Genomic DNA, 142,650 nt, shown 5'->3' with positions numbered 1-142,650 from the left:
TGTATATCCACCTTTCGCAGCATTGCAGGCTGCTATTCTCCCATGGAAACGATCGTAGAGATGCTGGATGTAGTCCTGTGGAACGGCTTGCCATGCCATTTCCACCTGGCGCCTCAGTTGGACCAGCGTTCGTGCTGGACGTGCAGACCGCGTGAGACGACGCTTCATCCAGTCCCAAACATGCTCAATGGGGGACAGATTCGGAGATCTTGCTGGCCAGGGTAGTTGACTTACACCTTCTAGAGCACGTTGGGTGGCACGGGATACATGCGGACGTGCATTGTCCTGTTGGAACAGCAAGTTCCCTTGCCGGTCTAGGAATGGTAGAACGATGGGTTCGATGACGGTTTGGATGTACCGTGCACTATTCAGTGTCCCCTCGACGATCACCAGTGGTGTACGGCCAGTGTAGGAGATCGCTCCCCACACCATGATGCCGGGTGTTGGCCCTGTGTGCCTCGGTCGTATGCAGTCCTGATTGTGGCGCTCACCTGCACGGCGCCAAACACGCATACGACCATCATTGGAACCAAGGCAGAAGCGACTCTCATCGCTGAAGACGACACGTCTCCATTCGTCCCTCCATTCACGCCTGTCGCGACACCACTGGACGCGGGCTGCACGATGTTGGGGCGTGAGCGGAAGACGGCCTAACGGTGTGCGGGACCGTAGCCCAGCTTCATGGAGGCAGTTGCGAATGGTCCTCGCCGATACCCCAGGGGCAACAGTGTCCCTAATTTGCTGGGAAGTGGCGGTGCGGTCCCCTACGGCACTGCGTAGGATCCTACGGTCTTGGCGTGCATCCGTGCGTCGCCGCGGTCCGGTCCCAGGTCGACGGGCACGTGCACCTTCCGCCGACCACTGGCGACAACATCGATGTACTGTGGAGACCTCACGCCCCACGTGTTGAGCAATTCGGCGGTGCGTCCACCCGGCCTCCCGCATGCCCACTATACGCCCTCGCTCAAAGTCCGTCAACTGCACATACGTTTCACGTCCACGCTGTCGCGGCATGCTACCAGTGTTAAAGACTGCAATGGAGCTCCGTATGCCACGGCAAACTGGCTGACACTGACGGCGGCGGTGCACAAATGCTGCGCAGCTAGTGCCATTCGACGGCCAGCACCGCGGTTCCTGGTGTGTCCGCTGTGCCGTGCGTGTGATCATTGCTTGTACAGCCCTCTCGCAGTGTCCGGAGCAAGTATGGTGGGTCTGACACACCGGTGTCAATGTGTTCTTTTTTCCATTTCCAGGAGTGTAGTTCAGGAGATGTGACGTCAAATGTTGAGACACGTGAAAAACTGTCCGATCATGCATGACTTTTTGATTTACTACTTCTTTACTTTTAACTTTGCTCACAACACATTTCGTCAACAGTATCCACATATACCACTATAAGTACCTACAAATTTATATAACTGAAAAGCACCTATTCCAGCAGATAAGACTTCATTGCCTTTGAGCTACGTGAAAAGGAAACAACTGGGCGAAATTCGCGAGAGATATGAATGAAATAGGTGTACAAATAAGCGTGAAATATGGTAACACATGTGAAATATATTTCACCAGTGTGCACGTGGGCAAATCGACGGGTAAGAGGCTCATCCTAAACCTCTGGAACGATTTCAATCAAAGTTGGTACACATGCTAGTTACGACCTGGAAAGATATACGGCGGGGGTAAGAACCGTCATCATCCCATTGTGGTGAGCTTGGTAACGTGGAGAGGGAAAGGGGGAGGAAGATACGCACAGAGGGTGAGGGATGAGAAGGAGATGGACAAAGAAAGGAGAGAGGAGGGGATGGACAGAGACAGGGGGAGGAACAGATGAGCAGAGAGAGTCGAGGAGGAGATGGATAGAAAGAGGGAGTGGAGAGAATCGACAGAGAAAGGGAAGAGGAAATTGGAAATTTGTGGTATGTTCCTGTGGGATCAAACTGCTGAAGTCATCAGTCCCTAGGCTTACGCACTACTTAATATAACTTAAACTAACTTACGCTAAGGACAACACACACACCCAACACCGAGGGAGGAATCGAACCTCCGACGGGAGGAGCCGAGCGAATCGTGGCAAGGCCCTTCAGATCGCGCGGTTACTCCGTCCTGTTAAGGAAAGAAGAGGAGTTGGACAGAGAGAGGGGAGAGAACGCCATATACAGAGAAAGGAGACAGGAAGAGATGGATAAAGAGAGGTAGAAGAGGAGATCGACAGAGAGAGGGGGAGGAGAAGATTGGAGTAAATAGTTACCTACGCAACGCCGGGCACTCAGCTAGAAGTAAGTGTAATCTCTGGCACTCCGACACTTTTCGTTGTCAATGTGACAGTGTTTTCATTGAGCACAGTAACCAAATTCAATCATCGTTGTCTTATTATTCAGCAAATGTAACGAGCATTGCACACGCTCAATGTGTCTGATTATCAGCAAGTCTATTGACGGTAGAGAGTTCTATATATTTCCCCTAAGATTATAAGTTTTCTGTACGTTCTTTCGCGACTGTTTGGCTGACGAAATTGCAGTATTCAGACATAATCAACAACGTTATACAAGTTGATTTTCTCCACCGCATACAAACTCTACGTGCTGATCGAGGAGAGGATACGGAACAAGGAAGGTCTAATGAAATTATGTGCGGAAATGGAAGGTTTCCATGCTAGAGACCATTCATTCAATGATACAGAGGCTGCGGCCTAATACGTGCTGTATGGTTTCCTCCTAGAGGGCGGTACTGTTCCTCATGCGTTATGTCCTAGCGCCCTCTCCTGCCATAGTAATTGGTAATGTTGTGTCCCATTCACTTCTCTTGCTGACTCATCTTGTAGTGGATGTGATACGGCGTTAAACACAATGGTTCCGTACTCGAATCGAGAGCTTGTCGACATGATGTTTACCTACGGGGAAGCAAATGGCAACAGGCGGCGGGCAGCAAGATTGTATCGGGATACCCATATCCGCCGACAACAACTACAGCAGTCAATGTTTGCAACAGTGTTTCGCCGTTTGTCTGAGACAGGGTCGTTTCGGGAAGCTGGAAGTAATGAATCGGAAGCCAGACTTGCAGGAAAATGTGATTAACAGTGTGGAAGGAGACAGCCGTGTCAGTACCAGGCATTTGGCCCTCCAGTACAGGGTAAGCCAGACGACAGTGTGGTACACTCTCCATGACAATTGTTACTACCTTTACCACTTACAGCGTGTGCAGGGCTTACTAGCGACAGACCTTCCACACTTGGAACAGTTTTGTCATTGATTTCATCACCAGGCAACCACAATTCTGGGTTCTGTGTCATCCATCCGATTCACAGATGAGGCCATCTTTACGTCTCCAACTTTCATAACAGTCACTTGTGGGATAGTATGCAGAACCCGCACGGTATGGTGACATCGAAACATCGGCATCGGTGCAGCCGGAATGTGTGGGCCGGGATAATAGGCGACCGTATTTTGTGACCAGTCTTCCTCCCACGTCGCCTAACAGGCCGGAACTATCGGCGTTTCTTGTGGCTGACTTTGCCTCCCCTTCTGGAAGAAGTGTCATTGATGATCGGAAGGCCTCTGTAGGTGGTACATGACGTTGCTCCAGCCCACTTCGCCGTTAACGTCCAGACGCATCTCAGTCGTGTCTTCCCTGGTCTATGGATCGGACTATGCCGTCCAGTTGGATTGCCTGCTCGTTCTCCGGATTTGAACCAGAGACATTTCTTTTTATGGCGCCATCTCAAAAGTATCGTGTAGAGCTCATTCCAGATGCGGAGACACTGGAGCAGCGTATTCATGCTGCCATTAACACTGTTCGGGTGCAGCCTGGCCCATGTGAACGTGTGAGACAGAAATGCTGCGGCGCCTACACCCACACGCTGAGGTACATGGAAACCATTTTCAACACACGCTGCGACTGTGGCTGTACGGTACAGCGCATATTAGTTCCTGCAATGTATGTCTGAATAAACGGTCTCTAGCATGGAAATCTTGCATTTCCGGACATAAGTTCATTAGACCTTCTTTGTTCCGTGTCCTCTCATCGATCAATCGCTAAAGACTGTACAAGGTGGAAAAAAATCAACCTGTGTGCAAACGTAATAGCGTAACGCAGATGTCGACTTAACTGCAAAGAAAAACACGCGCCACAAAAAGCCCTCTATATTGCTCATGAAAACCACACACTGTATGTTGTACCACCATACAGCGAGACTTTCAGAGGTGGTGGTCCAGATTGCTCTACACAGCGGTACCTCTAATACCCAGTACCACGTCCTCTGGCATCGATGCATGCCTATATTCGTCAAAATTGTCCAACTCCTCAATGTCGATTTGGCGTAGATCCCTCAGAGTGTTTGGTGGGTCATGTCGTCCATAAACAGCCCTTTTCAATCTACCCCAGGCTTGTTCGATAGGGTTCATGTCTGGAGAACATGCTGGCCACTCTAGTCGAGCGACGTCGTTATCCTGAAGGAAGTCATTCACAACAAGTGCACGACGGGGCCGCGAATTGTCGTCCATGAAGACGAATGCCTCGCCAATATGCTGTCGATATTGTTGCACTGTCGGTCCGAGAATGGCATTCACGTATCGTACAGCCGTTACGGCACCTTCCATGACCACCAGCTGCTACGTCGGCCTCACGTAATGCCATCCCAAAACGGCAGGGAACCTCCACCTTGCTGCACTTGCTGGATAGGGTGTCTAAGGCGTTCAGCCTGAATGGGTTGCCTTCAAACACGTCTGCGACGATTCTCTGGTTGAAGGCATATGCGACAGTCATCGGTGAAGAGAACGTGATGCCAATCCTGAGCGGTCCATTCGGTATGTTGTTGGGCCCATCTGTACCGCGCTGCATGGTGTCGTGGTTGCAAAGATGGACTTCGCCATGGACGTCAGGAGTGACGTTGCGCATCATGCAGCCTATTGTGCATAGTTTGAGTCGTAACACGACGTCCTGTGGCTGCAAGAGAAGCATTATTCAACATGGTGGTGTTGCTGTCAGGGTTCCTCCGAGCCATAATCCGTAGGTACCCGTCATCCACTGCAGTAGTAGCCCTTGGGCGGCCTGAGCGAGGCATTTCATCGATAGTTCCTGTCTCTCTGTATATCCCCATGTCCGAACAACATCGCTTTGGTTCACTCCGAGACGTCTGGATACTGCCCTTGTTGAGAGGGAAGACATCACGAGGCGTGTACCTCTTTCTTGGCGGAATAACTGGAACTGATCGGCTGTCGGACCCCCTCCGTCCAACAGGCGCTGCTCATGCTTGGTTGTTTACATCTTTGGGCGGTTGTGCTTTCCCGGCGCTGCATCTGCTTGATAGGTTCCCGGGAATTACGCCGGATAATACTGTAAAAACGGCACAATATTTCAGCGAGACAACTGCCCGCTAGCTTCAGGTGCTACTGTCACGACGCTGAGAAGCTCGCCAATTTATATTTATATATTTTTATTCAAAGACCAGTATTTTGAGCAGACTGACGGTGTTGCTATGGGTAGCCCTCTGTCTCCCATAGTAGCTAATCTTTTTATGGAAGATTTCGAGGACAAAGCACTTCAGACGGCGGTTTTGAAACCCAAATGTTTTTGGAGATATGTAGATGATACGTTTGTGGTATGGCCGTACGGGACAGCAACGCTTCCTTCTTTTTTGGAACATCTGAACTTCCTCCATCCAAGCATCTGTTTCCCATGGAGGTAGACAAGGATGGTGAGCTCCCGTTTCTGGATGTTTTGGTTCGTAGAAAAGGAGACGTCTCCTTGGGTCACAGTGTGTTCCGGAAGCCTACGCACACAGACTTGTATTTACAAGCTACGAGCTGTCATCATCCCTCACAGCGCAGCGGTGTATTACGGACACTAGTGCATAGGGCTAGAGCCATCTCAAATCAGGACATCTTATCGGCAGAGCTTAGCCATCTCCACTCTGTGTTTGCCCAGAACGGGTACTTCACGAAGCAGATCCGGAATGCATTTCGGCCAGAAATCTCCAAACTTCAAGAACAGCCTGAAGAAGCAGAAAACACCACAGGGTTGGTTTTTCTACCGTATGTCGGTGGCGTGTCTTTTAAGATGGGCAGAATTTTCAAGAAATACAGGATCAAATGTGTTTTCCAGCCTCCATCACGAGTGCAATCAATGCTGGGCTCTGTTAAAGACAACCTCGGCCTGAGGAGGCTAGGAATATATAAAATGCCGTGCCACTGTGGGAAGTCTTATATTGGCCAGACGTGTCGTACGGTTAAAGACAGATGCGACGAACATAAACGTCACACGAGGTTGGGTCAGCCAGAGAAATCTGCGGTTGCTGAACACTGCCTTGACACGGGACACGGCATGAACTATGAAGAAACCAAGATCCTCTCGTATGCTTCAACATACTGGGACTCCATCATCAAAGAGGCCTGGCCTGGGAGGCAGCCTTGGCGGCACTAAGGAATCGTCAGCCGCAGATTAGCAACTGCACCGAGTCATCGCAGATGGGAAACTTTAGCGCAGATGCTTAAATCGCGCGCCAACACTTCGCGCGCGAAGCGGGTCTGTCGCTCCCGGCCGCATTTTCCCGCGCCGCGGCGCGCTTCCGCAGACCGCGACCCGTTTCTCCAGCAGAGAGCTCTGGTATTCGTCGCCGTCTACGATTGGTCTTCGATGACGTTATGCCCCCGCAGGCGCCTGCTCTGTTCTTGAAAGCCAACATATAAATTGGCGAGCTTCTCAGCGACGCGACAGTAGCTCCTGAAGATAGCGGGCAGTTGTCTCGCTGAAATATTGTGCTGTTTTTACAATATTATCCGGCGTAATTCCCGGGAACTTGTCAAGCATGTTTCGGCGGGTTTAGTGACAACTCTGAACAGTCAAAGGGACCGTGTCTGTGATACAATGTCCACAGTCAACGTCTATCTCAGGAGTTCTGGGAACCGGGTTGATGCAAAACTTTTTCTGATGTTTGTAGTTAAGCTTTCGATGCCTCAAGATGTGTGAGTGACACGACTGGGCCGTGTTGTGTGGTTGCGCAGCTCCGCCTCGGGTGGTGGTGCCCCTGTCGCTGGTGACGGCGGCGCCCGGAGAGACGGCGGCGCTGCGCGCGGAGCTGTGCGGCCCGGCGGCCGAGGCGGCGGCAGACAGGGTGCTGTGGGCGGCGGGGCGGCGACTGCTCAGACCCGGCGACGTCGAGGGCCGCATCGCCGCGCTGCCGCTGCTCGTGAGTCGCGCAGCCTGCCGGGTCACTTCAGCGCATATCTTTGACCGATCCGACCCGCCCAACTCACTAGAGTACCACGTGAAATTCCCCTCACCGATCTGATTCGTACTGACGGAGTGCGTAGGGCACGACTAGGATTTCAAAATATGTAAACTGCGAGACACAGCTCTAGACTGTTTTCGAGAAAATATAATCTGAAAATTTTAGTAGTCAAGCAATCCGAAGCCGAGTGAGTAAGAGCGATGCCTCTGGATTGAATCTCGCTGGTGATTGTTTTTTTCATTCCCACATAATTTTAACAGCAGTCATACGCAGTAACCAAGAAATTCTGAGATGACCAACAACTGTTTATGAATGTAAATCATGTTTGTTTTGCAATACCAAACAAGACCCCGGGCGTAGACACGATCTATTAGAACTACTGATAGCCTTGGAAGAGCCAGCCCTGACAAAGCTCTACCATCTGATGAACAAGATGTATAAGACAGGCGAAATACCCTCAGACTTCAAGAAGAATATAATAATTTCAATCCCAAAGAAAGCAGCTGTTGACAGGTGTGAAAATTACCGAACTATCAGTATAATAAGTCACGACTGCAAAATACTGACACATATCCTTTACAGACGAATGGAAAACTCGTAGAAGCTGATCTCGGGGAAGATCAGTTTGGATTCCGTAGAAATGTTGGAACACGTGAGGCAATACTGGCCCTACGACTTATCTTAGAAGAAAGATTAAGGAAAGGCAAACCTACGTTTCTAGCGCTTGTACACTTAGAGAAAGCTTAAGACTGGAATACTCTCTTTCAAATTCTGATGGTAGCAGGGTGGAATACAGGGAGCGAAAGGCTATTTACAATTTGTACAGAAACCAGGTGGCAGTTATAAGAGTCGAGGGGCATGAAAGGGAAACAACGATTGAGAGGGGGGTGAAACAAGGTTGTAGCCTATCCCCGACGTTATTCAATCTGTATATTGAGCAAGCAATGAAGAAAAACAAAGAAAAATATGGAATAGAAATTAAAACTTTGAGGTTTGTCGATCACACTGTAATTCCATAGAGATAGCAGACATGGAAGAACAGTTGAACGGAATAGACCGTGTCTTGAAAAGAGGATATAAGATAAACTTTAACAAAAGCAAATCGAGGATAATGGAATGTAGTCGAATTAATTCAGGTGATGCTGAGGGTATTAAGTTAGTCAATGAGACACTTACAGTAGTAGATGAGTTTCGCTATTTGGCAGGCAAAATAACTGATGATGGTCGAAGTAGAGAGGATATAAAGTGTAGACTGGCAATGGTAAGGAAAGCGTTTCTGAAGAAGGGAAATCTGTTAAGATCGAGTATAGATTTAAGTGTCAGGAAGCCTTTTCTCAAAGTATTTGTATGGAGTGTAGCCATGTATGGGCCAACGGCCTTGCCACATTGGTAACACAGGTTTCCGTCAGATCACCGAAGTTAAACGCTGTCGGGCTGGGGTAGCACTTGGATGGGTGACCATCCGGTCTTCCGAGCGCTGTTGGTAAGCGGGGTGCACTCAGCCCTTGTGAGGCAAACTGAGGAGCTACTTGATTGAGAAGTAGCGCCTCCGGTCTCGGAAACTGACCTATGGCCGGGAGAGCGGTGTGCTGACCACATGCCCCTCCATATCCGCATCCAGTGACGCCTGTGGCGGATGACACGGCGGCCAGTCGGTACCTTTGGGCCTTCATGGCCTGTGCGGAAGGAGTTTAGTTTTTTAGTTTAGTAGCAATGTATGGAAGTGAAACATGAACGATAAATAGTTCAGACAAGAAGAGAATAGAGGCTTTCGAAATGAGGTGCTGCAGAAGAATGCTGAAGATTAAATGGGTGGGTCACGTAGCCAACGAGGAGGTACTGAACAGAGTTGGGGAGAAGAGGAATTTGTTGCATAACTTGACTAGAAGTAGGTATCGGTCGGTAGGACACGTTCTGAGGCATCAAGGGATCACCGATTTAGTATTGGAGGGCAGTGTGGAGGGTAAAAATTGTAGGGGGAGACCAAAAGATGAATACAATAAGCAGATTCAGAAGGATGTAGGTTGCAGCAGGTACTTCTAGATGAAGAAACGACACACATTGAAAATCGCATACAAGAAAAAATGGGACGAACATTACATGTGCCGTGTTTTGCAGTAATTACTGGACTGTCTTGAAAGGAGGATACAAGGAGAACATCAATAAAAGCAAAACGAGGATAATGGAAAGTAATCGAATTTCATCAGGTGATGCTGAGGTAATTAGCTTAGGAAATGAGACACTTAAAGTAATGCATGAGTTTTGCTATTTGGGAGGCAAAATAACTGATGATGCTCGAAGTAGGGAGGATACTGAATGTAGAATGGCAATGGCAAGAAAATATTGTCTGAAGAAGAGAAATTAGTTAAGATCGAGTATAGATTCAAGTGTTAGGGAGCACTTCCTGGAAGTGTTTGTATGTAGTGTAGCCATATATGGAAGTGAAATATGGGCGACGAAAAGTTTAGACAAGAAGAGAAGCTTTTTAAATGTGGTGCTACAGAAATATGCTGAAGATTAGCTGGGTAGATCACTTAACTGATGAGGAGGTACTGAACATAATTGGGGAGAACCTGACTAGAAGAAGGGATCGGTTGGGAGGACAATCAAGGGATCACCAATCTAGTATCGGAGGGAAGGGTGGAGGGTAAAAATCGTAGACGAAGACCAAGAGATTGTAACCTCCCCACAGATTAAAATATTTATAATTATACGTATAACATTCACATTTAGTGTAACCTCCCAACAGTTTATTATTTCATAATCTCGCAATAATAACGTGACTAACCTCCTAATAAAAATGTGATTCATATATATCCTTTTAATAATTAACTGACTGTGACTCTAAACTGGTAAATTTGGACTTCAGCAGTGCTGCGTCATGGCTCTGAAAGATCATTCTGAATAAATTGAAAATTCTTACCTCAATGAAGTCGCCGGATAATGCGTATACATCTGCTCCTATAACATTCGAATCGTGCATTACTCCACAGATTACATAATATACGAGTCCAAAATGTAGGTATAGTAGTACAAATAAAACGACTACACTGACTTGATTGAAAGTTCTAGTGTATCCGTTTTTATTTCCAAACTCATGAAGAAAACTTTTACCTCTATTTTCAGGATAAAGATTAGAAAAATAACACGTGAATCGTTAAATACTGATACCCTTCACAGTCGTAATAAATCTGTTTAGCAACAAGATTCAATCCAGAGACATGAAACTATGAGCTCATTCGCTCGGCTGCGGACTACTTCAACATTAACGGCCCTACAAACTACATAAGCACCCCTACAATTTTCAAATTCTATTTTTTCAAAACCGCTTGACCTTTCGTCTTGTTAACATGTGTTCAAGTCCTAATTGAGTCACACACACGCTGTCAATGTGAACCAAATCGGCGAGGGAAGGTTTCAGGCCAGCCGTTCCCTACTGATGCCCAGGCGATGCCCTTCGGATGCAGTCGCTCAGATCTGCCCTGAGGCCTAGAGCCTTGATGTCTGGCGTAAAAAGGCGTCTTATCCTGATTTAGCCGCTGACACACGGCTGTGGTGCATGCTCCACACACCAGAGTCCACGGGCCGTGGGTTTCAGGAATTACGACTCTGTCTCACTGACCGCATCTTGTACGGAACGGCGGTTTTTAAGGCACTGTTTGATTGCAGTACATTTTCGGATTTTGAAATTCGTTTGTGTTATAGAGAGTAAGATATTACAGGTGACAGTAGGAAGAAAACTGGGACAGTCGCCAACACTTTGTACGACATGTCACGATATATTTATCGACAGAACAAAAATCACTCAAAATGGGTAAAAAATGTATTCCAGAAGACAATATTTCAGAATATAGTCTCAGTCAAAATCATGGGCATTCCTCTGAGAATCGTGATGGTCCAGTATGATAGGAAGAGGGCAGGCATTCTTGATCCTCTACAAACCACAGTTATTTTGTAATACCTTTAAAATAATGGACACAACGCAGTTATGAGTTGTAAGGACATTACAGTTCCAGTAATCCAAAACGCCGCTATATTCAGAAACCTTTATTTACGATATTATGTTTCGGTCCTAAAAGTTCATTTCGGTTCGGTGTCCATTCTCAAGCTACAAGCAATGGGATTTTTAGTGTATGTATTTACAGCCGATAACAATTTTATATATAAGTCGTGGCACTTATCAAAACTCCACAAATCCCAATATGCCCACTGGTTAGCTTTATAGATAGCCCAATCTGCATTACTAGTAGAAAGCTGAACGTCCTACTGACAAAATACAGTACATATCGAAGACGATTCCCAATCAAAATCTCAGGAACATTAGGAGACAGTATAAAAGATATAATAATTCCAGAGATTGGAAAATTCGTGTCTTTTGACATCACCAATGTCTACCCCAAGATTCCTGTATAAGAAGCAATTAATACCATAGAAAACATCTTACAACACTGTAGAAAATTACCCGTTTCAGGAACGCACGAGTTCACTGAAGTGATAAAACTACTACTAAACTAGAATTACTTTGAATTCAGTTATGCATTCTACACACAAAAGCATGGTGTAGCCATCGGATGTAGTATATCATACCTGATATATTTTTAAACGTATTAGTACAAAAAAATTTTAGCCCCACACACACACTTGCACAGAAAACGGAATATTACTACTGTTATGTAGATGACATCTTGCTACTAATAGGTAGATCGGACACAGACATCCAGCACATGCACAGGACATTAAATGAACTTCATGATAACAGGAAATTCACAATGGAACGCGAAAATAATAAAATGATCAACCTCCTGGGCCTAAAAATAAAAACCATTCACAGCACATCTCACTTCGAAACCTACAGAAAAGACATATCAGATAACATCGTTAACGCAAATTCCTATCATCCTAAAACTCACTAACATTCATACTTTTATACTATGATAAACAGGCTGATGAATCTACCATTACAACAATCCATAGTGCAGAAGCAAATGGTGATCCTCAGGTACACAGCACAATAAACCAACATCAATCCCAACATAATCAACAAAATCTGTGATTAATACAGCAAATCAAAATATCTTACAGCGACCTAAAATTAACAAGAGAGATACCAACAAAACAGAAAATAACATGCTGAGTACCACAAACATATATATGAAATATATCAAATAAACTTAACACGTTACTAAAGAAAACCACAGCAAGATTTGCTTACCGCATTCCATACACCCTAAGAACTAAAATCCGGAAAAATGAAACTACCAGCGCACACATACCCAGGCGCATATAAAATTAATTGTAATAATTGCTAATAATTTTATATAGGCTAAACAGGCAGACATTTAAAAATTAGATACCAAGAACATAGCAGAGACAGTGACACGAACCCACCCAATGTCTTCACCAAGTGCAAAAGGAAAGCCGCCGTGTAAACCAGATCAAAAATGCGATGCAAGATCTGCACTAACACCAAAGGGTCTAATAATGAACTTCTTAGAAGACATAGACATCTACATACACACTCACATACATACAACGAACAAAGCGACTTAAAACATAAACTTATATTCACAAGTGTATTAAAATCGTAGAACACGAGACCGAATAATACTATGTGAAAGGCAAAGACAACACTATCGAACATCTGCAAAGTATTGACTACTTCCACACACAACCCCAGAGACGAATAAGCCGATTTTGCAACCAAATAACATCGTTGACTTAGCTGTCAATTGAAGCTGTCAAACGTACGAAAAATATGAAGTAGATCTTATAGAATAATATTGCTAAGCAATAAATTCCACTGCTGAGACATAACATACAATTTCATCTGCGCTACACCTACGAAACGCAACAGTAAGAGGCGTTAGACAGTGACAGCGTTAACAACGTGTTATGGAAGTGAGTACCATTACAGATATATGCAAATATTTTTAAATACAAATACAGACAGATATAGGCACTAACAACTTCGTATGTTTGCAGATAGCTTGATAATGACCATGCAGCCGAAATAAGCTTGTAGCACCAAAACATAATATAATAATAAAAAAACTTGGAATATAGCTGCGTGTTGGCTTACTAGACGTAAAATGTCCATACGAGACATATGTAACGCTGCAGGGCCGGGCCGGCTGATGTGGCCGAGCGGTTCTAGGCGCTTCAGGCTTCAGTCCGGAACCGCGCGACCGCTATGGTCGCAGGGGCGAATCCTGCCTTTGGCATGGATGTGTGTGATGTCCTTAGGTTAGTTAGGTTTAAGTAGTTCTATGTTCTAGGGGACTGACGACCTCAGATGTTAAGTCCCACAGTGCTCAGAGCCATTTGAACCACTTTTTTTTTTTTTTTTTGCAGGGGCGGAAGAACTCAAAAAAGTTATGAATCATACAATAATGATTATAGCACAAGCAATTTTTATTGGCGCTCGCCATAAGTATTGGTTTATGTAGTTCATTTCCTCTTTTTCCGTTCTTTCAAGAGGCTTACATCTTTCTACCTCTTTCCTGAAATTATTATCCGTCTTCGCAGCGACAAGAAAAAGCGTATGTCTGTCACAAAAAGCATTTTGTTTTAAAGAAACAAAACATAATCAGTGGTCTGTAATGAAACATGTCTACAATTTGCTTTGCTTTCTAGACCTAAAAACAGTTCATTACAGAAGATGTTTACTTTTTTTAGATATTCCCCCTCTGACCCTGTTGTTTCTTGTACCGTAGTTTCAAAGACTAATTTAAAATACTCCCAATAATTACTAAGCAATTACGGACTATGAAGCCACACAAATGATGAATTTCATTTCTGAAACTGTATTTAAAATTTTGTATCTAATATTTCATAGCATTTTGGACCACAGCTGGAATTACCTTTAAAAATGTTTCAGCCATCTCTCTATACGCCCTATTTTTTACATTCTTGTTCGTCTATTCTTCATGTGTCAACTACGAAGAACAAGATATTCCATAGCACAAATGTATAAGTTTATCGATGTGGTCATTGGTCCACCCCTTCATTATACTGCCATCTAAAAAGAGAGAGAACTTATAGAGTTCCTGAAAAAGGACCGTCGCAGAAATCCTCACCTGTTTTCGCAGCTAATGAGGCTGGATCGCCGCTTCCGACAACTGCGATCAACAGTCTGAAGGTACAGCCTCAGCTAACGCACAGGCGGTGACTGCACCTGTTCCAGAAGCTGTCGGAAATATCCGTGGGCCACCACTAGAATCCGCTAGCGTGTGGCCGAGTGTGCAGGGTGTCCGGCGGCGATCCACAGCACAGTCCACTCGTTAGTCACGTAGTTTTTCTGTCAATGAAGTGTTGTGTTGGCCCACGGCTGACTTCTTTCAAGATTTGTTCTTGCTGTGTCCCAGGTTTGAGGATAAAATTTTAGCACTCCTTACTATCAAGACTTCACAGGGCTCTTGGGCTCACTACTCGGTCCTTGGAGCCTATATCAGGTGAAACATTTCCATCCAGTTTTTTTACTGACTTCCCGTGTTCTGTCTTTCTCGTGGTGTTACTTTCAGGGTAGAGCGTCCATTTAAATTTGGTTTGTCATTCCAAATGTTGTGATCACTCGCGATCAATTCTTGATATGTTTCTCGTAGTAAATGCAGCACACCAGTAAGAATTCCGAGGTGTCTCAACGTTGGGCGTAGCGATTCTGATCTTCAGCGCAGAGGATTCAATAGAGGGGGTGAAACATGGGTAAGATGTGTTGTGACAACGTTTTCATAGTGTTGTCCTCAGGTTAGTTAGGTTTAAGTAGTTCTACGGTCTAGGGTACTGATGACCTGAGAAGTTAAGTCCCATAGTGCTCAGAGCCATTTGAACCATTTTTGAACTTCTGAGCTCTGGCCTTTTTTTTTCGCATGTTTGAAGCGTCTCCGGGCCAGATCGTGATGTCGCAGTGCCTCACGCTTTCGCACCGTTACAGGCAACTTTGAGCCATATTTTAAACTTGTGTGTCGCAATGAGAGACAAACACGTAATTTCGAAAACGGAACTACTTAACTGCGCTGTGCAGTTTAAATGGTTCAAATGGCTCTAAGCACTGTGGGAATTAACGACTGAGGTCATCAGTCCCCTAGACTTAGAACTACTTAAACCTAACTAACCTAAGACATCACACGCATCCATGCCCGAGGCAGGATTCGAACCTGCGACCGTAGCAGCAGCGCGGTTCCGGACTGAAGCGCCTAGAACCGCTCGGCCACAGCGGCCGGCTGTGCAGTTTATTTACCAAAGTATTTTTAAATGAAATGGTCGATACGCGACGTTATTATAAATCCCTTTATATGCGTTAGACTTGATTACTTCACAGAGTTACACTTTCTCGACATGTTGAGACTCCAGGTGTAACACACGAGGACTTTCGGAAGTATAACGTCGATTGTTCTGCGATTCCTCGTCCATTGATAAATTCAACGACGCCTCAGCAGACATTAAGAACGTTTCATTGTACAAAACCAGCAATAACTGCTTGTACTAGCTGAAATGTGGTTTCGCACGACAGAGCGGATCAGGTTGTGGAAAGGGGCCCAGGTCAATTAGTGTTAGTTGCACAAGAACACAGACAACGTTATTCCTTAAACCAATGCACAGTTTTCTCTTTAAAACAACAAAGATCAGTTCACGGCTGAGGGCCCAAGTAACTTCTCCAGAATAAGTTTAAATGATTTGCTTTTAAAACATCAGGATTTAGAGTAACGACTGAAGGCCTTACTTAAGTAAAATTACAATATCATCTCGGCTAAAGGCCGAAATAATATTTCAGATCAGCTAAGGAAATTCTTTAAAAGCCAAGCATTTACAAATTCCGGCTAAAGGTCATATTAAGGGAAATTCAAGTTAATTCTTCGGCTGAAAGTCCAATTAAAAAAAATTATTTACATAATAAAAGAGAGACCTTAAGGATAAGCCTTTACACAGTACAACAGAAAAACATCTTAAGAAAACTTGAAGTATCTTGTTGGCTGAAGGCCCAAGCAATTACTCAAGAATAATCAAAGACAACCTTAAGATAAACATTTACAGAACACGGCAGAAGGCTGATTCAAGAATTCAGAATAATTAAAGAGAATCCTTTGTAGACAAGGATTTACATATTAAAACCACAGATTCTGAAACAAACGCGGCTGAAGGCCTAAATACAGAGCAACAAGAATTGTAAATGAAACACGGCTGAAGGCCTAATCTTAAACTTGTTATGAAGTTCGACTGGAGCCCATATACTAAAGATAAAACAGACAATATTAATACACGGCTGAAGGCCTGGCACAGTACTTGTGACCAAATAAAATGACAATCACAAACAACAAACAGTGGTGCTCAGAAGTGTTGCAAGGGTCAGCCTGGGAAGGAAACACTAACCACAGTTTAGGTGAGACAGACAGCCAAGCGCAACACTAAACAGTCGGGTTGCAGCGCGACCTACGGATGGCTGCGAACCAACCAACTACCAAATCAATTCCGTTCCACCCGACCAACAGCATGACAACCAAAAGTACCAGCGCAGACGAGGATCGCAGCAGCAGGATTATGTCTTAATAACTGGCATATAAACACAGTCGAGGCACTATAAGCACTCAGAGAGAAAAGGAGAACAACACCAGGCTGTCGAACTACACGCCGTGCCAGACAGCATCAACACGGCGAGGAAAACACACTGCCACAAAAATAGTTCAAATGGCTCTGAGCACTATGGGACTTAACATCTATGGTCATCAGTCCCCTAGAACTCAGAACTACTTAAACCTAACTAACCTGAGGACAGCACACAACACCCAGCCATCACGAGGCAGAGAAAATCGCTTACCCCGCCGGGAATCGAACCCGGGAACCCGGGCGTAGGAAGCGAGAACGCTACCGCACGACCACGAGATGCGGGCCACACTGCCACAAAACTATGCTTACGACCAGGGCAGCCGGCCGGGGTGGCCGAGCGGTTCTAGGCGCTTCAGTCTGGAACCGCGCGACCGCTACGGTCGCAGGTTCGAATCCTGCCTCGGGCATGGATGTGTGTGATGTCCTTAGGTTAGTTAGGTTTAAGTAGTTGTAAGTTCTAGGGGACTCAGACTCATTTGAACCATTTGAACGACCAGGGCAGGTAACCGGAATGTTAACGGCCACAAGGCAGAAGACACCGCTGGTGCACTTCACTAACAAATTATAATCATTTCAAATGTTAAACACCATACAGGGAGACGGCTGCAAAATTTTGCCAACTCAAACACACCATCATGTCGCTTCTTGCGGGGACAACCCAGGATGCAACCAACGAAGAGATATCACAACGGTCGAGCTTTCATGACAGGTTCACTGATTACTCAAACTCCAGTGCAGGTGCGGAGGGCGACGAACTTAGCAGTTCGCGCAGCTAGTGCCACACAACTCCGACCGCGCGTACACGCCGCCAGCGGCCCTGGCCTGATGACACGCCGCAGAGGCATCCTCGCTGCTCTGCCGCAACCGACCAACCCCCACACCCGGAAACGGTCAAAAGATCAAATACACGTCGGCCGATGAGACGACCGACCGAACGACCAACCAACGGTCTTTCCCACTCCAGTCTTGGCTCTGAGCACTATGGGACTCAACATCTTAGGTCATAAGTCCCCTAGAACTTAGAACTACTTAAACCTAACTAACCTAAGGACATCACACACACCCATACCCGAGGCAGGATTCGAACCTGCGACCGTAGCAGTCCCGCAGTTCCGGACTGCAGCGCCAGAACCGCACGGCCACCGCGGCCGGCCACTCCAGTCTTCTTCCGTCAGACAGTTCATGTGTGTCACCAGCAGTCGGCGAGCACTGGCTGTCCACACGTCAGTGGCGCTCCATCCCGACTCTCCTTCGTCCCCGACCGCTCCTCCGTGCCCGACTGCTGCTCCATGCCTGACTAACTGCCACACACACCACGACACGGAAATATAGCTGCCACACCAAAGCAGTTACAGCAGTACCAGTATCGATAAACGCTGCTGCTGCCGCTGACGAAGGCAAGTGAGCAACTCGTTCAGATAGTAACTCAGGGAGGAATAAGACGCCACTCGATGGTGACAAAATGACCAAAAGGAAAAACGGCAATAACGCGAGCCGACCACGTCTCACTACCGTCGTCGAGAAATAGCACGTGGACTGTTTCACCCTCTCTGATTTAATTACATTGTGTGAGAAAAAAGTGAAGCACCGAGAAAGGATGCCGGAATCAGAATCAGACTTCACACGATGAGAATGTATGTGATGCTATTTCACTGATTACAAAATAAAGTCAGATTTAGAAATGAGTCCACTTATTAGTACGACGTTGAACCCCATGTCACTTGAATGTCTGCACTGTTCCAATTGGGAATGATGTCATAGATCAGCCGTATCCTCTCCTGATGCAAGTTGGCCGGCGACTATTACAAGCGATTGTTAACATCCTTGATTCCGATCTGCTCCCACACAGATTCTATCGGGAACAGATCTGGGGATCTTCTTGTCCACGATAGTACCTCAGAATCACGCAGAAAGTTAGTAAGGACACGTGCGATGTGTGGACTACCATCGTGCTGTTGGAAAATGGCGCCACGGTACTGTCGCATGTAGACGCAGGATGTCCGTGACGTATCTTTGTGCCGTCAGAGTTCCTTCAACCAGCACCAGCCGCGGCCTGAAGTCACACCCGATGGCTCCCTACGCCTTGAGGCCAGGAGAAACAACGCTGGGCCTCCCTAATATGTTGGATGAACGGGACTTCTCCCCAGGTCGCCGCCATACTCACCGACGATGGCCATCTGGGAAATTGCAAAACTGCAACTCATCGCTGAACACAATCCAGTGCCATTCATCAGCCATCCGTGCATTCCGTGCATGGCACCACTCTAAACACAGCCTTTCGTTTTGTGGTTTTAACGGCACGGTATGCAAATACGCTGGTGTGGCTGGCGTTAGTCTTTGACCTGTGGTGGGGGATGACACAGAATGTTGCATGTTTTCGGCTGACAGGCGCAGATGTCACGGACTTGCGATGTGCTTGGAGCGCAATGCGGCAATCCCTCCTTGAGATATACCGAGCGAGGTAGCGCAGTGGTTAGACACTGGACTCGCATTCGGGAGGACGACCGTTCAATCCCGCGTCCGACCATCCTGATTTAGGTTTTCCGTGATTTCCCTAAATCGCTCCAGGCAAATGCCGGGATGGTTCCTTTCAAAGGGCACGGCCGACTTCCTTCTCCGTCCTTCCCTAATCCGATGAGACCGATGACCTCGCTGTCTGGTCTCCTTCCCCAAACCAACCACCCAACCATCTAGCTCAGACTACTATTCCGCTTTCAAAGTCTGTTAATTCCTGTTGTGCAACCATAACCACATCAGACATGTTTTCGTATGAATCCCGTGAGTACAAACGACAGCTCCACCAATGCTTACACTATACCACCGTCATCTGTGTATGTACATATCACTGTCCCATGACTTTTGTCACCTCAGTGTATGTGAGCATTACACTGTGGTTAGGTTTTGTTCCAGATGTGAAAGACTTCCTCAGACAATATAAAATGCTGTTACAAACTTTTCGAATTCAAACTCAGGAAGCCAAACTGTTTATACCTGACAACACAACATTCGTGCTGTGACATCATCCGGCCCCTGTCAAAGTTCACAGAGGGGCACTGATGCATATTATGAAGCTCATACTGCATAAGGCTTGGTCTGTTTGCTTTATTTAACCCGTAATTGTACGAGATAGTCGTTCCTCTTGTCTGTCGAAGACCTAGAGTGTGAGAGAATCTAATCTGGTGATTCTCTGGTCCCAGTGCATCATTGGCTGCTGCCAAATTATTCGGTTGCCTGGACGCCAACTGCTCTTGAGTTCTTTAAGCCAGGTGTTGACGCTTCATTTAATAGTACCTATATACACTTGACCCCATTAGGCACAGAAATCTGCATTGGACCACACCTTAATGTCTACACAACAAAAATGACAAGGATAAAAAAATCCCAGTTGTGACACCTTACTTTGTATGATGTGTACCTGAATCGGTTCTTTTGTATACTGTGTTTTTTTGCAAGGTTTCAGTATACAGTTTTACACACCTCTGTGAGCGTGCAACTCGTCACTCAGAAGTACTAAATGTTGTAACTATTTTCTTGAACGTAAATAAGAGGCCACTCCTAACTCATCTAGCTAATACTCAGGTAAATGCGAATTGCCTCCTGCCAAAGACCCCGAAATGGGCCAGTGCATATATTGCTATCAAAGCCGCCCTCTCCTGTCCCCCTCCCACGCCATTATCAGTTCACAAGCAACGTTCGAAAAACTGCTTATGTCGTGATGTGACATCGAAATTTTCGTCGCAGCATCCTAGTGTAAAATCTTCTTGTTGTACAGACTGCATCGAATCTGAGTTAAAACTCGAGCTTTCGAAGATAATCACCATCTTCTTCATCAAGAGATCTCCCGACGAAGAACATCGTGACCGTCTTCGGAAGCTCGAGTTTTAATTCGGATTTGACGTGGTCTGTATGCAGCATTTGCGTCGTATTTGGAAGCCCAGTGTATGATGTCATCGACCGGTGACAGTGTGGGGACTGTGGTGAAGCAGCAGACACATTTGTGTGTGTGTGTGTGTGTGTGTGGCAGGAGGGCAGCTCGGAGGGCTGCCGGCGGGCGGCGCTGGAAGTGCGCGGCGTGCGGCCGCCGGACGCGGGGGAGTACTGGCTGCTGGTGCGTTCGCCGCGCGGCCTCGCCGACGCCACGCTGCGGCTCGCAGTCAGCGCCAGCGGCGCGACGACCGCGGCCGCCACCACGGCGCTGGCGGCGCTGCAGCTCGTACACAGGTATGGTAGATGCCCTCCAAGATGTCACACCCAACGGTCGCTCCCCATGCTCCCTTCTACTCTAGAGCTACTGACACTATATGATCAAACTATCCGGACACCTCCAAAAACATACGTTCCTCATAAAGCGTGCATTGTGCTGCACCTACTGCCAGATACTCCATATCAACGACCTCGGTAGCCATTAGATATCGTGAGAGAGCAGAATGGGGCACTCTGCGGAACTCACGGACTTCGAATGCGGTCAGGTGATTGGGTGTCAATTCTGTCATACGGCTGTACGCGAGATTTCAGCACTCCTAAGCATCCCTTGGTTCACTGTTTCCGATGTGACAATGAGGTGGAAACGTGAAGGGACACGTACAGCACAAAAGCGTGCAGGCCGACCTCGTCTGTTGACTGACAGAGGCCGTCGACAGTTGAAGAGAGTCGTAATGTGTAATAGGCAGACATCTATCGAGACCATCACACAGGAATTCCAAACTGCATCTAGATCCACTGCAAGTACTATGATAGTTAGGCGACAGGTGAGAAAACTTGGAGTTCGTGGTCGAGCAGCTGCTCATAAGCCACATATCACGCCAGTAAATGTCAAACGACGCCTTACTTGGTGCAAGGAGTGTAAACACTGGACGACTGGGCAGTGGAAAAACGTTGTGTGGAGCGACGAATCACGGTACACAACGTGGCGATCCGATGGCAGGGTGTGGGTATGGCGAATGCCCAGTGAACGTCATCTGCCAGCGTGTGTAGTGCCAACAGTATAATTCGGAGGCAGTAATGGTGTGGTCGCTTTTTTCATGCAGGGGGCTTGCACCCTTTGTGACACTATCACATCACAGACCTACATTTTAAATCCTTCTTGGTTCCCACTGTTGAAAAGCAATTCGTGGATGGTGATCGCATCTTTCAACATGATCGACCTCCTGTTCATAATGCACGTCCTGTGGCGGAGTGGGTACACTACGATAACATCCCTGTAAGGGACTGGCCTGCACAGAGTCCTGACCTCAATCCTATAGAACACCTTTGGGATGTTTTGCAACGCCGACTTCGTGCCAGGCCTCACCGACCGACATCGATACCTCTCCTCAGTTCAGCGTTCCGTGAATAATGGGCTGCCATTCCCCAAGAAATCTTCCATCAGGTAATTGAACGTATGTCTGCGAGAGTAGAAGCTGCCATCAAGGCTAAGGGTGGGCCAACACCGTATTGAATTCCAGCATTACCGATGGAGGACGCCACGTACTTGCAAGTCATTTTCAGCCAGGTGTCCGGATACTTTTGACCACATAGTCTAGTTGCCATCCAAAAAGTTTTATTTTACTAATGGGCTTCATTCTCAACTTGATGTGTCGTCTTTCGTTGTTCGCATTCCACCTGTATACACTGTACACACTGAAGAGCCTAAAATATTAGTACACCTGCCCAATATCGTGTAGGCCCCCGTCAGCACGCAGAAGTGCCGCAACACGAAGTCAGGAGTAGTGCTAGAGGGAACTGACATCAGAAATCTTGCAGGAGTGTCTATAAATCCGTAAGAGTGCCAGGAGGTGGAGATCTCTCCTGAACAACTCGTTTCAATGCATCCCAGATATGCTCAATGATGTTCGTGTCTGGGGAGCCGAAGTGTTAAACTCAGAACAGTGTTCCTGAAACCACTCTGTAGCAATTCTGGACGTGTGGGGTGTCGCATTGTCCTGCTGGAATTGTCCAAGTCTGTCGAAATGCACAATGGACATGAATGGAGGCAGGTGCTGAACAGGATGCTTACATGCGTGTCACCTGTCAGAGTCGTATCTACATGTGTCAGGAGTCCCATATCACTCCAACTGCACGCTCCCCACACCATTACAGAGCCTCCACCAGCTTGAAGAGTCCCCAGCCGACATGCAGCGTCCATGGATTCATGAGGTTGTCTCCATACCCGTACACGTCCAACTGCTTGATACAATTTGAAATGTGACTCGTCCGAGCAAGCAACATGTTTCCAGTCATCAGCAGTCCAATGTCGGTGCTGATGGGCGGCAGCGAGGATTAAAGCTTTGTGTCGTGCAGGCAGTTATCAAGAGTACACGTGTGGGCCTCTGGCTTCGAAAGCCCATATCGACGATGTTTCGTTGAATGGTTCGCACGCTGACACCTGCTGATGGTTGAACTCTGAAATTTTCAGCAATTTGCGGAAGGGTTGCTCTTCTGTCACGTTGAACGTTTCTCTTCAGTCGACGTTGGTACCGTTCTTGCAGAACCTTTTTCCGGCCGCAGCAATTTCGGAGATTCGATATTTTACCGGATACCTGATTTTCACGGTACACTTGTCAATGGTCGTACGGAAAAATCCCCACTTCATCGCTACCTCGGAAATGCTATGTTCGGTCGCACGTGCGCCGACTAGAACACCACGTTCAGACTCACCTTAATTTTGATAACCTGCCATTGTAACAGCAGCAACCGATCTAACAACTGCACCACACACTTTTGTCATATAGGCGTTGCCGACCGCAGCGCCTTATTCTGCCTGTTTACATATCTCTGTATTTGAATACACATGCCTATACCAGTTTCTTTGGCTCTTCAGTGTAAATGGTGGCATCCCGCACAGGAAGCAGCTATACCACGGGCAAAACCTGGGTGGGGACAGAAACAACTGTGGTCGACAGAACTGGCAAGACAAAGGAAGTATTCACGGGACAAAATAAAGCACTACCAACAAGCAAAGACAGCTCCTGAAAGACAGGTAAGACTTGATCTGTATCGTGACGCTAAACAGAATTACCAAAAACAACTGAAGACAACAAGCCAAGACTACTGGACCAATTTTGTAAAAACCCAGCTACGGAATGACATCTGGGGACAACCATTCAAGATAGAAACAGAACGAATTAAGACACCGACAGTTCTAACAACACTAAAACAAGCTTATGGCACAATGATGAGAGGATGGAGAAGCACAGCAGGATATCTTCTAAACAGGCTCCTCCCAGATGACGACCCCACACAAGACGAGCGACACCACGCTGACCTAAGAGAGAGCATCAGGCAACCATACATCAGTGACAGTGTGACCATGCCATTCGCGCAAGAAGAAGGCGCGACGGCAATCAGCAGGCATAAAAACCGAGAAGCACCAGGCCCAGACAAATTACTTTCAGAAACATTAAAACAAACAGTAACACAAATCACACCTTATCTTAGTAACATGTTCAACGAGGCATACTAACAGGTAGAATTCCAAACCTCTGGAAAACTGCTCATGTAGTACTAATCAGGAAATCGCAAGACAAAGAGCCAGTTGACCCCAAAATGTACTGACCGATCTGTCTCTTAAACACGACAAGGTAGAGGAAATGCTCCTGTGTGTCCCTTTACAATCGCACAACCGTCTCCTCGGCCTAACGCCCCTTCAGAGAAGGTAGATCAATAGAAGACGCCGTCAACCAAGCACTGACAGTTACAAATAGCATCAGCGACAAATACGCGGCCGCCATTCTAATCGACATAAGGAGCTTTTGACAACTTGTCGTGGCCGTCACTCTTCGCCACGTTAAGCGAAATGAGGCTATCAGATTCTCTCTACAGTACCTTCCTCGACAACTGCAGAGGGAAAGGAATAACAAAGGGATGTCCACAGGGATCGATCTGCGTACCAATATTCTGGGATATCGCAATGGAGTCCTTTCTGGACACCCTGGACAGTGACGACAGGGTAAGAGGTGTGGTGGCTTACCCAGATGACCTGCTCGTAGTGGTGTCATCTGACTCGAGAGCAGCGTTAGAGACAAAAGGCATTCAACTGCTTCTGAAAATTAACAGTTGGTGTAAAGAAAATAAATTAAAAATAGCTCCCATCAAAACTGTATATTTACTGCTCAGATGGACACTACAGAGGAATCCAATTCTAAAATTAGACAGTAAAGGATAAAGGGGAAGCAAACCACACCTTATCTCGGACTGCATCAAGACGAAAAACAGACTTTCAACAATCATACAAAATTGACAATTGACAAAAGCTCCAAAATTATGCACAAACTAGCAAGGCCAAACACACCTCAGTACAAATCACCTATTAAGACGATAAGGACCTACCACACTGCGATATTTGAATCCATCGCATGCTTCGCCGCCAGTGCTTGCGTTCACAGACTGAACTTACAGACTAACAAGACAATTGCAAGACGAGGTCAACGTAGTTAATTCCTGAGAATGAGCGGAGCGTTCAACACTATGTCACTAGAGACACTTTGCGTTGTGATGGGGACCTTCCCTATAGACATAACAATACGTTATAGAGCTGCACTTAACTCGCTTAAGAGGGACAGGCTCGATTAAATCACCGAAATTACGTGAACCAACATTATGAATAAAACACAAATGAAACAATGCCGGATTCAAACATGGCAGAGAGAGTGGGACGCATCCGACAAGGGTCGACTAGTACACTCATTCTTTCCGGGCGTACGCGAAAGATTGCGACTGAAACATGTCGACTCAAGCCGGGGGGTGGTCCATTTCCTGACAGGCCACGGGCCGTATCCGGTACACTTAAACCGCGTGGGACTAACTAACGATGAAGTCTGCGTTTGAGGAGAAACTGACACACCAGAACATGTCACACAGCTATGCAGCACGCTAGCACAAGTGAGACCTATACAGAACGACAGCGACAAGCGCCAACCCATATCGAAGGAGGCGTAGACAAGCACAAACAACACAACAAACCACTTGGGAGGACACAAGCACGACCACAGATTCCGAAACCGAGGAAGGAACACTAAGTGAACATGATTAGGAAGGGATCTAAACGTAAGGGACTCAAAGCAACAACGCGTGACACTGCATGCCACAACACAGTCACAAACAACACAACAGACAGTAGCAATCATAAAACAAAACCGACACCAGATACTAAGACTGTAGTAATAAGGTAATGTTGCTTGGGAGGAGAAGGCTCGAAGAACTTTTATTCCGAGGCTCCTCCTCCCCAACGACATACTGCATACAAGCAGTAATGTTTTATTGTGTGTAGATAGAAGTATATTCTCTTCTCTTTTCAAAGCTACAGTCACTGAATTTTATATATCAAATGTATTTCTGTATAAAGTATGTATATAACTCAAAATGTAATGTATTAAGTTATTTAAGGAATAACGCATTCATTGTATTCCATGTACGAAATGCTCAATCAGTATTTAATCAGTATAATACCGGGTGTATGTATCTAAGGTATCACATAGAATATGCCACAACTACCAACAATGGGGCAAACAAACAGGTGCTGAATATCATGTAGTGCCCTTGCTTGCAACACTCCCTTTTGTATACCAATACACACAAACACAGTAAACATACATAAGCACAAACCATTTCAGATGGGAATAGCTCGAGCTTCTACCCAGACCTTCTCATCTGAATTAGGTAGAAATAGGCCATTAATGGTACTTAGACTATATTACACATTCATATACAGTGTAGCACTTCCCTCTACATACTGCAAATTATTTTCACCACACTCATTGTGTTACATTTTCTTTTTTTTCGTTTTTTCTTTTTCGTTGACATTTTCATTATATAAATTATATTCTCATCAACTAGGCAGAAACAAATTATATGTAACCATTTAACAATTGTTAAGCATTCATTTCACTGTAACCTTAGAGAAATCGTTATATATTATGTTACTTATATTATTTTTTTTAAAAAAAAGCATTAACAAATGTATACCAATAAGATTGAAACAATGAGAAGTATTTATTGTTAGATTTAGATGCGTCCGACCCACCTTACATTTCAAGGTGGTGAGTTACTCTGTACTGTTAATGAAATAAAAAAATAAATGTGCTACAGGCTGCTCTATGACTGTGCGGGCACTATTATGCTGTAGAAGATATTGATCCCGACCTCCATGGGATGTCTGGTCCTTATCGAGGACGTCGTGACAGCTACAGACTATCTGAATATTGCTGGGAGCCACTGCTTTGTTTCATGCTTGATGTGGCCAGGAATACCTATTTCTATGTCCTTCATACGAGAGTCCATGCCTTGTTGCTTTGAGTCCCCTACGTTTTGATCCCTTCCTAATCATGTTCACTTAGTGTTCCTTCCTCGGTTTCGGAATCTGTGGTCGTGCTTGTGTCCTCCCAAGTGGTTTGTTGTGTTGTTTGTGCTTGTCTACGCCTCCTTCGATATGGGTTGGCGCTTGTCGCTGTCGTTCTGTATAGGTCTCACTTGTGCTAGCGTGCGCACGAGATCGTCTCGCGGCGCGTACAGCAACTTTCAGCGACATGCGTTAGGGAAAGATCTTGCCGAGAACCCGAGAAAATCCCAGTCCTGCTTGAGATCACTTGGCGGGTCGAAGACTTCTTCTGTCCAGTCGCTCGTCGAAGAGTCTCGTGTGGCATACAACACAACAAAGCGATAGATGAAGTCTTAAATGTCGCGTTTCAAAAAACAGTCACACCTGATAATCGTACAGACATACCACCGTTTGACTATAGCACGGACTCTCGTATGGAGGACAAAGAAATAGGCACTTCTGGCTTTGTGAAACAACTGAAACAGTTGAAAACAAATAAGTGACCATGTCCTGATGGACAGCTAATGTTACAGACAGCACTCTCCGGCACTAGCCCCTTTCTTAGCCTCCATTTATCGCGTATCTCTCACCGTGCGCGAAGTCCCAAACGACTGGAAAAAAAGCGAAGTTCACACCAGCATACATGAAGAGTAAAAGAACGCACTCGTAACATTACAGACGGATATTCTTAAAGTCGGTTTTCTGAGCATATTCTGAGTTTGAATAAAATAAATTTCCTTGAGACAGAAATCTTCTGTCCACAAATCAATATGGACTTAGAAATCATCGCTCGTGCAAAACTCAGCTTGCCTTCTTCCCTTGCCATATTCTGCGATCCATGTAGGAAGGGCAGCACGCAGATTCCTTATGCCCAGATTCTTGGAAAACGTTGGCCCCTTTGCAGAAAGTCCGGGCATACGGAATAGATTTTCTGATATGTTAGTGCCTTTCTATGTACTGGAACGCAGTACGTTGTCCGGGACGGTGAGTATTCTCCACAGACAAGGCCATTGTCAGGAACGCCCCAGGGAATCGTGACAGGACCGCTCTGGTTCTCCGTACACACAAACGATCTGATGGGTGAGCAACAACCTGCAGCTGTTTGCTGATGACACTGTAGCACGCGGATAAGTGTCATCGTTGACTGACTCTACGGTACCACTGGGATAGAATTTATATTTCGTTTCATGAATGACCAGTTGCTTTAAGTGTACAAAAATGTAAGGTAACGTGGATGAGAAGGAAAAACAATTTTGTGACGTTCCAATACAATATTAGTGGTGTGCTGCTTGACACAGTCACTACGATTAAGTACATCAAAAAAAGTTTTGTTTCACCCCGGCTCCCAGAACTACTGAAGACAGACGTCGACTGTGGATATTGTACCAGAGAGACAGTCTCTTTGACTGTTCAGAGATGTCACTAAACCCACCCAAAGATATAAACAACCGTGCATGAGCAGCGCCTATTAGATGGAGGGGCTCGAGCAGCCGATCAGTTCCAGTCATTCCAGTAGGAAGGAGGTACACGGCTCGTGTTGTGTGTATTTCAACCATGCCTAGAAGCTCAATATCGCCGTTGGATCGCGTAACCATTGTTACTTTGTGCTAGAAAGGGCTCTTAACAAGAGAAGTGTCCACGTATCTGGGAGTGAACCAAAGCTATGTTGCTCGACATGGAGGAGATACAGAGAGACAGGAACTGACGATGACATGCCTCGCTCAGGCCACCCAAGGGTTACTGTTGCAGTGGATGACCGCTACCTACGGATTACGGCTAGGAGGAACCCCGACAGCAACGCCACCATGTTGAATAATGCTTTTCGTGCAGGCACATGACGTCGTGTTACGAGTCAAACTGTGCGCAATAGGCTGCGTGATGCGCAACTTCACTCCCGACGTCCATGACGAGGTCCATCTTTGCAACCACGACACCATGCAACGCGGTACAGATGGGCCCAACAACATGCCGAATGGACCGCTCAGGATTACCATCACGTTCTCTTTACCAATGGGTGACACATATGCCTTCAACCAGGGAATCGTCGGAGACATAAATGGTTCAAATGGCTCTGAGCACTATGGGACTTAGCTTCTAAGGTCATCAGTCCCCTAGAACTTAGAACTACTTAAACCTAACTAACCTAAGGACATCACACACATCCATGCCAGAGGCAGGATTCGAACCTGCAACCGTAGCGGCCGCGCGGTTCCAGACTGTAGCGCCTTTAACCGCTTGGCCACCACGGCCGGCTCGGAGACATATTTGGAGGCAACACGGTCAGGCTGAACGCCTTAGACACACTGTCCAGCGAGTGCAGCAAGGTGGAGGTTCCCTGCTGTTTTAGGTTGGAATTATGTGGGGCCGATGTACGCGGCTGGTGGTCATGGAAGGCGCCGTAACGACGCCAATGCCATCCTCCGACCGATAGTGCAACCATATGGGCAGCATATTGGCGAGGCATTCGTATTCATGGACGCAAATTCGTGCCCCCATCGTGCGCATCTTGTGAATGACTTCTTTCAGGATAACGGCATCGCTCGACTTGTGAGTCCAGCATGTTCTCCAGACATGAACCCTATCGAACACGCCTGGAAAGGGCTGTTTATGGACGATGTAACCCACCAACCACTCTGAGAGATCTACGCTGAATCGCTGTTGAGGAGTGGGACAATCTGGACCAATAGTGCCTTGATACACTTGCGGGTAGTATGCCACGACGAATACAGTCACGCATCAATGCAAGAGGACGTACTACTGGGTGTTAGAGGTACCGGTGTGTACAGAAATCTGGACCACTACCTCTGAAAGTCTCGTTGTTTGGTGGTACAAAACGAAATGTGTGGTTTTCATGGGCAATAAAAAGGGCGAATATGACTTTTATGTTGATCTCTATTCCAATTTTCTTTACTGGTTCTGGAACACTCGGAACCGAGGTGATGCAAAACTTTTTTGATGTGTGTGTGTGTAGCTGTAACGTTGCAAAGCGGTAGAGAATGCAACGAGTACATAAGCTCGGTTGTAGGCAAGTCCAGCAGTCTCCTTACGTTTGTTAGCAAAGTTCTAAGAAGTTATAGATGATCCATAAACGAGACCGGACACAGACCACGTGGGTGACACATTCTTGAGTACTGTTAGAGTGTTTGGGATCCCCACCAGGTCAGATTGAAGGAAGACTTCGAAGCATTTCACAGGCGAGCTGCTAGATTTGTTACCGGTAGTTTCGATCAACAGGCAAGGGGTACGAAAATGCTCCTTGAACTCAAATGGGAATCCCTGGAGTGGAGACGACATTCTTTTCGTGAAACAGTATTGAGAAAGTTTGATGGGTCGCTGTTTGCAGTGCGATTCAACTTCCACCAAAATACATCTCAGATAACCACCGTCAAGACAAGATAATGGAAAATGTGGCTCGTCGAAGGCTTTTAAACAGTAGTTCTTCCCTCACTACATCTGCGAGTGAAACGAGGAAGGGAATGATTAGCAGTAGTCTGTAGTACCATCTGCCATGCGCGGTATCGTGGCTTGTGGAGAACGTATGGAGATGTAGATGTAGATCTTCTGGCAGAAGGTGGGACGTCCAACACCTTGTAGCCTGCCCGAGGTATGTCGGCCCTTCAGCCACTTCTTCCCACAGCTCCGACCGGCTCCGTCGTTTCCGAGATGCCCGTTCCCAGGCGCCGAGCCATTGCTGTCTGCCCTTTGTCAAATTCGCCTGTCTCAGTGGATTTCCGCATTTATGGCCAGTATCGTTGCTATAATGTTTTTCCGATTCGTCTCAGTTCCACTAACATACTTTCCTTACCGGGTCACGTGTTCTCAACACCCCCAGGTGGCGTTATAGCCAGCGGAGGGTATATTCATAAAGGTATGGTTAATCACTACATACGTTACTCTCAATGGAACTTTACATTAAATAACGGCCTGCACTAAGAACACACCTACGTACAACCTATACGTAGCAGCAGGCCACTCTACGGAGCGAGGTGGCGCAGTGGTTAGCATACTGGACTCGTAGTCGGGAGGACGACGGTTCAAACCCGCGTCCGGCCATTCAGATTTAGGTTTCCCGTGACTTTCCTACATCACTCCAGGCTAATTCCGGGGCGATTCCTTTGGAAGGGCACGGCCGATTTGCTTCCCAACTCTTGACACAATCAGAGATTGTGCTCCGTCTCTAATGATCTCGATTTCAACGACGCTTTAAAACCAACCTTCCTTCTTTTTCCTCCAAGGGCCTTCTGATCCAACAATGTGGCGAGAATATCGTGAGTAAAAGCTGCCCCATGACGAACGACATGTCAGGTACGAAGCAGGGGACACATTCAGTGAACCACAACGATTAAAATTAAGGAGGACTCTTATGTCATAGCATAGATTGGAACTGACAGCTTCAAGAAAGTCAGCCTACAGTCTTTAAAGTTCGACATGACACTGGTAGTCGATTGAGCTTACTCCAGGTGGCCAGTCGTGGTGCAGATGAAGATCAACCGAGCAAGATATGGCCCGAAGGATGAAGACTGCATCTCTTATGATTGCTGCCAGATGCGAGACACCTGCTTCTCCGCTACAGAGACTTATAGGGATGGATCGGATTTTAATAAATGTGCCACTGACGTAGCTCAGTACTGGGCCGAAAAGCTATAAAAGTTGAGAAGTTGGTGAATTATGGGCACAAGAAAGAGTGAGCACAAATTAATTTCGGTATGCAGATCTTTACATAAGACGGTTAGTTTCAGTATCGGTGAAGAGAATGATTCGCAGCATTCTTCATTCAGTTAAGAAGCATAATTGAAACATACCTCTGGCGTCCACAGTGCCATGAATATATAAAATTCACTCGCAAGTGTAACAAGATTTAACACGGTCCTAGATGATGGTGGTGATGATGATGATGATGATTGGATTGTGGGGCTCTCAGCTGCGCAGTCATCAGCGCCCGTGCAAATTCCCAACCTTTGCTCAGTCAAATGTCTCCACTTGCATGAACGATGGTGAAATGATGAGGACAACACAAACCCCCAGTCATCCCTGACCCCGCCGGGAATCGAACCCGGGAACTCGGGAAGCGAGGACGCAACCGTGAGATCACGAGCTGTGGACTCACGGTCCTAGATGGCCCAACGAAATAATATAACCGGAGTTCCTTCCTAACACCTTACAAGACTTTCGTATGAAATGGATGGACAAAAGATTGATAAAGGAGCTGCAAAAAGACAAGAAGAGATGGTAAGGACTGGCGATCGAGGAACAAATGAGTCGTTAGACAAGGAAGTTCTTTTCATCCAACCCTTTTCAACATTTGCACTAAAAATGTAAATAAAGCGTTAGAAGAAGTAAAGCGTTCTAACAGCAGCAGCTGAAAGGATAAAGACAAATATTACAGTGGTGAAGAAGTATTGACTACAATTTATAAAGGAAAACGTCAAAGACGTAGGAAAAGCATGAACTGAAGGTACACGAAATATTAATTATACTCAAAAATAAGGACGTATTAGTGAGTAGCAGGAGAGGGCAAGTTGCATCCCCCCTCCCCCCGTCTCATCATAGAAACTTCCTCTGTAGACCGAACTCGCCTCCTGCCCTGCCAAACGGACGGTCTATCGGCGAATAGCCGGCCAGAGTGGCCGAGCGGTTATAGGCTCTACAGTCTGGAACCGCGCGACCGCTACGGTCGCAGGTTCGAATCCTGCCTCGGGCATGGATGTGTGTGATGTCCTTAGGTTAGTTAGGTTTAAGTAGTTCTACGTTCTAGGGGACTAATGACTTAAGTCCCATAGTGCTCAGAGCCATTTGAACCATTTGAACCATCGGCGAGTAGAATTGGGAAGAAGAGGAATTTGTGGCACAACTTGACTAGAAGATGGGATCCGTTGGTAGGACACGTTCTGAGTCATCAAAGTATCACCAATTTAGTACTGGAGGGAGGCGTGGAGAGTAAAAATCGCCACGCGGGGTAGCCGCGCGGTCTTGGGGCCTTGTCACGGTTCGTGCGGCTCCCCCGTCGGAGGTTCGAGTCCTCCCTCAGGCAGGGGTATGTGTTTGTCCATAGTGTAAGTTAGTTTAAGTTAGATTATGTAGTGTATAGGCTTAGGGACCGATGACCTCAGCAGTTTGGTCCCATAACAACTTACCACAACTTTCCAACTTTCCAGAGTAAAAATCGTAGAGGAAGGTCAAGAAATGAATACACTAAGCAAATTCCGAAAGATGCAAGTTGCAGTAGTTACTCGGACATGAAGAGGCTTGCACAGGACAAAGTAGCACAGAGAGCTGCATCAAACCAGTCTTTGGACTGAAGAACACAACAACAATAACTGGACGCAAGCTACAAAATATAGTGCCATGCCTATAAATGCTAGTCGCTATTTCGTGTGGTGCATCAAGCAATGGGGAACTGCTTTAGGGCAACAGAGTTTCGTTCAGCTTTATGACCAATCTCTAGAGCAATATAGTTTCTAAAGGAAGTACTGGGTTTCCTACCAGCCTTTGTGAAATGTACATTATAAATTCCACGTGTCTTAGTGAAATGTTAGGCCTTTTACTGCAGAAAAATCTGTTGTTCTGCGTAGCATTTTTGGGGCACAGGGTTAACATGAAGCGTCGACCATGCACACGCCATCGGCCATCAAAGGGAATGTCCAAAACGAGCATCGAAATGAATAGTGTGATATTGCTGACAATCTGATACAGTGACCTTTACAGCTGCTCTAGTACACTATTCTTTTACTTAAACTGTCTACTGCCAAATGGTTCAAATGGCTCTGAGCACAATGGGACTTAACTTCTGAGGTCATCAGTCCCCTAGAACTTAGAACTACTTAAACCTAACTAACCTAAGGATATCACACACATCCATGCCCGAAACAGGATTCGAACCTGCGACCGTAGCGGTCGCGCGGTTCCAGACTGTAGCGCCTAGAACCGCTCGGCCGCTACCCTTGGTCGACTAAGTGCAGTGGGGCAGTCTCTGGGTCTTGTCATGGACGCCACATGCTCACTCGCCACTTGTTTTTGTACTCGTGCAGGCTGCTGAAGTTAGGCCAGTGGTCACTGCCTCGCCATCGCCGACCCCTTTACCACACGCTGACGGCACTCCCGCATTGCAGGGCAGCGGTCGCTGGGTCCTGCCACGGTCGCCATCCGCTGACTCGCTGCTTGTGTTTGTGTTTGCGCAGGCTGCTGTCGTGAGGCCTGCAGGCACCACCCTGCCGCCTCAGCCACTGCCGCCTCAGTCGGCCTCTACAGTCTCCGCTGGTCCGGCCACCTGCTGCCAGTCGCCAGCTGCCTGGGCGCCGTGCAACCTGGGAGTTACACTTACCGGTACGTCTGCAGCTCTACACGACCGAAAACTTGTTCTAATACAGAACGCACCACATTATACCACATGGAGAGGCAACCACGGACGTGGAAGTAATTTCTAGGGTGCTCCATCAGTGTGAAATAGGGGCCATTACTCACTGCTCACATCATAAATTAAGCTATTGTTTATTCTCCTCGGATGCCTTTAGACCCCAGAACCGGTTGTTTTCCTACTCTTACTGGGATGTATCGAAAGTTTCCAGGATATCACTAGAGACATGTCACACATTCTCTACTCATAACACTTGTAGTAGTAATGGTAATAGTAGTAGTAACAGCAGCAGCAGTTGTTTTATTTATCTATAGATCACTTTTACAAGGATCATGGGCATATCTTGGTATTACCGTTTAACATAACATAATTTATAAGTACAGTTATTTACGTATTTATAGGTCTAGTTTGACAGGAATGGGACAGGCAGTTGGCCATGGCCTTATAATAGGAACCATCACAGCATTTTTCTGAAGTAATTAGGGAAACCACAGAAAACCCGCATCAGCATCGCCTGATGAAGCCTAGAGCCTCCTGAACACAAGGCCAGGCTGCTTAACCCTGCTGTTATCTTTGACCCTAAAAAAGGAATTTGTTCTTATAATTTTTTAATATTTAGATGGTATTGCTCCAAACTTGATGGATTTGTTTTTATAAACATTGTAAATACTTTTAAGCTCAAATTAAAAAAAAATATATTACTTTTCTCCCCCTTGTTACAACTTAATTTGTTACACTTGTGTTCCTTGGGTCAGTATGATCCGGGGCGCTTAAAAACTTACATAATGAGTAAATATCGTAGTCAAGTTTTATTTGTACATTCCTGAGATGTACAGTATATGCATAACGGTTTTTTATGACAAAGCAAATATCTCTTTCCTTAATGTTGAAATGTGCGAAGATTTCGCAACAAAGCAGACGCTGATTACGTTCAAATTATTACACCACATTATAGCTAACAGTTACATTTTATCAACCGTTGTGTGCAGACGCAGTTCATGTCCCTATCGTAGGAATTTTTGTGTGGCTATCACGAAAAATCGAATTCCTTCCGATAGCGGTTGGAAACTTTAGTAAATGCATCTGACAGCAAGGAGAATATTTCTGAAGAAGAAAGTCACATTAGTGATGACAACATTCATACCTCGTCTGGTTCAGAAGATAGTTCAGATATTGATACCTCAAATAACAATGTGCAAGTTGTTCAACCGATTCAGTCTAAAGACAAAAACGTTAAGTGGAGCTCAGAACCTCTTCCGCAAACTGGAAGAGCATCTAGTGAAAACATTATAAAACTGACCCCTGGTCCGACAAGATACGCTATCACCAGAGTAAGTGATATAACATCATATTTTCAAGTTACAGTGAAGGATAATATTGACATTATTGTGGTGTTAATGAGTAGCATTGAGAATCGACGAGTTTATGGGGATAGCTGGGAGTCATTCGATGAATTTGCACTTGAAGCCTATATTGGCCTGTCATTACTGACTGGTATGTATAAATCATATGATGAATCAACAAAGAGTCTGTGGAATTGCGAAGCGGGTAGAGACATCTTCTCTGTCGTAATGCCGCTGAAACGCCTCTGTTGCATCTCACGATGACAAATCTGATCGAAGAGCACGAAGAGTAAATGACAAGTTGGCACCTGTAAGTGTTCTGTGAGATATGTGGGTGAAAAAAATTTTTAAAACTATTTAATATTAGCACTAATGTGACCGTGAATGAACAACTGGTGGCTTTCCAAGGACGTAATTCAAAAAATATATACAGAGAAAACCCTCAAAATATGAGGTAAAAATGTGGACCTTGTGTGATAGAGCTACTTCCGATGTTTTGAAGACATATCTATACAGGAAAATTACCTGGACAAGCACTTGAGAAAAACCAAGGTATAAGGTCGTCATGGATCTGCCACATGAGCTAAAGAACAGAATGTCACATGTGTCAATTTCGTCACATACCCATTAGGCCAGGGACTTCTCAAAAGACATTATAATATACTAGGGCAGAGAGAAAAATAAGTCTGAACTCAATAATAATAAAGCAAGCGAAACAGATGTTGACACTTCATAGCTCTTTTTTACTAAGGATACCGAGGTAGTATCGAACGTTCCAAGGAAGAACAAACAGGTTGTCCTGATGAGCACAGTGCACAACAATGAGGAAATAAGCAACAGAGAAGACAAGATACCTAAAACGATATTGGACTACGACGCAAACAAGGGAGCAGTTGACATGTTGGATCAGCTTCTTGGCATCCACACATGGCAACAGGAAAACCAACCGCTGGCCAATGGTAACCTTCTACAGTATTAGGGATACTTCTGCCAACAATATTTTTGTGCTGTGGAGAGGAATAAATCCAGGGCAGAAAAAATATTCTCTACAAAGGAAGAATATTTCTCGATGAATTGGGAAGACTCCTAGTCACTTCTTACATTGAAGCTCGAAAATTGCTGCCACGACATGAACACTCAGCGGCAATTGTTAGAAGAACACAAAGAGGGAATCCATCAACACCAACCTCCAGTGTTGGCATACAAAAATTCAAACGTGCCACATGCAAATTTTGTCCATACAGTTATGATAACGAGACATCAATGAAGATTCAAATTGTAATAAACGTGTTTGTAAAGCTCACGTTAGATACCACTGCGCAAATTGTGGAAATCTAAATAATACTCTATTCTAATTTTTCCCGTGACTGATAGATTATACTTTAAGTAAAACTCTATTGCGCAATAGCTCATTGAGGTCTGGAGTTACATCACTGTGGAGATTGTTCGCATGTAATACTGTAAAACTGGGTTGTATTGTAACAAGTAAACTTACATTTAAAATTATAATAATTTTTAACAATTTGTAATCATTATGACACGAAAGGCACATGTGTGTAGCTTTTCTAAGGGAGGTAGCAGGGTCAAAGCAGTGCTACTCATTCACTTTACCCCATGGCAAAATACTGTTTTACAAAGAAGTTACTGTATTTAATAATGGAAAGGCTAGTTCTACACTGTATCAGCTGATACGAGGAGCACAATGCCCATGCCTCTTATCCATGTTGCGTACCGCGGCTTGCCATTTACTATCCAGTAATAGTGAACGTCCTTCTATAACAGGTGAGACATTAAACTCAGAAAGATGACAGGCTGCTGCTATTTTACTCTGTATTAGCAACTATATGCCTTGAAGCCAATTTTGATTTTTAGTCAGGAAACATTTTACCAGTGCATTACGTTCTTAGGTTCTGTAGCGTATTTCAGTGAAAATGTAGATTATTCTAAAATCCAGCAAAAAAATTGTGGCATTATAACCAGCACCGAGAAAAAAATAATTTATCCCAGATCAAGGTATTTTTGTTTAGTACAGCAGAATCATATAACTAATGAGGAGGTATTGAATAGGATTGGGGAGAAGAGAAGTTTGTGGCACAACTTAACTAGAAGAGGGGATAGGTTGGTAGGACATGTTCTGAGGCACCAAGGGATCACCAATTTAGTATTGGAGGGCAGCGTGGAGGGTAAAAATCGTACAGGGAGACCAAGAGATGAATACGCTAAACAGATTCAGAAGGATGTAGGTTGCAGTAGGTACTGGGAGATGAAGAAGCTTGCACAGGATAGAGTAGCATGGAAAGCTGCATCAAACCAGTCTCAGGACTGAAGACCACAACAACAACAACAAAAGAATATAAAGCAAGTTTATAGAACAGTTCTTTACACGCATTTTCTACGAAGTATTGAGTAGAATAAGGTTCTTATCATGCATTGCCTATCAGTTCACATCATTTTATTGTTACAGGTAATCCAAGGAGGAGACTTGACGAATGCTTCATAAACCAACAGAATCGACGTGATATCCGGAATTACAGAATAAGAAACCACTCGAGAAGTTGAACGATGCATGTGACAATATTAATTTTACGTGGTGTGCTTGTATCTTATTTGAGAGATTAGGTAAAACGCCGCAATAAGCTCAATGTGTCGCTTCCTGCATGTTGTACAACGCAGAGCATTATTTGTGTGTGCTACTGTCAATAAAGTCCGTCTTTTGTCTTTTTGAACACGTGTTTTATTTAAGATTTTCCATCGTTCCATATGTGAAATGGCGACCTCTATCCTAGCAATATTCGGGCAGCATGTTCTACGCTGTTTACCAAAGGATATGGCAATTGTCCAAACTGACAGGTGACATGAAGGCAACTGCCACTCTCAAAAGGCGTAAATTACTTTGCGACTACACAGTGTCACGGAATGCCGGCCGGAGTGGGCGAGCGGTACTAGGCGCTACAGTCTGGAACCGCGCGACCACTACGGTCGCAAGTTCGAATCCTGCCTCGGGCATGGATGTGTGTCATGTCTTTACGTTAGTTAGGTTTAATTAGTTCTAAGTTCTAGGTGACTGATGACCTCAAATGTTAACTCCCATAGTGCTCAGAGCCATTTGAACCATTTTTTGTCACGGAGTGTGCACACAGCACTGTCTTCCTCATTCAAGCACTCTTCTGGAGTTCCCGATCATCATCACTTCGATTCCAGTAGGCTCACCTGCAATTAGGTACTAAATTTCTCTTCTCCTACACAAGCACATTCGTCGTTGTTTTTAAAGTGGATAGGGAGTAATATGGTACCCTCCAATGAGAAGTTAGTGATTTTATGTGTGAGGTCAGACCGAACAGCAGATTCAAAAGAACATTGGCCGCAATTTCGGAAATGTCCTGTGCATAGAAAACACGGAGGAGACTCGCCAAAACGATCATATAAATTTCTGGTTTTACAATGTTTGTGCATTTTACCAGCATTGTGTCTATAATACTTTTTCTCCGCTCTTCTCTTTGTCTCTGTGGTGTCACCGCCAGACACCACACTTGCTAGGTGGTAGCCTTTAAATCGGCCGCGGTCCGTTAGTATACGTCGGACCTGCGTGTCGCCACTGTCAGTGATTGCAGACCGAGCGCCGCCACACGGCAGGTCTAGAGAGACTTCCTAGCACTCGCCCCATTTGTACAGCCGACTTTGCTAGAGATGGTTCACTGCCAAATTACGCTCTCATTAGCCGAGACGATAGTTAGCATAGCCTTCAGCTACGTCATTTGCTACGACCTAGCAAGGCGCCATTATCATTTGCTATTTATCTTGTGATGCATGTACCGTCAGACAGATGTTCACCAATTATGGATTAAAGTTAAGTATTCAAGAAGCTACGTACTTTACTTGCTAGTCTCAATTACTTTACCTGTTCCAGACCTCACGCCAGCCTGCGTGAGCTTAAACGCGTGCCTTTCGGCTTCACCTCCTAGTGGCTTGGCTGTCTTGCCAAGTCACAACAGTCTCCATAGCTCTTTAGGAACATTCTTCACCCTTACGACCAACTAGACGCCACGATTTCATAAATTTCGTGATCGCTCCTTTTTTTCTTCTTACATTTGGAAGCCTGTCTTCTTGGATACGTTATTTCTATAGAAAAAATCAATGTCTTAAGTTTGAGCAATAATTACGTCTCTTCTACGGTTGTTCTTTTTCTGTTCGGTTTCATTCCCAAAAGTCTGTAGAAATCCACCTCCGTAGCTAGTAATTTTCAATTTATTCCCAGTTCATTGTGCAAGCTTCTGAACCACATGAAATAACGCCACTGTTCTAAATATTCTTGCTTTAGTCACCATTATTACGCACTTACCCGTGAAATTCGATTGAGTAAAGAAATTGTCAACTTTCTGTAATTTATTCCTGAAAAAATCAAGATAATTAGATCTGAACCACATCAGATGTTCGGGTGATGAATAAGCACTCAAGCTTTACTGAACACAGACGCAGAAAAGATTGCACCGACATGTACTTTGCAAAGAAACGAGGAAGATAAATCGTTGTCCATTAGAATGTTGCAGTGAAAGTAAAAAAAGGGGCTTGCAGTGCTTTCAGTTATTACGAGTCTCACTTGTTACGAGTGTCACTCTTTGAGACAAGAGTGGCAAAAGATGTTTCAAAACGAGATATAGACTGGTTTTAAGTTTGAGGAACATTGCAGTCACTAGAGTGACTAAGGCTGCAGGGCGCAGCTAGTCTTTAGGTACCATCGTTGATTAGTGGAGCGCAGTAATTGCGTGGAAATGTAGGTACCACGTGGTACTTGACAACAAAACTATCAATTAAACTAAACGTGTAAATGAGAGCTCTGTGATAAAAGATAGGAATGGTGTAGCGAACGCAATCATTAAAACAAACTGTGATCCTGGAAAGTAAGTAGCAATCTCCAAACAAGCCTAGTCTGTAAGACATATTGGAGATCAGGGCAAGTGGCCCACACGTGCAGGATGGTCTACTGGTGACATGTCATTAAGCTGCCGTTAGAGAACACCCCCGACCATGGAGGCTGGTGGCAAGAAAACCGTCTTCTTTCCACAAATGCGTCAGTGCAGTTAGATTGTCGAGTGAGGAAGAGCAAGCATTTTGTCTTGTCAGTGAAAATAAAATTTGCTTGCCAAGGATGTGTTGTTGTGTACTACAAGATAAAGCATTTTCCAAATAAGTAAGTACAACGACTAAAGCCCATATATTACAGTTTAATTTGACATTGCATACGGGAGTAAAAGCTTAAAACGTTTGCGTAAACGAACTAAAATAATTCCACTATGGCGACAGATCACAATGGCACACTTACATGACCAACGTGCCCCGCCGGCCGTCGTGCCCGAGCGGTTCTAGGCGCTACAGTCTGGAACCGCGCGACCGCTACGGTCGCAGGTTCGAATCCTGCCTCGGGCATGGGTGTGTGTGATGTCCTTAGGTTCGTTAGGTCTAAGTAGTTCTAAGTTCTAGGGGACTGATGACCTCAGAAGTTAAGTCCCATAGTGCTCAGAACCATTTCAACTCTCAGCACCTCAGGCTTGAAATTTCTGTCCCAGTGCCAAAACGCACCGAATATCTCTCCACTGACTAGCTGCATAAAAAAGTAGCCAGTCAGCTTAAATCTACCTGGTACCCTCTGTCGTTTGGCCAACTTCGTTCCTAAATAAATGTGGATAAAGTTATAGGATGACACATTATCAAAATGCAAATAAAAAGAAATTAATCCTACTTTTAATCATCTGAAGGACTGAAGTAAGCTTTACACTTCTGCAACTTAGTAAACTGGCTGTTTTAATACTAGCGTTTTTGCCCTACGTTTGTGACTCATGTTAAATAACTGGACAAGAAAATCCAACACTCAGTTATCGACAATTTTAATACACATACATTCGTTCCGCCAGTCTCTTAAACGCCGTAGCAGACCAAAACAGTAATATCAAAAACACTGATAAAATTTAATTATCTTTTGTAAGCTGAGAACATTACGCAATTTACAATGTCAAACAAAATTTTGTTTAATTAACTATGTAGGAGATCAAGTACTGAGTTAAAATAAATATCGTATATATTTAAAAAGTATATTAAACTGTGTGAATGTTGAATGTTAAAACAAGTTCTAATTTCAGTATTGTAGCTCATTTTAAACATTTCTGAAATTACTTTAAGCATGACACTGAGGTTCGTAAAACAGTTAACCATTATTATCTGGAAAGACTCTGTAAAGTTTCATATCGATCGTTGGATGGCAAATGTCTTTACTAATTGCGGGGTTGGCTTATAGACGGTATGTATAGCGCTCACACGAGACTACCTCGGCCTGCAACAATTGGCGCGCACAGAACGGCAGGTGGGACGCTGCACAGCGTGGGAACGCGGTCGGCAGCCCTTCAAACTGGCTGAAGTGATTCTTACTCCTCCCTAATTCGCACGTGCGATTCTTGCAACGGAATTCGAGATGGAAAAAAAATATTGCAGAAATTTCAGCAAATGTGCCGGCCACACAGAGCAGGGTTAACTGCCGGGCACTGGCAGCGAGATGGACAGATAGACGCTCCAGAGAAGTGACTTCTCGAGAACGCCAGTGGACAGTATTTCACACGACAGCAATTTACTTTTCGCACGATGCTCGTTACTTACTCGCCGTAGTCGAAATCAAAGACAGCTGAGGGAAAGCAAAATCCACCAAAGGGGAAGTTCTTTCCCCAATACTAGGAACTGAAGGAATATCCGAATATCTTTTTGAAATATTTTCAAATTTCAGTTAATTCCCTCGAAAACCTGTTATCTACATTGAGAATTACATTTCTAAAATAAATATAGCTATTAGGGAGCGTTCTTTTCAATTATTTCATTTACTCTGGCCGATAGTAATTACTCTTTCAGATACATCAATATGGGCGGCTATGACCATGAAGGAGGTTCAAAGTTGTTCAAAACAACTGACCTATATAAAAAAATTATTCACCAACATTAAATTTGTCCCAGTCGAAACCTCTTGCAAACTGTTCTGCCTGTAGCCCTCTTCCATTTGTATTTGTTGATCATGACCTTTTCCAGGAAAAAAAGCACTTGACGATCCCCCCCCCCTCCAAAAAAAATTTTCGACGACAGTTGTCAAGAACAAGGGTGTCCAATCCGCGGGCAGCAGCTACCCTAACAAGTAATAATGCGGAGAGAGCGTCTATCACAAATTGTGGCTCTGGTAACTAAAACGTTGATGCGTTTTGTTGATGCATTTGACATTTTGGGGAATTTTTCACTGGCTACTCGATGCGAGTGTTGAATTTGTTGTCTTTTCACTATTTTTTTTTCGTCACACTTGAGACTGGTTTGATGCTGCCCGCCAAGAGTTACTCTCCTGCACCAACTTCCTAGTCTCTTTGTTGCGCCTGCAAACTAGGCAGTCTTGCAAAGCGGCGCGGCCCATGAGCTGACACCGCACTGCTCCCTCCCCCCCCCCCTCCCACTAGGCAATAGACAGCGGATGAAGCGAGGCCGTGACGTCATTGCGCAGGTCGGGCTGCTCCGCACAGTATTTTGCATTTTATTCTCACATCTGGGAAACACATACTTTATTTTATCGATAATTCACGTAATTCTATCTCACAAATGAAATTTTACTCTGGCAATTTAATCAAAACTACATGTCGTGGTCGCCGCTTCATGTAGTATAATTAGAGCAATGCTGGGAACTGGAATTCCCGCTCTTATTTTTGCACAAGCTTCTACTGCATCATTTACGATTTCACAAATCATGGGAACATTCTCACTTTTATTAAATATATAACATTCTGGCAACCTATACGAATTTAACATGAAAGTAAATTTTGAAAAACGAAATTCCAATAAAATAAATTCCCGTATAGTTTGTGCTAACTCCAATTGATAAACATCCAAGGCATTTTGGAGTCTTCCACAAACAGCAATTCGTGCAAGTTTGTACAAAGTTTCCATTGTAATAGAAGTGTACTTACTATTTCTGCCAGCTCGTTAGCGACAATAGAAGTTCTCGGAGTCGATTCAGAGGACATGATGTGCTGTGCTCCAAATCATCCTCGTTATATACTAAAATTCGGCTACAGCCGGTTAAAACAAATCCTGTTATCAACACGTGTCGGGCAACCTTTTGCTGGCGTGGGTGCTTGCTCAGACAATTGTCCTAAAAGGACAAATTATCTCGGCGGGACAGTGACGCCGCCATCGCGACCTTGGGACCCCGGGGGCCCCTTTTTTTTTTTTATCAGTTGCTGACCCTCATGAATCGAAACATGACTGCGTCGCGTCGTTTCATGATTTGAGGGTCAGCAACTGCAACCAATGGCAGGATAATAATTATGTACAAAATAAAAAATTAAACCCTCTTTGTATTATTGACCCACCAAACTCTTGAAAAAATTGTGTTTTTTGATTGTTTCATTTCACTTGGACTTAATGTAGGCCACATTGGCCGATGCAATAATAAGAGAATCAATTTGCTCTTCAAGACGCCGTTAATAGGCGTATAATCATTGGAAATCAAATTTCCTTAGAAGAAGGTGCTATAGAAGATTTCAAAAAAGTTTGTGAACGAATTGCATGCAACATTCATGTAAAATATAAAGGAGAGGCTATTTTAAGACGTACTCCATTACTGTTAGTTTCTAATTCTCAGCCAATTGTATGTAGTCATCCAGATTTCAACAATGTCCGTGTGAGAACTATTAGGTGGAAAAAGTTTGATGAATTGAAAAATGCAATAAAAAAGCCTTATCCTTTAGCTTTCTTTTCATTGTTGCAAATATATAATATTCCTTATTAAATAAAAGACAAGAATTTGTACAATGTATAATTTTTATTGTCAATTATTACAACAAATAAAAATAAATTACAATTGTTACATTTCAATTACAATTGTTTAATTTCATATTGCCCCTTATAAACAGGTGATTCTTCATTCCTTTTTACATTAGACATGTAAATCATATCTGATACTTGAACATTTGATACAGTTGCTCTAGGGTAATGTGTCTCTAAACCATCTGCATACACTGAACATTCTGCAATAACTTCAAACAACATTTGAGTATCAGTATATTTTGTAACATCACTATTTAAACTTCTTGTACTTAAAGCATATGTAGGATTAATGCCTACATGAAGGCTCGGTTGAACATTTGTATCATGAAGTCTAATATTATACCCGGCAGAAGCAGTATCAGCTTTTTCTATTAAATTATTATACCCAGATGCTTCTGCATTTGTGACTGGAGTAACAGCTCCTACTAACGTTACAGTCAGCGCAGGCAACTCGGTGTCGTAACTGCAACATCTACACGCCGCTGCTACGTCCTAAGCCTCAGTCTCATTTCTATTATACTCACCCACTAAACATTTTATTACTTTTAGCGTACCACAGTTGCTAAAACTTTGTGTAGTTTCTGTAGCGTCTGAAGCTGGAATATGACGAAGTCGATTGTAAGAAATCCTTATGTGGCGTTACGTGTATATGGATTGAAAAATGAGAAGAATAGTAGTCTGTTTTCCCGTTCGTCGTTGTGTAATTTCAGATGTTTGCTTCTGTTCGCGAAAGTTGTAGGTTTGGCCCCGTTTGTACATAGAACTATAAATAACGACCATTTTTCCAATGCTTATGATTCATTGTAAAAGAAAAATTGATACAGTTCACTACATAAGTAGTGTTAATTCGTAATCAAATATGTAGCATAGGAAATGTCGCAAGGAATTTGAAACAAATATAATTTGCTCAAAATTTGATAGTGAAGGTCGCCCATGGTTATTGTTAAAGGAAGTCCAATCGAAATATGTTGAAAATCTCTTGTTTATAAAATAGAGGCAAAACTTTCTGTCAAAAAAGAACACTGAGGAATTCGCTATGGGACACAAAGATATCATTTTGGCTTTATTTGTGAATTGAGGGTGCTTGCATGAGATCTTTGTCGGTGTTTTTTATGTCGTCGTTGCCATTGCATAGTCTTGTACCAGGAGAAGCAAGGGAGAGGATGTTGTTTGGTGGCCAGTATCCTCTTTCAACACATGTATTAACAGGGTTCTTTATTCATAAGAACAAGGAGCTACTTATCTTCAAGCAAGTTGTTGTCGTACAAGATCTTCTGTAACAGTCCGCATTAGCTGGTGAAGTACAAGTCCTGCTGTAAACATTACATTCTCGTAGCCATTGACGTGAACTGACAGATGCCAATTAGAATAGTGACTGAGTTAGTAACTGAGCTGACTGCGACTGCGACTGACTCTATCTATGACTGCCTGTGTGACTGACTGGGCCCTCCGGTCCGCTGCAGCGATCTAAATACTGGCAGTCGAGAGGGCGTTGGCGGCACGTAGCTTGCGAGTCTGTCTTTGGCCTCTCTCCTCAGAGGAGCGCTTGATTCAGTGCCTATTATCGATCTTCTTGCAAACTCTTTGCCGACCACTGTGCTGGCGACAGCTTTATCAAAGGAAATTATTTTTGCTAACAACTCTGCATCAAAACATCGACAAACATGTCCAGATTTATGTTTGCTTATCTTCCTACTATAGTGCAGATCTTTTATTAATTTCATTAGATGCATCTACAGTCATCATTCAAATATAAATCAACTGCTTTTATCACTTCAATGTATACAGTCATTCTTAAGGCGCTCAGTCCGGAACCGCGCGACTGGTACGGTCGCAGGTTCGAATCCTGCCTCGGGCATGGATGTGTGTGATGTCCTTAGGTTAGTTAGGTTTAAGTAGTTCTAAGTTCTAGGGGACTGATGACCACAGAAGTTAAGTCCCATAGTGCTCAGAGCCATTTGAACCATTTTATACAGTCATTCAATAATAGGTTCTCCGCCTTTTCTCGATTTTTGTTATCTTTACCTAAGGCTGTTTTCCTTCCACATATAGGCCTATTGATATTATTTCACACGCAGTTTAGATCGTTGTCAGACACAGACTGTCTGTCTTTCTCAACGTATTGGGATTTTTGTGTTCTTATCCACAAACATCCGTATTATGTCTGAAATATTTGAGTCTCTCTTTAGAGTTTAATCCAATAGTGTGTACAATTTTGCAGAAAAACTGGCATTCTGTATTTTGCAACATGTTGCTTCTTTGTTTGTTGCCGATTTTCCTCACATTGTCCACTTTATTGCCTTACCTAATTACAGTAATTGCCTTGGGTATTTTCATGCACATGATTTAATCTGTTTAAATCTTTATAAGCAAGATGGCGGCATTGGTACGACATTATGACGTCTTCGTGTTGTTGAAATAGATACTTTATAACACAGCTGCTCAAACACAATTAGTAGCAATCGTATCGTAATGGACACAGATAAATGAGGTGAGAACCGTTAACAAATTCTAGAAAATCGTTAACAAAAGCCAATAGTTAATCTTCTGCTAAGATGCTTTCTCTTATTATGTGTCAAACAGTTGTGATGGTATACGAGACTTTCACGTTTTTCTTACTGTATAGAAGATGAGTGCAGAAACTACAAGTGCTTCGAAAAAAAAGGAAAGTATGTCAAGAAAACGGAAATAGAACAAGAACTAATGGCTGGTGAGCACAGAACCCTGATCCAAATCTCAGAAGATCAATTTGGTGAGTGTTTAAGCCTGTAGCAGATGGTGATGGCAACGGTGTTAACTTGTAGTGCGGAGTGCAACGAACTTAACTTGCATGCTTGTGGGTCGTCTGGCCCATCGCACATTTCACGCTATTCGTGTGTACCTAACAAACAAGTGGCATGTGTTGACCAAAAGCGCCTTCCCTGCATCTCTTCAGGGCAAGATTACTGACAAATGCATTGCTATGTGTGCACGAGATTTGAGATCTTATGACGCTATTGGAAATGAAGGAGTTTTGGATCTGGCTCAGAGATTAGTCGACACTGCAGTGACTTGCGGAACTGTATCTGTAAAACATATGATACCTCAGTCCACAACTGTCTCACGACACATCACATAAAAAGTGAAAAACTTAAGAAAGGAAATTATTACGTGAACGGAGACGAATGCTCGGCGATACAGATATGTGGATATGTAGCGCCAAGAGCTGACACGAACAGTTCATTTTTTTTGGTTGAGACCTGATATCATGCTTCTTGTTTACGACCCAGTTTCTAGATGAGAGTGAAACAGAAGAAAATATTATAAAGGAATTTTTGAGACGATTTGTCTGTACCTTTTACGGCTGGCCAAACTTCCAACACTATCGCTGCTCTTCGTGGACGTTCTAGACTGAATTGTTCCTATCACATGCCGAACCCAGTGCTAAGAAAAGCGTTTAATGTGCGGTATATGTCACCCAATTTCTCGCAACTTTATTTTCTTCTGGCAGCAGTGAAGGAACTTGTGACATCTGCAAAGCAAAGTGGCCTTGTTCATAGTCTAGATACAACACTTAGTAGTTGAACGATACTCGCTGGAACGCCGGAACACATGACTGACAATGCTTTAATTGGTCGAAATACAGTATTCGGTATTGTGTAAAAAGCTCTCTGAGAAATGAGAAACAGAGAGAATAGAAGGATTGACATCACGTTGATGCATGAACTGATTTCTCTTCTAAAGGTACGTATGATATTATGTTTTTACATTAAACTGGTATTCATTAGCACGCAAATTATTCGAGGAAAATTAAAGCAGGGATTTTTCATACATTCCTTAAAGGAGACCTTAAAGAACTGACAAAGGAAAAATCACGTACAGTGCACCTGCTGTTGCCATGGAAGATAACGCTCCTGAAACACTTAAGTAAAGAACCCCAGGACGGAGAAGTCTCTGAAATAAATATTGAGATCAAAAATGGTTCAAATGGCTCTGAGCACTATGGGACTCAACATCTTAGGTCATAAGTTCCCTAGACCTTAGAACTACTTAAACCTAACTAACCTAAGAACATCACACGCACCCATACCCGAGGCAGGATTCGAACCTGCGACCGTAGCAGTCCCGCGGTTCCTGACTGCAGCGCCAGAACCGCACGGCCACCGCGGCCGGCAAATATTGAGAGTCCACCGGAAAAATAATGTAGAGAAAAAGGCACCTCGAACTAGCTGCTTTCCTGTGAGCATCATTTCGCCATCTTAAAACGATGTCTGAATCTCGGGGGAGTGCAGTTATATCAATAATTTCGAGTGACCATTCACAACAGGACCCGCTCTCGTGAAGCACCGTCTACCAAATAAACTTAAATTCGGCCTCAGAAAAGCACATCATCTCAGGTATATTCTTACCTAAATAATAACCAAATATACGTGAATTGTTTGTCAGACTGTCCAGGTAGAACATGAGAGCAACTTTGACGAAGTCCTCAAATGCTGGAATATAAATCAAATACTTTTAAGAACAGAACATCTGTGTTTGTTTTTCCAGTAGTACTTTTGAGTTCTGATGATTAGTCGAACGGAATATTAAAAGCCTTTGTTTTATTACCATGAACAAAAGTACAGATGTACTCGAAAATGTAGCTGATGATTGGAATGAAAAAGAAATTTTAGATGTGACTCTTCAATCTTTCCCGGTGGTTCAACCTGAACCGTTCTGAATATGTCGGACAGCTGCTCCGAGGAAATGTTGTGGAATTAGAACAACGTGATCCGGCGGCAAACCCGTGAAGACTATTTACAAGAAATTTTAGCTCTGCAAGTTTCATTCTAAGTGCCCGACAGTAACTTCTGGACACGTACAACGTTGATGCTCTTCTCTTTCCTCGTAACAATCCCAGTATCACAGAAAATGAATGAAGAAGTATGTTGTAAATGGTTTTCGTCCCACGTTTTGTTCTCTCTGCATCGAGTGTGATTATTGTTGTGGCTGTACCTTCTTGTAGTATTGTGTGGCCCCTGACTGGATGAGGAGTGGGTGGTATGATAGATAGGTGGCCGGTTTCCTCTCACTACAACTCAAAGGCACACGTCGTTAAAATACGCCTTATCACAGGACCCAATTCAGTAGTTAACTTTAGTGATGTCCAGACTGAAGTTACAGGGTGTTTCAAAAATGACCGGTATATTTGAAACGGCAATAAAAACTAAACGAGCAGCGATAGAAATACACCGTTTGTTGCAATATGCTTGGGACAACAGTACATTTTCAGGCGGACAAACTTTCGAAATTACAGTAGTTACAATTTTCAACAACAGATGGCGCTGCAAGTGATGTGAAAGATATAGAAGACAACGCAGTCTGTGGGTGCGCCATTCTGTACGTCGTCTTTCTGCTGTAAGCGTGTGCTGTTCACAACGTGCAAGTGTGCTGTGGACAACATGGTTTATTCCTTAGAACAGAGGATTTTTCTGGTGTTGGAATTCCACCGTCTAGAACACAGTGTTGTTGCAACAAGACGATGTTTTCAACGGAGGTTTAATGAAACCAAAGGACCGAAAAGCGATACAATAAAGGATCTGTTTGAAAAATTTCAACGGACTAGGAATGTGACGGATGAACGTGCTGGAAAGGTAGGGCGACCGCGTACGGCAACCACAGAGGGCAACGCGCAGCTAGTGCAGCAGGTGATCCAACAGCGGCCTCGGGTTTCCGTTCGCCGTGTTGCAACTGCGGTCCAAATGACGCCAAAGTCCACGTATCGTCTCATGCGCCAGAGTTTACACCTCTATCCATACAAAATTCAAACGCGGCAACCCCTCAGCGCCGCTACCATTGCTGCACGAGAGACATTCGCTAGCGATATAGTGCACAGGATTGATGATGGCGATATGCATGTGGGCAGCATTTGGTTTACTGACGAAGCTTATTTTTACCTGGACGGCTTCGTCAATAAACAGAACTGGCGAATATGGGGAACCGAAAAGCCCCATGTTGCAGTCCCGTCGTCCCTGCATCCTCAAAAAGTACTGGTCTGGGCCGCCATTTCTTACAAAGGAATCATTGGCCCATTTTTCAGATCCGAAACGATTACTGCATCTCGCTATCTGGACATTCTTCGTGAATTTGTGGCGGTACAAACTGCCTTAGACGACACTGCAAACACCTCGTGGTTTATGCAAGATGGTGCCCGGCCACATCGCACGGCCGACGTCTTTAATTTCCTGAATTAATATTTCGATGATCGTGTGATTGCTTTGGGCTATCCGAAACATACAGGAGGCGGCGTGGATTGGCCTCCCTATTCGCCAGACATGAACCCCTGTGACTTCTTTCTGTGGGGACACGTGAAAGACCAGGTGTACCGCCAGAATCCAGAAACAATTGAACAGCTGAAGCAGTACATCTCATCTGCATGTGAAGCCATTCCGCCAGACACGTTGTCAAAGGTTTCGGGTAATTTCATTCAGAGACTACGCCATATTATTGCTATGGTGGATATGTGGAAAATATCGTACTATAGAGTTTCCCAGACCGCAGCGCCATCTGTTGTTGACAATTGTAACTACTGTAATTTCGAAAGTTTGTCTGCCTGAAAATGTACTGTTGTCCCAAGCATATTGCAACAAACGGTGTATTTCTATCGCTGCTCGTTTAGTTTTTATTGCCGTTTCAAATATACCGGTCATTTTTGAAACACCATGTATGTTGTTAACAGCAGTCAATAACGTTCTCTCACAGCTAGCAAAGGTGCGAGGTGACGACTGTCACTATGGAAGACCACAACACAATGCGACGTATTGAGGTTCGACGCGACATACTGAAGTACTGAGAGATTGAGCCAGCTCGGGCGGTGGTGGCGGCCTATGTGCACGCCGACCAGGGGGCATTATCGGCGCGTAGCCTGGGGGCGTGTCTTGGTCTTCTCTTGTCATAGACGCGGCTGGTTCAGCGCCTGCTATACAATGTTTCCTAGTGCCGACCAGTGCACTGGCGAAGACTTACGCAAGCACATCCCTTCCCCCAGTCCCTCCCCTCTCGAAACGCCGCACCGTTGTCGTGTACTGTAGATGCGAACTGTGGTTAGCGTCGAACTATAAACTAAAACTGAATAAGCTTCAAAAAGATTTAAGGACATGGGATCTGGATAAACTGAAAGAAACAGAGGTTGTAGAGAGTTTCAGAGAGAGCATTAGAGAACTATTGACAAGAACAGTGGAAAGAAAAACAGTAAAAGAAGAATGGGCAGCTTTGAGAGTGAAGACAGCAGAGGGTCAAGTAGGTAAAAAGATGAGGGCTAGTAGAAATCCTTGGGTAACAGAAGAGATATTAAATTTAATTGATGAGAGGAGAAAATACAAAAATGCAATATATGAAGGAGACAGAAAGGGATACAAACGTCTCAAAAATGAGATCGACAGGAAGTGCAAAATGGATAAGCAGAGATGGCTAGAGGGCAAATGTAAGGATGTAGATTCATATATAACTAGGGGTGAGATAGATACTGCCTACAGGAAAATTAAAGAGACCTTTTGAGAAGAAAGAAATACTTGTATGAATATCAAGAGCTCAGATAGAAAACCAGTCCTAAGCACACAAGGGTAAGCAGAAAGATGGAAGGAGTATATAGAGGGTCTGTACGTGGGCGATGTACTCAAGGTCAATATTATGGAAATGGAAGAGGAGGTGGGTGAAGATGAAATGTGATATATGATACTGCGTGAAGAATTTGACAGAGCACTGAAAGACCTAAGTCGAAACAAGGCCCTGGGAGCAGACAACATTCCATTAGAACTACTGATAGCCTTAGGAGAGCCAACCATGAAAAAACTCTACAATCTGGTGAGCAAGATGTATGAGACTGGCAAAATATCATCAGACTTCAAGAAGAATGTAATAATTCCAATCCCAAAGAAAACAGGCGTTGACAGATGTGAAAATCGCCGAACTATCCGTTTAATGAGTCACGACTGCAAGATATTGACACAAATTCTTTATAGATGAATGGAAACACTGGTAGAAATCGGCCTTGTGGAAGATCAGTTTGGATTCCGTAGAAATGTTGAAACATGTGAGGCAATACTGACCCTATGACTTATCTTAGAAGATAGAGGAAAGGCAAACCTATGTTTCTAGTATTTCTAGATTTAGAGAAAGCTTTTGACAATGTTGACTGGAATACTCTCTTTCAAATTCTGAAGGTGTCAAGGTCAAATACAGGGAGCGAAATGCTACTTACAATTTGTACAGAACCCAGATGGCAGTTATAAGAATCAAGGGGCATGAAAGGGAAAGAGTGCTTGTGAAAGGAGTGAGACAGGGTTGTAGCCTGTGCCCAATGTTATTCAATCTGTATATTGAGCAAGCATTAAAGGAAACAAAAGAAAAATTTGGAGCAGGAATTGAAAGCCCTGGTGAAGAAATAAAAACTTTAATGTTTCCAGATGACATTGTAATTCTGTCAGAGACAGCAAAGGACCTGGAAGAGCAGGTGAACGGAATGGACAGTGTCTTCAAAGGAGGATATAAGATGAACGTAAACAAAATTAAAAAGAGGATAATGGAATGTAGTCTAATTAAATCAGGTGATGCTGAGGTAATTAGATTAGAAAATCAGACACTTAAAGTTGTAGATGAGTTTTGGTATTTAAAACTAAACTCTGCCCGAACAGGCCTTGGAATGCCCAATGGTACCGACTGGCTGCCGCATCACCCTCAGCCCAGAGCCGTCACTGGATGCGGATATGGAGGGGCATGTGGTCAGCACACCACTCTACTGGCCATATGTCAGTTTACAAGACCAGTTTTGCGATTTAAGGAGCAAAATAACTGATGGTGGTCAAAGTAGAGAGGATATAAAACGTAGATTGGCAATGGCAAGGAAAGCGTTTCTGAAGAAGAGAAATTTGTTAACATCAAACATAGATTTAAGTGTCAGGAAGTCATTTCTGAAAGTATTTGTATGGAGTGTAGCCATGTATTGAAGTGAAACATGGACGATAAATAGTTAAGACAAGAAGAGAATAGAAGCTTTCGAAATGTGGTGTTACAGAAGAATGCTGAAGACTAGATGGGTAGATCACATAACTAATAAGAAGGTACTGAATAGAATTGGGAGAAGAGGAATTTGTGGCACAACTTGACTTGAAGAAGGGTTCGGTTGGTACGACGTGTATTGCAGCAACAAGGGATCACCAAGTTAGTTTTGGATGGCAACATGCAGGGTAAAAATCGTAGAAGGAGACCAAGAGATGAGTACACTAAGCAGTTTCAGAAGGCTGTAAGGTGCGATAGTTAATTGGAGATGAAGAAGCTTGCACAGGATAGAGTAGCATGGAGACCTGCATCAAAACAGTCTCCAGGCTGAATACCACAACAACAACAACAACATTATTATTATTGTTATTTCTCTTACTCGTCCCTGCACTGGCATCCAGGTGCGCTCAATGTTCCCATTACCACTAATATATAAAAATTATAAAATAAAAATAGAAAATTATATATACATATTAATTAAAACTGGTAATCTCCCTACTTGTCTACTTTTTTATTATTCTTAGACTGATATGAATGCGTTGAAAGAAGTAAAGATTGGGGTGAAAGAGTTGAAAGAAAAGTAGGATGTTAGGATATTTTTGTAGGTTCTGGATTTCTTGTTCTACGAAAAAATGACATAAATCACGAAATTGTGAAGGGATTTTGTGATTTATGTCATTTTTTTCTCAGAATAAGATGAGCTAGAACCTACAAAAAACCTCACTTCTAAGTGTTGTTCAACTATTCCTTGTTGATTTTATTGCACTAAATAAAGCCTGTAGCATTTTAATTTTTATCGCACAAAATCACGTACTTTTGTGGCCTTCTTTCAAAAGTACACATAAACGAACAGTTGGAGAACTGAATTTTACATTCAGAACAATTATCTGTAAAACTGACTTTCATTGCTGGCATCTTTATTTCTCTTTACCACGACTCTTTCTACATATTTTATGACCTTTATTGCGCCCTCTTTACCTCTTTACTGTTGTGCTGCTTAATATTATTCCTCATTTTATTTTTACTTTTTATAACCTCCTTCTCCATCATTTGTGGTTTCTTTGGCGAATTTTCAACACTAAGAGAATTTATTAAATAATGTTTCCTTTTCAATGCTAGTTTATTTCACCATCTCTGGACCATAGATGTGGTTATCCCTAATTTGCTGAGCTCGTATTCTGGTATTGCAATTCTCTCAAATCTTCATTCTTGATTTTGATTTTCGTTATGAATATTCCTGTTCCCATTTCTTCTGTAAAAATTATTATTACAGTGATAACTACTTTGGTGATTATTAGAATTCCCACTCTGTTATCCATTTTCCTATCTTCTGTTCGAATTTTATGGCTTGAATTTCAACACCTGTTCAAGCTTCTCAATAAATTTGTCAGATTATGGACAAGATCCCCTTGTAAAAATCCCAGTAGTCATCTTTTGAGCGTCTTTTTGTGAGTTTAATTTTTGACTCTTCCAACATTCCTCACACAAAACCATGTCTACAGGCAGGAAGAAAATCAACTGGGTGGTATTTCCCATCATTTGCAAAACATTTTGTTGTACCAGTGTTAACCCATGGAACTCCTATCACAAAAGGAACCTCATTCGCTGCTAAAGAATTTAATTCTTCCTGTATGTCTTTCATCTGCTGTTCATGCTGCACATCTTCTTTGATTAATAAAGCTTCAAAATGTTCTGTGTTCTTAAGCTCGTCTTCATCACATTCTACTACTCTACTGAAAAATTGTTAACCGACTCAGTGGTCACTTCCTCAAGCGCATTTTGCCTCGGCATACAATTCTTAACGCTGCTACCCAGCTAGTCCCATATATTTTCCTACCTTTCCCCAAAATCTTTCTCTAATCTGTCGACTCTAGAGTTAACTTGACCAACATCCTCAGAAATTCTGCCTACATCTCTTCTTATAACTTACAACTTTTATCAATATCGCCTTCTATATCTTTAATTTTTTCCACTTCAGATTTTACACTTTCGATATGTGAATTGAGACCGGAATTTCCTTGTTCCGTTTTTATAGTCAGTTCCCCTATACTAGATTCCATTTCTTGCAAAATTTACATTAACTCTGATGATGTACTGTCTTGAAGCTAACTTCCCCCTCATTTTGGACTATTTGTAAACTAATGTCATCTCTATCAACACTGTTACATTCAGATTTTGGACTAAGTGGCCTGCTCACATTATCTGAACCACAGAAACTAGGTGATTATTTATCATTGGAATCTTCATCACTTATGACATATATTAACACTATTGGTGCAAGTATTTAACTTATTGGTCATGCTGGCTTCTTCTGATGCACTGCTGCTGTCTGAAGTGTTGATGCTGCTGAACTCAAAGTCGACTTTGGTGGCCCACATTGCCATGGCTGCCACTGCCCACTGTTGCTTTACCATCGCCGAGTTCTCTGCTGCTGCTGGCCACTGCAGACTCGAACTCAGCACGCCTCTGCGCAGCCTTCTTCTTTTTTGAAGTTCTGTTGTGAACTTCCCCACACCTACCTTTTGCTACCAATTCTCACTCAAGCAACAGCTGCAAAATCTTGTGCTCGCAGGCCCCCACGCAAACTGCCTTATGCAGTAGATCACAGAATATTGTTAAGTGTTAGGATTACAGTTGTAATTCTAAAGGGATTAAATTCATATACCAGATGAGCCCCCAATGACGACAGTACTTAGCGGTCTGCTAGGGTATTTGCTCTTCCAAACAGCTTCCCTTACAAGTGAACCAGTGGCATCTTTACCTGTGCTTACTTGTACTTTAGGTACTGGGCTACACACAGAGCTAATTAAAATGAATGGCTCAGTGTAGTCATATGGTCGAGCCACGTAATCTGCTTTCATTCCCTGCAGCTAACTCTCTGAACATAATAATCTCTACCTGTGATCCTGCAGTCAAATAGTCTATGCATTGCTTAGGATTGCGAGTTAATAAAATACAAAGAACTATGAAATAAAAGTTAGGTGAATAATTCAATGTCAATGGTTCTATTCTAATCTCCATAATTGCTGTAGATGACAAAGAATTATGTTGAATAATGTTTATTTAAGAAAGGACATCTCAGATAAATGTGAATTGTTCCTACGATATTCAGTCAAATGACAGACAAAACTTATCATTATCAAATGCAGTAAAGTTACAGTGAGAACGTTATGATAGCATAATCCCCAAACTAAACTGTAATCAAAGATATGCGAAAATAAGTCCACTTCGTAGCTACTATAGATAAAATATTCATTTCCTCAAAACAGTTCAGAGTTTAACATGATGATTCACAAACTGCAACATGTGATGCAAAGAATGGAAACTCATACCCCCCCCCCCCCCCCATCCTCACTTCTGTAGTACAAGCAGGTAAAGTTAGAGTCCTACTCTGGAGCATATTCAGACATATCGAAATATAAAGACCCTTTGAAGTTAAAGTATCATAGCGGCCATTCACCACCCAGAATCAGTCACCTAGACAACGGAATTGCGCATATTACTCTAGACACGTCTGTCTTACAGAAGTTGTGTAAAAGTGTCCAGAATCACTACCTTGAGCTCTTTGCTCGAAAAGTTACAGTCTCCACTTGATTCCCATAGCGTTCTGCTACTGTCTGCTTTTCCATTGGCTGAAGGCTGCCCCACTAGAAATCTGTCATTATTAAGCTCTACAGACATGAATTGACTCTGCTTCACCACTTTCCTGCGCTAAACTCACATATACTGCAAAAATTTTTAAATAAGAGAAATGTTATTAGCATTCGGACACTCTCAGACCATGTACAACAAATATAAGTAATAGTTGGTTCAAAAATCAATAAGCCAGCATTCTCATGCAAGGGTGCTCATGGTAAACTACAAGAGATTATCAGTAAACATTTTTTAAAGAATTATGTGTGCCTCCTGTACAGTAGCATCATTCGCTTCTCTTTTATGTTGTGGTGTCTGCTAACACATACGACTGACCACTTTTAAATTAGCGCAGTTTTCGATAGTGCTTGCAATCAGTATTTAAATAATGTTACTGGCAAAGTAGTAAACTGTAAATAACTACACAAATGTGACAAGATATTAGGTACTGATGTTGTGTAAATGTGAAGAATACGATGTCCTAACAAACATTTGGATCATGAAAAGGTATAAAAACATAAGTCAAGAAATAAAATAAATGCAGATACGTAGGTTTCAGTGGACACAGCTATAGTGCAACGCTATCATCTGAGATATGAAGTTGCTTAAAGCATTTAAAAATGTTAATTCAGAGGTTCACTGTGAAAATATTTAGTCACTGTAGATTATTAACTATTGTAATATTAAAGATATTGAAATATTGTTGTGTCACTGGGTGCGCCTCTTCTATTTGAGAGCATTGAGGTATTCAGATCTGCTTTATTACTTGAATTATTACAGACTCTCAAACAGCTCTAAGAAGCTATCTTTCAGTTTGTCTGGCACGCCGCCATATCTTGGAGCATTTTGTCCTGCACAAATGCCTTATGAGCGACAGCCATCAAAATTCCCCATACTGGGATTTATCCCTATTTCCGGTGATGCTGCTAGCCTTTGTGCCTGGACTCATAATTGTCACCTGGTCGAAAGTGTCCTGAGACCTAGGCCTCCTAGAGTTCAGTCATATCACAAATTCATCTTGCCTTTAACAATTCTAGGCAGCCACTTAGCTCGCTTACCTACTCCTAATGTTACACAGTCTCCAAATGTTGCTCCTAGACTGGATACTTTCCCTGCCATAACACACCTCATGGCTTTAGCTACCTGAAGAAAAATACTTGAATTATAGCGAAGCCTATATGTGCAAAGGGCAGCTATTTCATTTTTTTCACACTCGCTTTCATAAGTTGGATAAACATTGTCCGAAGTGCGTTGTTTTTTTCTTTCTCGTGAATTTGCACAAACGACAAAAAAAATTGGAAACATGCAGCTTTGAATCTTCACCTTCAGGTTACCATTCCACTTTTCTATGCTTTATGCCACAAGGAACAGATGTGAGACCACTCTCTCTGAACACAAGATTTTATTTGCTCATAGAATGTAATTTTGTAGCTTCAATCTTCTTTCCAGAACATACGAAGCTACAATTTCAAGACGAATATCAACGGCTTTAGAAAATAAAAAGCTTGTTAGTAATATCGGTCTTTCATTCTTAGTTAGCTTGAATTCTAGATAGTGAGCCCTTATAACAACATTCTTAGACGTTTTATAGCCAATGTGCTGCATATTTATCTGCAAACCAGGTGTTATCGCTGCGATTCAAACATTCAGTCTGAGACATAATCTGTATCATAAAGTAAGCACTCCTTAGCACATGGAGCATAGCTGAATTGAGAGTAAGGGTCAGATATCTCGCATTTACTGAATAGATGACCCACTTCATCTCTCTGACAGCATGCCCTGGCCTGGTTTTTATGCTGCTACTCCCAAATGCCATCTTGTCTACAATGGCTCTCTTTTTTTCCTGTTGAATGTACAGATGATAAAGAAAATGAAAACAATTCTATTGTTTTCATGCATTGCATCTGTCATTTACTATAGTTCACACTTTTTCAAATTACAGAGGAAACTGTGCAGAAATAGTGCATTTCTTATTTGTGAAACCTGTACATGGTTTTCGTGTTCTTCTCGGTGCCACTTAGAATATGAATGCATATACAACAATTAATTGTGAAGAATGTCAATGTGGTCTAGGGAACATTCCAGAAAATTGCAGTAATCGCTGGATTTCCATTAAACCTGCTGTTAGCAGAATTTTAAAACAGTGTGCAGAACTAACATTACATTTTGAAATAGTCTGCCACAAGGCACATTGCTTTACTGCAGAAATTTTGTGCAATATATACAAGGCTCTGGCCAATAAGATGTATGTACACAAATATTCAGAATATTCTTACAAAAATTAAAAAAAAATTTTTTTTGAACTGACTCTACAGATCTCACCAGGGTGTTAGAAAATTTAATGTGGTCTCTAAGCTGCATAAGAATAAATTGCAGTGCTAAAATTGATGAGGTGACATTCAGAGATATATAGGCCCAGTAAACACAGTTTTTCACAATTGACATAACACTTATTTCAGGAATACATGTGAATGAAAATAACATATTGCAATGCCAATACCTTTACTTTTGTGCCAGAAGGCAGTTCATACCTGTAACTCAAGTCTACAATGAGAATATTCCTTTAAAAAGTACATTTAAATATGGAGACATTTTCATTTGCATGAACCATTTGGACTTGTTCAGCTTTGAATGATGTTCAAAAGCAAATGCCTTGTTTTTTGCAAAATAACTTACTTCTTACTGTATAATGCGTACTACACTCTTACATACTCGTACTCATTCGTACTCATACATCTGTAACAATTTAGTATGTGATGTCATTGAAAAAGTTATAAATGGCAACTGTAACTTTGTCATTCAGTGTGTTACCAAAAGTTCTAATTTCATTGTTATTTCACAATTATTTGAAATATTTCATGTCACCGTAACAGTATACAATGGTGTAACAATGGAATGAGCTATTATTAGAATGGTTCTTTGCAGTAACTGATAGACTTAAACATATAAGCCAGAAACAAACAACTTTCTGGAGAGGGCAAACACAGCTGAGAGACACTGTGGATAACAAAAACAACACTCTATACCCAAAACCATTCAAATTATCATAAAAATTATAATAAAAACTCAAGAATGAGGAGGTGTTTCCAAAAACTACATAACTGTATGAACATGCTTCATCTGTAACTACCAGTTACAAATCAGTATAGGCACATCTTCAGATTTATGGATAACTACCCAAAAGATTATGGTTAAGAAAAGAGTATCATAATGATCCATCATAGTTTCACAAGAGACTTGCACTTTTTATATCTTGCTGGGACTTGTACAATGCAGTTGCCTCCATATCAGTGTAAGTGTTCTCCCAAAGCTTCATCCTTGCACATGAAAATTCGTTTCATTTCCCTTACATGATCTAAATTTTGTAAGCCTTTTCTGTAATTGTAGATTTGGAAATATAGCCATTATAAACCTCAAGATGTGTCTATACTAAATTGAAACCAATAGTCGAGAATAAAGCACATTCATACATCTGTGCAGCTTTTGGAAACACCTCATCATTCTTGACTTTTTAATTGTTATAGTTTTTATGATGATTTGAATGGTTATTGAGCGCTATTGTTATTCACAAATCAGAAACATTTTCTAAATATTCACAACTTGTTCCTCCACCACTGTGTGGGACAACATGGGTATGTTGTCAATGATGAATGTCTACCAGCTTAAGTCTTCTCTGAAAATAGATCACAGTAAACTGTTAACATCTTTCTTCTGGTCATCTGACATTGGATGGCTAAGAAGTACTTTAGCTTGTGGTTAAGAAAAGAGTTTCGTAATGGTCCATTATCGTTTCACAAGAGACTTGCACTCTTGCATATCTTGCTAGGACTTGTATAATGCAGTTGCCTCCATATCAGTGTAAGTGTTCCTCCAAAACTTCATACTTGCACATTAAAATTCGTTTCATTTCACTTCTGTGATCTAAATTTCGTAAGCCTTTTCATATCTATCACTCTCAAATCTTCACCAGGTTTCTTCCTCCACCCAGTGACTGGTAGATCTCATTATATTCCTCTTTTGTTACAATTGTTTGCCTTTGCATGTCACATCCTCAACTGAGTCCCGCAAGAGCAACATTGATAATTGTATTGATCCATCCCCATATCTCGGCTAGATACTCAGAACTGAACTAAACCTCTTCAATGTGTACCACAGTGCAAAGAAAACTTGACGGGACATATGTGTGAATATCACAGAAAAGCTGATCTGGGAGCTTCAAAATAGGATTCCAGACAATTTTGAAGTACTTTATCAAATATAATTGCTAATTATCAAATAAAGATCGGAAATAGTGATCCTACCTGTCACTGGTTTGGTGTAGCTATATTTGAGTAAAATGCAGACAAAGTGACGAAACATTAGTTACGTAAAATGAATTACTCAAACATCCACTTCTGGATTCTATCAAGAAGTTAGTCAATACAGTGACTCCTGAGACAAAAATCCTTCTATGGAGGTAAGTCTCATTCGCACTTTCAGTATTAACTCTTCCACACTCTGATGTCGAAGTTGACAGAATCTTTAGTCAGGTATACTGAGTGAAAAATAAACTCAGAATCAGACTTAAAACGAATACACTTTCCACTATTCTAAATGTAAAGCACGAGTTGAGATGCCATTGTAAGTGCTATTTTTCATACAGAGTCCCACAATAAATATTGAAGATTATCGGTACAAATGCCACATACGTTATGGAGACCAGGGAAATCTGCAGCACCAGTAAAGGAAATTAGGCAGAGGAGGATGATATTTATTTTTGCCAGGAGACTGCTTTTTGGTAAAATTTTACTTAAGGTAGCGGTGGTGTAGTTTGCTGATGTTGGCAATGATCGGCCATGAAGTGAATAATTAATGCTGTTCTTGCTCTCTGATTGACAGGTTCTTGTGTGTACTATTGTACGCTCAGTAAATTAATTACCTCCGTAAAGCGAACTTTTCGTAACGAAACACTTGCGTTAAGCAGGATTCACACATGCAACTAATGTGATGCCACAGCTTGTGGCTTTCTGAAGTGAAATCGACGGGCTACCTTTCACAGAATGCCACAAATTCACACACTGAAATCGAATGGAGTACAGCAGCAATTACTCCACGATAACTGCAACAGAATGCTCGTGTTTCGAAATACTGCCACCAAAGAGCAGTGATACAAGGGAAGTGGCGCAACAGAGTACAGTCAAGTTGAACCGTATTTGGCATTACAAAAGTTCCTTCTCGTAAGTTGCGCCACTAAAAACTGAGAGTTCACACATGCAACTACGTTGTAATTGTAGTGTGGCACTAGCTGTGACGACTCCTTTTTTGTGTGTTTGAACCCAGTTTTAATATGAGTGACACATAATTCCCAGCATTCAACTATTGTTGCCAACGTCGGTGGACAAAGATATAAATTATAATTTAGCCATTTTTGGCTCTTTTGCGATAGTGTTTTGTTATTTTCATTGAATGATAGTTGGCAATCCTGGTTGGTTGGCAACAGTCAGCGTTGCCAACCATACGATAAATTATCGCGATATACGATAATTACAACGTGAACTCGATATATGATAGTACATTGCTGATAATTGTGGAATCTACGATAATTTTTGTGCAGATTTAAAATGAAAATAAATTGATACTTCTAGTAGTTTCATACGTTAATAATCTGTTTTCATATATTTAAGTCCATACTCCATTCAATATAAGCAATTTCCTCTTTTTCTCTCGTCCACTCCCCGCAACAGTCCAACGACTCTTAACACTGTATATTCGCTTCCGGGGAATACCTGCCTAACAAATATTGTTTCACAACAATATGGGCTATTAGGGCTAGGCCATCGTCATCAGTTACTGGTGAAATTGGGACTTAAATGCACGGGTAGTTGTCTTTGTGCTCTTAAAATAATATTAATTTTTTGTTCTTAAGGGAAATTAAAGTATGGTATTCTTTAAATAAATACTGTAGTAGTGTATTCAAATATAAATAATGGAAAGTGACAACAGTGATGTAGATTCTCTGCGGACCCCACAGAAGAAATTGAGGCTGCCTGGTGAGTTGAAATTAAAACGTTCGAAACAAAAGTTCAGAAAGGAATGGTTGACTGATTTATCTTTCAAGTATTGGCGACAACCTGTTAGTGATGATGCATATAAAGCTCGGTGTAAAGTTTGTAGATGTGAATTCAGTGCTGAGTTGACTGTAGTGAAAAATCACGCTAAAGGGAAAAAACACTTAAGTGCCGTAAAATGTGTCGGGCCTCTACAAAAGAAACTTGACTTTTCATCATAATCAAAATCGTCTGATACATTTGCCAAGCAGGGCAAGAGGACTGAAATTTTGCTATGTGGATTTTTGGCAGAACATGACATCCCTATTAATACAGTCAATCACTTAACAGACGTAATTAAAAGTTCCTTTCCCGATTCTAAAACAGTTGAGAACTTGCAGTTGGGTAGAACAAAAGAAAAAGAGGTGATAAAGAATGTCATAGGTAAATGTCATTTGGATGAACTGAATGAAGTTTTATGGAGAGAAAAGTTCAGTTTCATAATTGACGAATCTACCGACATTTCAAATGGCTCTGAGCACTATGGGACTCAACTGCTGAGGTCATTAGTCCCCTAGAACTTAGAACTAGTTAAACCTAACTAACCTAAGGACATCACAAACATCCACGCCCGAGGCAGGATTCGAACCTGCGACCGTAGCGGTCTTTCGGTTCCAGACTGCAGCGCCTTTAACCGCACGGCCACTTCGGCCGGCTAACCGACATTTCCGCTACGAAAAATTTGTGTATTTGTGTGCGGTATTTTGATGAAGATAGCTCCAAAATACATAACAAATTTTGGCAGTTGTTACAGCTGTTTGAAGAGAAAAATGCAGAGGCCGCTCATGAAGGTGCCACTGTTAATCGTTTGTACGATCTCGTACGTAAAACCTTGTCAGTACATAATATTCCTCCTGAACATTTAGTAGGATTTGCTTCGGATGGGTGCAACACAATGATGGGGAAAGATAATTCTGTTGCTAGTCGAATAATTAGAGATTTTCCTGGTATTTTTATACAGAAATGTATATGTCATTCATTGCACCTATGCGCAAGTGAGGCTTGCAAACAATTACCAAGACTATGTGAAGACACAGCAAGGGATACATATTCATTCTTTAAGCATAGTTCAGAAAGAATAGCCCAGTTTCTGGAATTCCAACAGTTTTGTAATGTCGAACCTCACAAGATACTGCATCCATCTCAAACAAGATGGTTATCTTTGTTAACTGTTGTTTCGCGTATTCTAGAACAATGGAATGCATTGCAATTGTTTTTCACTTGCAAGTGGGAAGAAGAAAGATTGTGTATGCAGCTGAACAATTAGCAAAGGCGTTCAGGGACAACTTTGTACGTGTATTTTTTATATTTCTCGAGTGGATTCTACCGAAATTTTTGTCTCTGAATCAATATATTCAAAGCGAGAAATTAGTAATTTGCTCTTTGCATGAGAGAATGTGCAAAACGTACAAAGAAATCCTTCTCTGCTATATGTCTCCTGATTATATCAATAAAACTGATTTGACAGACATAGATCCAGCAAACCCAGCCCAACTTGTGCCGTATACGCAAATGTATTTAGGTGTAGGTGTGATGGATTTCATGAGCCAATCTGAAAACATCTCACAAAAATCTAAAGTGACTGATTTCCACTACAGAGTGCAACAGTTTCTTATAGTATCTTGTTGTGAGATAAAAAAGCGGTATGATTTCAACAATTCTGTTCTAAAAATGTTGAGTTGGTTAACACCAGAAATAGCATTGTCAAAAAGTGCTGCAAGGTCGTCAACGCTTGTTCCACTTATAAAGTCGGTTCAGAGGATTTCTCCAAAAGACAAAAGGCTTATGCAAATGATTGATGATCAGTGGAGAGTATTGCCACATGCAGAATTTCCCGAAAATCTACGGTCTAAAGAGGTGGACGAATTTTGGGTGTTCATAAAGAACGCTAGGGACCTTCATGATAACCAAGAGTTCCTCCAAATAGGAATCTTTGTGCTAGATATATTAGTTTTACCACATTCTAGTGCTGATTGTGAGCGGGTCTTTTCAAAAATGAATCTAGTGAAGACACCATTGAGAAATAAGTTACATTCGGATACAGTCAGCGCATTAATGCTCACTTCCCAGCGTGTGAAGAATTGTGTACAGTTCGAACCAACCAGTGCAATGTTTGCATCAATGAACACGTCGAACATTTATGCTAAGAAGAAGGAATCTCGTCGGGATAGTGACGCCGATTTCGACGATGTGGAGTTCGACAACGATGCTTATTAGGGTGAGTTTAATTATATTATTATTTTTAATTATATTACGTACACAGTGCTACTTCTCGATCGGGGTTAGCGAATTTTCCTTGCATAAAATCTGTGATGCTTTGGACACATCCGAGTTTATCTGGTTCTGAAAGTATTTTTAGTACTTAGCATCGCGATTAGAGACGTTTTGGTTCGTAATTAGGAGGTTTTATGGATAAAAATTTTAAAAGATGAGAAGACTTCGCCATTCGCGATTGAATACAAATATTGTGTACGTCATATTATCAGCATTATTGTTTTTGTTTTTTTTTAAGATTATCAATATACGATAATTTTAGATAAAAAACGATAATTTTAAATACAAAATGCCATAATTTTATGTTCTGGGGTTGGCAACGCTGGCGCCAGTTGACACAATACTGTGACAGCTTTTGTTGTGGTTAACACTGACGGTTACTTGTTGTTTTTGAATTCAGTCTTAAGTCTTTGGCTGGCGAAGTAACTATTGGAATAGTGACGTTGTATTTACATGTGATTGTGTATAATATTTTCGAATTTTAGCACATGCATTGCTTCTAATGACTTTAGCCTGGAGCACAAAAAGCGTGAGTGACATTGTTTCTTAGATGGAAGATAATCCTTGTACGTCAATTTTATGTTAATAACTTCGCAGTAGGGAATCCATACGCCTTTTTATGTCGGTGCAGTCGTATAATCTAAAGATATTGAAGATACCATACGAATTTTTCCAACTATAGGAAATAAGTTTTTTTATTAAGGTGCCAGGTTCACTAATGCGACTGTTACTCGTTGTTCACATGCACTTATTTGTGTGTTTGGTTGCGTCTTTTGGGGAAGTGGAAAGTAAGCAGAAGTGATCAAGTAGTAGAGTACCTTGTTCTCCTTATTTTCGTTAATATTTGTCAAAGGATGGAAAGAATCTTTTTCGATGGAACCCTTTTTGTGTGGTGTAAAGACTTTGAACATCGTTTTTTCACAATTTTCTCTGATTTCAGAAGAAATATGTTACGATTAAGTTTTGTCGTGATTACAGGTGTGGCACACACACACACACACTTGTATTCTTAGACCTAATCTTCCAACTTCCATAACTTCAGCTGTCCAAATCCTCAGTACTGTGACTTCTGCTCAATTGCGGCAGATGTGATGTTACTGTTTACTTATGCTTGACTGTTTGGACAAAAAATTTTAGTGTGTGCTTCCAACTTTTTATTCTTGAAGGAGATGTAAATTTTGATTGCATTTCAGGAGACTGAAAATCTACTAATGGAACTGGAGAAGAACACAAACAGAAAGAGGTAGGTTGACAGTTATCCTGAAGTGTCAGTTGCCATGGTAAGGCATTTTTTTCTCAGTTTCTGGCTGGCTAATAGCGGAAGTGGAATTCTTAGTACATCTGCAGCTGTATATCCTGCAAACCCCTGTGAAGTGCGTGGCCTACAGTACTTAGCATCAGCTGTGCAATGGAATGATTATGGAAATTTGTGCCGGACCGGGACTCAAACTCAGATTTTCCACTTATTGTGAGTGGTCATGCTATGTAAGCACAACTTGTGGCCAGACACAAACCTCCATATATGTGTGTCTACAACCTGAACTTGCTCATCCATTATGCATATTCTTGTACAGGGGAGACAATTTACTTGAAAGTCGTTTGCTTAGTGTTGGCAGATAAATATGATATTGCCATGAGTCTTGCTCGGATAGCCTAAAGGTAAAGCAACCACTCGCAATAAGTGGGAAATCCAGATTCGAACCCTAATCTGGCACAGATTTTTACTTTCATCATTCCATTATACAGCTGAAGGTAGTCCATATTCACAACTGCAAATATATTTCATGTATTTCACAATGGCTGTAGTAGTTGCAGTGCCTGTTCTTTGGACATGCATGTATTTCCGAAGGGGCTTTGCGTAGTAATTTACAATAACACAGACACTGCACCATTATATTTGTTGTGTCCTGCCCACTCGTCTAATATAGGGTGCCTAGGAAACCTGCTTTCTCGGATCACTAGACGACAATTCAAGCAAATTATATTAATAAATTTTTATCACAGTAAGATAAATGACAGTACTTAACTTTGAGAAATTTACAGTGGGGCCTCGGAAGCAAAGGGTGACATGAAACATAAGCAATCTCTTCAGTATATACAATTCATAATACAAGCAAAACAGTATAGTTCCTAAGTCACGGCTGTAGCATTCGTAAAATGGCTCGTCTTCAACTGGGCCGTAGCCAGGCAGCACGGCACTCACGTCCTCTTCGTGTAGATGGTGCTACCGTCCCGTTTTCGTCCTAGAGAGGGTTTGGTCTGCGTACTTTTGGCTGACATCTTCCCACAGCCCTCTCTACTTTAATGTTCCTTGCCGACGTGCTGGCGCTTGATGTTACACCAGAATAATATTTATCCGCCGACACCGGGCAAATGACATTTCAAGTAAAATGTCTCCCCTGTACAGGAATATACACAATGGATGTATGAGTACAGGTTGTAGAAACATGGTTGATAACATATGGAAGTTTGGGTGTTGCCATGAGTCATGCTCAGATAGCCTAATGGTGTGCTGACCACTCGTGATAAGTTGGAAATCTGGGTTCAAGTCTCATCCAGCACAAATTTTCATTGTAATCATTCTCTTATACAGCTGATGGTAGATAAGATTTGCAACAGTGAATGCATTTCATGGATTCCAATTTTGGCTTGTGGTACAGCCAACGGGTAAGTATAAAAATACAAAAAGCTGTCCCAGCATTCAAATCTATGAGTTTCTTCATCGGGGAGGGGAAGGTTGAAAAGGAAGAACAGGTCACTTGGATCTCTGGATGATAGAGACCAACCTTTAGGGACAAAAGCAGCTCCATACTCCTTCATATATAACTCTGTGGAAACAATGAGTAGTAGTAGTAGTGGTAGTAGAGGCCTAAAATGAGGTCATATTTCACTGATTTCCTTTCTCCGTGGCTGCCAAATCATATGAGATTACTAGATCGTTACCCTACCTCTTGGATTTCTACCCTTGTAATTTTTTCCCATTGTAAAACTGGTCCTGCGCATCTGCCTACTATCACATACTCCAGCCCCACCACTGGCAATTCATACAGTATCAAACACAGAGCAGCTTGTGAAATTATGCATGTTGTTTTCCAACTAGAGTGTGTTCACTGGATGGTATTTTACGAAGGAATGACAACAAAAAAATTGGTCTAGTTCATGAATAGATGCAGAAGAACTGTCTACCTTAGGGCACCCAGTACTCACATTGCCTGTTGGCTTTTGTCTCACGACCTTCAGCTGGCCTCCAGCAATGGAGGGTGAATCTGTGACTCTTGCTAGCAAAACATCAGAAGAAAGTTTAAATGAACACTGGGTAATGATACCAAGAGGAAAGCCAATAGACAATACATCAATATGTCCCAAAGAAAGCATCACTTTAGTACCAAGTTGCTGAACGATCTCAACTGCATGACTCGAGGGACCTGTATTCCTTTTGCAGCTGCTATGCTACACAGGCTACCTTGATACTCCCACCCAATACTACTTGTAGCTTCTCTGAATTCCTGAACTGGGAACTTGCTCTCCAACAAATCCTTACACACTGCACCTTCTTGGAATTAATCCATAGTAGCATAAATCCCACTCTCTTTTAATTGTTATTGTATTTATAACATTATTCATTCATTTACTGAATTATTTTCTTTATTGCCAATACCTTTCTCTCTTCGTTTTTCTCCATCCCTCTAATTTCCATCATTGATCTTTTATTGCACTACTCACTTTTCGCTAATACAGAGAAGAGTAGAGGGATGGAAATCTCAGAGGGATAGGCTTTCAGGAGGTGCTGCTGTGCTATGCTGGAGGAATTAGTACAAATGCAATGAGAGTAATATATTTTAATGATTAAGATTTTCCAAGTAACTGTGGTACTCGTGTGATAGGATATCTCCTTCCTTCCAAAGCCATTTTCAGCCTGTCTTGGTTGTCGCTGCCAGTAGTTCATGAGGTTCTGTGCTTTACTTGTAGTATACTCCATTCTCTCAAATCTTGTTAAGCCCCTGTTAGATTTTTTGTGGGTCACTTTGGAAAGCAGTATTTTCATTTGTGCATTCTTGAGAGAGAGAGAGAGAGAGAGAGAGAGAGAGAGAGAGAGAGAGAGTGTTGTGTGTATGGGGGGGGGGGGGGGAGTTACATATACTGTTCCACTTAATTGAGGGATACTCATTTCCCACAGCTGAGTGCTAAATTTAAAGTTTACTGTTGTGGTAGCTCACATTTCACTCTGCTTTTTCTGTGTCAATAAATGCCTCATTCTTCTTGTAAATATAACATTTTTGGTGTCAATGGTGGAAAGAAGGAGCTACTGTATCACTTGTGTGTCACACTCAGTAGGAAAGCCATCGTCAAAAATACGGGACACAAACTTCTCCTTTGAGTATACAAAGAAGTCTAGATTGTTCATGCGAGGTACAAACTACATTTATTGATGTTGCGTATGGGTTAATTTCATCGGTGCACCACCATCTGCAGGAAGCGTGTTCTTCAACCAGCTTCTTCCACCCTTCTCCCTTGTCACCCCAACTTCATTTCACTGCATCTGAATCCATCTTTACATCATGTCTGTGCTGAAGCAGGCAAAGGCCCACAGCGCATACCAGTATACTATACTATACTATACTATACTATACTATACTATACTATACTATCTTATACTATATCTGACCTCCTCTGACACCCGCTCTCCCCTTTTGTCTTTGTCCGGCAACAAGTGGGTTCCCCTCACCCTTAGTTCTGAGTGGCTCATCTTTCATTTTTAAGATTCCCAAACCTATCCCTTTTTCCTTCCTGGAGAAAGAACTAACAGTTCTGAAAACTAGACTAGTCTCTTATGTGCCTTATTGGCAGTACCAAGAATTTCGTCTCCTACTGAAGTTAATTGCCCAGCAACTTTTCTGTCTCCTTGTAATTTAAAACTATTTGGCAGTGCTGCTTTTTGTCACAAATCTGGTTTTGTTCACATTATCGTGATGTTTATCAGATTCATGGGTAATAATTGCATTTACTGGAAGCTTCTGTGAAACAGTATTAACAGAATGCCAACAAAGCTACTCTTTTCATAGCTAAATAACTTCTAGTTCAATGTAAATATGTGTAAATAAGAATTGGATGTCCTCCCTGCAATGGAGTGTGCACTGACATGAAACTTATTGACTGATTACAACAGTGTGCCAGACCAAGACTTGAATTCAGGACATTCATCTTGCATGAGCAGTTGCTCTACCACATGAGCTACCTAAGTATGACTCGTAATTCATACTCACAGCTTTACTTGCAACTTTACCTCAACTCCTACCTCCCACATCTGATAGGAACTCTCCTGCGAAACTTGCAAGACTAGCACTCCTGGAAAAAAAGGGATCATAGCCCAGACTGTGGCTAAGCCATGTCTCCGCAGTATTCGTTCTTCTAGGTGTGCTAGTCATGCAAGTTTTGTAGGAGAACTTCTGTGAACTTTGCAAAGCATGATATGAGAAATGGGTGGAGGTAAGGTTGCGAGGACTGGTCGTGACTCACACTTGGGTAGCTCGGCTGATAAAGCACTTGCCCATGAAAGGCAAAGGTACTGAGTTCGAGTCTGTCTGGCAAACAATTTTAATCTACCAGGAAATTCGTGTGAAATTAATGTGGCACAATGGCTGGTGTCCGAAGGCATTTAGTTGAGTATTTATTACTGCATTCGTTGTGACTCGCTGATCATTCAAAGTGCCACCGCGCAATTACACATGTCCTCTACATGCGGCGCTGTCTGCCAGCTGCGCAGCAGCTGCGCCACCTAAGCGTCCAGCCAGCCAGCGGCCGCTAGACTTGGACTCAGTGCTCATTCGAATGTGACCGTGTTCACATGTCTTGCTTTGTCAACTTGCTCAGTGACTTATATGTGTTGTGTTGTTTTGAAATATATGTGTTCAACTTGCCGTTATAACAGCATTTTCATTGTTAATGATTTTCTCATAAACCTTTTATTCCATAATTTGCAGTTGCTAACAGAAATAAGTAGTTTGGTTTCCCAGAACCAGCAGCGATATTGTAGAATTCGACTAACACTTTTGACAGCATTAGTGTAACTTTATCAATGTATAATCCTTTTATTTAACGCTTTGTGTTCCGACCCCGGAGTCGGGTCCCATGTGAAACACTGTAGCATATATGTGGATCCTCAACAGAATCACAGTTCTTGACAAACCATTCCATATGTGAATGACACCAAAACTCTTGTTTCGATTCTGTTTTGCTGTAAAAGAGAGTGATTCAGTGGGTGGGGTAAAACTTTTTTTTATATAGTCCTATGAGTGCTGCTTCATTTTCAAACCAACATGTTGCCAACTGTATTTCGCTCTCCAAGCAATCTCCCTTGCAATTTTATTAAAATGGGTAGTTATCATGTGAAGAGCACTACGCCTGCATTTGTGTTATCTTCATGCTGTCTTCTTATGAATACAAGGTCTGTTCAAAAAATTCTGGAACATTCACGATTTCACACCAGTGGTGTGTTGGAGCGAAATGTGGTTGGTATCCCTGCACATGCCTGTGTTTAATGTGTAACTGCCAGAAGTTTCATTTGCGTATGTCTGTTACCTATTGTTCTGTGCTGTATTGAGTAGAACATGTCATACAGTTTGTGAATTTCAAAATGGCAGAGTTAGAAGAGCAACACATCTGCAATAAATAAAGAGAGAATGGTTGACATAGGCCTAGTTTAAAAATGGCCAGATGGAAGTTAAACGTGACTCTCGTTCAGGATGCCCTCCAACATCTACTGACGATGCTCGTGTCGGAAACATCAATGAAACTGTGCATGTCAATTATAGATTTGCTGTCCGAGAGATTGCAGAAGAATGTAACATTTCAGTTGGATCGTGTCATAATATCCTGACACAGCATCTTGGAATTCATCATGTTGCCGCCAAGTTCGGCCCCCGGCTCATGAGTGAAGATGAGAAACACCTTCGTGTCACAATCTATGAAGAACTTTTGGATCGCACAAATGAGAATGAGGTGTTTTTTAAGAGAATTATAACTGCTGATAAGATGTGGGTCTATGTTTATAATATTGAGAGCAAGGTAGAGTCTTCACAGTTCATCAGGAAGAGTTCTCAAAGACCAAAAGAAGCTCATCAGCCAGGTCAGGTAAAATTTTACAGCCATGCTGAAAGTTTTCTTTGACTTTGAAGGATTAGTTCATCGTGAATTCAAGCCACAGGGACAAGCTGTTAATTGATGGTACTATCAGGACGTGTTGCGACACCTGTGAGAAACAGCCTGGAATTTGGCAAGACAATTCGTGGCTCTTGCTTCAGGATAATGCACCTGCACATCCATCCCTGTTGGTGTGTGATTGTTGCACAAAAAACAGAATCACTGTGCTACCTCATCCTCCATATTCTCCAGAGTTGGTCCTGCAGACTTTTTTATTTCCAAAGTTGAAAACCACATTGAAAAGATGAAGATTTGCAATGACAGATGAGATAAAAGAGAATTTGCAGATGGCGCTTTGCTCAATCCAGCAATAGGCATATCAGGACTGCTTCTGGAAGTGGAAACAGCATTGGGAGTGGTGCATCAATTGTGGAGGAGAGTTTTTTTTGAAAGGGCCATGCGCAATAAGTAAAAGGTACTTGTACTAAAAAATTGTGATTACTATTCCAGAATATTTGAACAGACCTCATATTTTAGTTTTGGATAAAATGTCTGCGTTTAGTAATTGTTACAACAGATGATGTGTGTTTGAAAAGTTTCATGAATGGTTTCAGAAAATAAAAGTATGGAGTCCCCCATGTGGCTACCTCTGTCACAACCAAGCGTACAGGCATGGACTACAGGTTGCTGCAGCTACAATCTGCAGGCAACACTGCCATGGGACGTTATATGCAAACAGCACAACAATAATGTAAATAGCCCAGGTTGTTTATGACCAACCTTTTCACTACCATCCCGACATCGAGCATCGAGTAGCACCAGCCTCACTGCTAACAGTACACTTGTCCCAGTATCCAGCATTGTGACCGCGACCACCTTTTCCATTCTACGTGATATGCTGTGTGCACATATGTACTTCAGCCAAGTGGGTATCACCATCGGCTCCCCCCCCCCCCCCCCCATCCCCACCCCCCTCAGGTCAGTGTGCTCAGCATGCACTCACCATGAACATCTGTGAGCTGGCCAAGGTTATCAGGCTATCATTGAGTGCCTCCTTCTTGCCAGGTTATGCCTCCAGTGTATCCTCCAGCTCGCCACTAACTGTCCAGGGGTCTCACCTCCCTGCACTCCACCACAAACCATCCAGGGTTCTCACCTCAGTGGATGCCCTCCCTGGCTGTCCAGGACTGCCTCCTTGCTGAACACCACCTCAAAGAGCACTGATGACATTGTCATTTTGCACCATAAACAACTAATCATCATCTCCAACTTCTGGGGCTACAACTGCAAGTGCTGCTTGCCCTCAAGTAGCTCTTGGCTGACCAAAGCATCACCGACATCACTAGTGTATTGTACTTCATTTCATTAGTGTGAATAAAGTGCAGTTGTTCTCTCCTAACTGTGCAGCTCATCTGCAGTGCATCACTCCTTCCGTTCACTAACACAAAATTGATGACACACGACATTCTTTCATATGTGACTTCTCTTTGTTTCCATAGTGTTCCATTGTAACTGCCGTGGCCTTGCATTTTTGCAATGCGGAAAGGAACAGCTGTGCTTCCAGCTGCAGCACAATAAGCTGAAGTAGAAGCAGATGTTAGTGCTGCTCCAACAGAGGGCGGAATTCATTCATTTTCTTGTTATGCTGTTGTTCAGTCGAGCATCTGCAGAAACTCTCTCTCATGCTCTACCGCAAACAGTCTCTCTCTCTCTCTCTCTCTCTCTCTCTCTCTCTCTATGTGTTCTGCTTCTGTAGGAGGAATTGTTTGTCCAAAAGCTAAAAGTTTAGCACCTGTTTCTTTGTGTGTGTCGGCAACTCAGAGCCACTTCTATGTAGTGAGAAACAATCTAACCTATTCATATTGTTCTTAAATGTATGGTTAATAATGATGGTTGTATGAGCAAACATTGGTCATCATCCTGACAATAATCCAGTGTCTCAACTTGACCCTACCATTGTAGCGGTCGTCCACACTACCCTCTACATGGCTAAAGATGTAGTGGAATGCAGATTTTCTGTAGAAATGCGCTTCTGCAATTCTAAATGTTACTGACTCAGAATATTATTATTTTAAGGTGTCCTCCATTCTACTTGCTGTGTACAATCCCATTCATCATCCGCAATTTGGACTCCAAGAAGTTAATAATTTTTATTGTCTTTCTACATCATTAAGATTTTATATTCAGAACCCAGTCATCCCAGCCTATATGTGCTCCTATATGCATGATGAGTAAATGCACCAGTAACTGAGGGCAGAGCAGAACCCATACTAGGACGCAGCCTAGCCAAGTGTCCTTTGAACAACCAATCAGGAGGTGTGGGGGAGAGGCCATGTGACTGCCTCCTGCAAATGCCTGCAGAAACAGGCCTCTTCTGAATTGCACTCTCACGTGTGTTTGTCGTGTTCCCAGGCAAGCAGCTTTAAGCCATCTGTCTGTGTGTCTCTTGTGTTTTAGCTCTCCTCCTACAGGGTGATTGGCTTAGGCCATCTATTGCTGCTCTCTTTTATTTTGTCCCTGCTTGTATTGTAATTTGCATCTGCCCTTGTGTCAACTATTCAGCTTCTGTCCTTGTAACATCACTGTTTCTTTGCAATATCTTTTAAGTTTCAGCTACCCACTCTAGTTGCATATATGACTGGCATATGGAATAACTGTCTCCATTGTGGAGCATCCCATTATTTGCCCCTGGCAAGCACATCTTGCCCATTCTGCTCACATCTAGTGCCAGCTGTGTGCAAACTGCTGATCAGAAGCAGGACATCGAGATCCTATTTTCATTTTCTTCAGTCTCAGAGGTGGCTGTTAAGCATACTTCTGTGCACAAGTGTACTGAAGTTGGGCTCTATGCATTTCCTGTCTTTGATTTGGTTGTAATAGAAGACACTGTGGGCAAATCAAAACCGTGTTGTGTAGCACGTGCTTCTGGTTAGTCACCACTGGACTTCCCTAGATACAGATGAGTGCACTACATGTTACAACCTTTAATCACCAATAATTGCGTGAATATTCAAACACACTCACTTCGAAACAATAGCTGGTTACATGATAACAACTCAGTATCTCTTAATCGACTGCCGTGCCGTGACATGCGGCCGGTGCCGTTCGTAGCTAGGTGGCGCTCCCGCGCTTAGCCGAGTTGCGGAGCGTCTCTATCGCCGTTTGTGCGTACTATCGTGGCGGCACTGTTAAATGTCGTGGCACTGTCACAACACTTTTCCCCCCTTGAAAAAAAAAACACTCACTTCCTTGGGGACATGGACAGTGCGGAGACATCCATGGCCTCTTGTGAGGCCCCGAGAAGATCCCGCAGAGAGACACGAGAGTATGGTCGAAAATGTCCAGGACGGAAGCTCGTGCGTGGAACGTGCCTCCTGGACGAGGTGATGGGTGAAAACTCCGGAGCAGCATCCATAGACGTCGTGGACCTGTGGGTGTGCTCCAGCAAGATGGGTCCCGGAGAAGGCGGCGTCGTGACTGGGGCCGGTTCCGGCGTACGCGGAAGCGGTAGCGACGTCGGCTGCATCAACACGTACGGTAGATCGGCAGCAGTGACAGGACTGGCTTCTCGGGCTGGTGGAGGCGAAGGAAGGGGCAGTGGCACCGGCGCGGCCACCACTCGTGGGCGCATCTGGTCGTAATGGCGAACAACCATGCCGTCCGTACATATTTCACAAAGCCGGCGGCCGTGAAGAGCCTTGACCACCCCTGGAATCCATTTAGGGCGAGCTCCATACCCTCGTGCCCACACGTCGGCGCCCACCGAGTATTTTCCCGCACTAGGGGACACAGCACAAGGCCTGACAGGGTGAAGCAGGTGCAGTAGAGTGCGCGGTTGGCGGCCATTCAAGAGTTCAGCAGGGCTGCGATCGCCCAGAGGCGTGAAGCGATAAGAACTCAGAAATTGCAGCAGAGCGTCATCTGTGGAAAAATCACTAAGGAATTTTTTCATCTGGCTTTTGAAAGTGCGGACAAGGTGCTCGACCTCCCCATTCGATTGCGGATGGAAGGGCGGTGCTGTAACATGATGAATCCCTTGTTCAGTACAAAAATCACGGAAGGCCTGCGAAGAGAACTGAGGGCCATTGTCCGTGACGATCGTGGACGGAAGACCTTCTAAAGCAAAGATTTTGGCCAAAGCCAGCGTCGCCGCAGTGGTGGGCGACGGACATCGAACAACAAACGGAAAGTTTGAGAAGGCGTCAATCAACAGTAGCCAATAAGTACCGAGGAAGGGGCCGGCAAAGTCAGTGTGCACCCGTTCCCATGGCTGCGCCGGATCAGGCCACGGAGAGGGCATTGTACGAGGTGCAGCCAGTTGTTGAGCGCACTGACCACACGCAGCAACCATGTGGGCGATGTCCGAGTCAATACCGGGCCAATAAACGTGCCTGCGGGCCAGGGACTTAGTCCGAGAAATACCCCAATGGCCTTCATGCAACAGTTTGAGAACATCTTTGCGAAGAGAGGCTTGCACCATGACCCGTGGAGATGCGCCATCCGTGGCCAGAAGAACAACACCATCACGAACAGACAGACGAAGGCGCAAGGCATCGTAGTTGCGAAGGGGATCCGATGCCCGGCCCTTGGTCCTGTCCGGCTTCCTCATCAATGTGGAAACAGAGTAGTTCATCACGATCGAAAACCGGGTCAGGGCCCATCGGCAATAGCGACAATGCATCAGCGTTGGCGTGCTGGGCTGTGGGGCGATAGTGAATCTCATAGTGAAAACGAGACAAGTATAAGGCCAAACGTTGCAGGCGGTGAGCTGCCTTATCCGGAAGCAACGCCGATGGGCTGAACAGAGAGACCAGCGGCTTATGGTCGGTGATGAGGTGAAACTTAGAACCATACAAAAAAATGCTGAACTTTTTGAGAGCATAAATGATAGCGAGCGCCTCCTTTTCGATTTGAGAGTAATGCCGTTGCGCATTGTTGAGGGTCTTGGAAGCATAGGCGATGGGTCGTTCCGACCCATCCTCATACCAATGGGCGAGAACAGCCCGTATGCCATACTGTGACACGTCAGTCGCCAGAACCAAGTGCTGACCCAGACGGAATGTGGCAAGACAAGGCGCTGACTGCAAATGAGCCTTCAGGCGGACAAAAGCCTGCTCACACTTGTCGGACCAACAGAATGGGACGTTTTTGCGTAACAGCTGATGCAGAGGATGAGCTACCGCCGCGACGGATGGAATGAATTTGTGATAATAAGCAATCTTGCCTAGAAACGCCTGAAGTTCTTTGACCGTAGACGGCCGGGGTAGAGCGTTAATGGCCGCAATGTGCTGACGTAGAGGACGTATATCCTCACGGGACAAGTGGAAACCAAGATACACAATGGAGGGTTGGAAGAACTGTGACTTGTCCAGATTGCACCTCAACCCAGCCGAATGCAAAACCCGAAACAGTGAACGCAAATTGCGAAGGTGCTCCTCAGTGGTGGCCCCCGTGACAACAATGTCATCCAGATAGTTTATGCAGCCCGGAATGGAAGCTGTGAGCTGTTCCAAAAACCGCTGAAAAATGGCCGGCGCGCTAGCGACGCCAAATGGTAACCGCTGGTACTGATACAACCCACAAGGAGTGTTGATGACGAGAAATTCCTTGGAAGAAGCATCCAACGGCAACTGATGGTACGCCTCCGATAAGTCAAGTTTGGAAAAGAACTGGCCCCCAGCGAGCTTGGTAAATAATTCCTCAGGACGGGGAAGAGGATAAGTGTCAATGAGGCTCTGAGCGTTGACAGTGGCTTTAAAATCACCACACAATCGCAGACTCCCGTTTGGTTTAGAAACCACCACGATTGGCGATGCCCATTCGCTGGAGGTAACAGGAAGGAGAATCCCTGAAGCTGTTAACCTGTCTATCTCAGCCTTGACAGGTGCACGCAACGCCACCAGAATAGGGCGTGCACGGAAAAACTTAGGGCGAGCTGTAGGTTTAAGAGTAATGTGGGCTTCAAAATCCTTGGCACGACCCAGACCAGCAGAGAACACGGACGAAAATTCAGAACACAATCCATCCAGCTGTTGATATGGAATATCCTCAGATATGAGGTGCACAACATCATCAATGGAGAACCCGAACAACTGGAAAGCATCATAACCGAACAGGTTTTCAGTGCCCGCATGATCCACCACATAAAACGTGAGGGGCCGAACAACAGACCTGTAAGCAGTGGAAGCATCAAATTGGCCAATGATAGGAATTTTCTGTTTATTATAAGTTCTCAGATTTCGCGTAACTGTAGACAAGGGAGGGGAGCCCAACTCCAAATACGTGCAAGAATTAATGAGAGTTACTGCAGAGCCAGTGTCCACTTGCATGTGAATGTCTTTATCCAGAACACGAACAGTAACAAACAACTTATTTGTTTGAGAAAGCACGCAGTTAACATCCACGTCCAATGCCTCGTCCTCATCGACAGGAACTTTAGGGAACTGACATACAGAAGCAATGTGGCCTTTTTTCCTACATGAATTACACGTGGCCCAACGTTTTGGACACGCAGCCCTGTCATGCTGTACGAAACAACGTGGACAAGAAGGAAGTGCGGAACGAACCTGCTTCTGTGGTTGCTGTTTTCGCTGCGAGCGTTGCAACCCAACGCGACGTTGTTTACGCGAGTGAACCGCCGCCACATCTTCGTTCTCCTGTGAAACAGGCAAATTGTCCATGTCGAAAGTTAACTGTACAGCGCCTACATCACACCATGCGTCTATTTGCACGCCAGCAGCGTGAGACACTTCAAAGGTTTGAGCGATGCTTAGAACTTCCGACAACGACGGGTTTGGCAGTTGTAGGGCACGTTGCCGAACTTCTTTATGAGGAGCAAGCCGTAGAATAGCATCCCTAACCATTGGATCAGCATAAGACTCATGATGAGTGTCCGTGACAAACTGACATTTCCTACTCAGACCGTGTAGTTCCGCCGCCCAAGCCCGGTAAGATTGATGGGGCTGTTTACGACACCGGTAGAAAGCCACGCGGGCGGCAACGACATGGGTGTTTTTTCGGTAATAGTTAGACAATAAGTCACACATTTCTTGGAAGGACAGAGAGGCAGGTTCCCGCAGAGGGGCTAACTGAGATAACAGCTGATAGATCCGTGGGGAAATCCAAGATAGAAATAACGACTTACACATAGGAGCGTCGACAACGCCGAAAGCCAAGAAGTGTTGCCGCAAACGCTTCTCATAATCCTCCCAGTCTTCAGTGGCCTCGTCGTAAGGAGGGAATGGAGGCGGAGAAGAGGAAGACAGACGATGAGTAAGCGACGTCGACAACACCTGAATAGCAGCCGTCAGCTGTGTTTGTTGTGCCTGAATAGCAGCCGTCAGCTGTGTTTGTTGTTCAATGAGTGCTTGCATAAGCTGTTCCATGTCTGCCCTGTCACGAACACACAAATCCACAACGCAGTGAAAATATCCGACCTCGTCGCCAAAAAGTGTTATAACCTTTAATCCCCAATAATTGCGTGGATATTCAAACACACTCACTTCGAAACAATAGCTGGTTACATGATAACAACTCAGTATCTCTTGATATGCGGCCGGCGCCGTTCGTAGCTAGGTGGCGCTCCCGCGCTCAGCCGAGTTGCGGAGCGCCTCTATCGCCGTTTGCGCGTACTGTCGTGGCGGCACTGTTAAATGTCGTGGCACTGTCACAACACTACAGTTAGCTGTACACTGCCACTACCCCATCGACATCCCATACATCATGCCACTACAGCTGAGCAACGGTGTGCAGTTGAAAAATGATGAGGTATTTGCCATGCTAGTATCTACCATCAGAGACTTTACATAGCAGACACCAGTTCCTCGTTCCTACAATGCAGCCTCATCGCTGCTCAGCTCTGCTCTGTGCGTGCTGCACATTGTAGAATGACAGATAGTAAGTTTCACACTGCTCACATATAGCCTGCTGGAAGCGACAACCAAGAAATCACGATACGGAGGATGGTGCAGCTCACAACTGCCTATAGAGAAGAGCAGCTTGCCAAGAAAATATATTTTTCAAATGTTTTGGTTGTGGTTCCTCCCAGCGCTGTCATTAGAGCATTATAAGACCTTCCTTGTGTTATTTTGTAGTTGTGGTTTTATAAATGTTATTTCCTGTGTTATGAAGTGCTACTGCTATTTAGTGAAAATGATACTTTGGGTACATGGCTGGCAATCACGAGCTTCTCAGCTAATTGAAGCATTATTTCCATTTCAGTTCTGCAGTTCTGTCCTTTTACAGTCCTATACACAACTTTGTTGGTAAAAAACAGGTAATAGAGTATCTCAAGACAGTTTCAGCATAGTTGGAATTTTAGTCACTGGTGGGGCAATAACGTTTTTATGCAGCCAGTGATCATGTGCATTTTAGACTTTGGGAGTTAATGTTTTTATTCTTAGTACACTGCATTAATGTGATCTGTGATGGTATCAGCTATGAGAGATTTGAGTGTACTTGTATTAAATGCTGTTCAGAGATTTGTTTTCTGTTTGTTGCCTACATGGGACAGTGAAAGACAGTTATGCAACCTCTCAGTCCTATGTTGTGAGTTTCCAGTATAAAGATTAAATACAAAAAATGCGAGTATACTTTTCAAGTTGTTTGGAGGCAAGAGCAAGAATATTTCGCTGTTTCCAAGGCATTGTTGATTACCAGATCAAGAAGTCCACCTACGTGGAATTATGTGCGTTTCTGACAATGGTCCCACATTACAGATGTGAGGATGTTCTGAACAGAGGACCTTGGTTGTGAACTCAAATCAAACAATATATCTCTGTGATGAGAGTAGTTCGGAGTTTCCTGGTGGTACAGTGAAAATCATTTGGATAACAGCACTAATGATGCAAATGCCTGTTTCATCATCTACAGTAAGTTAGGCAATACGTACCTAAACACCCTCTTGGATCGAACTCACTTTTCAGTACATCTGAGCAGTTTTGCTGATGTCAAATTTTTTAAATTGGATGACACAATTATGTTAACTAATACACTTACCTACAACGTAAATTGAATACTGATCTCAATTGATGCCTTCAGCTTTCACTTCATTGTTAGTTTTTAATTTACCTCCATTTACAATCTATTTTTTTAGCTTGATTTTAACGATGTATTTTGTGTGTGTAATCATTGACATCCTTGGTACAGTGCTTATTTTGCTTATTAAATGTCTGGCTGTTCCACTTGCTCTGTAATGGCTATATAAGCCTATTTAGTCTTAAGATATTTTTTTGTGTGACAAGCATATTGATTGTAAATGCCTAACTCTGTAAATGCCTAACTCTGATCCCATACCAAATGCCCTTGTCCTACTGCTTTGTGCTCTGTTTGCCAGTACTTTTGTGTAACTTTCACATGTTTTAGATCTGAAGTGATCTTCTTTTTCTGCTTTCTATCATTGTCCTTCTGCTAGAACCTCAGTCCTTTTTGGTGAAGCTTTGTGAGGTTCATCAGATGTTTTATAAACCTCTTATGGTGCCATATTTTTGTTTGTCAGTTTTTTGACACTCAAAACAATTTTTAATTTATTTTCATGATGTATGTATTATGCATTCAAAGGAGAGAAAAGAGTTACTCAAGTTTGCCTTGCAATGTGTCCTTGTTTGAAATCTGCTACACACCTGCAAGCATTATGAAAGCACGACAAATTATTTCAGTAATTGTCCCAACCAGAGGAATTCTGTTGTTTTTCTCTGAAGATGTATCTAACAGTTGTTGAGTATTTCGGTTTGTCGCTAAGTATCGTTAACGCAATCATTTGATTACATCTCAATATCGCACTTAGGTAATGATACCTGAAATTCACAGTGTTTTTTGCACTATTCTGTAGTTAATTCAAGCTGTCTCCTATCAAGTCTGTCTGTCTTTTTTGAAACTTCTGTTTCTATTCTTTTTTTCAAAGTGTCAATCTTAAAAATTGAAAATATTACACATGTAATTTTTTAAATTTATTTTTATTCATTTTTGTTATTTTTCATGTTTACTGTGACTTTCAAACAGGCAACTCTTTCATTTCTGCAGTTCTTCGTAATGTTAACATAAGTTGAAACTTTCCTTAATCAGTGTTCAATTAAATTAATGTGCACTCTGTCCCCATCTGCTTGCCTATGTGATATAATTTTACCTGAAGTCCATGTTGCAATATTCCTTAGCACACCCGATACTTTTTTGTATAGAAACATTTGTCATTTTGGTGCATCTTTGCTGTTTTTTTAATGCAGGCAAGGAGTTCCAAAGAAGGTGGCCATCATCTTTTTACTTTGATATTGACTGTTTTTTCACACACAAACTCACCAAGTGCTTGAGAAAAACTTAAGTTGTTCATAGTGAAACTTAAGAGCTTCAGACGTCTGCACAAAATTTATATCAGAAGTTCATGACTGAAATCAGTGTTCTTTTGGACCCTTATTCTAGACATACGAGTATACAGAAAACGCCTCAATACTTCTTAATGGTCATTATTAAGGTAAGCCTTCTCTCCTTATGCACCAAGTACCTCGAATAACCTCTCCCCTACTGTGGTAACCATTTGTTACTGCCTCAAGGAGTAATCCCCCTCCACTTATCTTTCTTTGGTAGCCATTAGGGTTGAGTGGTCTATCACAGCCTTCCACCTCACACAATGTCACTTCACAACAGGTGGCCTTTTGTCGACATATGCTTTTAAATGACATTTGATGGCTGCCTTCTACATGAGATTTCTCTTACCATGCTGTTTTACATTTTAAACATAGTCGTTTAATATATATTAACTCATCTGCATGTATCTCTCTTCGTGTTTTAGCTCTCATGCAGGGCAGAAGGCGTAGGCCCTCTGCTGCTGCATTCTTCTGTTTTGCATCCGCCCCTTCTGCCGTTCTCTCTACAAATCAGCTTTTGCCCTTGTAGTATCACTGTTGATCTATAATATGTCTTAACTTTTGGACACCCACCTATGTTATTTATATAATTGGCATAAGGAACAACTATATCCTTCTTGGAGAGTTCCATTGTAGCATGAATCTGCAATCAACACATAGTCTATCTATGCGTGACTTTTGAATGGGTGTAACAGCCACAGCTTGTCCATTCTAATCATATGTGACCTGCCCATATGTGTACATCTTCTGTCCATTTCTACTCTGTCTCTCACCTTCTCATTTCTAACGTTTCCCTCTCTTCTCCGTCATTCATTGTACCTACCTCTCTTTCCTCCCTCCTTCCACCTCCATATCTCTCCTTCTCCCCCCTCCCCCTCCCACCCCCCCCCCCCCCTGCAGTTTTGGGGGTAAGAATAGGCCCGGGTATTCCTGCCTGTCATAAGAGGCAACTAAAATGAGTCTCACATGTTTTGGCTTTCATGTGATGGTCCCCTGTAGGGTTTGACATCGATTCTTCAAAATTTTTCTCCAGAGCAAGCCAATTGCGGAAGGGCGCCTCACATGGTGCATCGTGTCCATTGTGCGTTTAGATCTTTAGCCCCCTTTCTCGTCGGCGCATTGCAGTCCCGCTCATCCTCCATCTCTAGGGTAAGGATACATTCCTGGGTGCGGTTTCCGCCCTGCACTATGCAGTGTCACTTGCAGCACCGACGACCACTGTGGACTTCTTTGCACCTGGTATCTAGCACGGTACCCAGTCCGTTGTGGTGGGGCCGCCATATACCTTGTTGATTGTAGCCCCATGACAACACAGGGATCACTCTGCTGATGCCTGTGCCATTAACTCCCTATGTATGTGAAGGAGTAAATGCCTATCTCCCTGGGGCATCGGGACTCCCAGCAATGGCCATCCTGCCAGGTGGCCCTTCCTGCGGCTGGGTGGCGCCCGTGGGGAGGGCCCTTGGTCGGAGTGGGTGGCATCAGGGCGGATGACACGCAATAAAGTGTGGCACATTTTCTCTTACTGGTGGCCAGCCACCAGCAGTCTGTAAGTATTTGAGGGCTCATTTAAATGCACAGCAGTATGACCCCAAATCATTCCCCTCTTTGGCCACACCATGGGAGGAGCGAAAGGCTAAGGATGGCAGTGACACTTATTCACCCCAGTACCTCATCTGTACGTGAGTTGATGGGGAATCATTCATGTCAACAAGGCCTCAGTTTTTTGTGGAGCATTTAGAGGACAAGATGCGCTCTTGGTCAGTCTTGATCAAAACGGCATCCTCTGCCCAGTCACTGGTGCTCCTCATCTGTGACAAACTGGGGGATGTTTCTGTTTCCATCTCGCCCCATAAGAGCTTGAATATGGTTCAGGGTCTTATATTCCACAGGGATCTTCTTTTGCAGTCTGATGATGACATGCGCGCCAACCTAGAATGATGAGGTGTTCACTTCATCTGGTGCATCCATCGGAGTCCAAGGGATAATCAGGTTGCCACTGGTGCCTTAATCTTGGCATTTGAGGGTGACACATTACCCAAGAAGGTCTACCGCTGCGATGTCAAGCCATATATCCCTCCCCCGATGCGGTACTTTAAGTGCTGTAAGTTCGGCCGTATGTCTTCCCACTGTACCTCCAGCCTCACATGTAGAGATTGCAGACGCCCATCACATCCCAATACTCCATATGCCCCACCTCCTATCTGTGTCAACTGCGGAGAGCATCATTCACCTTGTTCACCAGACTGCAGGATTTTATAGAAAGAGAGGAAAATCATGGAATATAAAACTCTGGACCGACTGACCTACACTGAGGCTAAGAGAAAATTTGAGCACCTACATCCTGTGGCTATGATCTCCTCATATGCCGCTGCTACGAGAACAGCTGTCACCCCATCCATTGCAACAATTCCAGGCAACACTCAGAGCCATAAGACTACACCTGCCCCCTTGATTGGGAGGGAGGGCACTTCCCTCCCTGTTGCTCCTGCACCACTTACTTTAGGAGCAACACTCCCCCCACCCCCTTCCCCCCAACCATCCGGGACATCAGTCCCCACTTCCCAGCTGGAGAAGTGTAAGTCTTCTTCGGCTCCTCTCGCCAGGAAGGAGTCCCTTGGGTCCCTCCCTTTCCGGGTTCTGACCAGTGGAAAAGCAGACACCCGCCAGTGGCTGAAGCAACCACAGCTGGTCATAGAGCTTCATTGTCCTCCTCCGTCCCTGAGACTGACCCTGTGAAGCCCTCCCAGCCAGAACCACCTAAGGAACAGCAAGAAAAACAGAAAAAGAAGAAGGCACCCAAGAATCCAGACCTTGCAGTGGCACGCATCCCACCGCTCCGTACGAGGTCTGAGGATGAGGTGGAGATTCTAGTGTCCCCTGAGGACCTAGATCTCGCCGGACCCTCAGGCACAATGGATGTCGAAGCACATGTACTCAGTCGGTGGCAGCAGGTGACCCAGCTGCATAATCTGCCTCCTCGGTCCCTCCATGCCATGGACAATGTCAAACTCCAGTGGAATTGCAGTGGTTGTCATGAAATATATGTATTTTTGTTTTAAAGAGGTGTTTGATGGATGACTGTTACGCCCTTTAGCCCTCTTCCGTGCTGTAGTATCACTCCACTTATCCAAACAGATGATACCAGCTGCCACCGCTTCTCTCTGCTCACTAATGTACTTCAGCACTGTGTCATTCATCTTGCACCCTTCTGAATGTGGCATGAGATTTCTCCTTTCATCTAAATTTGCCTCCACCTCTTGTGTTATTTCCCCCCGGGTCACCATTTCCACAATATCATTGTCAGTTAGTTCATAAGCTTCACCATTTGTCATCTACTCTGTGATGTCCTGTGCATCGACATCCTCGTAGCCCTGTACATTTTTGAGCAATGCAATGATATCATGATTTCCACCTGTAACTTCAGTTTTATAAGTGGATTCAAAGTGAAAATGTCCACTTTCATGGTCTAAAAGATTCTTCCAAGACCTTACAAGTGATAAGTCCAGAATCTCTTCCCACTCTGGCCCACCACCATATAACAACTAGCAAGTCTGTCCTTTCCAGGATGGTTACACAGTCTTCATTACTTTTAATCACAGATATCAATTTACATGTCAAGGCTGCCATGGTCCATCAGCTGACAAAAATCAGTCACATTTGGTGGTAAAAATAATGCTTTGGTACCTACATGTGTGTCACTACCACGATATGAAGGCACCTTATCAAGAAGCAGCAGAACTTTGCTCAGTTAATTGTTGTCTTCTATATACATTGAAGTGCCAAAGAAACTGGGATAGGCATGCGTATTCAAATACAGAGATATGTAAACAGGTAGAATATGGTGCTGCAGTTGGCAACACCTATATAAGACAACAAATGTCTGGCACAGTTGTTAGATTGGTTACTGCTGCTACAATGGCAGGTTATCAAGATTTAAGTGAGTGTAAATATGGTGTTATAGTCGGCGAACGAGCAATGGGACACAGCATCTCTGAGGTAATGATGAAGTGGAGATTTTCCCATATGACCATTTCACAAATGTACTGTGAATATCAGGAATCCAGTAAAACATTAAATCTCTGACATCGCTGTGGCCTGAAAAAGATCCTGCAAGACCAGGACCAACGACAACTAAAGGCAATCGTTCAGTGCGACAGAAGTGCAAGCCTTCCGCAAATTGGTGCAGATTTCAATGCTGGTCCATCAACAAGTGTCAGAAAACATCATGGATATTGGCTATTAGAGCCGAAGGCCCGCTTGTGTACCCGTGATGACTGTATGGCAAAAATCTTTACGCCTCACATTGGCTCGTCAACACAGATATTGGACTGTTGACTGGAAACATGTTGCCTGGTCAGACGAGTCTCGTTTGACATTGTATCAAGTGGATTGACGTGTATGGGTATGGAGACATGAATCCATGGTTCCTGCATGCCAGCAGGGGACTGTTCAAGCTGGTGGAGGCTCTGTAATGGTGTGGGGTGTGAGCAGTTGGAGTGATAACCCTTGATATGTCTAGATACGACTCTTGACAGGTGAAACATACATAAGCATCCTGTCTGATCACCGGCCTCCATTCATGTCCATTGTGCATTCCAACAGACTTGGGCAATTCCAGCAGGACAATGTGACATCCCACACATCAGAATTGCTACAGAGTGGCTCCAGGAACACTCTTTTGAGATTCAACACTTCCGCTGAACATATTGAGCATTTCTGGGATGCCTGCAACACGCTGTTCAAGAGAGATCTCAAACCCCTCATACACTTACGGATTTATGGACAGCCCTGCAGGATTAATGGTGTGAATTTCCTCCAGCACTACTTCAGACATTAGTAGATTTGATGCCACGCTGTGTTGCAGTATTTCTGCATGCTCGCAGGGGCCCTGCGTGATATTAGACAGGTGTACCAGTTTCTTTGGCTCTTCAGTGTGTTTCTCTGCAGCTGGTACAAATTCATTTTGGAATCAGGTTTCTGAATTCATTCATGTTTTCTTTTGATGAGTGTAATGTAGGGGCAGTTATTCCTGATTTTTCAGGTTTTTGAAAGGTCTAAGTTATCATGATTTCCCTATCAATGTAAGTCTATGCTTATAGTTGCCAGTTTCATTACTGCAAGCCAATGTGATAAGTAATTTATTTTCCTGTATCCAGGTATCACAGTTCCTTTCTTGAAGCAAGCATTTTCATAGGGAGCATCTTGTAAGTTCCACCACTCACATCATGATTGGACAGCTGTTCACCAGAAATTCCCTCCACATCAGTTAACTGCAAAAGATGGTCTTTAAACAGCAGCAGAGCTTCTTAGCAGACGAATCTGCTCCACTAGTGGTTATTTGATGAATACTGATTTTTTTTTTCTCCCCCCCCCCCACCCCACACACACACACACACACACACACACACACACACACACACACACACACCAATCCAACCATCCATCACCGGCAGTAAATTCTGAATATTTTCCTTCTGTTTGCCACTGGTATTGCCATGCTTTTTCCTGCAGTGTTGACCCAGTAATGGGCAAACCATTAAATGTTCATGCCACAAAAATAAAGCTTCCTCAATTTATTTATGCTTACACTTCAAAATTATTTTCCTTTCTTTTATTCCATTTCTACTTGCTTTGTAAGCACACCACTTTTGAATTGTTGCTTGATTTTCCTTCCAGTCTTCAACTGTACTTTCGCTACCCCTAACTCCAAAGCTATAGGTGTGGCTGCCACCAGTCCCATTGCAACACACAGTTTCTAATCCATAGTCACTACAACATTTTTTGTTTATTACCAATTTTGGACTCTTTAATTAAAACACAAAGGACTGCACCAAACAGCAATTTAACAACACAAGCACTTTGGATGTCTGATATGCAACTGAAGAAACAGAGGACACGTGGTGGCCAGCAGAGCTGCTCTGTGCCATATGTTCATTGTTGTTCATGAACATTCGAAGAGGGCTTCAAAGTATAATTTTTTGAATCTTGGGTGTGGTAATTTAATCAATATTAAAAATGCATTAAGTACTTTGTAATTGTGACTCCAGATGTGCCAGAAGCACAAAAGACACACAAAACATTTTGACAGGCCACACTGCATTGTAGCCAGCACCCACTTGCTAAAGTTTTCCAAAAGTACAGTATGTGTAATAAGTTAATCCTCATTTTATCACAGAGAAGTATTATTGTGATACTAATTAAGTAGGCTGGTCATGTAGGTCAGTTAATCACAAGCTGAATAGTCGAGGCTCTACCGTACATTCTTCTTGGAGGTCCCATTGTAGCCCATATCTGAAATTCACACAGACATAGTCTATTTATGCCCCTGACAACCACATCTCATCCATTCTATCATAAGCTCACCATACAAAAAATTAGTCACCCATAGAGAAATCATTACAAGCATCATTTAATTCTGTGTAATTCCATCCCTGGACTTGATAACTGCCGTGATTCATTTAGGAAGTGAGTCTACAAGGTTGTGCAGGTGTGTTCCATCCAAGTTGAGCCACTCAGAGGATTTGGTCAGGCAGTTCCATCTAATTACAGGGATGCTGATGTTAGCATTTTACTCAGTGTTTCAACATGTCCCGCAGCTTTCCTATGGGTTTCAAGTCAGGTGATTCTGCAGGCCAGTGACTATGTAATAAGGTTGGGAGAGTTAAAAAAACTAGGCACATATTCTTCCTTCCAGCCCAATGAACTACAGCTGTTGTCGTACTTATGTGCCTGTGTGAGCAGTGGTCTCTTAAAGATGACTGACTCCAAATGTTCATTGCATGCAGCTCCCATCACAATGTTCTCTCACTAACAGGTTGGGATGGACCTTCATTCACTTCCTGTAGCACTTCCTGTCAGGTTTGGTAGCAATTTTGATTCACAAGCTATGAAATGTATCTCTGGTCCCTCATAGTCAGGATCTTTTTCTGAGCACAGATCTGACATTAACTTGAGATATATCACACAATTGTACTATGCTGCACAAAGTTGGTGAGATCCTGATTGGTGTCAATTATAATCCTCTTGAAACCATCACTACCAGTGTGAGCAGAAAGATTGTGGCATCATAAACAACAGTTTTGTTAGGCCACAAAATCAAGATGAATCTCCACCTTACATGAGCCATGGCCAAACCTTCTCACAAAGACAGAATATTCAGTTGCAATAACTGAATAAGAATACTGCTGCATAATAATCTATATATACATCTACATGGTTACTCTGCAATCAATACTAAAGTGTTTAGCAGAGATTCATACAACCACTTTGACTAGTTATCAGCCCTACAACACATGAGAAAAATACACCAAAATCTTTCTATGTGAGCTGTGATCTTTTTTATATTATTACAATTGTCATTTCACTGTATGGACTTTTGGCTGTCAGCAAAAGAAATTTTTGCGTTTGGAAGAGAGAGTGAGAGCAACAAAAAAAAAAGTGGGAGGGGGGGGGGGGGGGGGGGGGCATTTGTTGTGATTACCAAATCAACTTCCTTACCATATCTGTGACAAACACTCCTTTTGTGATGTTACAAAATGAGCTACTCTTCCTTGAACTCTTTGATGCCCCATGTCTATCCTAGCTGGTTATGATCCCATGCTATGGAACAGTATTCTAGAAGAGGATGAACAAGCATAGTGCAGACAATCTCTTTAGTAGATTTTTTGCATCTTCCAAGTGTGCTACCAATAAAAGACATTCTTTGGTTTGCTTTCCCCACAATACTTTCTATGTGATGATTTCAATTCAATATGCTTGTAATTGTAACCATTAGATATCTAGTTGAATCAACAACCTTTAAATTTGTGTGATGTATCATCTAACCAAAATTTAATGGAGCTGTCTTAGTACTTGTATGGAGGACCTCACTTCCATCCCTCAGAACCAAGAGCTGGGTGAAACCTAAAGTAGAGAGATCCAAAGTACTTAATGAGACTTGAAAAGTATACTGAAAATATGGTAGATACCATAGGTTCACGAGTGTTCACTGCAGTCAACAAAAATCTTGAATTTGTTGAGATCAAAATTGAATCTGGCTTTGAAATTAACTAACACAGAAGTACCTCTGTAATTGGTGGCAACTTTATCCTACAGAGATTAGGATGTCTCTGAATTCATTGCAGGTGTCATGGACAGGCTGTCTAGTTGTCATCATAGTGACAATGTTTAGTAATGCTGATAAGTCCATCAATAAGGTTTGGAGAGTCTCTACACTGGAAAGAGCAGGCAAAGCAGTTGTTAGCATCCTACTTAAACAGTGAATAGGCATCGTTTAATCCCAACATGATGGACATAGAAGAATTATGGGCGAAATTTAACCTAATTGGAAAACACACTCTGTGGAGAAGTAGGTGCCAAGTAGGTGTATTAAGATTGGAGAAGACCAACTGTAGTTTAATAACAAATTCAGAAAATGCCGAAGAAACAGAGATTATTGCACACTCTGTTCAAAAAAAGAATCAGAAATGTCGATGGGCAAAAATTAATAGAAATTTGTGCATTTATAAAAAAAATAGACTGCTGAAAACCTGAGAAAATTCTGGTCCTATGTAAAACAACTAAGCAAGTCGAAGGCTCCTGTTCAGTCACTTGTCAGTTACTCCCATATGCAGGAGGTAAGGGTAAAAAAAAGAGACCCACAAAATTACAGACAAATGTCCTTAAAATCAGTTTGCTGCAGAATTCTTTAGCATATTTTGATTCAAATATAATAAATTTCCTTGAGATAGGAAGGCTTCTGTCCACAAATGAGCACAGATTTAGAAAAAATCACTCTTGTGAGATTCAACTTTCCCTTTTCACACACAATATCCTGCAAGCTATCGAACAGATACATGCCATATTTCTAGATTGCCAGAAAGCATTTAACCCAGTGCCTCACTGCAGGCTATTGATGCAGGTACAAGCATATGGATTAGGTTCTCAGGTATATGAGTGGCTTGAAGACTTCTCAAGTAATAGAACCCAGTCCTGGATGGTGAGTGTTCATCAGAGACTGGAGTAATGTCAGGAGTGTCCTAGGGCAGGGGTAGGCAACCACAAAGCCTTCACGATCTACTATTCTGTACCAACATATCAAAGTAATCCACTTTTAAAAATTCATTTGCTACATTTTTAATTTTTGGATACCGGTACTGTAAAACAACTACTTAAAATAAAAGTTTTAAATCCTCACGTAATAATTTTATTTCATAATATTCTCAAGTATATTCTTACATTAATAACACAAGAATTATTTTACATTTAATCTGAAATCTTAAATAGCTGTTTTGTCAACAATGTCCTTGATATTAGGTGTATAACTTGTTACACTTAGTCAAATACACAAGTCCAGATGTTCATCAGTCAACCTTGTTGCGTGTTTATTTTTAATAAAGTTCATATTTGAAAACAGTGGTTCACACAGGTAGGTAGAAGCAATCAAGGCCTTCATTCTAAGAGCAACATTAACTAAGATATTTCTCCTGAGGAATTAGAGGCCAACAGGTTTTGGGTTCTGCAACGCTTTTGAGAAACAAATCATTTTTGAAAGATATTATTTCAAGTTCAAGAGCTGCCCTACCTATGTCAAAAACTTTTGCAATGGAAGAAGATATATTCAATAGCTCAATGTTAGCCCAAGGGAAAGATACAAACTGGGTTACCACTGAAATGTTTTTGAAGTCTGAAAACTGATCAATGAAATCATCCCTCAAATTGGAGATCATTATTGCATGACATTCGCTATTGTAAGGTATCTCAGTTTCTTCTATTTCTGTCTTCAGATTTGGAAAATGTCTTAATTCATCTCTCTTAAGGCACCACTCCCACAAAAACAATTTTTCAATAAAAGAATTTACTTCAGAGATCATACCAGCAATATCTCTGTCATTGTCTTGAAATTTCAAATTCGGCTCATTAAGCTTTTCTGTTATGTCAGTTAAGAAAGCAAAATTCATAAGCCAAAGAGGATCTTCAATACATGCTGACAGACTATTCTCATCTTGTTCTTGCAAAAACAGTTTGATAGATGGTAAAAGCTTGTGAAAACGTTGCAGCACTTTTCCCTTGCTGAGCCAACGTACTTCAGTGTGGAGCAGTAAATTTCCATACTGTAGTTCTAGTTCATTTGCCAAATCTTTGAAAAGTCTTCTTTGAAGAGAGTGAGACCTAATTTTGTTGATTATCTTTACAACAGTATTCATAGCTTCATACAAATTTAAAAACTTTACACACAGAGACTGCTGGTGTAAAATACAGTGATAATTTGAAAACGGTGGAAAACTTTCATGTCTTTGGCACAGAGCAATAAAACCACTTTTAGAACCTCTCAAGGCTGGGGCTCCATCTGTGGTAATGCTTACAAGCTTGTGGATAGGTATTTTCTCCGATAGAATGAGTTGCTTCATGGCAAGAATTATATCTTCTCCTCTTGTATGGCCTTTCAAAGAAATTACTTTCAAAAGTTCTTCCTTGACACTAAAGTTATTAAAAACCATCCTTACAAAAACTGGCAACTGAGCAGTACCTGTTGCATCAATGGACTCATCTAATTGCATTGAAAAGTAACAGCAGTCATCCAAATCTATTTTCAGTTGAGAGAAAACATCATTAGACATATTTTCAACTCGCCTTGTGACCGTTCTTGATAAAAGTTGAAGGGTTTCGATGGCAGCAATTATTTCAGACTTGTCAGCAGTTTCTCGAAATGCTGCTTTTACGAATTCACCACCTTCGAAGGGTTTCTTCCTTTTCACCAGTACATTCGAAACACGATAAGAAGCAAGAGTGGCAGCAACACTTTTGTCTACTGGTTTTGTGAACATGCTTTGTTGAACACTTAATTGATTTTCAAGTTTATTGATTTTCTATTTTCTCAGTTCAGATTTTACAGGAAACTTGGTGTTAACATGTGGTTGCACGGTTTTGAAATGTCTCTCAACATTTGTCTTTTTTACAGATGCAATCTTAGCGTCACACAATAAACAAATGCATGTGCAATTTCTTTCTGTTATGAAAAATTCATGTTCCCTTTCAGAATGAAAATGATAAATTTTACATTTTTTTTATACACAACTCATTATGCATGAAGGTGCTGCACTACTCGTATGTTCTCGAAAAGTGTCAAGAAAATATGCAACTACGCATGCTCGGTGCTGAGTACTGACAGCCCAAAAAAGTTCTACCTATGTCCTTTTCATGCTCTATTACATCGCAGGTGTTGGTAGTACACGGCACAAAACTCACCACCATCTCCTGACACATATCGAACACATTTCAAAAAGTTATGTGAAACAGTGCATCAACGAGTGGCGCGCAGGTGGCAGCTGATTTAACTAATGCGGCAGAAAATTTTAGAGGTTCAAGGTAGATCTTGGTACAAGTTCTACGCTGTTATTAACAAAGCAACTTGTGTCAAAAGAGCATGCATTTTTACTATTATGGAAAACAATTGACGATTTTATTCAACAATTTTTCTTTAGCACTCTCATTTCTCATGCGATCTACCAAATAAGCACTTGCGATCTACCAGTAGATAGTGATCGACGTGTTGCCGACCCCTGTCCTAGGGAGATGTTTTAGGAGTGCCATTTTTCTCTGTGTACGTAAACAATCTGATGAATAGGTTGAACAGCAGTCTTCAACATTTTGCTGATGATGCTGTAGTGTATGGGAAAGTTTCATTACTGAGTGACTGTTTTGGGAGCTAGAATTAATTTTCACAATTGATGAAGAGAGGGCAGTAGTTCAAATAGTGCAGCATTGGGGACTGTGATACAAAATATATTTAACAGTAGAAACACTAGAATTTCAGATCTGGATATCCTTTAGAGTGAAACAAAAAGAACATAACTATTTAGTGCCTTGAAGATGAAGATGCCTTCAAAACAGCATTTTCGTAAGTGTTACTCCTCCGTGTTCATTCAAGAAATCTACTGTGGAATGTCATTGTTTGCTAGTGGAAGTGTATGGAGAACATGCTTTGTTGAAAATAATGTGCAGGGAGTGGTTTTGATGATTCAAAGACATCAATTTTTAGGTGATGGACAAAATGTGTCCTGGTGGGTAGGGTGTGCCATGAGCTGCTGCATCCGGGCTAAACGATAAACATCGAATGCTTTGAAAGAATGTATTCAATTTGAATCATGCACTTACAGACAAATACCTACAATATGCACAGAGACATACAGTCATTCTACTTCATGACAGTGACAAACCACATGTTGCAAACCGAGTGAAGGAAACCAAGTAACTGAAATCGGATGTCTTAACCTGACCAACGTATCCACCATACATTGCCCCTTCCAATTACCATTTGTTTCGGAACATACAGCATGGCCTTTGTGAACAAGAGTTCATATCTTTCAAGAGTCTCAAAAACTGGCTCCGTGAGTGGATCACATCAAAAGAACTGTAAATTTTATTTTTTGTAAATTGCAGAACTTATTTGTTACCCATTAAGTGGGAAAAGGTCATAACTTCTGAAAGACACTACTTTCAGTAAACTATTTTATACCTTTCTATTAAAATAAAAATGCTTTCTGTAAACTGCATGAAGTAATTCGTGTACCCTAAGAGGGTGTAGGATGACTTAGATTTTCTGGTTGATAAGATGAATGGCAGATTACTCTAAAACTAGAAATGTAAGGTAAAGCAGGTGAGTAGGAAAAATAATCCTCTGATGTTCAGATACAGTGTTAGTACCAAGCGAGGTGGCGCAGTGGTTAGCACACTGGACTCGCATTCGGAAGGACAACGGTTCAATCCCGTCTCCAGCCATCCTAATTTAGGTTTTCCGTGATTTCCCTAAATCGTTTCAGGCAAATGCCGGGATGGTTCCTTTGAAAGGGCACGGCCGATTTCCTTCCCAATCCTTCCCTAACCCGAGCTTGCGCTCCGTCTCTAATGACCTCATTGCCGACGGGACGTTAAACACTAACCACAACAACAACAACAACAACAGTGTTAGTGGTGTGTTGCTTGACACAATCACATCAGTGAAGAAGCTAGGTGTAATATTACAGAGCAATATGGAATGGAATGAGCACACTAGGTCTGTAGTATGGGGATGAATGGTTGACTTTGGTTTGTTGGATAGGAAAGTGTAGATCTGTAAAGTAGACTGTCTATACAGCACAAGTCTGACCCAGTCTGGAGTTCTGCTCAAGTATTTGGGATTGATGCCAGGATTGAATTAAAGGAAGACATCAAAGCCATCTGTAGGTATATTGCTAGATTTGTTAACGGCTGGTTCGATCAACACGCAAGTGTTACGGAACTGCTATATGAAATCAAATGGGAATTCTTAAAGGGTAGACAATGTTCTTTTTGTGAAACACTACTGAGAAAATTTAGAGAACCAACATTTAAGGCTGACGAGCAATTCTGCTGCTGTCAGTGTGCATCTCATGTGAGGACTGTGATGAGAAGATAGGGCTCATATGGATACATTTCCCTCAATCCATTTGCAAGTGGAACAGGAAAGGGAATGGCTAGTTGTTATACAAGGTACCCTCCATCATGCTCCATGTTGTGACTTTGAAGTACCGGAATGTGTGTAGATATAGATATTATTCACGGTCACCTGCCACTTTTCACATCAAGCAAGTTTATTGTCTAAATATTTTGCCATTTGTTTTGATTATGTGTGACTTAACAAGACAGTTAACAATGGCATCATATACAAGCAGTCTAGGAAGGCTGCTGAGGTTGTCTCCTAAATCATTCGCTTCTTAGGGGACCTCCAAGTATTGTTTCAGCTTTACTAGAGAACTTCCTGTCATTTACAACAAACAGTGACTTTTCTGACAAGAAATCATGAGTCCAGTTGCAGAGATGATACTGCATAGACACAGAATTTGATTAGAAGCCACTTTTGTGACTAAAGAGACAGTTGTGTTTCTGAGAACAATATTTTCTGAATGTGTGCCGGTTAAGTGCCAGTACATCACTTTCTTCAAGATACTTTGTAATGCTGGAACAAAGTATACATTCTCAAATCCTACTTCCAATAGATATTAGTGATATGGGTGTATAATTCAATGGGTTACTTCTATATCCTTTCTTGTGTATCGGTCTGAGCTGTGCAAATTACCCTTCTTTGCATACAGACCTTTTGTTGAGTAAGCTATTGTATACAATTGCTAATAGTGAAGCTATTTCATCATCACACTCCAAAAGAAACTAACTAGAATATGATCTGGACTGGAAAAATAGCTTTATTAAACAACTTAAGTTACTTTTCTACACTGATGGCTGAGGGTATACTCAGTTCACCAGTTGTTCTTGATGCAAAGCTGGAATATTTCCTTCATTTTCTTTGGTGAAGGAATTTTGGTAAACATTGCTCAGTAACTCTGTGTATGTAATCCAATTGTTGGTAACATTAGCATTGCTGTCAAGCAGTGCAGGTGTAGATTCTGTCTCGGCTCTGGTACACTTTACATGTGATCAGTATGTCTCTTGATTTTCTGCCAGATTACAAATTGGAGGTTAGTTGTGGAAACCATTACAAGCATCTCATATCGAAGTCTGCACTAATTTTTGAGCATCCATAAAACATTGCCAGTCTTGTAGATTTTTCATTCTTTTAAATCTGGCATGCTTTCTTTGTTGCTCGTGCAAACATCATGACCTGTTTCGTATAAGATGAGGATATGTTCCATCTCTTATTAATTTACTTAGTATCATTCCTTATATAGAGAACATACATGACATTGTTTCTACCTAAATTGCTTGATTTCCTCGAAATGCAATTCCTAGTATGTCGTATAATTAGTGTGGTGTTTGAAGTCCAGAACTGTGTACGAGAAAACTACATATTTTTTTTTTTTTAAAAAAAGCTGCTTAGTTGTGGTGTCAATCACTTGGAAGGAAAATGTTTCTTCAGTGTGTGTGTGTGTGTGTGTGTGTGTGTGTGTGTGTGTGTGTGTGTGTGTGTGTGTGTGTGTGTGTGTGTGTGTCTCCACGGTAATGGGAAAAACTGTACTGCTTTGTGCAGGGAGGTGCCTCAAAGGAATGCAACAGGAGAACTGATCCTAGCTGTGAAGCGTGGGAGGGTGAAGTACGTGCAAGAACTGTTGGCAGCCGGAGCAAAGATCACGGTGCGGGACAGGAAGGGGAACACAGCCCTGCACTGGGCGGCACAAGGGGGAAATGAGGAGGCTGCCAGGTATCTGCTGCGAGCCGGGGCCAACATGGAGGCTGTCGACAGCTGGTGGCGGCAAACGCCATTGCACAGGGCTGCAGAGTGGGGCCACGAGGCAGTGGCGAAGATGTTGCTGATTGCCGGTGCTGACCCCGACATCTGCGACGGGGATGGGAGGACGTCGCTACACTTGGCGGCTTTAGGTGGCCACGTGGGGATGGTGACAGTGCTGCTGGCAGCGAGTGCGGACCGGGGCATCAAGGACTATGGAGGGAGGATGCCTGTAGACATGGTCAGGGAGAAGGACAGGGAGCAGCTGTTGCCCCTACTCAGGTAACTCTCCAGCTGTACACACACTTTTCTTTGTATTTTATGATATCCAGTCAATCTGGTAAGTGCCCCTACACTGGAGTCACAGAAGCGTATTATTGGAGTACTTAAACATAAAAATTACCTATCTAGCAGATCTTTATGTGCACTGTTGCACCATTGCAAATAGTGTGATATAAATATTATTCAAATAAGATAAAAATTCTTTCATCATTTTCGCTTTTTATTAAAACCATAACGCCATTTTCACTATATCACTGGTCCTTTTCAGTAGCTGAATTTTTAGAACATGTGAAATATAAGACAAGAAAGTGCAAAATATGCCATTGCAAGTAGTGAAAGCTCTCGTGCAGATACTTAAACCACAAAATCATTTATTTTCTGATATATTAGTGTTACATTTTCTATACTTTGGCGCGTGCACATGCATGCACCCCCCCAAAATATAGAGTTTTCTGATGAATGAATAAATACTCAATTGTGATCAAATCAAGCAGGGACATAAAAAGCTGTGTTGCAGTTCATTGACCATGATTGCTGGTATGTTCCCAAAATCAGACAAATGCTCTCCTGAGAGAGAGCACTGTTATGTTCACATAACATTGAATATTACAGGACATACTTCAATGAAATTCATAAGAAAGCCCTAGAACCTTTGTGAAAATGAATAACAAGTATTTGGCTGTAGTAGCACATGAACCAACTACACATTGGGTACTTAACTCTTACCTCTGTCTGTTACATTATGTTGAACTTCTGGAACAAGCAGCCTATGTTGTATATTACAATCTCCTGAAGGCTTTAATTGACATTACGTTATCAACTGAAATTTCATTATAACATATGGTATTTTCAATGTGCCATTAACATTCTTCAACTACCAATGTGACATTTCCTGTCTTGTATTACAACAAATTGCACCAGTAATGCTGCATTTTTGAGAGTGTCCTGGTGCTTTGACACATCATATACACATAGGACATAAGTTATAATATAAAACCCAACAAATATTGGCTTTTACTGAAAACGACAAAACCCAATATGGCATCAACCAAGTTCTGCCTGTGAGGTAGGACATGATCTTCTGTACCATTGACCACATTCCTCTCGATGAAGCAAAAATCTGATTTGCTGTATTGTTTCCCACCAGAGAGTGTTGAACATAAAATTCGACACTGTGACATCACAAAATTCAACCATTGCCTCAAGCACAAACACATCACAGATATATATTCATCTCCATCTCCATCTTGACATCTTGCTGAAAGTCTCCAGAAGTGCACTTCAAAAGACAGCAGCCTAGTACTCATTTGTCACAGGTGTCAGACCAGTCAGTAGGACAGCTAATAGTGCAGTTATCTCTCAAGTGCACCAGCGAAGTAATGTGTGATCTACATGGCTGTAGTGTAAACTGACTAACCCTTATAATTGTACATGAACTACATTCATGAGGGGGACATTACACACAGCTCTGCCCCCTTACTTTCTTTCTGCGCTGAATGTTAGTATCCAGGCATTCATTTCCTAAAGCAGCACAACACAGTTTTCCAAGAAACTTGAAAAAATGGCTTTTGAAAATTAGTGCACGAGATGTGAGTCTTCACAATAAATTAAAATTTTGCACAAAAAGTTCAAAGAATCAAATACTTTATTATTTCTAGAGATTGAATGGGATTATTTATGTTAGCAACTCTTTCATTTCACAATAAGGCATGTCTATCAAATATTTAATTAAATTTTATGTGATTAGTGATTAAAAATAGAAAGATGTTATTTTTATTACAATTTATGATTAAGTTTTGTTAATTATATATTTACTGATAATTTGTAAGGATACTGCTGAGAATTTTAAAAGCTGTGGATATAAACTGAAAAGATAGATGTGATTAATACAAAGCAGAAAGTGACAACTAGAGTAGGGAATGAGGAGACAGAAGGGATGAGCATTGGAAGGGGTGTGAGGCAAGGATACACACTGTCACAGAAGCTATTCTACACTTATGGAGAATAACTGATACGTAAGACCATAGTGGCATTTTAATTGGAGGAGAAAGGATAAAAACTATACAACATGCAGACGATCAAGCAGTGTTGATGGAATCAGCAGTTACAGAAGATGTTGAAAGAGTATTGCAAGAAGGGGCAAGGAGTATGGAATGAAGATAAATATATGAAAGACAAAGCTGATGAGAATAAGCAAGAATGAATCTCCAGGTAACATACTCCAAAATGAACAAGTGAAATCTTTTCTGTATCACAGAAGTCTAATGATGTGGAGTGGAAACTGTATAGAAGAAATGAGGAGGTGGAGAATACCTATTGGAAAGAGAACGTTTGAAAAGGTGAAGCCATTACTGATATCTAGTGTAGTGTCATATAGCAGTGAATCATGGACAATTGAAAAGAAAGAAGCCATCTGGGGCTCAGCATTTGTTTGCTGGATACGAACTTTGGTGACCCGGGGTTCTTGAGCTGGGGACAGGTGAGTGTCTCAAGTCCTCTGTCACTTAAGCCATGGGCATGCTTCAATGGCCTCTGTGCAGAGTGGCGATGGAATGTTCCTGGCTTGACTGTCAGATCACGAGTTTGATAAAAACATAAGAAAAACACCACCTCAGTCTCAAGGTGTACTGCACACTAATGAGATGCATGACTGTTGAGGTGGAACAGTCACTAGTGGGCAATGTTTGGAGAACCTGCCGCACATCAGTTGTAGGCATGTGGGGCTCTGTCTGGGAGGACTTTTATTTTTCCAGCTGCTTGTGGGATAGACCCTTCAAAATTTTCTCTTCCTCCTCCTAGCGGAATGGGTGGGCCACTGTTAGGTACCAACACCCAATCAAATGAGAGGGATTTTGCAGCCAGTCCTCTTAATTCAGGTATTATTCAGTCTGCTGACAAGTACAGCAACAGAACACATGCTGCTGACCAGAATGTGTTTTTAATAGCCAAACGAAAGAGGATAGTTTTGAGAAGGTTTCTCCCTTATATATTCAGAAGGATTTAGAGGGAATCTGTGGCTCTTTAAACTCAATTAAGCACTTGCACAGTGGGGCACTGTTAGGAGAAACTTCTAATTCTCAGAAAGCAATCAACCTTCAAAAAACTAGATGCCTTAGGGAATATGCAATAGAAACTGATCTGCACAATGCCTTGAACAGCAGCAAAGGTGTTGTGACTTGCAGGGATCTTGACGATATTTCCATAGAAGAACTGAAAACTGAGTTGACCCAAGACAGCATTGACGTGAAAAACATGATGAAAACAGTGGATGACAATCTAATAAAATCAGACTCATTTATACTGTCTTTCAACAGCGTAGAACTTCCAGAGCATGTTAAAGCAGATTTCTTTCACCCCAGTCCAATGCACTGTTTTAAATTCCTGCACTTTTGGCACACAGCGCTTTGTTGTAAGGGAGAAGTCACCTGTGGAAAATATGGCAAGACCACTCATGAAGGAGTTGGTTGTTCGTCTCCTCCAAAGTGTATTAACTGCTTTGGGGATCACCCTGTCTAGAGTAGGGACTGCAATGTCTTCCTTGAAAAACAGAAGATCCAGGAGATAAAAATGACAAAGCATATCCCACATGATGAAGCCAAAATGATATACAAGGCACGTACGGAGGAACTGAAACTCCTGACCCAGGCATGCCCCCTGTGCATGTGTTTACAAGAAACACATTTTAAAGCCACTGACACCCCTGTGCTACGGAGCTATATACTGCTCCAAAAGGTTGACCTGACAGGGCACAGAGCCCAGCGAGGGGTTGCTGTGTTGTCAATAACACACATCACTCCACTGTTCTCTCCTTGGTTACTGACCTATGAGCAGTAGCCACTGCAGTGCATGTGGCTCAGAAGAGCACTATCTGCTCACTGTACGCACCTACACAGGATGTGGTAGACTCTGAGGCTCTCAAGGGCTTTACTGAACAACTCTCCCACCCCTTTCTACTAATGGATGATTTCAGTGCCCATAATGTATTATGGGACTTGAACTATACTTGCCCTAGGGGTGGAGTTTCGGAGAACTTCGTGATGTCTCAGGAGCTGTGTGTCCTCACTACAGACAGTCCCACTCATTTCTCAGTTGCTGTTGCAACGTCCTCAGCCATCGACCTCTCTGCTCTCCTACCCTTGCAGACAGCCCAGTGGAAAGTAACTGATGATCTTTATTCCAGTGATTACTTCCCACTGTGGATCCACCTACTGGATGGAGCATTGCCTGAACAGAAGCCACCAAAATGGATGGTCAACATGGCTAACTGAATGCTTTTCAGCCATCTGGCTGTGTTTGAACACCACAACAATGTCTAGGAATGGGTGGACTACATTACACGAGTGATCCATCATGTGGCTGACTTATCCATCCAAAAGAGTTCAAGTCATCTTAGGAGGCAGACTGTATCTGTGACTGTAGAGAAGGCCAAATTGGACTTCATGCTCAGCAATTCAAAGTCTTATAACTACTCTTCATCTGTGTGGGAGCTGGAATTGGCACTGTCTGACAAGTAAACATACACAAGGGATCCACTTCGATTTTGATTGGCTTTGAATATGATGTAATCTAGAGCAAAATAAGACACACACATTTTTTTTTATACATGCCCATACAGCCGTTAATGGGGTAAAACACCCACTTGAGAAAAACTGAGTGTAACATTTCTGAATGAATACCATTTAAATGGGACCAGATAAAAAAAAATCTTCTAATGAAAGTTCTAGAGGTAAGGTATGGTACAACGGTGCTTCCAGATTTCTCGAAAACTTTTATTTATTTATTTATTTATTTATTTATTTTATCAAATTCAATCATAGATGGTGACATAGTAGTCGAAAGATACATTTGTCAGAAATTAGATAGAAATATCACAAGTCTTTCTCATGTATATGTGCAGCGTGTATCTGAAATGAATGTAGAAAATGAGAGGGCTAACAGAGAGAGTCATAACAAGCATATTTCAAATAGCAACCCATGTCGGCATCCCTTATCATATGGCACTAGGTGCCATTGAACAGCGTCGCGTGCCACCGAGAGGGTAGGCACACAACAAATGTCAGAGCCATCACGGTGGCAGATCTGCAGGGCAACAATTTAAATAGATTTATAACATCAAAGTAAAAGAGATGTCAGGTTGAAGTTTTATAATCTTTATTTGCAAACAATGTAGTCGGCATAGTTGTGGATATTCCAGGTGGGACAACACTATGGGTTTACCACCTCTTACTGGGATGTGAACGCATTGCTTCTGGCTATGAAAATGCCTGTTTGATTGGTGTTGCATAGAGGGCGGAGTTTGGTTCACTCTGTGTCAGTTTGTCCTTAAACATGGACACTCTTGCATTTGTTAGTGTGTGGAGTGGACAGTAAATGTAGCACTATTCTTGGGAGGAAAGAACAGACATGCAGTGTGCTTATGGGGCAGGGGATGGAAATGCTGGTGCTGCCCATCATTTGTCTGTTCAGTGGTTTCCGAATCATTGAGTGCCAGATCCATGCACATTTACTGCCATCCATAGGTTCCTATTAGACAGGTTCACTTGAGGTATGTTCTCCACTGACATGTTCTCGTGATGACACAAGTGCATTTATGACCTACTTCAAAACCCAGTGTATTCGTTTTGTGTTATCGGTGGGAGGACCTGAAGTCCTCAATGCACAGTGCATACACCAGCACTTGAAATTGAGGTATTAGCACTGCTGGAAAACACACCCTCAATAAGTTTACAGCATGTTGCATGGGAAATGGGTGTAAACCATTCCACAATTTGACATGTGTGACATGAAGATGAAGTGCAGTCCTGCAGCCTGCAGAAGGTTCATGCCCTTAACCCAGATCCTACAGCGAATTGAATTCTTCCAGTGGTGTGTGCAATTCAAAAAGACTTTCTGAACCATGTACTTATTATGGATGGGACATCCTTTACATGAGAAAGTGTGTTCAACAGCCACAATAAACATGTGTGGGGACGAGAAAACCCGCACGCTGCCTTTGTTCCTGATCACGAAGATCACTTTGCTGTCAACATTTGGGCCAGCTTCTTAGGCAATAATCTGGTCAGCATACATATTTCCCTGGTGACTGGACACAAACAGATACTTAACCTTTTTACAAGAAACTCTGCCACAGTTGTTAGAACATGTTCTACCCAATGTGCGAAAGCATATGTAGTACCTACATGATGGTGTACCAGTGCACTTTGCACATGCAGTGTGAATGCATTTGATCGATACCTCTGTTGAGAACTGGATAGGGTGCGGTGGGCTGGCAGCATGTTTGAAGAAGTTTTTCCACAGTCAGAATGTACCGGGTGATCAAAAAGTCAGTATAAATTTGAAAACTGAATAAATCACAGAATAATGTAGATAGAGGGGTACAAATTGACACACATGCTTGGAATGACAAGGGGTTTTATTAGAACCACAAAAATACAAACGTTCAAAAATGTCCGACGGATGGCGCTTCATCTGGTCAGAATAGCAATAATTAGCATAACAAAGTAAGATAAAGCAAAGATGATCTTCTTTACAGGAAATGCTCAATATGTCCACAATCATTCCTCAACAATAGCTGTAGTCGAGGAATAATGTTGTGAACAGCACTGTAAAGCATGTCCGGAGTTACGGTGAGGCATTGGCGTTGGATGTTGTCTTTCAGCATCCCTAGAGATGTCGCTTGATCACGATACACTTGCGACTTCTGGTAGCCCCAAAGCCAATAATCACACGGACTGAGGTCTGGGGACCTGGGAGGCCAAGTATGACGAAAGTGGCGGCTGAGCACACGATCATCACCAGACGACGCACGCAAGAGATCTTTCACGCGTCTAGCAATACTTTTTTTCCTAATAAAACCTCATGTCATTCCAAGCATGTGTGTCAATTTTTACCTCTCTATCTACATTATTCTGTGGTTTATTAAGTTTTCAAATTTATACTGACTTTTTCATCACTCGGTATATACGTCCAATGACTGAATCATATTGTTCGTTCTGGAAGGAATCATTAAAATATTTACCTCTTTTCCACATTTATCAATGAAGCTGAATATTTTTCTGTTTTGCCCAATCCATGAATCAGAACACAAGACAATTTTTCATTTGTATTAGGTACATAAACCAGTTTAAACCATTTCCTTACAAGCCCTGATATCAGTTACAGGGCGTAGAAGTGAATACAAGGATATTATTTTGTGAATGTAAACATGGTCTAGATAGATTGAATTATTTTTTATTATCTATGTGACTGGTCATTTTCAGGCACCTGTAATATGTTTAATATGTTCAGATATGACTGGTTTGTACTTAATTGTGTACAAGCTATCACAAATAACTGTATTTTGTAATCCAAGTTACTTATGTATCTTAAGCTTCCTGTTTCATTTTACATTATAATATATCACTGGTACATATCAACAGGGATACATCTTACTTCTGTGCATATGTGGCACAAAAACATTATGCTATTGTACATGGTTACATCCTATAGCTGATACAAACAAAGATACCATCTCACACTATAACTGCAGCTGTTATGGTATAACCAGAGATGTTCGGAAGCTATCTTTGGATCATTGATAACATTAGGTAAACTACTGGTGCCATATTCACTGGCATATTATGTTCATTATTCTCACAGGTGTTATCTTATTAAAAGCAGTGGAACAAAACTCATACATCATATTTCATACCACATGTAATATTAGAAATTGCAGCATCTAATTCAGACTATAAAAGATTACGTCAAGCCTTTTAATGAGGCATGCATGTCAGCCTATAAATAAAACAATACTGATATAGCAAGAAATACGTCATATGGTACATTAGAACTAGTAACAGATTACATTTATACTACATGACCTTTTCTTTTGGTACATTGTTATAATAAAACTAGAAAAATAAAAGAAAAATATTGTGGAATGAAATATGAAAAGGAGCCATAGTAGAGAGGACTAAAAAGTGGGAAAAATGGGAATGCTCAAAGAAAATTGAAGATTATGATCAGTTTAAACAACAAAGAAAGGAAACAGGTGAGTTAATCAGAAATACCAAATGAACCTTTGAAAATGACAAACTTTTGGAAATAGGCAAAAATTTTGTAAAAAATAATATTTGTGACTTTTATCTAACTTTTAGGAACAAATAAAGGGTTACCAAACTCCAAATGTCTGTTTCAAAAATGAAAATGGCACAGTTGGGTTAAGCAATACTGAAAATAGTGAAATACTACCAAGATATTTTCATTTGCTTCTGAACTGTCATTAACCAAATCATAAATTGGAATTCTCAAATATTAATGAAAATTTGGAAGATGACTTACCACCAACTATAGAATAAATTCAAGAAGTAATTAAGACCCTTGAAAATAACAAAGCCAGTGGAGAATATTCTATTATAGCTGAACTTTTGAAGTGGTTCTTGCCAAATATAGCAAAGGAGCTAAATTTACTCTAGGAAGAAATCTGGAAAACAAAAAAAATTGCAGAGGAATGGACAGTTGCCTTGATACACCCACTCCACTGAAAATGTAATAAACAGGATGTAAACAACAACAGAGGAATCTCTTCACTGCCAGTAGCATATGAAGAATTTTCCAAGATTTTGTTAAGCAGAATAGAAGCAACACTAGACAGTCATTTAGGTGAATATTGAGGTGGTTTTATGAAAGAAAGGTCATGCCCAGAGCAAATATTCAATCTCAAGTCAGATTACTTAATCCAAAGGACATTGTAGTTATGTCTGTGGTTATCAAAAAGGCTTTTGATTGTGTTGACAGAGAAACTATAGATAAAATAATTCGAGAATTTGTCAAATCTAATCTGTGAAATACTTACAGGTATAGTCTGTAAAGTAAAATTTATGGGAGAAATTTCACAGCCTTTCAAAATAAAAACAGGTATACGACAAGGCAACGGCCTATCCCCAATTCTTTTTACTAGTGTTTTAGAGAAAATAGTAAGAATTTGGAACGAAAAATTTATTGAACTCAACATCTCACCTATAAGTTTAGGAAGAGGAAAGCGAAGAGTTTGAAACCAAGTGTCTTGCATTTGCAGATGATTTTGCTATACTTTCTGAAAATGTGCCACCTGCTATAACACAAATAAATCTCCCAGAAGAAATAGCCAGCAGACTGGTTAAGAATTTCTGCAGAAAAAACAAAATTTGCTCCAAAATTTCTGAAACCAGGTATTGGCCAAAGAGAGAAGGTAAGAAAATTCAAATATCTAGGGGAGATAATCCAAGAAAATGCATTGGAAAAATCTGCAATTGAGGAATGGTTGCTTAAAATGGGGAGAGCATTTGGTATCACCAAAAGACTTCTACAATAAAAAGTGTCTAATCAGAAATGCAAAAATAAGGCATTACAACATAGTATGCAAGCAAATGTCTGGCATTAAACTATAATTTAGATAAATTAGAAGTACTAGAAAGCTGAATTATAAGAAAAATTTTAAGACCACCAAAACACAGCAGAAGGTTGGATTTTACAAAGTAATGCTGAGATATACCAAAATATAGAAAATATTTCAAATGTAATGAGAAAAAGAAGATTCATAATTTTTGAACATTGTTTTGAATGCAGGACAGTAGATTAATCTTATTAATTTTCAAATATTTGTGTGGTAAGAGTCCACAACAAGCTGGGTCAACAAAGTAAAAAAGTATTTAGAAAGAAACAAACAATATAAAAATCGAAAATATAAACAACAGAGAAGCCTTTTGGGAAAAAGAACTGAAAATTCCAAGGCAGGGTAGCTAAGAAGACTGGTTCAGAATAGTCTGAAGAACAAATATTGGAATGTGGTCCTCACATGGCCTAATCTCAGTAAAAATAAAAATTAAAAAAAGCTAGAAAATCATGGTTGGCTTACACCATATCAGCACATTTATTATTAACAATATGATGTATTATAGCTATTGGAACGTAAAGATGCTAAGGAAGCAGAAGGGGACAGTTAACAACTTCATATGAAGTGGAAGTAGTAGCTACAGTTATGAGAAATATGATCTCATTTAGAAGCCCATATTTGGATGTCTTACAGTACTAGCTTATTCATAGGCCATGCATCATGTGCCGTGTTCCATGTAGGCATGTAATGCAATTTTGATCCCTCTCCTCAAATAAGTAAAGGATTGCACATGTCCCACTAGTTAGGGAGTATCGCATTAATGGGCTGTGTCAGAGACACTGTGGAGGAAGTGGTTAACTGTCATCTAGTGTGGTTGTTGGAGACCAGGCAATTCCTTAGCTGTTCTCAGTGTGGATTCCAGAGATTTTGGCTCACTGCCAACAACCTGACCCTGCTGGAGGCAGCTGTTCAGCAGGTTTTCGTACGAAAGCACCACAGTCTCTATATGTTCTTTGACATCATTAATGTGTGCGAAACTTCTTGGAGACACAGTATTCTAGAGCAACTATGTCTGTGGGGCTTTCATGGCCACCTCCCCATCTTCGTACAATCTTTACTTTTGCCATTTTTTTGGTCCCGAGTCAGTGATATGCTGTCAGATTGTTTTGAACAAGGGAATGGTGTCCTTCAGGGCAGTGTTTTTAAGTGTTACCCTTTTTGTCATAGCCATAAACAATATCACTTGTACAGTAAGGAGTCCTGTACAATGCCCCTTATTTGTGGGTGATTTTGCGGTTTTCTGTTCCTCCTCCAGTATTGCAACAGCAACTCGTCAGTGGAAACTTAGTGTGCAAAGATTAGAGGAGGGGGCTGCAAAGAAGGGTTCTTTCTTTTCTGCAGATTAGTGTGTGTGTGTGTGTGTGTGTGTGTGTGTGTGTGTGTGTGTGTGTGTGTGTGTGTGTGTTTGCGCGCGCGTGAACGCGTACATGTACGTACACGCGCGTTCACCCCTGTGGTTTTAATTTGTTCTCGTCTTATTATGAGGGATACCATTCTCTGTTTTGAAGACTCAGTGGGGTTTTGGGGCCTCATTTTTTACTCCAAATTGTCGTGATTGCCACATCTGAGACACACAAAAGCAAAAACCCAAAAGGCACTGAGTATCATAAAGTGCCTTAGCCATAAGTCTGGAGTGGACAGGGTGCATCTGCTCCAGTTTTATAGGGCTTTTGTGGATTTGTGACTAGGCTGTGGGCGCACAGTGTACATATCGGAAAGATCACCTTATCTGAAGATCATATGACTTATTCACCATGAGGAATTCAGCTTGCTGTGCATGCTTATAGGACTAGCCCCATACCCAGTCTCTGTGCTGAGGCTGGGGAACTGCCACTCTCCCTCTGGTAGCAGCTTCTCATGGTGCATCAGGGATGTATAAGTTCCTTGCAGTTCCATATTCACGTGCATACCAAAGGGTTGCTCATCTGCCTATGGGAACACATTTTTTCGAATTGTCCATGAGTAGCAAGGCTGTTCGGGATCCATGTGTGGTGTGTGCTGGAGTAATTTGGTGTGGAGTGAGTACAACCCCAAATCCAGGGTTTTAACCACCTGCCACTCTGGCTACAGCAGAGGCCCATAGTAATTCTAGATTTAGTGCAGTACATGAGAGATTGCACTCCTGCATATGTTTTTAATACGTCATTTAATGGCATTTTAACCAATCACATCTCTACAGCTGTCTTTACATATGGTTCAAAACATGGGACTCCATTAGTTGCTCTGTTGTTTTCCCTGTTCGTGTCTTTGATGCGGAAATATATGTGATCTTGCGGATGATGGAGCAGATGAGATGCACTTAGAGTACTAAATTCCTTGTCTGACATGATTCTCCAAGTGCCCTTCACACTTTACAGTGCTAGTACCCAGCATATGAAACATTCCAGAATATCCAGGATGCCTTCCTCCAACTACAATGGCTGAGGAAGGAGGCATTTCTGTATGCCAGGGCACATGAGTATTATGGGGAACGGAAGGGTAGATGTAGCAGCCAAGGAGGCATGTCATGATTCTCAGTTAGTTCAGTGTTCCATCCCTCCAGCATGCTATCATGTCACTGTTGTTGTACAGAATCATACGTCAGTGGGAGAATGAGTGGCTGGAAGTGACAGACAATAACCTGCATCTAGTAAAACCCACAACGTGGTCGTGGCGTACCTCCTTCCAGCCACATAGACAGGATGAGGTCCTCCTTACTCATCTTCATATGGGCCACAGCCCTGCAATGAATGGCTTCTTGCTCCAGCGAGAGGACACTCCAATGTATGGTGCTTGTAGTGTATAGATCAGTCATTTTATTAGACTGTGTTTTACAGATTGGAGGGCAGCGACAGATTTTCTGGCAGACATGCCCTCTGTTTTAAGTGACTTGCAAAAGATTGTGTTTAGAGTTTTAAAGTTTTATGAATTGCCCAACATGTTTCCTAAGATTTTAGGCAGATGGTCCTAATTTTTTAACAGGGTTGTTGGCTCAGCCATGTTATTTGTAAGCGGCAGCTGGTCACATTTCCCTGTGCTGTTGTTTTAGCTCCTCTGTCATTTTGCTTGTGTTTAAATCCTGGTGTAGCACCATTCAGCCATTCTTTGTTGTCTCAGTGTCTGATAGGTTGGTTGATTGTGTGGGTCAATGCGAGTGGGGTGGGAGTGAATTTACGAGTGTCATTTTGTAGATTTCATTCTCACTGTGTACAACAATTTTAGGAATTTTATACACATTCATTTCTTTTAATATGTGTCAAGGCACTGATAATCTTATCGTTGAGCATCAGTAAACTAAAATAAATCACAAAAACGAGAAAGATATTCAGAAAGTTATGCAATGTGGCTATGGAGAAGAAGCGGGTTCATAAACGTTTATTTTTATCTGTTATTACTTTGATGTTGTAATTTGATGTACTGACACGTTCCATGACCTTGGAGATTTGCTGCTCAATTTGGTCCTATGGAACTTGACGTGTAAATAAATAAACGAATAAATAAAAAGAATGCTTAGGGTGAAGTGGACTGACAGACCTAAGAGTGAAGAAGTAGTGAAGAAAATAGGGGAAGAAAGAAGATTATTAGAAGTGATCAGAGATAAGAAAAAACCTTGGCTGGGACATATACTATATAGGAATTGTTTGCACGTATAATTACTGAGGGAAAAGTGGAAGGAATGAGAGGAAGAGGTAGGAAGAGAATTGGAATGATGGATGACATTAGAAGAGAAGGAACCAACAAATGGACGAAAGAAGATGCTCAGAACAGGACACAATGGAGGAGTTCCAGGTGAAACCTGTCATAAGACAGATACACTAAAAAAGATTAAACTTTGTTAGTTAAAATTTCCATCTGTTAGTAAATATGAAATACGAATAGAATTTTTTAAAAAGCTGCCATTGATAAAGTTTGAACTGATGACCTTAAAATTACAGGGCTTTTGTGCTATCCACTCAGCTATTGGCAGTTACGTAAATAAACTCGAAACATTTTTGAACGTAACCGTGGTTGTAAATCTTCTAATTACCAAAGGCAATTTTTATCTGAGTTTCTTTGAGAGTTGTGCTGTACTGTTTTAGCAAATTGATGTAAGGGCACTGACCTTCAGATCCTACACTTCTGAAGAAAATCAGAGGGGGCAGAGTGGTTCATGATGTCTTCTTGTAAGCAGGGTGCTCCCTGTAAGGAGAGTGTGAAGGAACGCACATGAAGAGAACCATCTTACAAACTTTGACAAAATAAATTATTTTTGTTTCTCAAATTATTTGCCTTTAAAATGTATACACTTTTCAATTTGTTTGAATCAATCCTGGAAACATTTTTCCTACTTTGATGTTCATACCTGAGAAATATCCTTTTGGAAAGATTTAACAACTATGTGATGTGATAACGACTGCTGTCCACATGTGTTTTCTTTTTCATTAGGTGATAAATCAGATGAATATTGGCAAATAGAACGAAATCAATGTTTTTCTGCATCAAATACTTAAGTTCTTGATGTGCTGTGTGACAGCTGGCATTGTCACGATGAAGACCAGTGTGACGTTTTTTGTTGTTTATCCAGATTTCATCAATGACTTGTCTCAAACTAAGTGTTTTGTACCATTTGTATTAAATATCCTTTGAATCTGTAAAGTAATGCTCATGACATGTCCAGTGTTACTAATGAAACAAGCCACCATCATCTTGCAAATGCTACACGAAGAAACCACTTTTCAGGTCACGTTGGAACACGTCAACAGTTTATCACTGCTTAATGGCTAGCTCTAACAAATGTATGCTATGTTTATCTCCTATTACGGAGTTGTATATGAATTTTCTATTTCTTCAGTCATATTTTTGAACATTTCTTATACCAGTTGACACAAGCTCAGCTTGCCTTTGAGCTTCTCTCATGTTACGTGCCGTCCGTCAGCAGCACAGGTAAATGTTCGTACAGAATCAGTGGCAATGCAGTCTTCAACAACACCAGGAATAAATATGGTTTAGTTATTTCGCATTTGCAGTAGAGTAGGAAGCATACATGATTCAACTTGTAGGAGACTCGTGTTGTATAGGGTGCAAAATTTAGTACACAGAGTTGACATCTCTGATAGGGTGCAAAATTTAGTACACAGAGTTGACATCTCTGACAGTGATGTTGTCTCTAGCCTGGCAAGGGCATAGTGTCGGTTTGAATGTGGGTGATAGTTACAGCTACTTCATTCCATGCTACTGCAATTCTATTCCAGATGTTGCGGTATTGGCTTGAATGTGCCCACAAGTGAACTTCTGGAGAAGAAAATCCAGTGGTAGGCACTGGAGTACTTCTACCTCAGCATCCTGTGTTCCTCAAGCTGCCCTGCGCCAGACAAGCCGAATCCACGTGCAACACCTGCAGCAACATGGACATGACGTCGAGTGGAATTTTCCTATCACAATAACATCGCCCGGCCGAGTGTATCTGGGCCTCCAGCCCAGCTGAGATTACTTGCACTGTGGATGAGCTTCTCATCAGCTGGATTGAGGCCTGTCCTGTGCTGACATCAGTACAGGCTTCTGATGTGATCACCAACACCATCGCGCTATGCCTCCGCTTCAGTTCGGACTTCAGCCAGAGCACTGATGGGGCCTCGGTGCCAGTTGCCTCCTCCAAGTGCACCATCTACAAGATGTGCCACAGGTATGCTACTTCCTGCCAGCCTCGTGCTCTCAGTTATGGAACGACATTCGTTCCTGTGGAGGTGCTCCACACCAGTGGGGCCCTAGCCCTCCATTGTCTCAGGAGGTCACAGGTCACACCAGGTCTGGGTCACCACTGTCAGTACACGTACTGGCTGCTAGTCCACACCAGCTGAGATGACACTACCCACTCAGCAAGTCTGCTCCGACCAGCTGCCATCACCACTGCCGACATCGCATTCTGCTGCCAACGTGGCCGACATTGCAGTCTACCACCATAGTGGTTCCCGACTGCAGACACTCACAGACTCCGATGTATAGAATGTGTAGTCAAGAAAGCTGTTTATGGTCTGAGAGCATTCTCTGGTCTTGCTGACTCCACAGACCCACCTTTACTCTCTCTCTCTCTCTCTCTCTCTCTCTCTCTCTCCCTCTCCAAGATCACCTGCGTTCAACATCCTGATGGTCAGGTGGCCTTCCTGCTGTCATTGGATGACTACGTAGTGGTCAGCAACCCAGGCATTCTGGCATCAGAAATTGTGCTGGAAACCGGTGAGCAACATCATAAGGCATCAATCTATGATGACACTTTCTCAAGTGAGTAGCAGCGTGTGTGTTTTATGAATGCATGTGGTTCTTGTAGCATTTGTTCCTCAAGTTTGTCCTCATTCCTGTTTCTTATTATTTCTGGCATAGTTTCTGGTCGCATTGCAACCCAGATGGGGGCTAACAGTTGCGGTTCGCGTGTGGTCCTTTCTCTCCGAACTGGAGTCCTTCCCTTTACCACCTCTACTTGTGGACCGTTCATATATGCCTCCATGGCGTACGCCTCAGCCGCAATTTCATCTGGACCTTTTGCATGGCCCTAAGGACTCCGTTACCCCACTGCTCTCCGCTGTCACTTCCTCTCAATTCTTGACATGTTCTGGGGCTCTGAAGTGGTTCACACTGACGGCTCAATGGCTGATGGTCACGTAGGCTTCACATATGTTCATGGAGGACTTACTGAGCAGCACTCCTTGCCAGTTGGCTGCAGTGTTTTCACTGCAGAGCTGGCAGCCAAATCTCATGCTCTTGAGTACATCCGCGAGTCATTTCTCCTGACTCCTTGAGCAGCCTACAAGCTATCAACCAGTGCTACACTCGCCGCCCTCTGGTAGTGTCCATTCCATGGTGTTTGTGTGGACCCCAGGACATGTCGGAATCCCTGGCAACGAACTTGCCGACAGGCTGGCCAAACAGGCGATGTGGAAACTACTTCTAGAGATAGGCATCTTTGAAGCTGATCTGCGTTCTGTCTTACACCGCAGGGTTTTCTGGCTTTGGGAGATGGAATGGCATAACAGTACGCACAACAAACTGCATGCCATTAAGGAGACTGTGAATGTGCGGGAGTCTTCCATGCAGGCCTTTTGCAGCGAATCAGTTGTCCTCTACCAGCTCCGCATTGGCCATACATGGCTAACCCATGGTTACCTACTCCGTCCCGAGGACCCACCTCAGTGTCGCTGTGGCTCCCAAATGACAGTCATCCGCCTCTTGCTTGACTGCCCACTTTTAGCCGCTCTGCAGCAGACTTTTAACTTTCCCAGCACCCTGCCTTTGGTGTTGGGCAACAATTCCTCCACAGCAGCTTTAGTTTTACGTTTTATCCATGAGAGTGGGTTTTATACTTCTATGTAGGTTTTAGCGCATGTCATTTGTCCTCTGTGTCCTCCACCCTAGTGCTTTCAGGGTGGAAGTTTTAATGTGTTACAGAGTGGCTGGCTTTCCCTTTTTATTCTCGTGGTTGGCCAGCAATTGTAATCTGCTTTCATGTTTTACTCTCTTCTGTTTCTAGTGTCTCTCTGTTGTTTTCTTGTCCTCTTTTGTTCCTTTTAGCGTTCATTGCCTTCCCTTCGTCCTTGTGGCTTTTCCTCTCTTTCCGTTTTGTGTTATGTGTTTCGTCCATTTTATTTTCACACTTGTGACATTATTTTATTAGGAACAAGGGACTGATGACCTCGTAGTTTGGTCTCTTCTCCCGCCTTTAAACCAACCAACCCAAAATGATTGTTATGGATAACGGTCCACAGTTTACTTCAACCAAGTTTAAGCAATTCAGTGCTGCAAATGGGATTTCCCTCATCCACACCGCCCCATCTCACCCTGTGTCAGACCGCCAGGCAGAACATTTTGTTTGGACATTCAGGACCCAGCTGGATAAGCTGCTGTGCCATCGCCCGCTGGAGGAGGCTGTGCTACTTTTTTTGGCCACATACTGCTCCACCCCGCATGCCAGTAAAAGTCCACCAGAGATACTCCACGGTCGACCATTCTGCTCTCCCTTATCTGTTCTTGTCCCCAAGACTCCTCTCCCTCCAGCCCACACTCCAGCACTTTCCTTCCAGAGTGGGCAGGAGGTCTGGGCGCAGATCTTCTTTCATCCACAGGTGCACTTGGCACCTGCCGTCGTCACCAAACTCTGCAGCTTGGCGATGGCATCTCTCTGGTGGGCCAATGGTTCCGGCACCTCAACCAGCTCTGCCCCCATCTGGTGGACCATGACACCCCTGGGGAGCTGGGAGATGCCAGTGCCTGTCGATGGCCGCCCTGTGATGGAACTTCCGCTTCTGCCTCAGCCTCTGCCTCCACTGCCAGCTGCCCCTGCTCTGGCGCCACGTCCACAAACCTATGGACGTCGACCAGCACACCCCCACTCCTGTGGACGTTTGTGGTGCTGTGCATTATTTTTCCAGGGGGAGAAATGTCGCAACGGCCCCTTATCAGTTACGAGGGTCCGCACAACAGACAAGCAAGGTAGGCTGCCGACCTTCCTTCAAGAGCTCATATCAAAACATCGCCAGTGAATGTGAACATCAACAGACCTTCTCCATAAACACAGCACTACTTCATGAAAAGCCATGTGTCAAAGATCCACCAATTGGAACTAATGTGACTAAGTGTAGCACTCTGCAGAATCAGTGTTATAAGCATGCCAGCAGAGTCAGACCGGCAGAGTGTACCTACAATTGGGACAGCTCCGGCCAATACCTATACCGGCTCTAGCCTGGTAGTCACTCGCCGTAGTCTTCTGTAGAAATTTGTATCTTGTTAGGCATAATGCCGCTTTGGAACTGTGTAGTGTAGCATTTTGGTTGTTGTTATTTCTTTTCATTGTCTTGTAACTTTTATCTGGCTTTTGCCACCACAAGAATTATTGTGTTTCCTGTTGTTCTTGAGTTTGGAAATTAGTGTGTATCAAGAAGGCGATTTAGTTAAATAAAGTGTGTTCAAACATGATCTGTAGCTCTTTCGTGCTGACCACAGGACCCTACACAAGAGGTGATCCAGTGAAACTTCTTCCATGTACACAGCGCAATCAATAGGATCATATGGCCCCTTGCACTAAATCTTATAGTTTGGTGTGTTGGGTATACCTAGACAAAGGGATTTCACCAGGCAACGCCGGAACAGTGTGAGGTTGAGAATGGAAGGCTGTGGATCCCAGGGAAGTATAAGTCAGTCCAGATAGTAGCTGATTGTAGGTGTAGTTTGTTGTAAATGGTGTTGATATATGAATCAGGAATTCAGGAGTTCTCCAAGGGTTTACAGTTTTTAGATATGTGGTTTGATTTCTGCATACTGCTTTGGATGTGTGTAGAGCTTTCCTATTTGTGCACTGCACATCTTCTGATTCTGTTTTCTAAGAAGGCAGATGAAAACTGTGGTAGAACAGTGATAAAGTGCAACGTATATCAGTGCCACAACAGTATTGTATGGTTTTTTGCATTTGATTCACTGTCTGAACGCAGCATAGGAAGGTGCTGGAGTTCCGCAGATGCGAGATGGTCGTTAGCATGACAGCTTCATTATACTGCTCCAGGTCACTTGAGTACAAGGGACGTAATAGCAGGAAATCCACCTAGGATAACTGGGCGAACCAATATAAGGCATAGTGGGAGAACATTGATGTGTATTGGGGAGTTAAGGTAAATAGTAATTATGGAGCATTATTGACACCTTTGAGAATACAAGGCTTGATAACAACTCTGTGATGAGCCATTCAGTGTCTAGTTAACACATGATTTTATTCCCCATGTCACATTTAGATTGAACTTAACACAGAAGTAACCTGCATACAGATTTAAAAAATACCCAATTTTATTAAAATACTTTCTCACATATGGCTACTTGAAGATGTCAAAAATTGCCAGAAAAATGCCACATTGCCATAATTTCGAACTAGTCTAGCAACTATCTTAGTTAATCTAAAAGTGATGGGACAAGCATCATTTTGCAGTACTTTTCACGAGCTTCATTATGATATACAACGCAATATGGGTTTGACATGAAAATTGTTTTTCAAATTTAAATGAAATTTTAAATTTTTCAGAAAGTGCATCTCCAAATTTTTTTGAAAAAGTACAGCACTTCATATTATTGTTGACTGATTCTCAAGTATGAAAATGGAACTGTCATAGGTTCACACCTTTATAAAGTTTCAAAAATAGTTCACTAAAAAAAAAAAAGACTCTTTTGTAGAATACATTGATTTAAATGGAAATATACATCCGATACCTCACTTGCGAAATCTGGTGTAAGCAGTATGTATTGTAAGCTTTCACTTATTTTTAAACGCTTTATTTGCTTTTACAACATCATTCCCAGGAATCTGATATATTCTACCTGTTGGTGTTACTGGGTTTGCTTTACAAAGAACATTTACAGATACCCATAGAATATCAGGTTTTGTAGGATATGCGTAAGACAGTGGTTGTCAGTTTGATGAAGGAAGGTAATATTAACTGCAACAAGACTTTTGTCTTTTAATAAAAGATAAGATGGTCACAATTTCTTGTTGTAGATATGGCAGTAATGTATCCATGAATATCTCTCAAAGCCATTTTTTGCAGATTTTGTGACTAGCTGCATCAGTAGATTCCATTGTATCACAAAAAGCCTTTACCAGTATTTTTGATGCTGTCATTATAAAGGCATGTAACTTCTGCGTCCCTTTGATGTTAACAGACTGACTAAAGTGCTCTTTCAGAAATCTTTCAGTTTCAATGTACTCTTCTTGTGTTGAAAATTCAAAGTGTACAGATGGAATATTTTTAACTGCCCAAGCAAAAGGTTGTTGTGGAGTTAAGAATTTGGTTATCAAACAGTCACTGCAGACTTGCTTGTGTTGCTAATCTCTCAACAGTGCCACCGACACGATTGCAAGTCCCTTTTCCATGAGCAGAGGCAAAAAAATGCCATTCTGTTTCCATGCCAAGATCGTTTTGGAAACATAAGTTTAGAAAATTCTATTTATTCTTGTACTGGGCTGCACAGTTATCCACAAAGAAGTGTGCCTTCTGTATGTCAGTAACAAATTCATGTTTTAAGAACTGAATTAACTTTTTTTTAAAAACATTTGACTGCTATGGTGTTCTGTTTTAGCCAGTTAGAAAGTATGACATAGCTCAAATGCTATTGTTTTTTTCCTCTCCTTTTTAATACACTACAGAGGAGCGCACTGTTCCATGATCACTTGACCAATGATAACTCTGAGCCTAATCTAGGATAATGCAAGTGTAATTCACAGAGAAGTCACATATAACAACATATTCCCCCTCATTCAAGTTTTCGTTGACTTCATTTACAAAAGATCTTTGCTGGCTATCTAGAAAATCATGAAGTATTGGTGTAGTCAATTTTTCAGAAAATAATTCAATAAACTCCAACAAAGTCTTCTGCATTGTTTCTAAGTTACATGTGTCTTCTGGAATCCACTGTCAAAAAGTAATATTTTCAACAATAATATCATCAAATGCATTTTGTAGTGTATTTTTTATTCGATTGCTTCCTGGACAAGAATTACAGTTTTCCATCATGCAGTGAATTGATGCTGGGTTGCTCAGCACTTTTGACAGACAATGTTTTGTAAACACTCGTCATCAATTTTGTAAAGGCCTCGTCACTACTGCTGTGGAGGCAGAGTTTGTGAAATAGCTTCCGGTGCAGTACACCACCAAGACAATTTCTCCCTGTTACTATTACACAGCTATGCTGCAGGGTCAGGAGAACAAAGTTTGTACACCATTGTAACAAATTAGTAACAAAGTCACACAAATTAGTTAAAGGGTTTAGTTATGTTTGTTGCTTGTCAAATAATGAAGTCTACAACACTGCTTGTAATATAACACAAAAAAAGCCCTCAATGGCTAATTGCAAATAATCGTAGCTAAACTCCACAGTACATAGCAAAAGCAATTTACAACAACTGTATGTTCACTTCTAAGAGTTCACTAAATGATGTTTCCTGTCTAATTCAGTCCTAGATGTTGATCTATAACCAAGTGGGCGAGAGCTGCTCTTCTATCTTCTGAGTAGGCTTCTGTCCATTGTCATCCAGTCATTGGCGGATTTTACTCGGCTGGCAATTGGCCAAGGCAAAGTCAATATCTTCATCCTCAGCGCCGCCTGTGGTACTTTTGCTCTGGCACTGTCTTGTTCAGATGAACAGCACAACGTTTATAAGAGGCCAATTCTCCATTGGTCAGCATACTGAGCTTAGCATTTTCTATCAAGAATAGCTGGAGTAAAGAATTAGGCTTACTATCCCAATAGTATTATGAGAAGGAAAGTTGCTACTCACCATATAACAGAGATGCTGAGTCACACTTAGGCACAACAAAAAGACTCTCACAGTTACAGCTTTCGACCGTTAAGGCCTTCATCAACACACACACACACACACACACACACACACACGACTGCAGTCTCAGGCAACTGTGTGTGTGTGTGTGTGTGTGTGTGTGTGTGTGTTGTTGGCTATAATTGTGAGAGTCTTTTCGTTATGCCTATCTGCGACCCAGCAGCTCCACTACATGGTGAGTAACAACTTTCCTCCTCATAATATTGTTACATTCCATCCAGGATTTTCCATTGTTTGACTTGCACTAATTACATACACTAAAAACTTTTTATAATTGTAGCTATCAGAGTACAATTGTATTTAAAAAAACATGTTTTTAATAGTTCTAATAAAATAATCACCCGTTACAGTCATGAGTTACATTTTAAATAGACTAAAAATAAATTTATGAAAAAGTGCAAATTCATTATTGGTAACTTATGTATATTTCCACTTAATTTTACAAAAGTATCATTCTTTAGTGAAATATGTATTTTTGAAATTTTATAAAGATGTGAACCCATACTTGGGGATTTAGTTAACAATTATGTGAAGTGTTGTGTGTAATGTTTTGAAAACATTTTGAAGATGCACTTTTTGCAAAATTAAAAATTGAAATTCTCATTCACGTTTGAAAAATAATATCCATCTGAAATCCATAATGTGCTGTAAGATCCAGGTTGGAATAATGACAATATTATGAAAAGGATAGATTGCCTCTCACCATACAGTGGTGATGGTGAGTCGCAGACAGGCACAGCAAAAGGACTGCTAAACACACACACACACACACACACACACACACACACACACGCACACGCACGGGATAGTGTTGTGACTTTGCAAAACGTGTGACAGATCATCTGTTGATAGCATTATTACCTGCAACAAATAAAAAAAAAATTGAAAGCCAATAGCTTCTATATCTACTACTAATGTCCTTAATACATTGCTCAAGTTTTCTCCATTCAGTTTCTTCACAGGCAATAGATGTATAGCTTTACCTAAAAGAAGAAAGTGTGGTGTACTGAGATACTACACAAAAAGAGTTAGCGACAGTTGGTACCAGGAGTACCATGAACGTCTGTCCACAGCAGAAACAATGTTGCATTCAAACCATTCACACTGCCTGCGATAATCACACCGTCTGGAGCAGCAGCATCACCAGGCAGAGAGACGCGTGCTTAAGCAACTGTGTACACGCATACATTGTCAGTTGCAAGTTGTAAGTCAGTCCAAGTCTTGCTAGGGAGTTCCTGCAGAGTGTTCGTCACGTCTTCAAGTCGTCGAGTGAGATATAAACAGTGGCCGATAGGTAGATAGTGGTTAGTCCTCACCAGAAAGAGAATAGTGAATAGAATTATCATGCATGGACAGAGACTGCATGCCTAGAGATTTAAACAGAGTACTATTGGTTTGGAACTGTTCTTCAAATAGTACATAAAGACAGAAGATCAGTTTTCTTCCAACTTTAGTTCAGAAAACATTATTTAATTTGCCTTCATGGAACTGTTGTCAACACGAGACAGAGAGGTTAAACCCGCATTCTAAAATTGCTGTAACTGCGTTACCGATGTCAAGTAATATTTTCACTTTTCACTATTCTGCATCACTGTCATTGGGTGTGTGCTGCCCTAGAATCCGTGCATCCATCGTACCAGGACCCTTATTAGTCTTCTTCAGCAGCAGCAAGATTTTCATCAGTCTATACCCCCACCCACAACAGAAAGTATGCTCTGAATCACGAATACATGTGCACTTTTTGCTATATTAGCAGTATCCAAAGCACCTAGTAATATTTCTTCCTTTACAATCTACATACGGCTTGATGTGAATCTCATCTAGCATAAAGGTCATGAACAGTACATATGGTTCCAGACATGAAACTTCATCCTTCAGGTGACAAGAAATTTAGATTACGTGGCTTCTCATGTACATTCTAGCTAAGCTTCCTTAATAAATTGGGATGAGGTAAAATGAAAAAACCTAATTATTGTAAAAGCTTGTAAGGATGTGGAGAAATAGAAAACAAAATGGAACAGAGAATCAATGTTTTGGATCAAATTTAAGACTAGCCATGGACTGATGAGACAATGCAGTTTGTGCCTTCAGGAATGAAACAAACCTTTTCTTACTCTCTGGGGTTGTTAATCTTCCAAGGAGTGAGCATCTGGCATGTGTAAATCACTCTGATACTAATTAAGTCTCTACATAACTTCAGCACATTTTCAACTTCACTTAACACTTAACCGTCTTTGTAAGTGTGTTCACAACAATCTCTTTGCCTTTCATACACAGTTTAACATGGAGGCTTCTGCAAATTAATACAAACTGAAGAGCCAAAGAAACTGGTACACCTGGCTAATATTGTGTAAAGCCCCGTGAGCACGCAGCAGTGCCACAACACAACATGGCATGGACTCGACTAATGTCTGAAGTAGTGCTGGAGGGAACTGACACCATGAATCCTGTAGGGCTGTCCATAAATCTGTAAGAGTATGGGGCAGTGGAGACCTCTTCTGAACAGCACGTTGCAAGGCATCCAAGACATGCTGAATAATGTTCATGTCTGGCGAGTCTGGTAGCCAGAAAAAGCATTTAAATGCAGAAGAGTGTTGCTGCAGCCACTCTGTAGCAATTCTGGATGCGTGGGGTGTCGCATTGTCCTGCTGGAATTACCCAAGTGAGTCGGAATGCACAATGGACGTGAATGGATACAGATGATCAGACAGTATGCTGACATATGTGTCACCTGCCAGAGTTGTAGCTAGATGTATGAGGGGTACCATATCACTCCAAGTGCACACGCCCCACACCGTTACAGAACGTCCACCAGCTTTAAGAGTTCCCTGCTGACATCTAGGGTCCATGGATTCGTGAGGTTGTCTCCATACCCATACACATCCATCCGCACAATACACTTTCAAACGAGACTCGTCCGACCAAGCAACATGTTTCCAGTCATCAACAGTCCAATGTCAGCATTGACGGGCCCAGGCAAGGCGTTGAGCTTTGTGTCATGCAGTCATCAGGGGTACAGGAGTGGGCCTCCAGCTCCAAGAGCCCATACCAATGATGTTTCGGTGAATGGTTCACACGTTGACACTTGATGATGGCCCAGCATTGAAATCTGCAGCAATTTGCGGAAGGGTTGCACTTCTGTCATGTTGAACGATTCTCTTTAGTCATTGGTGGTCCCGTTCTTGCAGGGTCTTTCTCCGGCCGGAGCGATGTTGGAGATTTGATATTTTACCAGATTCCTGATATACACGGTACACTTGTGAAATGGACGTAGGGGAAAAACGCCCACTTCATCGCTACCCCAGAGATAGTGTAACCCATCACTCATGCACCGACTTTAAAACCACGTTCAGACTCACTTAAATCTTGATAACCTGCCGTTATAGCAGCAGTAACCAATTTAACAACTGCGCCAGACATTTGTTGTCTTATAAAGGTGTTGCTGACTGCAGAGCCGTATTTTGCCTGTTCATATATCTCTGTATTTGAATATGCGCGCCTATACCAGTTTCTTTGGCACTTCAGTTTTTACACACACACACACACACACACACACACACACACACACACACACACACACACACCATATGGAGTTTTTTCAAAGTTAAATCCAGGAACTGTACATAATCTTTTTCCAGGACTTCTCTCCACTGTTCATTCACTGTATTAATTTAACTTTTTTCCTGAGGTTGTTAATGTGTTTAAGAACTGGGAAAGGAAATGAAAAGAAAATTATTCTGGAAAAATTTTGAAGTTAAACACTTGCACTTACACATTGTCTATCATCTTACTTCAAACACATCTTCTATAGCAAAGTGAGATCTGTACTTGTCACTAACTTAAAAATATTTTGTTATTCATAATACAAAAAATGCTAATTATCATCTTTTAGGATCAGAATTTTTCTGATGCTAGATTTACATTTCTACTCCCTGTAGAGAGTTGAAATTAAATAAACTGGTAGCACTGTCACATACAGTTTTATGTAGCTTATGCACTGTAGAGTTAACATGTATTGAAACACTCTAATCTGAGGAATAAAAGGCATTTGCACAACATGTTCAATGAAACTGTGCACTGATAATATAACCTTCATCGTTCTACAGTACGATCCAAAATAATATCCCCACTTACAAATTTTGCTTAATGTATGTTAAAGAAACTACAAAGAAGTTGTATGTTATTAGTTTACTGATATTTTTTAAGTGAAAATAAGTTTTACAAAACATATTATGTCAAAATTAAAATGTATTTCCACCTTATTTCTTTTTATGGACTTGAGCTGGATCTCTCTTTAACTTAAATTTTTCACATGTACCACGTTCAGTTTCATAGCATCAGATATGAACAGTTTTCTCAATTGTCTCAATTCTACCTCTGTGCCACTCGTACAGCAATATTTAGTTAGTTTCTGAGACATAATTGCCCACAGATTCTTGGTAGGGTTCATGTCCGGAGAATTTGGGAGCTACCATAACTTCTCAATAGACAGCTCTGTGCAACACACCTGAACAACCCTGAGACTGTGACTGTTAGCACTGTCATCTTGTAAAATAAATGGCCCTAGATTTCTCCACTGAAATGATCCTTTGCAGTATATAATACCTCATTATTAAGGATATCACAGTATTTTAACCTTGTAATTGAATGTACACAAACCTCAATTCTCCATCCTCCTTTAGAACTGTAGTGTCGCAGAATAGTAAAGAGTTGGAAACGTGGAATATTGTCAAAGTTTTGTTGCCTGTGCCGAGAGCCAGAGGCAGTAGGTTAACCAAGAGGTAAGAGGATTGCACATGTATCGGAATGTGTCGTCACACAGGGGCAGTGGCCTGGTTACACACAACAGGCGAGAGAGAATTTCTTAGCACGCGGGTTTGTGTTAGACGGAGACTTTCATAGAGTATATGACAGAGGTATAGCATCAGCTGTACTGCATTTCATAGCTTTGCATAAGTATGCCGTAACAACATGTAACTCTGTCACAAGAACACCTAAGGGGCGAGTACGACAGATAAATCAGCAGTCTAAGTGGAACGAATCCTTTCATTACAAACGAGCATGACGTCAGGACGTCGCTCATGCTTCCTTTAAATACGGCACCTATGATAGCAACAGGGCAATCATAGTTAGACTTGCAGTTAGACGTGTGCTGGGACACTGTGTAGCGCTCAGCGCAATGATCGACATGTTAATCTTTATTACGGAGATATTGCAGTAAGGGCGGGCCATCCAACAGCAGACGTGAGGGGACAGTACCAGCTCTGGTCCTCTCTGCTGCCGCTGTCAATCATCAACCCAGGATTAGCAGACATCGTGGCAGACTCGCTCGCCACCAATGCTGACCACATGAGTGAGCCGTCGTCGAGATCGTGCGGGGCCTAGGCCCTGTGCATCCACCGTCACAACCAGGTGAGCCGACGACGCTGGGGGATTGCAGCCAATTCCGCCCGTCCACCACGGACAAGCCACCAGGAGGAGCAGGGAAGAAGACGGAGTGGAATAGAGTACACTCTGCACTACGAAAACGCCTCTCGTGCCGACAGCGCCGGGACTCCAACCCGGAGACTCCTACATGCAGCGGCCTGCTGTCCGCCGCCGATGTGTCCACAGTCATTTCCTAGCATCCTGTTAACTGGGGAGGTCACTGCTCGGCTTCCAGTCCCCATAGGCGACTGGGACCGCCAGGGCGCCTACAGATTTGGTGTCTGAAGTCCTCATGCCCACCGCCTACGGATTTGGTATGAGAAGTGTTCGAACCGTCCACTACAGCACTGGCCTGCTGATCTGGTATCTGGAGTCGTCGACACCGCCACTGCAGGACTGACACCACAGAGTTGCGGTCAGAACTGTTGACTCTACGCAGCCTTGTGGTAAGTGCACGAGGCTATTTTTGTTAATAACTATGGATGCACATTCTTTGTTGGGAGTGCACTTTGTAAGACCTGCGGAAACAGCAGATTTATCTGACTTTAAAGGAAACAGTTGGAAAACATACTTGGTACCAGTCAGATGTACTGTGTGTAATTTAACGGGGCATGAGGAGCCATGCACGAAGTTTGTACCAGGAGAATGTTCAATTTGTAGACGGTTTGGTCACACAGCGCACAATTGTAGTGTGTGTCGCTGGGCAATAACAAGGCGGAAGGATTAATTTTGTTTAGTTGTGCATTGTGAGTCTTGTTTGTCTTCTTGTGTGTAGTGCTCAACCGTGACAAAGGAGTTGAGTAGCTAGTGTCGTTACTGTTCTGAGGAGTAAATTCAGTATAGAGTAAGTTGCTGGTAATTTGCACAAATCATGCCGGAAACAAGATCCGTTAGTACTGAAGTGAGTATAGCTGCTCTGACGGAGCAAGTCTCAAAATTGTTAGAACAGAATGCACAGCATAAGTTACGTCATGTAGAATTAATGACGCAAATGGAGACCTTGTGTTCGGCGCAAGAAGTCGCAAATGGGTTCAAGTGAGTGCAAGTCAGTAGCATTGTCCGACCTTGCAATATATCCTTCAGTAGCTAAACTGATCACGCCTTTCTCGGGTAAAACAACAGACGATGTCACAGCGTTCATTAATGATGTTTTGGCAACAGCTGCAATGAGCAATGGTCGGACGTAACTACGTTACGTGTGGCATATTTGCGACTTGCAGGGGAAGCCAAGACGTTCGTGATGTACCATGAGACACTTAGTTAAGCGAGCACGTTTTGAAGAATTGGTAGATGGGTTACGACAAAGATATCATAAGCAGAATAGTGCAAGATTTTTTAGGGAGAAGTGCGCTAATTTGACACAGAAGGTCAATGAGACAGTGGAGTCTTTTTCAGATAGGATACGGAAAATTAATTCATAGACCTATGAATTATCGGGTAATCCTGATGCGGATCGTGTATTACTACAAGAGGCAGAAAACAGAACCCTCGATGAATTCCTCAGGGGAATTCCTGCAGAATTTTCTCTTAGGGTTAGGATGGACAATACTGGGGATTTAGCTGCAGCACTGCGTATTGCAACGCATCTGCAGCAAGGATACCCAATGATAAAAGCATCTTTGTGTCTGAGAGGAATTGTTACCGTTGTGGGAGGAAAGGTCATGTGAAGGCTCAATGCAGACAGTCGCAGTGCTATGCTTGTAAACACTATGGTGACAAGGCGAATGAGTCTCGTAGTAAGCAGAATGGTAACGGGAATAAACAGGAAAAAGCGTTAAACGGGAACGGGAGTGTTTTGTCCGTCGGAAGACATTCCTGGTTAACAGAAGTACAGAGATGGAATGTTGCTTGATGCGTAAGAAATAACAGATGTAAGTTTTTGATTGATACAGGGGCACATGTATCTGTTGCTAGTCTAGATCTCGTGGGTAGGAGAAGCTTAGGTACTCCTAGGTACAGATTACATGGCGTAGGGAATAATGAGTTGCAATCATTGGGTACAACACTGCTTGTTTTTAAGATTGGAACTGTAGAGTTCGTAGAACAAATGGATGTGTTGCCAACTGTGGAACAAGGGTATTCTGTGATTCTCGGATTGGACTTCCTCGATAAACACCACGCCAAAATTAGTCTTTCACAACATACAATTGAACTTAGTGGAGACTTGTTTTCAAAGGGTACAACAGCTGTAAATGTTTCTAAATCGCGAGGTGCATCCGTTGCTAAGATGTCATCAATTGAACCGCGTACAAGGGCATTAAAGGTGATTACGCATGCCAAAGTGCCTTCGGGTACAGGGAAGTTAGTTTGGTTGTAAGCAGGTACCGATGTACCACAGCAGAGACTATGTGTGGTGTAGCCACTGCAGAGCAATGAACCATTGGATGAAATGCATTGTTTTATTAGGAGGAGCGTTGCGCGTGTAATGGATATAAATGGGGAGCTGATGATCCTGGTCAGTGTAGATAATTTTGGGGCAGATGAAGTGGATCTCCCAAAGGGTTTAGTGGTAGCAAGTTTGGAAATACTCGACGATGAGGATATAGGTGAATCCCAAGGTGATTATAACGTCTGTACTACGTGATAAGATTCATCATTTGGAGAATGGTGATCGGAAAGCTATGGAATCTTTGTTATTAATTTAGATTTGTTTAATTCAGAAGGTCCATTACCAGCAACTCCTATTACATAGCACCGTATACCGACTAGCGATAGTCTGCCGGTCTATAGAAAATCATCAGGATAGCGAAACACCTACAACCACTAGTAGAAGAATTTATTAATCAACAGCTAAGGGACGGTATTATAGAGAACAGTGAAAGCCCATGGTCTGCCAACATAGTGGTAGTTCCTAAGAAGTCATTGGACAGTACTAAAAAGTATAGGTTTCATTGAGACTATCGTTTTTTTAACCCACAAACTGTAACAGATGCGTATCCAATACCGAACATCACGGAAACATTAGACACTCTAGGTCGGTGTGAATATTTTTCAACACTAGATCTAAAGAGTGGGTAACATCAGATAGAAATAAGCCCCGAGGATAGACTGAAGACAGCCTTTACAACAAGCCTTGGTCACTTTCAGTATCACAGAATGACATTTGGGTTGAAAAACGGTCCTGCTACGTTCCAGCATCTGTTAGATGGTGTGCTTCGGGGACTGCAACCGAAGATTGCTATGAAATACCTCGATGATATTGTTACTTTTTCCCGTAATATAGAAGAGCATATGAAACGACTGAACGAAGTATTTAGTAGGCTCAAAGCGGCAAATCTTAGATTAATGTCGAGAAATGTCAGTTTGGTCAGACGCAAGTGACTTATCTTGGGCATATTATCAGTCAGGATGGGGTAAGAACGGATCCTCGTCTAACGTCGGCTGTGCATGGTTTTCCAGTACCACAGACCACTAAACAATTTCAGCAATATGTCGGTTTATGTAATTACTACAGACGATATGTTCGCGGAAATTGCACATCCATTAACGAGATTGTTAAAGAAAGGTGTTAAGTTTGAATGGACAGCACAGTGTCAGGAGGCATTCGAGAAGCTCAAACAGATACTAACATCAGACCCAGCGTTGATACTTCCTGATTTCGAACAAGAATTCATACTATCTTGTGATGCTAGTAATATTGCTGTAGGTTGTATTCTTTCTCAGAGGGTTAATGGACAGGAACATCCAGTGGCTTATGCTTCCAGGCAACTGAATAAGGCAGAGAAGAATTATTCAACTACAGAGAAAGAAATGTTAGCAGTGATTTATGGTATCTCGTATTTTCGCTGTTATTTATATGGGCGTAACTTCGAGGTGATTACAGATCACGCAGCATTGAAGTGGTTGTTGGGGTTGAAAGATCCTTCGAATCGTTTAACGAGATGGGCACTGAAACTAAGAATTTGACTACGAGGTAATTCACAAACTAGGAGTAAAACATACGAATGCAGATGCGCTTAGTAGAAAAATAGCAGCCGTACAAGCTGTGGGCATAAGTGAGAAGGAGTGGATAAAGCTGCAAGCCATTGACAGAGTGTGTCAATTGTTCCGAACGCAACTGCAGTTTGAAATGCAGGATGGGTTGCTTTGCAGGAATACGAAGTGCGGACTACGCGTCATAGTACCGGAGTTGCTGAGGGAAGAAGTGTTGAAACAAGCGCACAACCATGTATTGTCGGGTCATGGTGGTAAAAGAATGACCGATAGACGGGTAGCTGAAAGGTTTTGGTGGAAGACACCTCGCAATGATGTAGAGCAGTATGTGCAAAATTGTATACTGTGTGCACAGAGAGCAGATTTAAGTCATCAGAAAATTCAGTTACAGAGACTACCTGAAGCGGATTGTCCGTTCGCATTCATCGGCTTAGATGTAATCGGAGCATTTCACAAGACACAAGCGGGTAATCGATATGTATTAACAATATTAGATCATTTTTCCCGATACCTGGTAATGGTAGCTATTCCAGATCAGAAGGCAAGCACTGTTGCGCAATCCTTAGTAAATAACTGGTTGCTGAAGTATGGTGTGCCTGATACTATAATTACAGATCAGGGTAGTAACTTTATGTCGGAGCTGATGAAGCAGTTATGCCATTTATTGAATGTTAAGAAATTGCGGACAAGCCCATTTCATCCTCAGTCGAATGGACGAACAGAACGGGTTCATAGGACGTTAGTTAAGATGATTAGTCATTACGTAAATTCAAAACACATGGATTGGGACGTGTATTTAAATCTGTTGACATGCGCATATAACGTGAAAGTTCGTACAGGAACGGGACTCTCTCTGTACGAGGTAATTTATGGTCGGAAAATGCCATCACCATTTGATGTGCTCAAACCTCAGGTAGGTTCACAGGATGAGTCAGTGAAGAATTGCGCCATGAAATTGAGAGAGATTTGGCAAAGGGTACGGCGTGCTAATACTAAACCTTTGGAGAAACAAGAGAGCATTGGGCAAAGAACAGGTAAACTGCCGCAATACAGAATTGGTGAGTGGGTATTGTTGGCTAATCCTTATGTTCCGAAGGGTAAAACGAAGTTTTTGACGAAATATTCTGGACCGTATCAAGTAAATGAAATAGTGTCTCCAGTGAACGTAAAGTTGCAGTTACCAACCAAGTCGTCAGTAGTTCATGTGAGTAGGATTAAGCCGTTTAAGGGCACAGTGGATGCGTTATCGCGGATTCCTCCAGCGGTAACAAAGGGTGTGAGGGTACCGAAGCTAAAAGAACAGCAGAGGAACGTTTCTTACGCACTTAGGTTTAGGGATAAGTAGATTAAGTGTCCTCGGGGAGGAACATGTCATATTTATTGTTATTAGGTAATAGGGTATATGTATTTTTTACTTGTCATTTGTGTGTTTTAGACGTGGTAAGGAAAGGAGCAATTGACATGGCTTCCTTTTCCTTCAGGTGCCATGCCAGGATGTGGCCCGGGAAACTTTTCGTCAGTCTGGTACTGCTACACTGTTGCAGAGGAGAGGTGGTGCAGGTGCAACCACTAAATAAGGGAATTTTGTTTGAAAGACAATTAGATGTGGTATTGTCAAGCCGCAGGTGGACAATTGTGTTCACGTATAATATAAGGGGAGTGAGGAATGATGTACGGACACCACAGGATAGGTTTACCGCTACTGGCAGCCACTGAGAAGGAGGGGTTGTTTCAAGACATACGGAACGAGTATCAGGAATTGAAGCTCTCATACGAAAAACTGAGAAGGCAGCTGCAACAAGTAATGGAAGTGGACCCGCAAACGCTCGTTCGCAGGAAACGAGGGTGGTTGGATGCAGGGGGAAAATTGCTGAAAACAGTGTTTGGAACTGCGGTCGAGGAAGATACAAGGAGCTTAAGTAGTACAGTGGGGGATGTGCAGGAGTTGGCGGAGGAGACAAAGTCGAAAGTGGATTGGCACATGACACGTATAGGTAACATGGAGCAGGGGATATTGAATGTCACTAGAACAGTGCGGGAGTTGACGTCAGACCTGGAACGGTATGCAGCAAATACCAGGAAAGTGTTGAATGGGGATATAGAGGCTATACAGGCAAGATTGAGCCGAATAGACAGGAAAATACAAGTAGCAGCTTTATTGAGGGCATTAGCAGACAGGGTGGATGATGCGCGTGTCGAATTGGAGGAGGAGTGCGTCATGTCGTGCCTCCGGTGAAGCAGAATTTACCGTTATTTTATCGCATGTCTAAAGTGAGAGTAGTTACAGATCAGGAGAGTATACACGTAGAAGTGCAAATACCAGTGATGGGTATCAATTCGCGGTACCAGTGTTATACAGTACACCTGTATACAATTAGATGGGGTGCACTTGGGAAGTGGACGCAAGTGTGAACTCAGGAAGTATTGTTAGTGTTAAGACGGAGGAGTGATCATGTGGTAATGTCTACGGAAGATTTGACAGACTGATTCAGGGGAAGTGTTTTTTTGTCCATTAAAGGAGGTGGCAACCCACAATCATTCATGTGAGATGCAGTTGTTCTTGGGAAATATGGGAACCTTAGAATGCGAAAAGAAGGTGTTACTTCTGGGACCGAAATTTCAGAAAGTTGGGGAACATTGGATTTACTCTGTGTTCGAACTAGAGACCGTAGTTGCCGCTTGTTACAGAAATAGTAGATTGACAGATACATCAAAGCTTGAATTGCAGGGCAGTGGGTTATTGATTAATGGCACTGGATGTGAAATAGTGGGGAAGCATTTTCACCTACCAGCTACTTTCATGGGTACAACAATGATTAACGTGACACAGCCTATCTTGTATTATCCAGAGGAACCACCACACATATTGCCTCGCCAGAACCTAACGTTTATTAACGAGTCCTTGGATCCCACATTGCTACAATCTTTAGATAGCCTGATTATCTCAGAAATAGAGCAGATCTCTGTTAATCAACTACTGCATCACGTGCAGCAATATCAGGAGAAACGTAAGCAAAACACAGTTATATTTGGTGTGTTGATGACTAGCATAATCCTAGTTCTAGTGTTTATTTGTGCAACTTACTTTTGTATACGGAAATAGGTGTCTCGTTCTGAAATAACAACCCTGCATCAAATACCTATGGGATGGATCGGGAATAGTGGAACGTAATATAAATAGATAACCAATGGTAAGATTGGAATCAGTATTAAGTGTAAATAGATTATTAGCGGACAAGAAAAGTTTGACAGTGTTGAAGGAGTAGTTGTAAGATACCTGTAGAGTATAAGGAAGTATGGCGCGCACAACCATTAAGTCCAGAATTGTAAAATTCGGGACGAATTTTCTTAAAGTAGGGGTATGTGTAGTGTCGCGGAATAGTAAAGAGTTGGAAACGTGGAATGTTGTCAAAGTTTCGTTGCCTATGCTGAGAGCCAGAGGCAGTAGGTTAGCCAAGAGGTAAGAGGATTGCACATGTATCGGAATGTATCGCCCCGCAGGGGCAGTGGTCTGGTTACACACAACGGGCGAGAGAGAATTGCTTAGCACGCTGGTTTGTGTTAGACGGAGACTTTCGTAGAGTGTATGACAGAGGTATAGCGTCAGCTGTACTGCATTTCATAACTTCGCGTAAGCCTGCCATAATAGCACGTAACTCTGTCACAAGAACACCTAAGGGGCGAGTACGACAGGTAAATCAGCAGTATAAGTGGAACGAATACGTTCATCACAAACGAGCATGACGTCAGGACGTCGCTCGTGCTTCCTTTAAATATGCCAGCTTTGATAGCAACAAGGCACTTGCAGTTAGACTTGCAGTTAGATGTGTACTGGGACACTGTGTAGCGCTCAGCTCGATGATCGACATGTTAATCTTTATTAAGGAGATGTTGCAGTAAGGGCAGCCCATCCAGCAGCAGACGTGAGGGGACAGTACCAGCTCTGGTCCTCTCTGCCGTCACTGTCAATCATCAACCCAGGATTAGCAGACATCGTGGCAGACTCGCTCGCCACCAATGCTGACCACATGAGTGAGCCGTCGTCGAGATCGTGCGGGGCCTAGGCCCCGTGCATCCACCGTCACAACCAGGTGAGCCGACGACGCTGGGGTACTGCAGCCCATTCCGCCCATCCACCGTGGATGAGCCACCAGGAGGAGCAGGGAAGAAGACAGGATGGAATAGAGTACACTCCGCACTACAAGAACGCCTCTCGTGCCGACAGCGCCGGGACTCCAACCCGGAGCCTCCTACATGCAGCGGCCTACTGTCCGCCACCGAGCCAGCCGGGCGCCGCCAGTCACGCGTGGCCGAAGTAAGGGCATTCCACCGCTACGTCACAGCACGCGGCGCTGCGCTAGCAAGACTGGTGCGGCCTGGAGCTGGTGTCATCGCTCCAAGTTAGCGAGGACTCCGGGAAGGTCGTTTATATCACCAAGCTCAGCCAGCCTGTGTTACGCGGGCCACATTGTACTCGGCAGGAATAAAGATGTCATGAATTAATAATGTTTCTTTGGAGTTTCTGACGTGTCCACAGCCATTTCCTAGCATCCTGTGAACTGGAGAGGTCACCGCTTGGCTTCCAGTCCACTGTAGGCAACCGGGAGCACCGGGGCGCCTAGCATTATACATTGCCCTGCACAGTCTGGGACTGCAGATTTTTGTCTGACCTCCCTTTTACCTCAGACTTTTGTATCCAGTTTCAGCTTGTTTCTTCAATACATTTCCCACGGTTTTGTGTTCAATTGATAATTTCCTAGCATCTTCCCTGTTGGAGCATCCTTCAGCTATGAGTTCCAAAATCACTCCCTGCTTCCTTGTAGAAATGACTTTCTCTTTCTTTTTGATAATTAACTATGTACAGGGTCCGGCATAAAAAACTCCCCGATTACAAAGTAACGTGCAGCGGACAGTAGAAGGAGCAGAGTGGTGGGGGGCGCGTCGTTAAGTAGCTGCCTACGTGCCGTTTTCAGTGTACGCCGTGGCGTGGTCTGGTGAACATCGTGCCTTCGTAGTGGAAGATTTTATTCAAAATGGCGAATCGCCTATTAATACTCAACGCGCTTTTCGCGTTCGCTTTGCGCTCGGACGACGGGACCCTGTTCCCGATAAGAAAACAATTTATTCTTGGGTTGCTAACTTTCGTGAGACAGGTTCCGCATTAAAAAGGAAACCACCTGGACGACCACGGACTGCAACCAGGCCCCGGAAATGTTGATGCAGTTAGAGCTTCAGTTCAACAATCTCCTCGACGATCCGCTAAAAAGCATGCGGCAGCATTACGGATATCTGATCGAAGTGTGAGAAGAATCTTGCATCGAGATCTTAAAATGCATCCTTACAAAATTGGAACTACGCAGGAACTGAGTGAACGAGACTGTGGTGTCCGTGTAAGTTTGTGCCAAGACCTTCTTCGGAACATTCGTCCCAACGATATTGTGATTTTTTCTGATGAAGCACACTTTCACCTTGCCGGAACAGTGAACAGCCAAAATTGCAGGTACTGGTGTGAACACAATCCCCAAGAACTTCATCAACGACCACTTCATAGCCCTAAAGTAACAGTATGGTGTGCTGTTTACAATTCCGGAGTGATCGGTCCTTACTTTTTCGAAGAAAATGACAGGAATTTAACCGTCAACAGTGAACGCTATTGTGCCATGCTCCGCGACTTTCTCCAACCGCAACTAAGGGAGCTTTTTGGTGAAATAGAGAACGTGTGGTTCCAGCAAGATGGTGCTACTGCCCACACAGCGCGGCAGTCACTGGCATTGGTGAAGGAAATGTTTCCTGGACATGTGATCTCGTTGCGTGGAGACATTGGCTGGCCCCCACGATCGCCGGACTTAACGCCCTGTGATTTCTTTCTTTGGGGCTATTTAAAAGCAAAAGTTTATGAACAACGTCCACAATCTTTACGAGCCCTGAAAGAAGCAATTACACAAGAGGTTGAAGCTATTCCACCTGAAATGACTCAAAGAGTAATGAATAACTTCAGGGAAAGACTTAGTGTGTCGACAGTGCAGGAAGCCATTTAAGGGATGTTTTATTTAAAAAGTAAGACCATAAGAGTATTTTCTAAAATGGCATAATATGTACTTTTATTTAGTATAAATAAAATTGTTCTACCTTATTTGGTTTTGTTTTTATTAGCTTTCCTTAAAGGGGAGGTTTTTCTGCCGGACCTTGTATATGTAAAGTTATTGTTGTTTCTGTTATTACAGCACAGTAGATAAATATGAAAACTGCCTGGGTATTTACTGTATTTTCCACACAATTCTTCATAAAATGCACAGTTGTCCATAGCAAACAACAGCTAACAAAAAAGTGAAGGGAAGACAGAATAGAGACATCTGGTGGAGTGTAATGAAAGTTCCAAGCATATAAGTGCCATCTAGTACCAAGAGATGGTGGTTTTGTGTGTGTGTGGGGGGGGGAGGGGGGGGGGGGTGCGCACGCGCCTAATTTCGGTGAAGGCCTTTTTGGCTGAAAGCTTACTTGTTTGACAATTTTTTTTGTTGTGCCTATCTTCAACTCTGCTTCTCTGCTGTATGGTGTGAGTAGCAAGCTATCCTTTGCATAATATTGTCATTAACTTACATATATTTCAGTCTTCATTGTATCAAGTAGAAAGCTAGCTTTTTTAAGGATACATACCATACAGTATTTGTTTGGTAATTACTTAAACATTAGTTGGTATGAACACCCAAAGTTTAGAAATATGATAATCTAGAGTAGAGTCCATGAGCTGAGGCAAGAAAGGTCAATAATTTATTAATGAATTTAAGATAAGTGAAAATAGTCAAAATGCTTACTGGGAATATTATTTTGTAGTGTACCATAATTTATTGTTGCTTACCACCCATATGCACTGAAATTAACTTCGCTTTCTGTATCATCAGTGTAGCTCAATAATTCGTACCACAGAAAGTTCTGGTGGAATGAAGTTCACCTGTTGAATGGTGTGAGTCCACTTCTTCCTCAGTTCAGAATCACTTGGAAATTTGAACACAGATATCTTTTCTCCATCCTTTTGTTCCCTGTACAGTGTGGAACACACGCACATTGATCATAGTGACGCAAAGAGCACAAAATTATACTTCATAGTTGTGATTAAGAGACTTATAGTAATAACAACACTTTCAGCAACTATTAGCTCAACAGCAATCCACTTGCAGTAAGATCTCTTCTCCTGAACATGTGCTTGTATATGTTACGGTTATATCTGTGTTTGAATGCATTTAGAAATTTCGAGATTCAAATCATAGATGATGTTGCATTTGTGGACGAGGCTTGCGTAGGAATATAAAGAAGACACTTGCTATAGTTAAAGTATGTGATTAGGGAATATGTTAAAATTATGTTTGTTTTCAAGGAAAATGTAGTGTGGTAATTTTTTAGTGTAGGTTAGTCTGAAAATATGCTGATAATTTTGCAAAGCAGAGAGTACAGCGGCCTGTTCTGCATGCAATGCTTGGGCAGCACTTTTCAGGTGGACGTGACATAAATCGTGCGAGTATATCTGAGTCTCCACCCCAGCACAGCCCAAGATAACTTGCAAGGGGGGTAGGGGGTTCTCTCAGCCAGCTGGCATCAGACCTCTCCTGTTCTGACTAGTACAGCCTTCTGGCTGGATCACTGTTGGTGTCGTTCTGTGCCTCCGTTCTGATCCTGAGTTCAGTTCCAGCCACATCACCGATGCACCCTCAGTGGCAGGCGACTCCAATTGCAGTGGGTACTAGAAGCAGTCACAGGCCACAAGCCCACTAGATCCAGTTAGCCCGATGCTCTCAGGCTTTGAACAGGGTCCACTGTGGTTGCCAGCCTTCAGCACTCCGTCATCTCCAGAGATTGTGGGTTCATCCCATGTCACACCAGCCCTGATTTGCTGCCATTCGGTCTGCCAACAGTACATGTGGGTTGATGCCTTTCTGTGGCAGGCTGAGATGGCACTCTTGATTCTGCAAGGCTGCTGCTAGCTGCAGTCCCATTAAGGCAACAGTGTGGCTGACGTCACATTCTGTTCCCTCAACAGTTCCTGACTGTGGACACTTGCCACCTTTGCTGTATAGAATGAGTTGTCAGTAAAGTCATTTAGCCTTTGGCACCTAGCTGTTGTTACCCGCTCGATGAGGTCACAACTGTATTTGAAATATTGACAGCCAGGTTACCATCCTATTATCCCTGGGTGACAATGTAGTGGTCAGCAACTCAGGCCACTACATCGACTTCATCAATTGTAGTGGCTCGCAAGTGATGCGGTGCCATTCTCTCGGTAACCCATGATGAGATGTTATTGGGTAAGACATTTGGAGAACATGCTGGCCAGGGCAGCAGTCAAACACAATTTCTATTGAGTTAGGTCAGGACATCACAGGAAACATCCAGTCTTGCATCATTATCATGCTAAAAGATAACCTGAGAACACCTCAAATATAGGACACAACTTGTCAAATGTGGGGCTGGGGTGTAGGGCCACTTCTTTGTGGGACTGGTTCTGGAGAGGGAGTGAGCTGTTGGCAGAATAGACAAACAGCATCAAAAGTCAAATGTTTCAGTAATACATGGGGTGTCTCAGTGGAGACAGTGGCCACCCCCCCTCACAGCATGTGGTAAGGACATTGTGAGATTGTGGCGAGCTGATAGCCTCCAGGCTGTGACATTAGTGCCCAGGAATGCTGACTCCAGGATCTTACACAATGGCATCCACCCCAGTTGGCATCACAGGGCCACTTGTAGACAGAGCACTTACAACTGCTGGCTTGCAGGGGATGCCACCCTCCAGGGATCGAATCTGTCTTGCGAGTGAGAGTGCATGGCACCTACTGCCCTCCAAGATGGTAGTTTGGTCACTATGGGAATGGGCAAGGTGGTAGCCCACCAGTGGAGAAGCACGAAGTCCAAGGGCACCTGGAATAGTCTCCTCATCCTTGTAAGCAGTTCTGGACTGCTGATGCCTCTGCTAAAATTAATGGTTATTTATACTGATTCATCACCCACTGTTCCAGTCACATTTGGGGTAACAAATCTGTGTCATGGTGATGTTGCAACTGCTCAGCTTGTCCTCTTAGTCCATTTTGTGTTCAAGAAACGGACTGTTATTACAACCAGAATACTGACACTTTACACTTGTTGGCTGTCTTCAACTGTTGCGGGTGAATTGCTGATTGCTGCAGTAAAGCCCAAAAAATTATGGTGGGGCAACATTACATCCATCATCTGGAAGACTGGTCCCCAGGTCTCTACCCTAGACTGGTCTGTAACAAAACTCAGTATACGTGGACAACAATTTACAAAATTTACAAGTTTCTATGCTTGAGAACTTGGTGGTTTGAACTACAAGGCTCAGAGGCTGAGAATTTACTCTACCTTTGGCTCCAAGTTTGTTTGCACCATAATTATCCTAATCAACACAACTTGCAACTGCTGTTGTTACCTAATGCTACACATTTGGATGTGTCACCTTGGAATTTTCATGTGTTGCTTAACCTTTCACACATTTCTCAGGGTCCCCACATCCTTATCTTTAGCATTGCACATCTAACACACAACGAAATGTCTCTCTTATCACTGCTCCCATCACTGTGTACATGTCCATAAAATTTCTTTTTTTATTTTTCATTCACAAACTAAGAATGTCACTGAAAAACTCTTTCTCTCTTAATAAATTATCCTGAACAAGTCATCTGTAACAGCACATGATCTGCCCCATTAAACTCTGATGTTTGGTACCTCTTTTCTCTCTATCCGGTGGTTTTTTGAACAGTTGTTTAGAACATCATTTGGAACTTTATCCCTGTGACTGCAACATTTCCTCTTATGCTTCCCTAGAAAATACATTCTCAAACCCATCCTCACACATGAACCACATACAACATACCACATTGATATGTAGTCTCATTTGTCTCTCTCACTGTAGGGTGAATCACAGAATGAATTTGTCTCAAATTGCTTGGCTTTCTGATGCCCCTGCTCCCCTGAAGCAACTTCCTAGTGCCCAGTGGCATATAAATAAAATCTTAACATGTTTTCTTGCAGTTTAATCAATTTGTCCCTTAAGACAGATAAATATAGCAACAGTACTCCATTGGCGGCAGTTGCCTCTAGCTTGAATGTTCTCCCTTCAGGCTTCACTTTGCATCACAGAAGGTTAATGTTGGCATGATGTTCACACAGCAAGTGTACTCTCAGGTTTGTCTTGTACCCTTTCTATCTTACCCACATCATACACGTTAAACTGCGGCTGCATTGTCAGTAGCTTGCTACATGCATCAGCAGTTCACTCTTCAAGGCGGGGACTTAGCACTTCTGTTACTTTAATGCTACAAACCTTTTTTACATGCCTTAAAATATTCCACCGCTTAAGCTCTGTCATTACCTTTACAAACACATCTCCTCTTACCCTGCTTCTGAGGAAATGTATGTGTCTGAACCATTTCTCCCACATCATCTGCAACATAACTATCAACATCAACAGCTTCACATGCAGCCCCAGAGTCTCTACAATTACGTCATCATTTGCAGTTCCCTTCTGCATGATGCCACAATCAGTAGCACATGTACTTCCCTGCACATCTGGCTCAGGCTCTGTGGCCTTGTAGGAGCACTCGTACTATGTAAACAATGTGTACACAGATATTGTATAGCAAAAATTGCCTTTATTAGCACAACTGATACAGAAGCAAGTGTGAATCATCAGCAAATCCTTTCTGACAACATATTCAAAGAATTTAGTTTCATAAAGATACACTGCACATGGTGCACTGTCAAGTATTGATTTTGTTGAATCCTCGTTACCAGATTATGTCATCTCGTTATCTCTGTGGAGCTGTAATGTGGGAAGCAAGGAGAGGATGTTGGTTGGTGGCCGGTATCATCATTCTAGAACACATACTGCATGCAATTATTAACTGGGTTCTTTATTCATAAACAAAGAGCTACTAAACTTAAGCTTGCATGTGTTGTGGTACACATAGTCCACTTTTGCCTCACTGCTGTTGAAGTACAAAGTCGACTTTGAACACTGTTATGTTCGCTATGTGGTGCCTGATTTTAAGCTAGAGGCTGTGACTGCAGATCCATCTTGATGACATGCTGGAACTCACATGGTGTAACAGGCTTGAACTAACTTGGTGTAACAGTGTCGAAGTAAGTGGCCCTCCTGTCCGCAGTGGCTATTGAAATATTGGTGGCCGAGAGGGCGTTGGCAGCGTGTTTCCAGCGAGACTGTTCTTTTGCCTCTGTTGATCTTATTGCAACCTGTATGCCATGTGGTGTGCTGGGACCAGTTTAGGCCAACACAGATTGTGTCGCTCCCACAGCCCTTGAACAACACCCATTATCATATAGTAGGGTAGGTACAATGCATTTTAATCACCCATGTCGGGAACCACACACTTATCCACTTTTGTAAAGCTCAGACTGACTTCATCTGCCTCACAGTTACTTCAGATTCGACAGTTCCACATGATATGAAAGCTGATACTTATACGTTGTTAGTACTTGGCACATTAAACCAACTACACAATGTCATTAGCCTCCTCATTAATCTTTATTCTTCCCACTGATGAGATTGTCCCACCAGGCATGAAATTTTGGCCTAATACACACAGGACTGACAGGCAGTTGGATGGCAGTTAGATGTCTTGTGGAACAGGTAAAACAGACAGAGGGCTGGAGCAAGGAAAAGCCCCCACCCCTATCCATGTTTGAACCTGGGATCTCCAGGGCTTTAATCTTGTGCTCTGCTTGCAAGACCATCATGGCTACATATAATATGGCTCTCATTCTTAATAAAGCTGTTGTAGCAAATGTGAAAGCAGACTGTAAGGAAATATTATTAAATTTCATTTAAAAATAACAATGAAAGTTCAGTCTCCCTTTCCTTGATAAGCTGTGACTTCTCTATCAATTTGCTATCTTTTTTTGCAGATGGTGACCTGCGCTGAAGAATTATAAGATGGTGGCTGACAAACAGAAAGGAAGCTCTAGGGAGATATGGCTTTGTCACCAACTTTTCCCCTTACTGCAATTTAAACTCATATGTGGTTTCATGAGTAAAATGTGATATGATAAACAATTGACAAGACACACAGATTATTATACTTACAAATGCTTGTGTTTATTTACTATGATATTGTATTTTCCCCAATGTTGGTATTATGGATGTTACAAACTACAGAAAAGTAAATAAAGTTTTTCATCGTTGGCATAACATTGGTATGAGTTGTATAAAACACATTACCTGTAAAGGCAAACTGTCCTCAAGTTGCCCCATCGTCAGAGGCATAGTAAATCTGTATTACCAAATGATGCACAGTCCCAGTTCCAGGTTACCCATCTAATGGCTTCCAGGGCCAAAACATTTGATTTTCAATATTGTATATTAGAGGTTGAACACTCAAAGTCAAGTGTTAAAGTTAGAAACTGTATGTTCCTTGCGGCCGTGAAACTCATAGTGCACAAATTACTCAGGCTATATCATCCAGTGTTCAATAATGAGATCATTTAGTGTCTTCAAAAAAACTGTAAACAGGCTGTTTTATACAAGGGCCATTTCAAAAGCTCTGCACACTGCGCATGCCACCATTACAGTGGTGTGATCAAGTTGCAATTCATGTCAGCTGTGAGTGAGACTTCAGGCATGATGATCATGTATGTGTTTGCTGGTTTGTGTGGCTGTGTCCTTAGTAATTCAGTTTAGAATGGAAGCTGAAACCAAGTCGAGTCAGATTACACATAGCGATCAGCGTTCCTACATCAAAATCGAATCCCTATGTGGAAAGAACCCAACCAAAATTCCAGTTGACAGTGGCCCATATTCTGGTGCACTGTCCCACTTTGACTGCCCAGCAATGAAACCTCAGGTTACTGGACTCACCGTTCATTTTATCTGACAACGCCTCATTGGCTGATTTAGTTTTA

General features: G+C 42.6%; 1 protein-coding gene, 1 long non-coding RNA gene and 1 pseudogene across 2 annotated transcripts; all 3 read left to right on the top strand.

Annotated features, from left to right (window-relative positions):
• Window positions 1–8,593: 8,593 nt before the first annotated feature.
• On the top strand, window positions 8,594–8,711 carry LOC124778317 (annotated as a pseudogene).
• A 12,249-nt stretch (window positions 8,712–20,960) lies between these two features.
• On the top strand, window positions 20,961–38,542 carry LOC124777925. Its single transcript, XR_007015804.1, has 3 exons — window positions 20,961–21,046; window positions 34,298–34,442; window positions 38,281–38,542. It is a non-coding gene; the product is annotated as an uncharacterized LOC124777925 (long non-coding RNA).
• Window positions 38,543–66,023: 27,481 nt separating this feature from the next.
• LOC124774878 (fibronectin type 3 and ankyrin repeat domains protein 1-like) lies at window positions 66,024–114,651 on the top strand. The gene is made up of 4 exons (XM_047249527.1): window positions 66,024–66,197; window positions 66,862–66,911; window positions 98,150–98,629; window positions 113,252–114,651. Exons 1-4 carry the CDS (start codon window positions 66,171–66,173, stop codon window positions 113,313–113,315), a joined length of 621 nt encoding a protein of 206 aa, XP_047105483.1. The 5' UTR covers window positions 66,024–66,170; the 3' UTR covers window positions 113,316–114,651.
• Window positions 114,652–142,650: the final 27,999 nt, after the last annotated feature.

This window comes from Schistocerca piceifrons, chromosome 2 (assembly GCF_021461385.2).
Source record: "Schistocerca piceifrons isolate TAMUIC-IGC-003096 chromosome 2, iqSchPice1.1, whole genome shotgun sequence".
Classification (NCBI taxonomy): Eukaryota; Metazoa; Arthropoda; class Insecta; order Orthoptera; family Acrididae; genus Schistocerca; species Schistocerca piceifrons.
The sequence above is the reverse complement of the archived record's forward strand: the minus strand, read 5'-3'. Positions and strand labels throughout refer to the sequence as shown.

Bases quoted from the DNA above. Each gene is read 5' to 3' on its own strand.
- LOC124774878 (XM_047249527.1), top strand. From the start codon at position 66,171: ATGACTTTAGCCTGGAGCACAAAAAGC. The intron at 66,198-66,861 runs GTGAGTGACATT...ATTGCATTTCAG, and splicing joins TAGCCTGGAGCACAAAAAGC to GAGACTGAAAATCTACTAAT. The intron at 98,630-113,251 runs GTAACTCTCCAG...ATTCTATTCCAG, and splicing joins CAGCTGTTGCCCCTACTCAG to ATGTTGCGGTATTGGCTTGA.